At 37.6% G+C, this 144,179-nt stretch overlaps 8 protein-coding genes, 1 long non-coding RNA gene and 11 other non-coding genes across 22 annotated transcripts; 16 read left to right on the top strand and 4 right to left on the bottom strand.

Annotated features, from left to right (window-relative positions):
• Positions 1-7,958: 7,958 nt before the first annotated feature.
• On the top strand, positions 7,959-11,753 carry LOC109155405 (calreticulin-like). Its single transcript, XM_019303106.1, has 14 exons — positions 7,959-8,128; positions 8,813-8,920; positions 9,042-9,234; positions 9,338-9,596; positions 9,682-9,738; positions 9,842-9,889; positions 9,992-10,078; positions 10,155-10,212; positions 10,309-10,376; positions 10,484-10,579; positions 10,667-10,714; positions 11,016-11,045; positions 11,237-11,347; positions 11,430-11,753. The coding sequence occupies exons 1-14, from the start codon at positions 8,023-8,025 to the stop codon at positions 11,439-11,441; spliced, it is 1,281 nt and encodes a 426-aa protein (XP_019158651.1). The 5' UTR covers positions 7,959-8,022; the 3' UTR covers positions 11,442-11,753.
• Positions 11,754-15,346: 3,593 nt separating this feature from the next.
• On the top strand, positions 15,347-21,924 carry LOC109155430 (dihydrolipoyl dehydrogenase 2, chloroplastic-like). Its single transcript, XM_019303135.1, has 15 exons — positions 15,347-15,852; positions 16,046-16,192; positions 16,309-16,443; positions 16,526-16,634; positions 17,604-17,728; positions 18,212-18,337; positions 18,432-18,512; positions 19,030-19,092; positions 19,178-19,252; positions 19,329-19,407; positions 19,492-19,592; positions 20,125-20,238; positions 20,369-20,482; positions 20,979-21,050; positions 21,571-21,924. The coding sequence occupies exons 1-15, from the start codon at positions 15,529-15,531 to the stop codon at positions 21,616-21,618; spliced, it is 1,713 nt and encodes a 570-aa protein (XP_019158680.1). The 5' UTR covers positions 15,347-15,528; the 3' UTR covers positions 21,619-21,924.
• Positions 21,925-34,698: 12,774 nt separating this feature from the next.
• LOC109155404 (GTP-binding protein SAR1A-like) lies at positions 34,699-38,465 on the top strand. 3 transcript variants are annotated; one of them, XM_019303105.1, is made up of 4 exons: positions 34,699-34,845; positions 34,940-35,133; positions 35,354-35,485; positions 37,921-38,465. In XM_019303105.1, the coding sequence occupies exons 2-4, from the start codon at positions 35,005-35,007 to the stop codon at positions 38,239-38,241; spliced, it is 582 nt and encodes a 193-aa protein (XP_019158650.1). In that variant the 5' UTR covers positions 34,699-34,845; positions 34,940-35,004; the 3' UTR covers positions 38,242-38,465. The 3 variants fall into 3 exon arrangements, with proteins under 3 accessions (XP_019158650.1, XP_019158649.1, XP_019158648.1); XM_019303104.1 differs by having other exon boundaries at positions 34,699-34,849; XM_019303103.1 differs by having other exon boundaries at positions 34,699-35,133.
• Positions 38,466-39,521: 1,056 nt separating this feature from the next.
• Positions 39,522-41,229, bottom strand: LOC109155403 (pentatricopeptide repeat-containing protein At1g09190). Its single transcript, XM_019303102.1, has one exon. The coding sequence runs from the start codon at positions 41,116-41,118 to the stop codon at positions 39,670-39,672; it is 1,449 nt and encodes a 482-aa protein (XP_019158647.1). The 5' UTR covers positions 41,119-41,229; the 3' UTR covers positions 39,522-39,669.
• A 1,461-nt stretch (positions 41,230-42,690) lies between these two features.
• On the top strand, positions 42,691-42,762 carry TRNAQ-UUG. Its single transcript has one exon. It is a non-coding gene; the product is annotated as a tRNA-Gln (tRNA).
• Positions 42,763-43,636: 874 nt separating this feature from the next.
• On the top strand, positions 43,637-43,708 carry TRNAQ-UUG. Its single transcript has one exon. It is a non-coding gene; the product is annotated as a tRNA-Gln (tRNA).
• A 1,833-nt stretch (positions 43,709-45,541) lies between these two features.
• On the top strand, positions 45,542-45,613 carry TRNAQ-UUG. Its single transcript has one exon. It is a non-coding gene; the product is annotated as a tRNA-Gln (tRNA).
• An 869-nt stretch (positions 45,614-46,482) lies between these two features.
• On the top strand, positions 46,483-46,554 carry TRNAQ-UUG. The gene has a single exon. It is a non-coding gene; the product is annotated as a tRNA-Gln (tRNA).
• An 875-nt stretch (positions 46,555-47,429) lies between these two features.
• On the top strand, positions 47,430-47,501 carry TRNAQ-UUG. The gene has a single exon. It is a non-coding gene; the product is annotated as a tRNA-Gln (tRNA).
• Positions 47,502-48,370: 869 nt separating this feature from the next.
• Positions 48,371-48,442, top strand: TRNAQ-UUG. Its single transcript has one exon. It is a non-coding gene; the product is annotated as a tRNA-Gln (tRNA).
• Positions 48,443-49,311: 869 nt separating this feature from the next.
• TRNAQ-UUG lies at positions 49,312-49,383 on the top strand. Its single transcript has one exon. It is a non-coding gene; the product is annotated as a tRNA-Gln (tRNA).
• Positions 49,384-50,265: 882 nt separating this feature from the next.
• TRNAQ-UUG lies at positions 50,266-50,337 on the top strand. The gene has a single exon. It is a non-coding gene; the product is annotated as a tRNA-Gln (tRNA).
• Positions 50,338-52,115: 1,778 nt separating this feature from the next.
• Positions 52,116-52,187, top strand: TRNAQ-UUG. The gene has a single exon. It is a non-coding gene; the product is annotated as a tRNA-Gln (tRNA).
• An 867-nt stretch (positions 52,188-53,054) lies between these two features.
• TRNAQ-UUG lies at positions 53,055-53,126 on the top strand. Its single transcript has one exon. It is a non-coding gene; the product is annotated as a tRNA-Gln (tRNA).
• An 822-nt stretch (positions 53,127-53,948) lies between these two features.
• TRNAQ-UUG lies at positions 53,949-54,020 on the top strand. The gene has a single exon. It is a non-coding gene; the product is annotated as a tRNA-Gln (tRNA).
• Positions 54,021-56,243: 2,223 nt separating this feature from the next.
• Positions 56,244-57,271, bottom strand: LOC109155375. The gene is made up of 2 exons (XR_002049900.1): positions 57,240-57,271; positions 56,244-56,294 (listed from the first exon to the last, which is right to left on the bottom strand). It is a non-coding gene; the product is annotated as an uncharacterized LOC109155375 (long non-coding RNA).
• A 3,840-nt stretch (positions 57,272-61,111) lies between these two features.
• LOC109155319 (zinc finger matrin-type protein 2) lies at positions 61,112-66,301 on the bottom strand. The gene is made up of 10 exons (XM_019303003.1): positions 66,101-66,301; positions 65,769-65,849; positions 65,654-65,678; positions 65,441-65,523; positions 63,895-63,927; positions 63,209-63,287; positions 63,050-63,102; positions 62,014-62,074; positions 61,646-61,728; positions 61,112-61,465 (listed from the first exon to the last, which is right to left on the bottom strand). Exons 1-10 carry the CDS (start codon positions 66,119-66,121, stop codon positions 61,376-61,378), a joined length of 609 nt encoding a protein of 202 aa, XP_019158548.1. The 5' UTR covers positions 66,122-66,301; the 3' UTR covers positions 61,112-61,375.
• A 13,226-nt stretch (positions 66,302-79,527) lies between these two features.
• On the top strand, positions 79,528-81,394 carry LOC109155401 (AAA-ATPase ASD, mitochondrial-like). Its single transcript, XM_019303100.1, has one exon. The coding sequence runs from the start codon at positions 79,615-79,617 to the stop codon at positions 81,238-81,240; it is 1,626 nt and encodes a 541-aa protein (XP_019158645.1). The 5' UTR covers positions 79,528-79,614; the 3' UTR covers positions 81,241-81,394.
• A 14,863-nt stretch (positions 81,395-96,257) lies between these two features.
• On the top strand, positions 96,258-97,304 carry LOC109155353. Its single transcript, XM_019303039.1, has one exon. The coding sequence runs from the start codon at positions 96,258-96,260 to the stop codon at positions 97,302-97,304; it is 1,047 nt and encodes a 348-aa protein (XP_019158584.1).
• Positions 97,305-136,757: 39,453 nt separating this feature from the next.
• LOC109155352 (uncharacterized mitochondrial protein AtMg00810-like) lies at positions 136,758-138,582 on the bottom strand. Its single transcript, XM_019303038.1, has 2 exons — positions 137,553-138,582; positions 136,758-136,864 (listed from the first exon to the last, which is right to left on the bottom strand). The coding sequence occupies exons 1-2, from the start codon at positions 138,580-138,582 to the stop codon at positions 136,758-136,760; spliced, it is 1,137 nt and encodes a 378-aa protein (XP_019158583.1).
• Between the last annotated feature and the right edge of the window lie 5,597 nt (positions 138,583-144,179).

Below are 144,179 nucleotides of genomic sequence, written 5' to 3'. Positions count from 1 at the left end.
ACACAACTTGTCCCATGCCTTCCAATGAATACCACGGTCAGTTCCTGTCCCCCCACCAATATCTATTCATTGTTCGTTCAATAGCCGTTCAGACAGATATAGGTAGCAAAAAAACTCCCATTGAAAAGGTAGGCATTGCTTGAGCCACACTTTTTAATAGGATTTCCTTACCTCTTTGCGATAGCAACTTTTTACTCCAGGAACCAATCCTCTGCTTTATTTTATCCTCAATATATGCAAATGCTGCTCTCTTATTCCTTCCCACGAATGAGGGTAGGCCCATATATTTCCCAAAATTAGGAGCCTGAGTGACCTGTAATATTTGTGCCACCTCATCCCTGTCCTCTGTACTCGTAATCCTGTTATAACATATACTAGACTTATGATAGTTGACCACCTGCCCAGAGAAAGCCTCATATGTTGACATGCATTTTTTATCTCAGTGGCCTCGTGCCTATTAGCCTTAAAAAAATAGAAGACTATCATCTGCAAAAAATAAATGAGAGATTGGGGGATCACCTCTAGCAACTCTGCACCCATGAATCAAACCATCATTCTGCGCCTGTTGCAATACAAAGATAGTCCTTCCGCACAGATAATAAATAGATAGGGAGATAGGGGATTTCCCTGCCGTAGCACACGTGTGGGTGTGAGGGAGCCAGTGCGTGATCCATTAATCAAAAAACTATAGGATACAGAAGAAACACACAACATAATGAGTTTAATCCATGTTTCATCAAACCCCAGAGCTACAAGCATTCCTTGTAGGAAAGGCCACTCCATACAGTCATAAGCTTTGGCCATATCTAACTTAAGAGCTCCCCAGCCAACAACTCCACATTGCTTCCTATTCAAATAATGCCCCACCTCTGCAGCTATTAAAATATTGTCAGTAATGAGCCTATCAGGCATGAAAGCACTCTGCGAGTCCGATATAATATTCCCCATCATAGGCTTCATTCTGTTAGTGATCATTTTAGCCATAATCCTGTATACCACATTACTCAAAGCTATAGGCCTTAAATCCGTAACCAATTCGGGCATATTCTTCTTTGGGATTAACACAACATCCGTATCATTTAAACCAGGGGGAAAAGAGTATGAATTTAAGCAATTTAGTATAAAATCCGAAACATCCCCCTACCACATCCCAGAAGTGCTGATAAAAACCCGGATTCATTCCATCAGGGCCTGGAGCTTTATCAGGAAACATTGCAAATAGGGCACTCTTAACTTCATCAATCACAAAAAGGTCGCAATAAATTCTCATTCCGAGCTTGAGTGACCCTAGGCGTTATTTTCTAGAACAACGATTCCCCAGGGACAGGATTTCCAGAGCAAAAAATCTTATCAAAATAATCAATTATAACGCTTGTCATTGCACTCCCTTCCACCCACTTCCCATTATCATTCATAAGTCTAGACAGAGTATTTTTCTTCCTACAGTGAGATGCATACCTGTGGTAACAAGTCGTGTTGGCATCGGCATTTTTTAGCCAGTGTTGCTTGGCTCTTGTTTCCAGTAAGCATCTTCTTGTGCCTCCATATTAGTCAGCATTCCTTCTAGACATTGGAACTCAGCCAAAGAGACTGGGTCCCTACGTCCCCGTAGGCCTAACTGCTCCTTCCGAAGAGTCAAAATGCGCTCACCGAACTTATTGAACCGATCTACCCCCCTCCACCCCCCCCCCCCCCCCCGGTCGTAAGAGGCGATTACCACAATGGAGAATACAAGGCCCCTATCCCTCTCATGTTCCCATGACTCCTCCACCACCTTCCTGCATCCTTCATCATATATCCAAGCCATTTCAAAACGAAAACCCCTCCTTCCTGGCCTGCCACGACTTTCACGAATTCCCAGGAACAAAGCAAAGTGATTCGACTTTCTTGTTAGTATATTTGTCACATAGGCTTCTTGCACAATACCACACCAATCCAGTTAGCTGTTCCCTTTCCCTTTTCGCATGTGAATTGGTAGCCATTCATTAGCAGCTGAGATAACCCACATTGCTCAATAACATCCCCAAAATCGCGTATGAGATTATCAGGATGTAGGTTTCCCCCTCTCTTCTCATACTAATACATGAGTTCATTAAAATCGCCAATCATAACCCATGGTAGGCTAGATCGTGATGCCAGCGATTTAATCAACTCCCATGCCTCATAACGCCTATGACGTTCCGGGAACCCGTAGTAACATGTCATACGCCAATTCGGGAAACCAGCTATACTAACCTCCACATCGATATGATTCTTCGAAAAACTCATAAGTCTTGCCGTAATATTCTTTCTCTATAGCAAAGCTAAACCACCACTCAAACCATCATTATCAACATAAAAAAAACCATCAAAACCAAGACTGACACGAATGCGCTCAGCATGACTCCTGCCAACCTTAGTTTCCATGAGAAAAACAAAATCAGGCTTCTTACGTGACACAAGGTCACTGACTTCGTGAACTGTTCGTGGATTGCCCAAGCCACGACAGTTCCAGCTTAGGGTACTCATGATGATGGGCGGGCCTGAGATCCAGAACTCGCCACAAACAAGTTTTTTTAGATTTCTGCCATTGTTACATCCTGATCATCCTCACCCCCATGCATATCATTCTCACCGCCTTCCCGCCTCCTCTTCATCGCCGCCACCATAACCGGCTCGGGCCCCCGCCGGCCAGGATCCGAGCATGCCGCGGAAGCATCGCTCAGTCCCCTCGGCAGTCCAGAAGTCATGGTTGCCACCGCCGCATCGGTTTCCCATCTTTATCCAAGAGCCACGGCGCACCCACCTTACGCGACCCCCTCCTTTGTCCGGCACGGAGATCATCAGTGTAGGGATACTGATCCACCGTTAGAGTCGAGTCCCGGGCCTTCAAGCAATACCTATACAGATGTCCAAGCATACCACGGAAAAAACAGAAATTATGCAGCCTTTCATACTTAAAGTTTACCCAGCAGGTGGTCTTGTCCCGTTTCAATTGTTTCATACGTCGCTTAAGCGGTTTCAAGACACGAATCGAAACCCTAATGCGATAGAAAGTCTTCCATGGTGAATTTGCAAATCTGTCATCAATCTTTACGAAAGTCCCCAAAAAAATCCTGACCTGCTCCAAAATCACATCCGAAGTGTAACCGAGAGGTAGCTCATGGACTTGTACCCACATATCAACAGTATCAAGTGGTACCATAATAGGGACTACACCATCCCGGACCTGCCTACACACTAGCGTATGATTCTCAAAAGACCATGGTCCACCTTCAAGAACATGTTGTATGTTCGTCTCATGATGAAAAATGAACAAAAACAAACCTTGCTGAATCTCAGACACTTGCACCCCCTTTACCGGTTGCCATACAGATGCCATGACCTGACTCATAAACTCAAGCTTAATGATCTTAGTTGTCAAAAAAACGTCCTACTAACCTCCATGTCTCCTCCACCGGTTTTGCTCCGCCGGCGTCGACCTCCCCAGCCGGTGCGTACGCCTCCTCCTCGTCATCAAGGACCATATCGGCCCACCGCCTTGCCAACCCCTCGACCGCGCCCCGTCGTCCGGTCGATTCCATAGCTACGAACAGAAGAGAAGCCCGGCGCTTTGCCGTAAAGATGGACTGGAATGTACGTGACTACCTCGGCGATCCAAGGAAGAAGCCGGAACCCTAGCGGTAAACCCTAGGGAGAGTTATAGAATTTAATTTGACTCCACATACACTTAGGAATTAGGTTAGTACAAGTTTCTATATTTAGTTTAGCTAGTGAATAAACCTCTCACTAGGATTCAATCTATGTTTTTCTGAATAGAATAAATACCTGCCAAGATTTCTCGAGTTTGGTGGTTTCACCACTTATAGTCCCTAACTTTCGCAGTTACATTCCGAGTTGCAAAATTTGACATGTTGTCATCCTCCCGTTAGTTTCTTCCATCTAAGCCGTCAAAAGTCGGGATAGATATGTCATTTGCCATACAATTAGAATGACAAATATAAAAATAACCATAAAGGTTATGAGATACCTTACGTATACTCAAGATCTTGGACTGCACTATACAAGATATCCTATTGTACTTGAAGGGTACAATGACACTAATTGCATATCTAATATTAAGGATTCTAAGTCCACGAGCAGCTACGCGTTTACACTCGCAGGTGCAGCTGTTTCATGGAAATCCTCAAAACAAATCGTGATAGCCAAATCCACGAAAGAATATGAGCGGATAGCCTTAGACAAATAATGCTGCGAAGAGGCTGAATGGCTACGTCATTTTCTAGAGGATATTTCTAGTTAGGAAAGACTTGTACCTCCAATATGTGTGCATTGCGATAGTCAAGCCACAATTGGTATAGTACGAATGCCATTAAGTCTAGACATATACATCGTAGACATAATGCCATTAAGCAACTTCTTACAACAGATGTTTTCTTTGTTGACTACGTAAAGTTAAAGGATAATATAGCGGATCGACTAACCAAATGGTTGAGCAAAAATGTTGTAGAGAAGTTGACACGAGAATGGTTTAAAGCCATTGAAATAAAGTTCTATAGTGGATATCCAACCTAGTTGGCACCTAAGTTCAATGGGACAACTAAATTATGGACCAAAGCGTGTCACTATGGGGGGTCTCGGACTCCCTATCATTCCTTATTAGAATAGTGAGTCAAACATGGGGCTAGCATATTGATGCTTTAGTGATTCAAATGCCAGTTAACATGTGTGAGTATGCGGGACACTCGAGAAAGAATCACTTATGTGAGAGAGAAGTGAGGTCGCTTCAAATTTTAGAATTAATTTTCAGAGTAATGGTTGTATGTTATGAAGGTTACACAGACTGATTTTATTATCAGTTTTAGTGCTATGATAATGTTATTTATCATCTCTTCTCCTATATATATCGAAGTTGAGCAGGTGTTTTTATACACTGAAAATCCAAGCTTTCTTTCGCTAAATTATGCGCAATCTTCTCCTCAAATTTATGTGTTCATCCCTAGTTCTAGTTCGTTGGGTTTAACTGTTTGAGTACTCAAATATTAAACTGTAGTACGTTATATTTGAGAAGAGCAACTAAGATTTTAAGGAAAGAGTGTTTCGCTCAACTCGTACTAACCATAAACCTTTCATTTTTTCTTATGCTTGTTTTTTTTTTTTTTTTTTTTTTTTTTTGTGGAAATAATCCTTTTTCGTAGAAGTATATTCCTTACAATCTCATCATGTGGTTTTTGGCTTTGTGATTTGTCGGATTAAGGGTAATCTATTGCTGCAACAATTGGTCTGCTGAACTCCCATTTTGATCATGCTATATAGCTTAAGCACTTCGACGTAAGGACACCTTATTGTAGATTAAGGAGCAAGATTTATCAACCATTGTTCTAGAGACTGATTGACTTCTTCTTCAACATGGACTCTTGCATCATTCTTATGATTATTCATATGTTGGTCTCATAATGGAATAAAGGTCAAATAAGCCATTTAACTGTACACCAAAGTGCAATTAGACCATTGAACTCAAAATAAATGTAATTGGATCCTTAAACAACACAAATTCATGCAATTAGGTCCAAAATGACCTGTTTACCTGCTATGACGGTTGCAGATTTAAAAAATAATTCTAAATAAAATAATTAATTAAAAATAAAAATAAAATAAAAACAGCAGGTCGGAGAACCGTCTCCGGCCGGCTTCTTCTCTGTGTCCAGGATACGAAGGTCTCTTCATCTTCATGGCCAGGGAGACGAAATCGGCCGGAGACGAGTGCAGTTTTTATTTTATTTTATTTTTTTAAAAAAAATTAATTATTTATTTTATTTAAAATTATTTTTAAAATCAGCAACCGCCACGTCAGCAAAGTTTAAGGTAAATAGGTCATTTTGGACCTAATTGCATGAATTTGTGTTGTTCAGGGATCCGATTGCATTTTTTTTTTTAGTTCGATTGCCTAATTACACTTTAGTGTGCAGTTGAGTGACTTATTTGACCCTTATTCCTCTCATAACTAAAGATTGTATTGGATTATTACAGAGTACTTATACTTATTATTGTATCTCTATTTTGTAACGTTTTCAATTTGAAAAAATACAATAAATGGTGCAAGATTACTAGTCATTAAGTGGAACACTTTTATGTTCTAACGGTTGTAACGGTAACCGTTATAAAGTCTATATTGATGACATATAGACTATAAAAGGAGAAGTCTCCCACTGCACAGATAATTGTCATTTTGACATTCTATACACCATCTTCTTGAATCTGTGAGAAAGTGGGAAACACCTTACTAAACAACTACAACAACAACTAAGGCAATTCACAGCAATACAAGGCGGACTACTAAGAACAATTATGGCTAGAGGTTAGTTTATGTTTAAATTTCCTTATATGTTTGTCACGTAATGTGCTTTGTTAATAGGGTGACTCATGCTTTGGCTCTAGCAATTGTTTGGATATGTGAGTTATGATTCTCCCTTCCTTTATTTGTAATCTTATAAATACTTATTAATTATTACATTTCTTATGTTACATTTTAATAAAAATAATGTGACAGTTAAAAATGCTTTGATTTATGAGAAAATTCGTAGTTATTATCTGAAAGTATGTTACTAGTAAGTCCTCCGTGTTATCATAATTAATAAAGGATCACAAAAAATAAACTAGCTTAAATTATTTATAACTAGTTAACTAAAAAGAATAATAAACAACGTTAATAAAAAATTAAACTTAAAATATTATAATTACTACTTTGGAGGCTTGAATTTGGAAATACTTATGGAGTGTTTGGTTGGGAGGAATGAATTAGGTAGGAAAGAAATTGTAATTTGATGGAAAAAGAATTAGGTGAGAATAATGTAGCAATTCAAATTACAGTGTTATATGGAAGAATATAATTATTGAGGATGAGAATGAAGAAGTGGTAAAAAAACTAAAATGTCCTTGTGTAATAATAAAAATAATAATAACTAAGGGTACTATTGTCATTTGCTTACTTTTTCCCTTTCTTAAAAACATTGAATTGCAATTCAACAAAACGAGGGAATTGCAATTCTATGGAATTACAAAAATGAAATTACAATTCTTTCAACTAAACATTGTAATTTTCATTGCCATTGAATAAAGTAGGAAAAAAATTACAATTACATCTAACCAAACACCCCATTACTGGATATAGTATCGAACTATCGTCTAGTCGACTACTCGTTGTGTAGGAGTTCTCGTAAGGTGAAATCTTATCTTACTCTATATAATAGCAAAATGTTTTTTGCCACATCAGTTTCCCGCCTAAATGAAATTGCATTATTTTAAGGTAATAATAAATGAAATTGCATCATTTTGAGAATCATTTTCCCTTAATGAAAATTTAATTTCATTATTTTTTAAATTTCTGAATTGCAAATCATATTAATAAATGTTTTCCGAATTTTTTAAATTTTTATAAAAATGTGTGTGTGTGTGTGTATATATATATATATATATATATATATATATATATATATATATATATATATATATATATATAATTATTTTAATGTAAAATTTTAAAATCTCATGTGGTATCTAATAACACAATTCTTTATAATATATGCTAATAGTATGTGATGTTAGATACAACAACCAATTTAGTATTGTTAAAGAAAAATACATTTCAGAATGAATTTTTATTTCATAATTAATATTTTATTTTATTATTTTTAAAATATTATCAACAATAAAATTACTTAAATTTTATGTTGTGCATCGCACGGGCCAAAAACTAGTTAATTTAATAAAAAAAGTTCACTAATCAATACCGTCCAACAGTATAGGTACGAACGCTGTCCTGGTGGCTAGCTCCGCTTCGTGTAGCTACTACCAATTAGAATCAGCCACGTCAATTCAATGACACTCTTATCTGACGTGTCACATAACAATACGTCCTCGTCATCTACACGTCACATGTTAAGTGCGGGATTCCATAGCACGACGTATAATCCAAAGTATATTTCGCGTATACAAATAGGGTCTCTCTCAGTTCTTCATTCAGTCCATTTTCTCTCTTCAGCCATGGCTGCTCTTAGAAGATTAAATTCGGTGTTTCTCTCTCTAGCCAAGCTATATCTCCTTGTTGCTTTCGTCTCCGCGGGAGTCATATTCGAGGAGCGCTTTGACGGTACAATTCTTCAACTTCTTCTCCCTCCCTTTAGATACACACGATGCACACAAACAAGTGCAGTGCGTATATTTGCGTGATATTTTTTGAAATGTGATTGAATTGGTGAAAAGAGCTTGATGAATATTTGCATTTATAGTTTTTAGAAGTTAATTTCGTTTGTCGCCGGAGTTTCTGAAGGATCGGGGCTTAATTGATGATTTATGTTTTGATCTGATTGCGATTTTTGAGTTTCGATGTAGATCTGTGAACTATAGATGATTAATCGCATTGTTTGGATTTATAAGAAATTATATGCCAGCTTTTACATCTTTAGTGTGTATTGTAAATGCCGAGTGATTTCTTTTCGAAGCAATATCATAAAACGAGTACGATGTCATACTTATTTCTTTTTAAACCTCTGAATGTTGTTGAATATCTGATTGTGGACGTATAACTGATTTCCAGATTTAACAGAATTGTAATTTAGTACCCTACTGATCAGTACAAGTATGCTAATGCATGGCTTGTTTGAAAAGGAATTTGAAATGTGCCTACGTAGCTGCATTGCGAGCTGCAAACACTTTTGTTACTCTTCTTTATTTGTCCATCAATAGATTTCTCATATATTGTGTTGGCTTCTTTTAACTGCGTCAATATGTAGGATGTTCTGTACTAATTTATTTGTGTTGCTTAATTCTGTAGATGGGTGGGAGAGTAGATGGGTCAAGTCTGACTGGAAGAAGGATGAGAATATGGCTGGGGAGTGGAACTACACCTCTGGTAAATGGAATGGAGACCCTAACGACAAAGGTAAGGATTCGTCTTTGATAATTGCCAATTGATTGATTGTCACATTTAACTGTTCAGGTATTTTTCAGTTATGAGTCTGTCTGTTTTTAAGTTATAATTTTCAAATTTTAATGCATTGCAGGTATTCAGACCAGTGAAGACTACAGGTTCTATGCCATCTCAGCTGAGTTCCCGGAGTTTAATAACAAGGGCAAGACCCTAGTTTTCCAATTTTCAGTTAAGCATGAGCAAAAGCTTGACTGTGGTGGTGGATACATGAAACTGCTTAGTGGTGACATTGATCAAAAGAAATTTGGCGGTGACACCCCTTACAGGTTACACACTGGATACAGTTGTAACTAGAGTTCTGTCTGTTTTTCTATAAATTTGCCATCCTTGTATTATAACTGATTTGCAATAATATTTCGCTGAATGCAGTATCATGTTTGGACCAGACATCTGTGGCTACAGCACCAAAAAAGTCCATGCTATTCTTACCTATAATGGGACAAACCAATTGATCAAGAAGGATGTTCCATGTGAGACTGACCAGCTAACCCATGTCTATACCTTCATTCTCCGCCCTGATGCTACATATAGTATTCTCATTGACAATGAGGAGAAGCAGTCTGGTAGCTTATACACTGATTGGAATCTGCTTCCACCAAAGAAAATTAAGGATCCTGAAGCCAAGAAAGTAATTTCTTGAACATCATACCTTTTTACTAGTGAATGGTGTGTGTTTGCATTCATGAACTTAATGAGCTGCATGTGTATAACAGCCTGAAGATTGGGATGACAAGGAATACATTGATGATCCTGAAGATAAGAAGCCAGAGGTCTGCATCTGTAACCTTTTTTCCTCACTTTATCTGTGTGCTGATATTTTAACTACTTGGTTGGAAGTTGGAAAAATGATTCAAAAGTTTTGAATTTCTGCAGGGTTATGATGACATCCCCAAGGAGATACCAGATCTTGATGCTAAGAAGGTGATAATCCAATTTACTGTGTATTCTATTTATTCCTTTTTACCACAGACATGGAAAGGGATGTCAATTCATAATTACTGAACTTAAAATATGTTTTTGCAGCCTGAGGATTGGGATGATGAAGAGGATGGCGAGTGGACTGCCCCAACCGTTGCCAACCCTGAGTACAAGGGTCCATGGACGCCAAAGGTTTGTAGAGTCTCTTCAGTAACTTATTTCTACCAGGATGCTTTCTAAAGTTCTAACTAGCCTCTCCTTGACTCAGAAAATTAAAAACCCCAACTACAAGGGGAAGTGGAAGGCACCTATGATTGATAACCCAGGTATGTTTGAAGCTATTCTCTGATATTTGTGGTTTTTGGACTGTTTGCTTAATAAATTTGTTGGAAATATAATATTCTTACTCCCTTTACCACCAGACTTCAAAGATGATCCAGATCTCTATGTTTTCCCAAATCTGAAGTATGTTGGCATTGAATTGTGGCAGGTCAAAATGTTCTTTACCTGTTCTTATTGTGTTATGGCTCATAGCATTTTTCATTTTGTCTCAAGTATATTATGCATCTGCTAAGTGGGATCAGCTGCTTTTTACAGGTGAAATCTGGTACCTTGTTTGACAATGTTTTGGTAAGTGATGATCCCGAGTATGCAAAGAAATTGGCTGAGGAGACATGGGCCAAGAACAAGGATGTATGTATTCTTAATCTTAGATTTTTTTGAATAGAGAAAATAAATTGAAATTTGTGTTTCTCAATATTTTGTTATGTCAATTTGCAGGGTGAGAAGGCTGCATTTGATGAGGCAGAAAAGAAGATAGCAGAGGAGGTAATCTTAAACTACAATCTGAGCCTTTTCTTTCACATTTCATTTAGAAGTTCTTTCATTTGCCAACACTTATGATCATACTTTCATTTGTAGAATTTAAGATCTTGATCATGCATTACGCCATGCTGTTATGGCCAAATAATAATAATAATAATACTATAAAAAGTCTTCCGGCCCTTCCACCAGAGTGTTATACATCATGTCTACACTAGAATGTGTTTTGACACTGAGTTTAGGTGGTTCTCTCTATTTCTTTTCTCTTTTTCTTGGTTTTCTTGACTTAATTTCATTCTCAATTCAGGAATCCAAGGATGATCCAGCTGACTCTGATGTAAGTCTCCAAAACTTCCATATTACCCCCACCCCCTCTTTATATCTCTTCATGACTACCCCAACCCCTTTCCCCGGAACTTGGATTTGAAAAATGGATTTGCATTAGTTGGAAATATAAATGCTGAGACATCACTTTTTTTTAGAAAAAAATATGTTCTTATGGGTGAATTGTGAAACATGTCTTTTTAGGCTGAGGATGAAGATGATGATGCTGACGACACAGATGGTGATGATGCTGACTCAAAATCCGAATCAAAACAAGATGAAAGCAAGTCTGAGTCCAAGGAAGATGATGCACATGTAAGACTTCTGGCCATTACCTTCAAAAACTTACTTTACTACTGCTTTTGCGCCACTCTTATAATGTTTTCTAATCTTGTAGGATGAATTGTGAGGGTCCAAAATGCTACGGATTACTGCTGCTATCCAGACAGCTACTTTGGCAGTTCATCACTGAAAACTTCTTTTTGCTATTTTTCTCTAGATTATTTTAGGTTTAGTTTTCAATGTAAGGAAACGATAGTTTGCTATGTGAGTCAAGCCTATGGCTGATTGCTTTAATGATAATGTGTCTCGGCCTCTGCAACAAACGGAACTTTTTTTCTTAACTAGGGTCTTAAGTATACTCCGAATGCTTTTGATTGCTTAATTCATGGATTTAATTCCCATGAAAATGATATTTGGACTATACCCCTTTTCTTTACAAGTGAGGATGCCTAGCGAAAAATGTCATAATTTAGTCATATTTGATCAGTTTTATTATGCATTATTAATTAAGTAATTCAAGGTTATCGAACAAGAAATCTCACTTGATGTGCCCCTAATAGGGTGTTTGGTAGGATGAAATTGTAATTTTATTCCTTTCAAACTCCCCCTTAACTATGAAGGGTGTTTGGTAGGATGAAATTGTAATTTTATTCCTTTCAAACTCCCCCTTAACTATGAAAGGAATTGCAATTTCACATTTTAGTGAATTACCATTTTACTTTTTATTATTATTATTATTATTATTATTATACAATAACATCTTTTAGTCTTTATTTACTTATTTTATTTTATTTCAATTTCAATTCTTAATCATTCTATTCGCATATCAAATAATGTAATTTAAATTTTCACATTATTATATTTTACAGAATAATAATTCCTTTCTCACCTACTTTTTTTTTTCCAACCAAACGTCCTTAAAAGTCATGGACAAAACCTTACCTTACCAGGCATTTTCAAAAAACATTTGTCCAATAATCATCTATTGTAGTTTGATTTGTACGACAAGGGTTTGATTTATAGATCTTTACCTGTGAACTATATTGTATTTTGAGTTAATTTTTTTTCGAAAATAGTTAATGTTATTTTTGTTATTGATTATTGTGCTATTTTTATTTTTTTTATAAAAAATTTGATTTGACTTTTTTTTTTTTTCTGTTTTTCATATTTTTAAAGTGAAATAAATTCGGTTTAATATTCTCATATGAAGAATGGTGTAGTCATTTCGAATATTTTGGGTTAAAAAAAATTGATTGATTTGAAACGTCAAAGAATAAAAAAATAGTTGAGTTTATAGTGTATTAAATAAAAATCGTTGAATTATTTGACTAGCTTTTTGTTTCTCAACTTTGTTAAGTTAACAATACAAATAACACTTGATGCGGCGAAAGGCTTTGTGGTCGAGCGACATAGGATATTGACTCTTTGTGTTTTAGTAGGTTATTTGTGTACTATACATTATTTGATAGTATACAAAATAATATATTTTCAATACTCAAATAATATATTTGTATGTATACAAATAATGTATTTTTTATTTATGGTCCACACAGTTGTCTAGCTTATGATGCACATAATAATGATGGTTGGTTGTCCGCGTGGGCTTAACTCACTAGTTCAGTAGACAATATTTGGAAGAAGAAGAATTGGTAGGTTTGCTTTCAATTTCAATCCTGCTATTCATGATTCTTATATTAGAGACAGAACTGATATTTTTATAAAACGTTTGATTCCAATGAATGACAATAAAGGTTTGACTGCTATGAATGACTGTGATAGGTTTGCATGAGAATCACCCCTGATGTGAGAATTTAAGCCATAACACTTATTAAGTTGGTCCATCAACGGGCTCTCTAACGAGTTCAATAGACTCGTCAAGTCCAACGTGATTGTTCAACGGCTCTATTGAACCCGTTGATATGTCCCGTGACTGTTGAGTGGTATTTGATTCTGGAATCTAGAGAAAGGTTCGAAAATGAATTCCCAAAAAAAGGAATTCATTTTCCTGAAAATCTTAGCTATTTTCCATTGGCCAATGCATTGTTGCCCATTGATCTTACGTTTTCCTCATTGCCAAACACTAGAAGCCCGGAAAATGATTTTTAGAAATCATTTTTCGGGTTTCCAAACATACCCTTAATGACACTTTCTTTTTCAACCCTTGTTTACAAGGTAACAACTTGTGTGATACTGTCTTACAGATCATTGTCTGTGTGATAGGTCGGGTCAAGATTAAAATGTAATACTTATACTGAAAATGTAATACTAATCTAGAATAAAATGTTTATTACTTATATGAGCAAGTTAATACTTTTGAAAAAAAAAAAAAAAACACCAAGTGGCTTGTGGTCCACTGGTATCCGATTGGCCCCTTATGTGGGATGTCTTAGGTTCGAGCCTTGGTGTAGGCGTAGATAGTATATGGGTATCCCCTTTCCTTTGTAATAATAAAAAAAAATATATATAATACTTTTACATTTTTATTTAAAAATATTACATTTTTTTCTCATAAGTAATACATTTTCTATTATAAGCAACAAACACTACAATATTACTTATAACGGAAAGCAGGGACGGACGGACATGCTAAATACAGGGGGCCTTAGCCCCCCCCCCCCCCCCCCCCCCCCGAAAGAAAATTTCTTTTATTAACACTGGTATTGGCAGAAGATTTAGAGGAACAAGGTAATTGGGGCTTTGGGCCCTTGGCCCCCCTCCTCCCTCCAAAAAAAATTATTAGTAGTATATTATTATTGTTTGTAGCCCCTTCGCCCCTCACCAAAGTATTTTTATTCTCCAAACAAAAACTTTCAGGCTAAGATTTCAAAATCTTATTTGATTCCAATAGTTATGTTGTGGACACAATTTTATATTCATAATTACTGAACTATATGTTCATAATTATAAAGTTATATATTCATAATTTTTGAACTTCATATTCATAATTATTAAACTTTATATTCACAATTACGGAACTCTATGTTCATAATTACAGAACTATGTATTCATAAATATAAAGCTATATATTCATAATTTTTGAACTTCATATTCACAATTATTGAATCTTTATATTCATAACTACAGAATTATATGTTCATAATTATGTTCACAACTCTATGTTCATAATTATAGAACTATATGTTCATAACTTTTGAACTATATATTCATAATTATGAATAGTTTTGGAACAATGTCCACCTTACAAGGTGGACACGGTTCCAGAGCATAATTTGCCATTTGATTCGCAACTGGCCTTGCCAAGAATATGATTTCTTCTTCTTGAACATACACAATCACATATTGTCTAACAGGCTTCATATTTCTTATTCTTTTTTTGTTTCCCAGATTCATTTTTTTAAAATTAATGAATTTTTTTCTTATTGATCCACACTTTTGATTTGAATTTGTTTAAAGGGTTCTGACAATGTTTATATGTGAACTACCCATATTTAAGAAATGTTTGCTCTTTGGTTAATGGTGATTCCTTGTGGACTGACGGCTCACGACTCTTGATCATTTAGAATTGATGATGTTTGCAAGTTGGTGGAGAAATTTTACCCTCAAGACTTTATAATATAATGATGTATTTTGGACTATGTTAAATGAATATTAATGTATTTAATTATTCTCTTTCAAATTGTGAATAGCCCCCCACACCAACAAATCCTGGCTCCGTCCCTGACAGAAAGTGTAATACTTTTGATGAAAAATGTAATATTTTTACATTTCAATGTAAAAGTATTACATTATAAGTAAGAAACACTTCAAATTTTTTTATTTTTTTTTTAAGATAAAAACTTTAGTCCTTATTAGTATTATATTTTCATATTTATTGACCTGTTTTACACATCTTTCAAACAAGTGTGACCTTGTTTTTAAAAAAAAAAAAAATTTCCTGCTAACCATATTGAGAGTAACTTTAACATTGTCACTATCAAATTAGATGTTTTACTTATAATTTATCACCTAAAAATAGTTGTGCGTGCTAACTTTTTTTCAACCCTGCCAACAAAAAGATACGAAGCCAGCCCGTCACTATAAATAGAGTTTACTTGGTTATTTCCGCCATTTCCGAATTTCGGCGGACTTCTCAAAGCTCAACAGCAAAGCCTCTGCTCGTCATCTTCATATACTCTAACTCTCTCCTTTCTGGCTTTCTCCCTCTCCGCTTCTTACCTCCATTTCCCCCCCGCATTATCTTCTCCTCCCAAAAAATGCAATCTTTAATTTCTCTCTCCAACTCTTCGGCCGCGGCGGTGGCCAGATGGGACTCCCCCGCTGCCGTCCATTCTTCAGGCGCGCAGGCTCCTAGATCGCTGCGGTTCTGCGGGCTCAGGAGAGAGGCACTCGGAGCCAGATCGTCGGACTCTTCAGTGTGTTCGACTCGATTTACTTCGCTGAAGCTTTCGCATTCGAAAAGGATCACTTCAGCCTTGGCGGGAAATGGAGCTCCGTCTCAGGGCGGTTTTGATTACGATTTGTTGATTATTGGAGCTGGTGTTGGCGGTCATGGTGCTGCTCTTCACGCTGTTGAGAAGGTTAAGCTTTCTTCTAATTTATAAGCACACAACAAGGAAAAAGTAAAAAAGAACTTCGTTACTCGAGTTTAATGTTTTTATTCAGTTTATATCCTTGCTAGTCTTCCCCGTGTAATGAGCTGTATAATAGGCTTCGATTTTTAGTAATTTTAATAAATTGATCAAATGCAGTGTTTATCATGTACATTTACAGGGCTTAAAAACTGCTATTGTTGAAGGTGATATAGTTGGAGGAACTTGTGTGAATAGGGGTTGTGTTCCTTCTAAAGCTCTTCTAGCCGTAAGTGGGCGTTTGCGGGAGCTTCAAAATGAGCACCATATGAAGTCTTTCGGTTTACAGGTATTTCTTTTTCATGATTTCTTGATTCTTCAAGTTTGGTTTCTTTTATATTTCTCCATGAAAATTGATGCACAGTTCCCTCTCTGTATATGTTAAATTGTTTATATTGGTGATAGGTTGCTGCTGCTGGATATGACAGACAAGCAGTTGCTGATCATGCAAATAACTTGGCATCAAAAATTAGAAGCAACTTGACAAATTCATTAAAAGCTCTTGGTGTTGATATATTGACAGGAGTAGGCACAATTTTGGTAAGTTTAGATAACATTTTGATAAACTAATTACTTCCTACCTATGATAGATAACCTCCAAATATGCTGCCATTATTTTTAGGGTCCACAAAAAGTGAAGATTGGGTCTGGGGATACAGTAGTAACAGCAAAGGACATAATTATTGCTACTGGCTCTACTCCCTTTGTACCCAAAGGAATCGAAGTTGATGGTAAGTGTTGCCTGGGGTTTATCAAAGTTTGAAGATCACTAGAAACCCAAAGTTTTCCATCCAAATTTTGTGAAGCAGTATATGTGGTAGAAGCAAAAATTTTCTTGAGGTTGAAACATGACTTACCAATATTCATACTTTCTATCAGTTTGCATTAGTATTTGTTGGGGGTTTGGTGGGAAGTAGCAACCTTTTCCAGGTAGTAGACCTAGGTTCAACTATATTAATGGTGATGTTAGAGGGTATACTTTCTGCATATAATGTGAATCAAAATTCTTCTCTCCGTTCTTTCAAAAGACATGAAGAATAAATTATGAGACAGACTTTACTGTTGTTAGAGAGAGTCAAGGGCATTGTTGAAGTTTAGCTCATGTTTTTGAAATTTAAATCATGTGGCTGAGAGGTCTCAGCAGTGTGCATATATAGGTCCTCTTCTGTAGCTCTATTCATGAAATACAATATATGCATATTCAGTTTAACAACTGTCATGAAGTGCTTGCATTTAAGTCTTGATTTGGTTGGTGTTGAAATGGGAATTTTTACATTTTAGGTTCTATTCCGTATAAGATTATTATATTTGATTGAGCATCTTTTGAGGGTTGGGGCTGGCATTGATAGTTTCACTTATGAAATTGTTTCTCCTTATAGTTCTTCACATGCACTATTTCCCCCCCCCCCCCCCCCCCCCCCCCATTTTTGCTCCTGATCAGAGGACTTCTATTTGATAATGCAAGAGCTTTTATTAAAATAACCGTCTACAAGGCCACAGACAATGAGAGAACTGACACAATAAACACCCACTATGTCTTCTTTTGTTTGTCACAAGTTGACGGTGTTGTCTTTTGCATAGACAAAACAACTTGATTGAGAAAATTGTGTGTGCCTCATGTATAGTTTTAAGGAAATCCTTGTTTAACATTTATGCCAATAGATATTAAATTACTAATGCTATAGTATATTTGCTTGCAGGTAAGACTGTAATAACTAGTGATCATGCTCTCAAATTGGAATTTGTTCCCGAGTGGATTGCTATAATAGGAAGTGGCTATATTGGGCTTGAGTTCAGTGATGTGTACACTGCCCTTGGAAGTGAGGTGAAAACTCCCTTAAAAAAAATTCTATATACTATTTAATGCCAAGCAATTTCTTTCTTTAAACTAGAAAAGGTAAGATGGTATATTTTATTTACTTGTAATTTGTGCTGGCAATATATACATAAGGGGTCCTAAATGTAAACTAACATATAACACAACAAAAACCAGGAATATATAGATGAAAACAAATTTTGTGGTCAAATGGCTGTTATTTTTAAGGAACTTATCATGCTTGCATAAGAGCCTGTTGTCCATTACTTATCGTGTAACTCAATTTTCCTTCTGACAATTGCTTTGGTACTGATCGATTTTATTTTTTATTTTTTATTTTTTATTTTACTTTTGGTGTGGAGTTGAATTGACTTTGATTATTGGACCTTCGTTAAACATTTTATTAGGTCATAGTTAGTAGTTTTTTCCTTAATTTATGATTATAGAAAAGGTCTAGACTTTTTGCCTTATTGACAATTGTCAATTGCACAGGTCACATTTATTGAAGCTCTAGATCAACTCATGCCTGGGTTTGATCCTGAAATTGGGAAGTTGGCTCAGCGAGTTCTTATTAATCCTCGAAAGATTGATTATCATACTGGTGTATTTGCCAGCAAGGTACTTGATCTTTCATAGTTTTTCTTTTAAAGGTAGAACAATGCCATTTAAGAAATAAGTATTTACTTTTCATGCTCTCTTATTTCTTTGACAGATTACCCCAGCTAGGGATGGAAAACCAGTGACCATTGAACTAATTGATGCAAAGACAAAGGAACCAAAGGATAGTTTAGAGGTAATGTGCATGGATGCCATTAGCTTTAGAGCACCAGTCTATTATGCTGTGTGATACGTTCTAACATGTGCATGTGATAATGTTTCAAAAGCATTATGCATCATTTCAGTCTTTGAGAGAGTTTAAATGTGAGTAAAAATTTATTTTCATGAAAGGTTTAAAAATTTATTTTCATGAAAGGTTAAAGAACATGGCTTCTGAAAAGAAAGAGAGAGAGAGAGAGAGAGAGAGAGCAACAAGCAAGGAAAGATTGATTGATGGTGTCACCAATCATATTTTTAACAAGTAATTACATCACCAATCATGCCACAGATGTGCTGGAACTTTTCTGAAACTCTAGTTTAAAGCCCAAAAAGAGAGTTTACATATCCTCTTAAAGATTACCTGTTTGTAACCTGAAACTCAGAATGCAACTGTACCAAATAAAACACATTTCAGAGGGTACTACTTTTAATTTTAAAAATTTGTTTGTTATTCTCTTAACTTTGTTGTACTTGAACTGTACCATACCTTGCAGGTAGATGCAGCACTTATAGCAACTGGAAGGGCTCCTTTTACACATGGACTTGGATTGGAAAATGTTAGTTGCATAGTATTTTTATGGAAGCCATTTTTGAATATCAACATTGATACATATCAGGAAAATATGTGGCATTCTTATGCAGATAAATGTTCAAACACAACGTGGATTTGTACCTGTTGATGAACGAATGCGAGTCATTGATGCAAATGGGGAGTTGGTATGCCATTATCTTTCTTAGCTTGCTAAACTTTTTATTTTATTTTATTTTATCTGTATGATCTTTTTGTCAATAGGTTCCTCACTTGTATTGCATTGGTGATGCAAATGGAAAAATGATGCTTGCTCATGCGGCAAGTGCACAAGGAATCTCTGGTAACTTATTCTGAATATGCGATTGGATTTTTTATTTTTTTAAACTTAGTAGTACATTTGTAAAAGCTGACTGCCTTTTTGTAGTTGTTGAGCAAGTATCAGGAAGGGACCATGTGTTGAACCATTTAAGCGTTCCAGCAGCATGTTTTACTCATCCTGAAATTAGTATGGTTGGACTAACAGAGGTATGACATTTTATTTTGAATGCTGCTGCTATTTTATGTTGGATATATTTTCTTCTTTTCTGGTTTAACAGGATAAAATTTCATTTCTACAATCATATCGCATAAATTTTGAGTGATCTGCTGACTGTCTGGAGTTTGATTTAAAGAATGTAGAACACTCTTCACTAGCATTTTGTACTATTAAAAAAGGAAAATTTTACCTAGCTCTTGGGCAGTTTAATAGTACTATTGCACAACCAATGCACAAATTTTGAGCTTTTTATTTTTCTACATTCTGGATATTAAACTTTGAGCTACCAAGTTTTACAGAGTACTATTTATAGCTTTTTTGTCTGACGAAATCATAACATCGTTATAGCTTTAGTTATATCTTAGTGGTGACATTGCAGCATTAAAAGATTCTGACAATGACTGCAGAAACATAATTATTACCTAAGCAAACCATCTTCAATAGTCTAAGCAGAATTTTTATTTTTCCTATAATGCTTTGCTTTCATATTGCAATGTATACTAACATTTTCATTTTCTGCAGCCTCAGGCAAGAGAAAAGGCTGAGAAGGAAGGATTTGAAATAAGTGTTTCAAAGACTAGCTTTAAGGCTAATACAAAAGCTCTAGCCGAGAATGAAGGAGAAGGAATTGCCAAGGTGATGCATAATGATTTACTTTAAGAGTTTGATGTTGTCTGATGTTGCATATACTAGATTGCAATCAAGTTGATCAGCTTCCTGTTCATTTTGTTTTGGACTTCTAACGTCTTTCTGTTGCTTGATGCAGTTGATATATAGACCTGACAATGGAGAGATCCTTGGAGTTCACATCTTTGGTTTGCATGCCGCTGACCTTGTACATGAAGCATCCAATGCCATAGCTATGGGGACTCGCATTCAGGTTAGTCTTCTTTTTAAACACCCTGGATACTTGGAGCTTAGATACAGGTTCTCTCAAATACCTTGATTACTCATTAATTTAAAAGGGGATGTGACTTTTATACACAATATAAAATAGAAAAAGTTTTAGCCAGTAAACGAACCTGAGTTTTAAAACACTGAGGAAGTCAGACTCGTGTCACTTGGTATGCTGTGAGTCAGGGTCTCAGGGACCATGTAACTACATGAGCTGCAATGAACATTTAGGTCAAGTGTGACGAACAACTACCCCTGGCTCATAGTGTAAATTGCAATGATGGCATATCTTATAACTATTAAAAGTAGTAAGCCTGATTGGATTTTTCTGGATGATTTAATTTTTTATTTTTTTGAAAACTTTGTCACTTTATCCAGTTGCACAAAAAGTCCTGAGAATGATTACATTAAAAAATAACAGAAGCCTTTTAGTGGAGACATTCTTTATGCCTAGCCATTAATCCAACTTTTGCATTGTACAGGATATTAAATTTGCGGTTCATGCTCATCCAACTTTGTCAGAAGTGCTCGATGAACTCTTCAAATCTGCAAAGGTAAATTCTCGGTTTAGTGCCTTCGTCAGTATCAGTCACTGACCTAGAAGAATGTCTCCCAAAGAGAGCCAAGCTCCCTCATTAACTATTGCCTTTCATCTCACTGACAAATAGCTTTCCGTGATGCCCTCACTAGTTTTCTGGCAAATTATTTACATTGCACTATAGCTTGTCTATTTAAGAAATTGCTTGACTGAGATGGTTAATCGTCTATACTTCGTCTAAATTGATATATGAATTATCTAAAAGATGACAAAATGATTGTAAGATCCCCTCACTTCTATGCATGTGTATAAATTGCAGGTAGGGAATAAATCCTCCTTAGATTCTGAACTGAGATTCTCTGACACTTTTAACTGGTACATACATATTAGACCGCCTGTTTTGCATGAGTAATGTGCCTGAACACACAGTGTCTATATACCCACCCTTGCGGCTATGTGTTGATTGTTCCCAAATGATTGGAAATCCATCTTGCAGCTTTGATAATAACATACTTCACTGCACTTCTGTATTGCAGGTTAAAGTTGATTCACACAGTCCAGTTCATGAACCAGTTGTGGTCTAAGCTTTTCAGCAGTGTTTTACACACATGATTTAGTTGGATTTTTCCAAGGGTTCCCTTGTTTTTCGGTTCATTATTTTCTGATCATGGCGGTTCCTTTGAGAGGCTTTGAAGTTCCTAGGCTGTACACTAGTTTTAGGTTCTCAATCGAGACTGAGAAATTTTTTGTTTCCTTCTTTACATAGCCATCAAGTTTGTCATAGAACTTTTATTGGATTTGGAAGTGAAAAATGTATACTGATTATCTGTAAGTTAGAGTTCTTCATTGTCATATCAATAAAGTGGTCTTATTGCAAACTTTTTATTCTATACTTGTTTTGTTGAAGCTATTGTGTGTATATTGAACATATTTATTTTTTTGAGTACTACTGACTTTATTACATTATAGTATCTGTTCATCTATACTTTCTCAACCTGTTGAAGTACAAAGAGCCAATATTGCCTCCACTGAGGTTCAATCTCATGACCTCCTATATGGGTGAACTGTTGTCTAGTGCAGAAGATTAGAGAGAAGAGGATGGTAAGATAAGTGTGAAATAAATCAAAGGAATAAGGTTCAAATTGGCCACTGAACGTAACCTGAAAATGCAATTAGGCCACTGAACGAAAATAAAGTGCAATTAGGTCACTGAACACTTCAAAAGTGTGCAATTTCACCTGATAGCAGGTTACCATCAATTTTAGCAGGTTACCTGCTTACGTGGCAGCTGAGTTGACATTTTAAATAATTTTTAATAAATTTTAATAATAATTTTTTTTAAAAAAAAAACTAAAAAAACGAAGGCCGGTCACCCCGTTATTTTATTTTTTATTTTATTTTATTTATTTATTTATTTAGTTTTTTTTCAACTTTTTTAAATTTATATTAAAATTAATTATTAAAATTTATTAAAAATTATTAAAAATGCCAACTCAGCTGACACATAAGCAGGTAACCTAGTAAAATTGATGGTAACCTGCTATCTGGTGAAATTGCATTCATTTGGAGTATTCAGTGACCTAATTGCACGTTTTTGAAGTGTTCAGTGGCCTAATTGCACTTTTTTTTTTCATTCAATGGCCTAATTGCATTTTTGAGTTACATTCAGTGACAAATTTAAACATTATTCCTAAATCAAATAATGATAAATAGGTGTAGTTTTTTTTTTTTCTTTTTAATGACACCATAAATAGGTGTAGTTAGTAGTTAGTACTTTTTGTATGGGAAACATGATTGTTTGCAAACACTGAATACCTGAGTATAATCTCAATAATATTAAAAAGTAAATTTTGTCAATCTTAAAAAAAAAAAAAAAAAAAAAAAAAGTCCTCAGTTCCATTCTAATAAATTAAAAAAAAAACAAAAAAAAAAAAAACAAGTCCTCAATTGTTACCTTTGTTTGTATTTATAGGTTAGGCATTCTATATATACTAGTAATTGTCCCGTGCGATGCACGAACTATTATTAATTTAACAAATTTACCAATTAAATTTTTGACATTTTCTGAATTAGCAAAAATGGTAATGGTTATGGAAGACGTACTTGAGTTCTTGAGCTCAGAATTAGTTTTATTAAAAATATAAGTATAACTATAAAATGTAATATTTAATATTTTTAAAAGATTAATTATGCTATTATTATGTTAATTTTAAAATTTATTGTTACTTGTATTATTATTTGAATTTGAATTTTTTTTTGAAAGGAATTTAAATTTGAAATAACTACTTTAATTATATAACTAATGTATTTAAATAAAACTTGTAAATAAAATAACTAACAATATTTGTCAGAAATTTCCACCAAAAACTTATTCATTTGAAAAAGATTATTTATTTAAGAACTATATTTATTTTATATCTAATTATTTGCATTGATTTTGCAAGCTTTGGATTAAATGAATATATACACAAATTATATTAAATATAAAACTTTACCAATAAATTTGAACACAATAAACTTTTTTTCATACTTCATTATGCTTTAATATATATAGGGATGGAGATGGAGATAGAGATAGAGCTATAATAATAAAGTATGATTTATAAAATGAAAATACACATAATAACTTTAAAAAATATGTATAAATATATTTACCCACACAATTAATGCATTAATACTTGCTAATCTTGTTTCTATCAAAATGCATTCACATTTTGGAGGTAAAATTTTGTGGTTAGATTCTGTTTTATTATTATTATATATATATATATATATATATATATATATATATATGTACTAGTATTTGCACCCTTGTGATGCACGAAATGGATTTGTTGTAATATATTAATAATATATGAATCAATATGTAATTATTTAAATTAGAACATCACATATAATATCAATTAAAGATATGATTTGGATCGTTTATATATTTTGATGTTATCATTGCTTGAATTTGTGCAAATAATTGCTCAAATTAATAGCTATATTTAGATGTACGCATGCGGTGTTATATTTTGAAGATTTTATTTATCATTGTTTAGTATTTTCATAAATTAGGCAAATGTACTCGCTCTCTAACAACTTAGTTATAGAAATGAATTGTTGTCCTTATTCACTTGTATGGAAGTTTTTTTTTTTTTTTTTTTTTTTTTTTTTTTTGTCAAGATATATAGCAATTTTTTCATTTAAAAAAAATTAATATCACCGATTGTATTTAAACATTATTGAAACCTCTTTGTAGACGATATTGGTAGTGGGCAACACAATCTTGTTCATCTTCGTTTAGAGCTAACACTTTCAATCCATCAAGACGGGTTACCTGGGTGAAAATATATAATGGTAGAATATCACTTAATTAGTTACCCTTTTATATTTTCAGTTAATTAGTAATATCAGATTCATTTTTAGCCAATTATTTTTTTTATATTTTCAGTCAATTAGTCAAGTAGAATATCAAATGCAATGATATTTTTACCTAATTTTTGTTCCATTTTTATTTGATGATGTAGATATTATTATTGAAATATTTTCATTCCATTTTTAATTTACCTTTACTATTGTTTAAAATATGCATTTACTATTGATAATGTAGAATATTATTATTGAAATATTTTTGTTCAATTTTTAATTAAAATGCAATGATGTGGCCATTTCTTTTTTTATTTTAGTCAATTATGGATCATTTTTTTTATTTGCAATCAATTATTAATATTCATTTCCTTTGATATTTTCAGTCAATTAGTAATATTAGATTCATTTTCAATTAATTATTCTTTTTTTTTCAGTCAATTATAATATAAATACAGTGATGTTTTTACTTAATTTTCATTCCATTTTAATTTGATGATGTTGAATATTATTAATGAAATATTTTCGTTCCATTTTTAATTTACCTTTACTATTTTTTAAAATATGCCTTTACTATTTGATGATGTAAAAATATTATTATTGAAATATTTTCTTTCAATTTTTAATTTTTCTTTACTTCTCAACAAAAAAAAAAAAAAACAAAAAAAAAAAAGACTTTGGACTTCTCAATACTTATTGACATTGATGGGCAAACAATTATGTTTGTAAGAGGAGCTAGAGATCAAAATGATCGCACATCATTTACAAAGGGAGCCACGGGCTCCCTTTTGTCTTTTTTTTTAAAAAAAAAAAAAATTATTTTGTATATCGTTTTGTTTGGATTATTATTATTATTATTATTATTATTATTATTATTATTATTATTATTATTGACAATTTCATCAAAATTTTAACAAATTCGCTATTTTAACAATTTATCTTTAATCAAAACACCAAAATATTATTTAATAACTCACTAATTTGCTCCAAACTGCTAAAAATTAAAACAACACATACATTTTGGGTTAATCTTTCCCAAATCCCACTAATAATAAATAAATAAATAATAAAAAACTAAAAAAAGAAACAAAGCTAAGGTTTCTTAAATAAGAACATTTTGACTTCTCAATACTTGCCACATTGATGGACAAACAATTATGTTTGTACCTCTTATATAGAAGAGCTCAAGAGCTCCTCTTTTCAAGCATTTTCAATATGAGATCAAAATGATCCCACATCATTTACAAAGGGAGCCCGTGGCTCCCCTTTGTTTTTTTTTTTTTTTTTTTTTTTTGGTTAATTTTAATTTTATTTTGTATTTAGTTTTGTTTGGATTATTATTATTATTATTATTAGTATTTTCACTCGTGCGATGCAGGATATGAATTTGTTGTAATATATTAAGAATATTTGGATCGATATATAATTATTTAAATTATAACATCAAATATTATATTTTTTTGAATGTACATCAAATATTATATAGTGCAATTGAAGGTATGATTTGGATCCTTTGTGTTTTTATGTTATCATTGCTTGAATTTGAGCAAATAATTGTTCAAATTAATAGCTAATGTGTAGATTACGCATGCGGTGTTGTAGCTTTGGAGATTTTATTTATCATTGTTCAGTATTTTTATAAATTAGGCAAATGTGCTCGTTCTTTAGCAACTCAGTTATAAGAATGAATTGTTATTCTAATTCGTTTGTATGAAAAATATATTTTTTGTCTAGATATTTAGCAATTTTGTCATTAAAAAAAAATATAATATCACCGATTGTATTTACACATTATTAAAACATCTTTGTAGACAACATTGGTAATAGCAACACAATCTTGTCTATCTTCGTCTAGAGCTAACACCTTCAGTCCATCAGGATGGGTGACTCGGGTGAAAATATATAATGGTAGAATATGAGTCAAATTAGTGATCCTTTTATATTTTCAGTCAATTAGTAATATCAGATTCATTTTCAACCAATTATTCTTTTTTATTTTCAGTCAATTAGACTATTAGATACACTGATATTTTTACCTAATTTTCGTTCCATTTTTCAATGATGTATAATATTTTTATTGAAATATTTTCGTTATATTTATCACCTTTATATTGTTTAAACTTTAAAATATGCATTTCCTATTGATGATTAAAATATTATTGAAATATTTTCGTCTAATTTTTAATTTTTGTTCCTTTTTTTTTTTTAATTAAAATGCAATGATGATGACAATTTATTTTTTCATTCTAGTCAATTACTCAATTAGAAATATTATTGTTACCAATTAAGCTTTATTAATTTTTTACTATTTAATTAATATTCATATTAATTTGGGCGGAAATGTTGAAAATGAGGATTTTACTTTTATTAATAGTATAGATAGATTAATTTCATTTTGAAATCATTTGTTCACATATTTGAATTATTTATTTTTTTCATTAATTATTCGCATGGTAAACATAAATGATATTGCAATAATTAATTTATGATATTTATCAAATTGTATCTTTTTTAAAATATGGGTTGAAAAAATTTTAAATTATTTTTATTTTTAAAATATTTTTCAGCAACCCTGACAAACACTCCATTAATCTCCCATCAAAAACTAATAAAGAAAAACCATTTTATTAAGAAAATTAAAACTAATTAAATTAAATCTAATCATGCTATATTTATTTGTAACTGTATATTAATTTTATTTTGAAATCATTGGTTCACATATTTGAATTATTTATTTTTTCTTTAATTATTCTCATTGTAAACATAAATGATATTGCAATAATTAATTTATGATATTTATCAAATTGTATCTTTTTTTTTTTTAAATATAAAATTTTCTCATGTTTAGGGGTTAAATAATATTTTAAAATTATTTTGAATACATATTATACATTAAGTGTGTGTGTGTATATATATATATATATATATATATATATATATATATATATATATATATATATATACACACACACACACACACACAAAAACGCACACTTTTAATTCTATATTGATAAGCATAGTCTGTGTATATACTTTAAGAAAATATTCATTATTGAAAATGAGATATAATTTAAAAAGTAAATTATTAATTAGATTATCTAATATAATTGTCCTACTAATTGATTCAATGCTACTATATATAATTCATATATTTGAAGACTTGTTAAAGCTCAATACCTATTAATTATCTTAATAATAATTAAGATAAGGGAAAATTGTAAAAAATGTCCCTCTATAATATGCCAATTATCCATGTCACCCTTGAATTATGAGTGGTGTAAATGTTGCCCCTCAATTATCAAAACGGTGCACATATAGCCCCTCCCGTAACGGACATGTGGTTCTCCGTCAGTGTACGGCACCGTTAAGTCGGAGTAAATATGTAATTTAGTTGTTTTTTCCCTCCCTCGATTCGAAGTACCAGCGATGGACAGCGGTGGGGAACCACAGGTCTGTTACGGGATGGGCTATATGTGCATCATTTTGATAATTGAAGGGCAACATTTACACCATTCATAATTCAGGGGTGACATTGATAATTGACATATTATAGAGGGGCATTTTTTACAATTTCCCCTTAAGATAATTTTTAGTCAATCAATATTCAATAGTACTAAAAGTATTACTTTGAATTTTTATAAATAAGATATAATATTATTAAACCGAAATAATTAAAAATATGTGTTCATAGTACAAAACATTTTATAATAGTCATTTTTATTGCCTAATAGAATTTGTCAATTATTAAACATTATTTTTGGAAGATGTTACTTTTATTAATAGTATAGATATAAAGTGGTGTAAATAATAATTAATAAATTATTATTTCCTTATAAAATTACACCGAAATTATAGTATAGATATAGATTGATGTAAATTATTATTTCCTTATAATATCACTGGCTTGAATTACACATTATTGAAAATCTCTTTGTAGATGACATTGGTAGTAGTAACAGAATTTTGTCCATCCTCGTGTAGAGTTAAAACGTTCAGGCCATCAGGATGGGTGACTTGGGAAAAAGTCACGTACAATTGATCGTGATTAAAGACTGGTTTTTTAAGTAATAACCCAACGTGAGTTAGTGTTTGACCTTTACTTTTGTTAACAGTCATGGTATATGCGAGCATCAACAGGAATTGTTTATGCTAGAACTTGAAGGGCAATCTCGTATCAAAAGGGGTAAGAGACATTTTAATGGAAGATTTTACTTTTATTAATAGTATAGATATAGATTGGTGTAAATTATTATTTACTTTTATTAAATTAATAGTATAGATGGATTAATTTCATTTTGAAATCATTGCTTCACATATTTGAATTATTTATTTTTTTTTCAAAAAAAAAAAAAGAATTATTTATTTTTTCTTTATAATTATTATAAACAAAAATGATATTGTACTAATTAATTTATGATATTTATCAATTTGTAATTTTATTTTTTTTGGATCAAGTGGAAGGGGGACACCCATGACTAAATTTGTATTTTTTTAAAAAAAAATATAAGATTTACACATGTTATTAGGGGTTAAAAAAATATTTTAAAATTATTTATTATTAGTAAGTATTTTTATTTTTAAAATATTTTCCGGCAACACAAACACTCCCTTAGTCTCCCATCAAAAACTGATAAAGAAAAGTCAATTCATTAAAAAAATTAAAACTAATTAAAGTAAATCTAATCATGCTATATTTATTTGTAATTGTATATTTATTTCAATTAATAAGATATAAATAAGATATAACATTATTAAACCGAAATAATTAAAAATAATGTATACATAGTACAAAAGATTTTATAATGCTAATTTTTATTGCCTAATAGAATTTGTCAATTATTTAACATTATTTTTGGTAATTATGCTAAATTTACAACATCAAATAATATCTCAAAATCAACTTAGTACTTAAAACTGAAATTACTATACAACAATATTTTCCTCAAAATAACAAATAATTAAACTTTATTCCTTCTCAACTTGTTCATCCCGAAGTCCTATCCATGTTCACCTGTATAAATAATTTTACACAAAAATTAGCATAAGCTAAGTAAGTTTCACTTCAACCCGTAAAATAATGGTTTGAATTTTTTATATTTTCAAAACTCATATAATTTCATATTTTTCCAAAATACATGTGGAGTTATACATTTTCTTCTATGGAGAATAAATAGTTATTTATGGAGAAGTAACCAAACTTTTTGAAATCCACTTTGAAACTGGACTAAAACCTATGTGCACACCCTAGAAGATTTCAAGCCACTGGGTAATATATGATCCAAGTAGTTAGGTTTTCGTACCTACTACCACTCAAACACTTTGGAAACTGAATCATAACTTATGTGATACACTCTCATGTGATTCCAAGCCCAATGAGTAGTAAATAGTCCAAGTAAACAGTACTCACTCTTACTTGAACACCACAAAATATATTAATTTTTTCAAAATTTCATTATTTCTCCACAAATAAATACTTTCTCCACAAAAATACAATTTTCTCCAGAATATATAATTTTCTCCAAATACATTTTTCAAAAAAAAAATAATACAATTTTCTCCACATGATTTGTCCAAAATATAATTATAGTCCATAATCCAGTATTAATACAATTTCACAATACTACTACGTATACAACACCAAAAATTTCAAGCCAAGTATGTACATAATGCACGAGTTCGACAAATCGAAACTCATTCTCGATATTTCGAGAATCACCACTCACAATATTACCATTTATCGATAAATGTACTTGTGTTCACATGAATAACATATATCATATAATATCATATATATAATATCAATACATACAATACTCGGGGAAAATAATAATTTTGGTGAATATAAAATCTTACCCTCGAAAGCAAACTTTCTATCAACCTTAATAGCATCCTAACCACCTTGATAAGAAACCTGTGAATCAAATAAATCCAATAATAATAATAAGCGAAGCATATTATTCATTGATCATCATCATCAATCTCAACAAACTTTGATTTAAACAAAAAAATTTGGAGAGTAGAAACAATTACCTGAAGTAGAGATTAAGTGAATGAGTTTTGCTAGGATTGAAGAAAACGTAAGAATATATTGAAAATCATGAAGAACCAGTAATGTGAGGGAAGATGAATGAACGCCAAAGTCTATAAATTTGTATTTATAGGTGAAAATAGTAATTCGAAAGGAAAGTATAATAGTTTATTTAAAAAATATAGAAAGTAAGTAAGTAAGGTAATAAAATTATTATTATTATTATTATTAGTATATATAGATTAAATTAAATATTAATTTTATATATATATATATATATATATATATATATATATATATATATATATATATATTAGATGTATATATTGATATTGATAATATATAAATTAGGTAGCAAAAGAATAATTAAATAATTAAATGTAGTAAATATTTATTCTTTTGCTACCTAATTTATATATTATCAATATCAATATATACATCTAATATATATATATATATATATATATATATATATATATATATATAAATTTTTATATCTATAATTATTATTTCCATAAACAGAATGTATATGAATTTACATAAATGGCCCTAAGTTTTGGGGGGAAAATTGTTTTGGAGGATTTTACTTAGGAATAAGGTTCAAATTGGCCACTGAACGTAACCTGAAAATGCAATTAGGCCACTGAACGAAAAAAAAATGCAATTAAGCCACTGAACACTCCAAAAATGTGCAATTTCACCTGATAGCAGGTTACCCTCAATTTTAGCAGGTTATCTGCTTACGTGGCTGAGTTGGCATTTTTAATAAATTTTAATTAATCTTTAATAAATTTTAATAATAACTTTTTATTAAATTTTTTTTTTTAAAATAAAAATGACTTTATTTTATTTTTTATTTAATTTTTTCCAATTTTTTATAAAATTTATTATTAAAATTAATTATTAAAAATTATTTAAAAATTATTTAAAATGCCAACTAAGCTGCCACGTAAGCAGGTAACCTGCTAAAATTGATGGTAACCTGCTATCCGGTAAAATTGCATACGTTTGGAGAATTCAGTGGCCTAATTGCACATTTTTTGAGTGTTCAATGGCCTAATTGCACTTTTTTTTCGTTCAGTGGCCTAATTGCATTTTCAGGTTACGTTCAGTGGCCAATTTGAACCTTATTCCTTTTACTTTTATATATATATATATATATATATATATATATATATATATATATATATATATATATATATACAGAGAGAGAGAGAGAGAGAGAGAGAGAGAGAGAGAGATTGTGGTTAGATTCTGCTTTATTATATATAATAAAGGTATAAAGATAAAAGATAAAGATAAAAGATACGACAAATTATACTATGTATTGGTTTGAGTCTACCTTGCATTGTGAACCTTAATTCAAAAATAACCTTTAAATTTGGTATGACACATTCTGTATCTGCAAACATGACAATTATCGACACATGAACTGTTAATTGCATATACTGTAAATTATTAATTGAAAGTACAAAAAGTGTTAATTGTAGACATAATTTTTGGACTAAGATCACAATGAAATATGAACCATGGTTCATAGTATAACAATTGCATATATACCACCATCTACGATTAATGTTCATTTATTTTTGAATTCTACTATGTAATATATGTATTCCCAAGTTTTACTCCATTATTTTTACTCCATGATGGGACAAATAATGATATGATAGTTAAATAATGTGGATCTCAGAAAAAGTGTCTAGATAAAAAATTTGTAAGAGGAAATATGATTTAGGAGCATGGTTGTAGTAGGCGCTAGTCGGGCGCTCGGGCAGCGCCTATCGCCTAGGCGGAATCTAAGCGGCGCCTATGCAGGCACCAAATTTTTTAAAAAAAAATAGTGACAGACTTGTAGTTTGACAATTTTAATGAGACTGTTTTCAACATTCAATCAAATAACACATCCAAATAAATGAAATAACGATAATTTATAAGTCATAACATCATAATAATATTAAAATCAATAATTAATGAAAGACAACATGGGACGAAATCAGTCAAAATCAGACGAAATCGGTCGACTCGGTCGAGTTGGCCGATTTTGACCGAGTTTGGCCGAGTTGGCCGATTTTGACCGAGTTTGGCCGAGTTGGACGCCTAGGCGGCCGGTCGAGTAATGGCCGACTATAATCAAAAGCGGCACGGCATGGCGCCGCCTAGCGCCGAGGAGGCCGAGTTTTACAACACTGTTTAGGAGTAAAAAATGAAGTTGATATATAAAAAATCTTACCACTATATAAATATCAAGGGTTTAGGACACTCAACTGCACACCAAACTGCAATTAGGCCATTGAACTAAAAAAATGCAATTAAGTCATTGAACAACACAAAAACATGCAATTTAGCCCAAAATAATTTGTGTTTACCTGATGTAACAAGTTACTGATTTTAAAATTAATTTATTAAAATAATTTTTAGTAAATAATTCATTAAAATATTAAAAAAAAAAAAACTGCCAGCCGAGCTGGCTTCGTCTCCATAGCTGTAGAGACGAAGGGACCGTCACTTCGTCTCTTTGGCCATGGAGACGAAGGTCTCTTCATCTCCATAGCCAGAGACAATTTGTCTCCGGCTAGCAGTTCCTTTTTTTTTTTAATAAATATTTTAATTACTTAATTATTAAAAATTATTTAAAAAAAAATAATTTTAAAATCAGTAACTTGCTACACCAGGTAAACATGTTATTTTGGGCTAAATTAAATATTTTTGTGTTGTTCAATGGCTCAATTATATTTTTTTAAAAGTTTAATGGCCTAATTGCAATTTGATAAGTGATATATTTTACCCTTATTTCTAAGGGGATGTTTGGTTCATGGAAAATATTTTCCAAAGGAAAACATTTTTTTTAAAGTGGAGGAAAATGTTGTTTTCAGGTGTTTGGTTCATGGAATTCATTTTCCATTGGAAAATGAATTCCTCAAATTTCAAGAAAACAAAATCCTTGGTTGGACCAAGGATTTTGTTTTCCATGAAAAAAAAGTGAGATGGATTACTAATTTTACACTTGTTTTCTTTTTTAATTATATTACTCTTATTAATTTGTAGGGACATATAGGTCTTTATACTCCTTATTCATTACAATTTCAAATCTAACTAAATAATAAAATTAGTATTCCCAGTAATTCTTTTTTCACCAACCAAATAATGAAATTCATCTTTCTAATAATTATTTTTTCATAAAATTTCAATTTCACTTCTCTTAAAATATTTTTCGCGAACCAAACCAGCCCTAAATATCATGTACATCTCCTAATCAATTAACTACCTTTGCCCCACCTCCGTCGTTCAATACTAGTCCAATCACATCAGGTTTTCAACCGTCCATTGTCTCATTAAACACCTTCTTGTTTGTGCTCCATAATCATGATTTCTTTAAACAAAATAACTAGTCAAAACTTGTTATCAAATCGCATGAGTTTGTGTTGCACGGGTAAAATATGTCATTTTGAATTGAATTGTATGAATTTGTGTTATTCAAGATCTAAACGCTTTTGATTCAGGTTATATAACATAATCAAGAGAATGTGACATTTTAAAGCTCGCATTCCTATGTTTGGTTCATATTATTTTAGGAAATATAATATTCCTCGGGACTGTCACATTACCTCCACATAAAATTTTGAAGGGGATGTGATTCTCTTCAATTTCTTAAGTTATGTAAGATAACATTGGTTATGTTAGTTTATTATATATATATATATATATATATATATATATTTGTAATTTATTATATATATTTATATATATATATTTATATATATATATACATATATATATATATATATATATATATATATATATATATTTGTAATTATATATTTTTTATTTTTATTATGTTATATTAACATATAAAATAATTTTGTTTCTCAAAGTTCAAGATTTTAGTTAATATTCTAAAATTATGTAATTATATATGATACTGTTATCTTATTTATTTATTTTAATTTTTAAAATTATTAAAATATATAAAAATATGTTAAAGATATTATAGTGTGTGTATAAAAGATAACTCTAAACCAAACATGATTATATTACATACTCCAATTTTAATCAAACGCAGAAATCTAACATTTTCAACAATCTAACATTTTCAACAATCTAACATTTCCTAAGGTAATCTAACATTCTGTGAACCAAATGACCCATTATATTCTTTTTTTAGTTCAATGACTTAATTGCAATTTAGTGCGGAATTAAGTGGCCTAACCCTTATTCCAAAAAAATATAATTTATGGTATATTATTTACTAGTTGCGAAAAGCAACTATTTATGGTTGAGGAATTTGTGAACCGTATAACTGGACAGTGTGGAAGCTGGAAGCATTTGTAAACGGCGATGAACCAAACGCACACCTACGCATTGCTCCAAAATGCGTTAGCGTTTTGAGGAGTTCTCTGTTGAATCAATCGAAAGGGATTGCGAAATCAACGTAGGTAAATCCATCGATTCCACTATTTGTTTTACGCTTCTTTATCCTTTTTCTTCTCCGTTTCTGAAGTTCTAGGGTTTATTCGTCGGATCAGAGGGTTGTCTGCAATCTGGTAGTATTAATTTAATTCACCTCATATATCAACGTATACACGGAAGGATGTTCTTGGTCGATTGGTTCTACGGGATTCTCGCATCGCTGGGCCTGTGGCAGAAGGAGGCTAAAATCTTGTTCTTGGGCCTCGATAATGCTGGCAAAACGACCTTGCTTCACATGTTGAAAGATGAGGTCTCTTCATTTTTTCTGCAATTTCTTTTTTATTTTTATTTTTATTGTTAATTAATCTTCTTATTAATTTAAATATATTTAGATAACAGTTGATTGTATAAACTACTCTGAATACCACTAGGTTTTTCTTTTTAAATATAAACTACTCTGAATACCACTAGGCTTTTGTTTGATGCATTTGTGTGAGTAAATCTCATATTTTTTTTTTTCCATTAAGCAGAGATTAGTCCAACATCAGCCTACACAGTACCCAACATCTGAGGAGCTGAGTATTGGGAAAATCAAGTTTAAGGCTTTTGACTTGGGAGGGCATCAAATTGCCCGCCGCGTTTGGAAGGACTATTATGCTAAGGTATAATTTTTTTATTTTTTATTTTCCATTCATTTGCTTTTCTTATTTTTTCCTCTTTATTGAAATTGAATTACTTCTAGCATCCTATGCATTATAGGAGACTGATTACTGGGGTTCTTGGATCTTTTTGTGTTTCTGTTGTATATTCTGTGAATCTGTGTGCTAGGAGTTGTACTTTCATTATGGGTGCTGCCACTAGCATTATCATTAATTAGCCATGATTATTGTTATTATCTTGCTCATCTTGATTATAATATGTCTCTTGGTTTTTGAGAGCATTTCTGATTAATACTCTAACCAGGTCTCACATGACATTGTATATACTAGGAGTTTCCAGCTTTTACTTGACTGTTAATTCTATGACGAATGATGATAACAAGCTACCAAGGAAAAAAACGTATCACTGTGCTCTTTTGAGTTGTTTGGAATTCACTTTGTAACAGATTACCTTGTGCTAAGTTGAGATGCCCTTCCTTTTCTTTAAATTGTCTGAAGGGAAAAAGTAGTTTTGCATGTGTGGTTTCTGCCAACTGCTTCATATTTTGTCCCTTTTTTTTGTTTTTTTTTTTTTTTTGTTTTTTTTGCTTTGTACACCTGTGCATATAGAAATCTAAGGGCCCGTTTACTTCAGGAAATTGTTCTCTGTTTTTTGTTTTCTAATTGTTCAATTTTCATTATCTTTTTTTGTTTAGAAAACTTGTTTAATAACACTCATTTTTAATTTATTTTTTAGACTAACGTTATAAAATTAACAAGTGTAATTTTGAGTGATTTTTAGACCTTATATTTAAAATACTTTTGGATATGTTTGGTTTAAATGGAATAAATATATTACTTTTAAGTCTAATATATGTAAGATGTTTACATTTGATATCTGAACCAAATTTATATCCGTATATAACGTAACTAAAAATAAACCAATAACCTATTAAGTTCACCTAAAATTTAGTTTCAATAATATTAATATTTTTTGAGCTAATATTTAAAATATTTTTGGATATATTCATTTGAATGAAATGTATATAGATAATTTTTATTTTGAAGTCTAATATATGTGAGATTTCAATATATGATATCCATACCAAACTTGTATTACGAACATAACTAAAAATATTCGAACCAACAATCTATTGAGTTCAATCAAAATCTAAAACTTAGTGTACAGTTCAAGTTTTAATTGTGATAATGTTAATAATGTCTAACTTTAAACGGAAAAAAAATTATATTAGGTTTATATAAGTAAAAGCGAGTAGGAAAGATAGAATATGCTTGATAAGTAAAAGAAGATGGTAATGAATGTAACCATAGTAATTGTTAGACAAGTACTGGCAATATGTGTAAACTGTGTATCTGTATTGCTGTGTGTTTCATGTACAGAAGAGAAATGAAATATATACAAGCTAAGGAAGGTCTTAAGACACTTATTTCAAAAAACAAACCCAAGGGTTGAGAGTAATTCTCTCAACCAAACCTAAGTCCACTAACAGTAATGAATAAATATGTAATTAGATAGTGGTGAGAATGTGATTATAGTGATATGCAGTCAAATAGATGATAGATGATTTTGTTTTCCATTTAGAAAACAGTTTTTAAAAGTTCTCCAGTTTTCTAGAAATTTGGAAAATGTTTTCAGTTTTCAAAATGGAAAACTGTGCTAACATGTTTTCTGTTTTTTGTTCTCCAATTCTTCAGTTTTTCAGAAAAATGGAGAAATTCTCTTGTTAGTAAACGGGCCATAAGTGTTGCCTGCTTTTCATTTTTCACACGCACAGCTATTAATTGACAGAGTAAAATGTGTGTATGCATTAATAATCCCAAATAAATGTACCAGTACTTATTTGATTTATTGGAGGCACATATTGATGATGGGAGTTCACAGATAGCACCTTTTTGTTTTCTCAAAAGGTGTTTCAGTAGCATCTCACCATACAATTGTCTCTTAAACCCAATAAGTCCTTAAACCCAATAAGTCTCTTGGTAGAATTTATATTATAAATCAAAATGGAAAGGCTAAGCGACTCAAAAGAGGGGAGAAAACAGACTGCAGCAAAAGAGAAGGGGAAGGACTAAATTTAGTCAGAGGAAATGCAGTTAAATGAAAACCATGTTGCAAGTAAATTTCTTTGATTATATTTATGTTGTTATCTTTGAATGGATTGTTAATTTGAGTATGTCTCAATTATAGATTATATCTGTTGTTAGAGTTGGCAGTGCTTTGTTTCCTGTGTGGTAAGCAGGCACAGGTGATGAAAAAGAAATCTCTACAGCAGATCACTGGGTTGTAATATCTCATTTCTGTCTTTTCATCTCAATAATTGTCACTGTAAATGCATGTTTTAGTCAGTTTTTGTTTCCTTTGGTACCCTTGGAAGTTCTTACAGTATCTATTTGTCATTTAGCTGAGTTCATAGTGTGGTTTTTAATTTTGCATGAAGGTGGATGCTGTTGTTTACTTGGTGGATGCCTACGATAAAGAAAGATTTGCGGAGTCAAAGAAAGAGCTGGATGCTCTCCTGTCAGATGAGTCTTTGGCTAATGTACCGTTTCTAATTTTGGGTAACAAGATTGACATCCCATATGCTGCCTCAGAAGATGAATTGCAATACCACATGGGGCTGACTGGCATCACCACTGGCAAGGGAAAGGTAAACCTGGCAGACACTAATGTTCGCCCACTTGAGGTATTCATGTGCAGCATAGTCCGCAAAATGGGTTATGGAGAAGGCTTCAAATGGATGTCTCAATACATCAAGTAGATCCATTTCCAAAAAAAAAGTAGATGCAAGTGTTATTTCGTACTCTAGGGCTCTAGGCAAAGAGTGTTTGCCCTTGTGAAAAGTGGTGGTTGAATATATGTCGCCATTGATTTCAGTTTTTGGTGAAATGACAAAGAACCATTTCTGTTACATCATCACCTCTCAAATTTGAGATGGAACATATATTTAGTTCTTTAATGCCATTTCCTTCTTTAGACCTCAGCTAATATATTCAGACATATATTCTCAAGTTTAGGTGTGTATTTGACACTTTTTTTTTCAGTTACCAGAGCCCAAGTACTGTGTTTGAAATAGTTATATGGCCCATGTAGTTGCAGGTATTAAAGTATGCTCCACTCATCAAATAAGAGTTTCAAGAATGAAGATCAGAAGTCAATTGACAATTGTATAAGATTTAGTATATGTTTATTATCTTTTGTTGAGCTCAGTTATTTCCATCCTTCTTCCAATCCTTTTGATAAATTTATACCTTCTAGTCATTCACAAGTGTCATATTTGGTCTTGAGAATCAAGTTTCAAAACATATTTTTAGAAATAGTTTAACATGAACAACAAAAAACAGTCAGTGTTATTCATCATTTCTCTCTTCAGTTTCTTAGAAATGGACACGACCAAAAGGGCCAAATATCAGCATCCATTTTCAGGTTAAACTAGCCACTGTACTATGCATAAAATTCTTTCAGATTTAACTCTATTGTACTCGATTCCACTGCAATTACTTGATTTATATAGGGAAGTATTCATTCAATTTATAGAGAGTCCAACTTCTCGGCTGATTGGCTTACATCTTTTGCAACATCTCTTCCGCCGCCCTTAACTAGAAGGAGCAAGCGCAGTGAACTGTAAATGTGAAAAGATTGGAAGATCTGGCCAAAGAAGGTGATAGCCCTGTAGATTCGTTCCGTACGGTTACAACTCTTATTTGAACGAAGTTAAAAAAATAAGATCAGTCAAACTCAAACGTCTTGATATGTTCCCTCCAATCTAAATTAGTAACCATGACGGCGACAGTGTGGGGATTATGATCAAAATGGGCAGATCTCTTGTGCGCACCGGCATTAATGCCCTGTCTACTGAGCCATTGAGTTATCGTGATTTACATTCTCCCAAATGATCTGTCGGACCAGGGTGTGGGGATCCTTGGGGTTGGGGATTCAATCTTTTGAGGTTAGTATTGCGCTATTCCCCTTTGCAGAGTCTACTTTGTAAGTTTCCAATTTCTTCATCATTAGAACTGAATATCAGTTAGCCTGGTTGCAGAACCTAATGACCGCTACATTCTTAAGGCTTATTGCTTACAGGGACTGCTAATGCTTTATCTGTTTGTGCAGGAGATTCATTACCACATGTAACTGTAAGGGAGCAATACAGGCACCTCCTCAACTAATGTAAGATATAATATAATATCTACCCGACCATACTTTGTCCTGCTTCTTTAATAATGTTCCTTTCTCTCATCAACTCTCTCACCTGCTCAACTTCATCCCATTTTCCTTGCTCTGCATAAATATTGGACAGCAGTACATAATTACCTGAATTCCAAGGTTCAAGACTAATAAGTTCCTTAGCGGTGCATTCTGCTAGTTCCATATCACCATGAGTGCGGAGGGCACTGAGCAAAGAGCCCCACAATGCAGCAGCATTTGGTTTCATTGGCATGGATTTTATCAAATCATATGCCTCTTTCACATGTCCATTACGGCCCAAGAGATCAACCATGCATCCATAATGCTCGAGTGTTGGCTCAATATCATAATTTGTGATCATTGAAGCAAACAAATCTCGGCCTCTTTGCACCAAACCTGCATGAGTGCAACATGCTAAAACCCCCACAAAAGTTGATTCGTTAGGCCTCGTGCCTTCACTTATCATATTGTCGAACAACTGAACCCCAAGTTCAGCCTTCCCATTGAAAGCCAAACCGGAGATCATTGCATTCCAAGAAACAACATTCTTTCCAGCCATGTCCTTGAATATTAGAGAGGCAGGCTCCAAATCCCCACATTTGCAGTAAAAGTCAACCAATGCATTGCCTACAGATACATAGTCACCTATAAGACCTTTAGAGTCAACATAAGAATGAATCCAACTCCCCACTTCAATTTCTCCCAAACGAGCACAGATTGGCAAAACTGTGACCACAGTAGCTTCATCAGCCTCAAATCCATTGTCATTCATCTCACTGAAGAGCTCCAAAGCCTCCTTATCCCTCCCACCTCGAGCTAAGCACGAAATCATCAGATTCCAAGAAACAACGCTCCTCTCATCCATTTGCCTAAACACCCTCAAGCCCATCTCCACATTCCCACTTCTACAATACCCTTGAACCATCAAATTCCAAACAATCACATCTCTTGGAGACATTTCATCGAACACCCTCTTTGCATCCACCATTCGGTCACAGCTCGAGTACAGCTCCACAATCCCAATACCTATGGACGTGAACCTATGAAAACCAAGCACAATGGCTTCTTTGTGAACTGCTTGGCCCAATCGGATATCTGGGAGATTCGAACACGCCTTGAGCAAAGGCGCAAGCGTGTACTCATCCGCCCAAATTCCACGATTCTTCATACCGGAAAAGAGCGCAATGGAGTTAAGAAAGGGGCCACAAAGAGAGAAGCCCTTTATCATGGAATTGAAGAGAAAAATGTTGGGGTATGGGAAGCGTTGGAAGATGATATTTGCGTAGTCCATCTTGTTGTGCGACCCGCAAACGGAGACAAAGTGGGAGAGGACTTGATTGGAATTGTGCAAGAGGTGGCGTAAGATGTGGGCGTGGATTTGGGTAAGATGGGTTCGGGTGTTTTGGCCGTGTAGGAGGCTGAGGATCCGCCGCTCAACCGCTCGCCTCATCTCATCTGCGCTCGGCAAGGATGTCAAATGTCGTCAACTGCGCAGATGTTAAATTTTAGCGCCAACTCTGGTTATCACTTCTATGCCTGCCTTCTTTACTTCTGTAAACTTACTTTCCCAAACTACAATCTTTCTATGATGAATCCACAAAGAGCATCCTCATCAGTAGCTTTTAAGTAATTTTTTGTGAGACAAAATGTAAGAGGTTGGAGATAGAAAGGACAAAAGGAAAAATAGTCTTGCAATAATTTTTTGTTTTGAATGTGGGCCTCACTAAAATAAATAAATAAATAAAAACAAAAGTAACACGTACCAGTAGTGCTCTCGCGTTGAGGATGGTCGCCAATTGACTTTTTTCTTCCATCCTCTTTTCTATTGACTCCAAAAAATTTGTAAAAAAAACTAGATCAAAGACTGGGGTTCTGGAGATTTGAAGGTTCACTTTGATGGAAATCCATTGAGCCAAGATAAAACCACACAAACACTGACGAGAAGGGAAACACAAGACAAAAACGGAAGAGGGCAAGTTACATAGAACAAAGATAAACGGCTAGCCAGGAGAGAAGGTAGAAGGAACCCCTAGTACAGGTCAAAATTGCAAATTGCAATTGTGGCGTTGTTTGAGGTTCCATGATGTAGTAGTTAGCACTCTGGACTTTGAATCCAGTAACCTGGGTTCGGAAAAAAATCAAATTCATTACCGTTGTATGAGTTCTGTTTTCTAGTGTCATTTTCTATACACTAGTTTCATTATGTTCTGGTTTTAGTTTCATTATAGTAACATTGAAATGTCATTTTAATAACACTCTATTCCTGCTATCCAATTTCATTTTATACACACAATAACATTCATTATAGCAATAATAAAGTATCACTTTAATTATATTACAAGTTCATGTGACAATATGCATATCTATGTGATTTTTTCTATTCAGATTCATTTTATACATACAATAGGGTTTATTATAGCAACGATAAAATGTCATTTTAATTGTACTATAAGTTTTTTGACAATATACATATTTGAATGAGTTCTGCTATAATTGTTTTTTGACTACTACTGACTTTGTTACAATGTAGTATCTGTCCATACAGACCTTTTCAACCTATTTAAGCACAAAGACAATATACATATTTGAATGAGCTCTAGTATTCAGTTTCATTTTTACACACAATAGGTTCTTTATAACAACACTAAGTAATATTTAAATTCTACTATAGGTTCATTTGACAATAAACATATCCGTAACGTGATACACCATCCTCCTCATCAACACTAATCAAGAGGGATGCATAGACATCTCTAGGGCCTCAGAAGAGGGGTGAGGGCTCACCAGTTGCCTAGATGAGCTAGATCAAAGACTGGGGTTCTGGGGATTTGAAGGTTCACCTTGATGGGAATCCAGTGAGATAAAATAAAATCAGAGAAACACTGACGAGAAAGGAAATACAAGACAAAAATGGAAGAGGGCTAGTTACTTAGAACAAGGAGAAACGGCTAGCCATGACAGAAATTAGAAGGAACACCTAGTACAGTTCAAAATTGCAAATTGCAATCGTGGCATTGTTTGAGGTTCCATGGTGTAGTGGTTAGCACTCTGGACTTTGAATCCAGTGACCTGGGTTCGACTTCCGGTGGGACCTTCTTGTAATTACACGTAGTTACATTTTTTATACACTAGTTTCATTATGCTCTGTTTTTTTTAGTTTCATTATAGTAACATTGAAATATCATTTTAATTACACTCTATTCTCTGCTATCCAATTTCATTTATACACACAATAACATTCATTATAGCAACAATAAAGTATCGCTTTAATTATATTACAAGCTCATGTGACAATATGCATATCTATATGATTTTTTCTATTCAGATTCATTTTATACATACAATAGGGTTTATTATAGCAACGTTAAAATGTCATTTTAATTGTACTATAGGTTTTTTTGACAATATACATATTTGAATGAGTTCTGGTATAATTGTTTTTTGAGTACTACTGACTTTGTTATAGTGTAGTATTTGTCCATACATACCTTCTCAACCTACTTAAGCTCAAAGACAATATACATCTTTGAATGAGCTCTAGTATTCAGTTTCATTTTTACACAAAATAGGTTATTTATAACAACACTAAAGTAATTTTTTAATTCTACTATAGGTTCATTTGACAATAAACATATCCATAACATGATACACCATCCTCCTCATCAACACTAATCAAGAGGGCTGCATAGACATCTCCAGGGCCTCAAAAGAGAGGTGAGGGCTCACCAGTTGCCTAGATGAGGTAGATCAAAGACTGGGGTTCTGGGGATTTGAAGGTTCATCTTGATGGAAATTCATTGATCGAGACAAGATAAAATCAGAGAAACACTGACGAGAAAGGATACACAAGACAAAAATGGAAGAGGGCTAGTTACTTAGAACAAGGAGAAACGGCTAGCCATGACAGATACTAGAAGGAACACCTAGTACAGTTCAAAATTGCAAATTGCAATCGTGGCATTCTTTTAGGTTCCATGGTGTAGTGGTTAGCACTCTGGACTTTGAATCCAGTGACCTGGGTTCGACTCCCGGTGGGACCTTCTTGTAATTACACGTGGCTACATTATTTATACACTAGTTTCATTATGCTCTGTTTTTTTAGTTTCATTATAGTAACATTGAAATATCATTTTAATTACACTCTATTCTCTGCTATCCAATTTCATTTTATACACACAACAACATTCATTATAGCAACAATAAAGTATCACTTTAATTAGATTACAAGTTCATGTGACAATATGCATATCTATATGATTTTTTCTATTCAGATTCATTTTATACATACAATAGGGTTTATTATAGCAACGTTAAAATGTCATTTTAATTGTACTATAGGTTTGTTTTTTTTTTTTTTTTTACAATATACATATTTGAATGAGTTCTGCTATAATTGTTTTTTGACTACTACTGACTTTGTTACAATGTAGTATCTGTCCATACAGACCATTTCAACCTACTTAAGCACAAAGACAATATACATATTTGAATGAACTCTAGTATTCAGTTTCATTTTTACACACAATAGGTTTTTTATAACAACACTAAAGTAATATTTTAATTCTACTATAGGTTCATTTGACAATAAACGTATCCGAAATGTGATACACAATCCTCCTCATCAACACTAATCAAGAGGGCTGCATAGACATCTTCAGGGCCTCAGAAGAGGGGTGAGGGCTCACCAGTTGCCTAGATGAGGTAGATCAAAGACTGGGGTTCTGGGATTTGAAGGTTCATCTTGATGGAAATTCATTGATCGAGACAAGATAAAATCAGAGAAACACTGACGAGAAAGGAAACACAAGACAAAAATGGAATATGCTAGTTACTTAGAACAAGGAGAAATGGCTAGCCATGAGAGAAGCTAGAAGGAACACCTAGTACAGTTCAAAATTGCAAATTGCAATTGTGGCATTGTTTGAGGTTCCATGGTGTAGTGGTTAGCACTTTGGACTTTGAATTCAGTAACCTGGGTTCGACTCTTGGTAGGACCTTTTTGTAATTATAATTACACGTGGCTACATTTTTTATAAACACTAGTTTCATTATGCTCTGTTTTTTAGTTTCATTATAGTAACATTGAAATATCATTTTAATTACACTCTATTCTCTGCTATCCAGTTTCATTTTATACACACAATAACATTCATTATAGCAACAATAAAGTATCACTTTAATTATATTACAAGTTCATGTGACAATATCCATATCTATATGATTTTTTCTATTTAGATTCATTTTATACATACAATAGGTTTTATTATAGCAACGATATAATGTCATTTTAATTGTACTATAAGTTTTTTTTACAATATACATATTTGAATGAGTTCTGCTATAATTGTTTTTTGACTACTACTGACTTTGTTACAATGTAGTATCTGTCCATACAGACCTTTTCAACCAACTTAAGCACAAAAATAATATACATATTTGAATGAGCTCTAGTATTCAGTTTCATTTTTACACACAATAGGTTCTTTATAACAACACTAAGTAATATTTAAATTCTACTTTAGGTTCATTTGACAATAAACATATCCGTAACGTGATACACCATCCTCCTCATCAACACTAATCAAGAGGGATGCATAGACATCTCCAGGGCCTCAGAAGAGGGGTGAGGGCTCACCAGTTGCCTAGATGAGCTAGATCAAAGACTGGGGTTCTGGGGATTTGAAGGTTCACCTTGATGGGAATCCAGTGAGATATAATAAAATCAGAGAAACACTGACGAGAAAGGAAACACAAGACAAAAATGGAAGAGGGCTAGTTACTTAGAACAGTGAGAAACGGCTAGCCATGACAGAAACTAGAAGGAACACCTAGTACAGTTCAAAATTGCAAATTGCAATAATGGCATTGTTTGAGGTGCCATAGTGTAGTGGTTAGCACTTTGGACTTTGAATCCAATGACCTGGGTTCGACTCTTGGTGGAACCTTTTTGTAATTACACGTTGCTACATTTTTTATACACTAGTTTCATTATGCTCTGTTTTTTTAGTTTCATTATAGTAACATTGAAATATCATTTTAATTACACTCTATTCTCAGCTATCCAATTTCATTTATACACACAATAACATTCATTATAGCAACAATAAAGTATCGTTTTAATTATATTACAAGCTCATGTGACAATATGCATATCTATATGATTTTTTCTATTCAGATTCATTTTATACATACAATAGGGTTTATTATAGCAACGTTAAAATGTCATTTTAATTGTACTATAGGTTTTTTTGACAATATACATATTTGAATGAGTTCTGGTATAATTGTTTTTTGAGTACTACTGACTTTGTTATAGTGTAGTATTTGTCCATACATACCTTCTCAACCTACTTAAGCTCAAAGACAATATACATCTTTGAATGAGCTCTAGTATTCAGTTTCATTTTTACACAAAATAGGTTATTTATAACAACACTAAAGTAATTTTTTAATTCTACTATAGGTTCATTTGACAATAAACATATCCATAACATGATACACCATCCTCCTCATCAACACTAATCAAGAGGGCTGCATAGACATCTCCAGGGCCTCAAAAGAGAGGTGCGGGCTCACCAATTGCCTAAATGAGGTAGATCAAAGACTAGGGTACTGGGGATTTGAAGGTTCACCTTGAAGGGAATCAATTGAGATAAGATAAAATCAGAGAAACACTGACGAGAAAGGAAACACAAGACAAAAATGGAAGAGGGCTAGTTACTTAGAACAAGGAGAAACGGCTAGCCATGAGAGAAGCTAGAAGGAACACCTAGTACAGTTCAAAACAGCAAATTGTAATTGTGGCATTGTTTGAGGTTCCATGGTGTAGTCGTTAGCACTCTGGACTTTGAATCTAGTGACCTGGGTTCGACTCTCGGTGGGACCTTCTTGTAATTACACGTGGCTACATTTTTTATACACTAGTTTCATTATGCTCTGTTTTTTTAGTTTCAATATAGTAACATTGAAATATCATTTTAATTACACTCTATTCTCTGCTATCCAATTTAATTTTATACACACAATAACATTCATTATAGCAACAATAAAGTATCACTTTAATTAGATTACAAGTTCATGTGACAATATGCATATCTATATGATTTTTTATATTCAGATTCATTTTATACATACAATAGGGTTTATTATAGCAACGTTAAAATGTCATTTTAATTGTACTATAGGTTTTTTTTTACAATATACATATTTGAATGAGTTCTGCTATAATTGTTTTTTGACTACTACTGACTTTGTTACAATGTAGTATCTGTCCATACAGACCATTTCAACCTACTTAAGCACAAAGACAATATACATATTTGAATGAACTCTAGTATTCAGTTTCATTTTTACACACAATAGGTTTTTTATAACAACACTAAAGTAATATTTTAATTCTACTATAGGTTCATTTGACAATAAACATATCCGAAATGTGATACACAATCCTCCTCATCAACACTAATCAAGAGGGCTGCATAGACATCTTCAGGGCCTCAGAAGAGGGGTGAGGGCTCACCAGTTGCCTAGATGAGGTAGATCAAAGACTGGGGTTCTGGGGATTTGAAGGTTCATCTTGATGGAAATTCATTGATCGAGACAAGATAAAATCAGAGAAACACTGACGAGAAAGGATACACAAGACAAAAATGGAAGAGGGCTAGTTACTTAGAACAAGGAGAAACGGCTAGCCATGACAGATACTAGAAGGAACACCTAGTACAGTTCAAAATTGCAAATTGCAATCGTGGCATTCTTTTAGGTTCCATGGTGTAGTGGTTAGCACTCTGGACTTTGAATCCAGTGACCTGGGTTCGACTCCCGGTGGGACCTTCTTGTAATTACACGTGGCTACATTTTTTATACACTAGTTTCATTATGCTCTGTTTTTTTAGTTTCATTATAGTAACATTGAAATATCATTTTAATTACACTCTATTCTCTGCTATCCAATTTCATTTATACACATAATAACATTCATTATAGCAACAATAAAGTATCGCTTTAATTATATTACAAGCTCATGTGACAATATGCATATCTATATGAGTTTTTCTATTCAGATTCATTTTATACATACAATAGGGTTTATTATAGCAACGTTAAAATGTCATTTTAATTGTACTATAGGTTTTTTTGACAATATAAATATTTGAATGAGTTCTGCTATAATTGTTTTTTGAGTACTACTGACTTTGTTATAGTGTAGTATTTGTCCATACATACCTTATCAACCTACTTAAGCACAAAGACAATATACATCTTTGAATGAGCTCTAGTATTCAGTTTCATTTTTACACAAAATAGGTTATTTATAACAACACTAAAGTAATTTTTTAATTCTACTATAGGTTCATTTGACAATAAACATATCCGTAACATGATACACCATCCTCCTCATCAACACTAATCAAGAGGGCTGCATAGACATCTCCAAGGCCTCAAAAGAGAGGTGAGAGCTCACCAATTGCCTAGATGAGGTAGATCAAAGACTAGGGTACTGGGGATTTGAAGGTTCACCTTGATGGGAATCAATTGAGATAAGATAAAATCAGAGAAACACTGACGAGAAACGAAACACAAGACAAAAATGGAAGAGGGCTAGTTACTTAGAACAAGGAGAAACGGCTAGCCCTGAGAGAAGCTAGAAGGAACACCTAGTACAGTTCAAAAACGCAAATTGTAATTGTGGCATTGTTTGAGGTTCCATGGTGTAGTGGTTAGCACTCTGGACTTTGAATCCAGTGACCTGGGTTCGACTCCCGGTGGGACCTTCTTGTAATTACACGTGGCTACATTTTTTATACACTAGTTTCATTATGCTCTGTTTTTTTAGTTTCAATATAGTAACATTGAAATATTATTTTAATTACACTCTATTCTCTGCTATCCAATTTAATTTTATACACACAATAACATTCATTATAGCAACAATAAAGTATCACTTTAATTATATTACAAGTTCATGTGACAATATGCATATCTATATGATTTTTTCTATTCAGATTCATTTTATACATACAATAGGGTTTATTATAGCAACGTTAGAATGTCATTTTAATTGTACTATAGGTTTTTTTTACAATATACATATTTGAATGAGTTCTGCTATAATTGTTTTTTGACTACTACTGACTTTGTTACAATGTAGTATCTGTCCATACAGACCATTTCAACCAACTTAAGCTCAAAGACAATATACATCTTTGAATGAGCTCTAGTATTCAGTTTCATTTTTACACACAATAGGTTTTTTATAACAACACTAAAGTAATATTTTAATTCTACTATAGGTTCATTTGACAATAAACATATCCGAAATGTGATACACAATCCTCCTCATCAACACTAATCAAGAGGGCTGCATAGACATCTCCAGGGCCTCAGAAGAGGGGTGAGGGCTCACCAATTGCCTAGATGAGGTAGATCAAAGACTGGGGTTCTGGGGATTTGAAGGTTCATCTTGATGGAAAATCATTGGGATAAGATAAAATCAGAGAAACACTGACGAGAAAGGAAACACAAGACAAAAATGGAAGATGCTAGTTACTTATAACAAGGAGAAACAGCTAGCCATGAGAGAAGCTAGAAGGAACACCTAGTACAGTTCAAAAGTGCAAATTGCAATCGTAGCATTGTTTGAGGTTCCATGGTGTTATGGTTAGCACTTTGGATTTTGAATCCAGTGACCTGGGTTCGACTCCCGGTAGGACCTTCTTGTAATTATTATAATTACACGTGGCTACATTTTTTATAAACACTAGTTTCATTTTGCTCTGTTTTTTAGTTTCATTATAATAACATTGAAATATCATTTTAATTACACTCTATTCTCTGCTATCCAATTTCATTTTATACACACAATAACATTCATTATAGCAAGAATAAAGTATCACTTTAATTATATTACAAGTTCATGTGACAATATGCATATCAATATGATTTTTCTATTCAGATTCATTTTATACATACAATAGGGTTTATTATAGCAATGTTAAAATGTCATTTTAATTGTACTATAGTTTTTTTTTTTAACAATATACATATTTGAATGAGTTCTGCTATAATTGTTTTTTTCAGTACTACTGACTTTGTTATAGTGTAGTATATGTCCATACATACCTTCTCAACCTACTTAAGCACAAAGACAATATACATCTTTGAATGAGCTCTATTATTCAGTTTCATTTTTACACACAATAGGTTCTTTATAACAACACTAAAGTATTATTTTAATTCTACTATAGGTTCATTTGACAATAAACATATCCGTAACGTGATACACCATCCTCCTCATCAACACTAATCAAGAGGGCTGCATAGACATCTTTAGCGCCTCAGAAGAGGGGTGAGGGCTCACCAGTTGCCAAGATGAGCTAGATCAAAGACTGGAATTCTGGGGATTTGAAGGTTCACCTTGATGGAAATCCAGTGAGATAAGATAAAATCAGAGAAACGCAGACGAGAAAGGAAACACAAGACAAAAATGGAAGAGGGCTAGTTACTTAGAACAAGGAGAAACGGCTAGCCATGAGAGAAACTAGAAGGAACACCTAGTACAGTTCAAAATTGCAAAATGCAATCTAATATTATTTGAGGTTCCATGGTGTAGTGGTTAGCACTCTGGACTTTGAATCTAGTGACCTGGGTTCGACTCCCGATGGGACTTACTTGTAATTACACATGGCTTCATTTTTTATACACTAGTTTCATTATGCTCTGTTTTTAAGTTTCATTATAGTAACATTGAAATATCATTTTAATTATACTCAATTATTTGCTATCCAATTTCATTTTATACACACAATAACATTCATTATAGCAACAATAAAGTATTACTTTAATTATATTGCAAGTTCATGTGACAATATGCATATCTATATGATTTTTTTCTATTCAGATTCATTTTATACATACAATAGGGTTATTATAGCAACGTTAAAATGTCAATTTAATTGTACTATAGGTTTTTTTTACAATATACATATTTGAATGAGTTCTGCTATAATTGTTTTTTGACTACTACTGACTTTGTTACAATGTAGTATCTCTCCATACAGACCATTTCAACCTACTTAAGCACAAAGACAATATACATCTTTGAATGAGCTCTAGTATTCAGTTTCATTTTTACACACAATAGGTTATTTATAACAACACTAAAGAAATTTTTTAATTCTACTATAGGTTCATTTGATGTTAAACATATCCGTAACGTCATACACAATCCTCCTCATCAACACTAATCAAGAGGGCTGCATAGACATCACCAGGGCCTTAGAAGAGGGGTGAGGGCTCACCAATTGCCTAGATGAGGTAGATCAAAGACTGGGGTTCTTGGGATTTGAAGGTTCACCATGATGGAAATCCATTGAGATAAGATAAAATCAGAGAAACACTGACGAGAAACGAAACACAAGCTTAAATTGGAAAGCTAGAAGGAACACCTAGTACAGTTCAAAACAACAAATTGCAATCATGGCATTGTTTGAGGTTCCATGGTGTAGTTGTTAGCACTCTGGATTTTGAATCCTTCTTGTAATTACACGTGGCTATATTTTTTATACAATAGTTTCATTATGCTATGTTTTTTAGTTTCATTATGCTCTGTTTTATAGTTTCATTATACTCTGTTTTTAGTTTCATTATAGTAACATTGAAATATCATTTAATTACACTCTATTCTCTGCTATCCAATTTCATTTTATACACACAATAACATTCATTATAGCAACAATAAAGTATCACTTTATTTATATTACAAATTCATGTGACAATATGCATATCTATATGATTTTTTCTATTCAGATTCATTTTATACATACAATAGGGTTTATTATAGAAACGTTAAAATGTCATTTTAATTGTACTATAGGTTTTTTTGACAATATACATATTTGAATGAGTTCTGCTACAATTGTTTTTTGAGTTCTACTGACTTTGTTATAGTGTAGTATATGTCCATACATACCTTCTCAACCTACTTAAGCACAAAGACAATATACATCTTTGAATGAGCTCTAGTATTCAGTTTCATTTTTACACACAATAGGTTATTTATAACAACACTTAAGTAATTTTTTAATTCTACTATAGGTTCATTTGACAATAAACATATCCGTAACATGATACACCATCCTCCTCATCAACACTAATCAAGAGGGCTGCATAGACATCTCCAGGGCCTCAAAAGAGAGGTGAGGGCTCACCAATTGCCTAGATGAGGTAGATAAAAGACTAGGGTACTGGGGATTTGAAGGTTCACCTTGATGGGAATCAATTGAGATAAGATAGAATCAGAGAAACACTGACGAGAAAGGAAACACAAGACAAAAATGGAAGAGGGCTAGTTACTTAGAACAAGGAGAAACGGCTAGCCATGAGAGAAACTAGAAGGAACACCGAGTACAGTTCAAAAAAGCAAATTGCAATCATGGCATTGTTCGAGGTTCCATGGTGTAGTGGTTAGCACTTTGGACTTTGAATCCAGTGACCTGGGTTCGACTCTCGGTGGGACTTTCTTGTAATTACACGTGGGTATATTTTTTATACACTAGTTTCATTATGCTTTGTTTTTTTAGTTTCATTATAGTAACATTGAATATCATTTAAATTACACTCTATTCTCTGCTATCCAATTTCATTTATACACACAATAACATTCATTATAGCAACAATAAAGTATCGCTTTAATTATATTACAAGCTCATGTGACAATATGCATATCTATATGATTTTTTCTATTCAGATTCATTTTATACATACAATAGGGTTTATTATAGCAACGTTAAAATTTCATTTTGATTGTACTATAGGTTTTTTTGACAATATACATATTTGAATGAGTTCTGGTATAATTGTTTTTTGAGTACTACTGACTTTGTTATAGTGCAGTATTTGTCCATACATACCTTCTCATCCTACTTAAGCACAAAGACAATATACATCTTTGAATGAGCTCTAGTATTCAGTTTCAGTTTTACACAAAATAGGTTATTTATAACAACACTAAAGTAATTTTTTAATTCTACTATAGGTTCATTTGACAATAAACATATCCGTAACATGATACACCATCCTCCTCATCAACACTAATCAAGAGGGCTGCATAGACATCTCCAGGGCCTCAAAAGAGAGGTGAGGGCTCACCAGTTGCCTAGATGAGGTAGATCAAAGACTAGGGTATTGGGGATTTGAAGGTTCACCTTGATGGGAATCAATTGAGATAAGATAGAATCAGAGAAACACTGACGAGAAAGGAAACACAAGACAAAAATGGAACATGGTAGTTACTTAGAACAAGGAGAAACGACTAGCCATGAGAGAAGCTAGAAGGAACACCTAGTACAATTCAAAATAGCAAATTGCAATCGTGGCATTGTTTGAGGTTCCATGGTGTAGTGGTTAGCACTCTGGACTTTGAATCCAGTGACCTGGGTTTGACTCCCGGTGGGACCTTGCTTTATTTTTTTAAGTTTCATTATAGTAACATTGAAATATCATTTTAATTACACTCTATTCTCTGCTATCCAATTTCATTTTATACACACAATAACATTCATTATAGCAACAATAAAGTATCACTTTAATTATATTACAAGCTCATGTGACAATATGCATATCTATATGATTTTTTCTATTCAGATTCATTTTATACATACAATAGGGTTTATTATAGCAACGTTAAAATGTCATTTTAATTGTACTATAGGTTTTTTTGACAATATACATATTTGAATGAGTTCTGGTATAATTATTTTGTGAGTACTACTGACTTTGTTATAGTGTAGTATATGTCCATACATACCTTCTAAACCTACTTAAGCACAAAGACGATATACATTGAATGAGCTCTAGTATTCAGTTTCATTTTTACACACAATAGGTTATTTTTAACAACACTAAAGTAATTTTTTAATTCTACTATAGGTTAATTTGACAATAAACATATCTGTAACGTGATACACCATCCTCCTCATTAACACTTATCAAGAGGGCTACATAGACATCTCCAGGGCCTCAAAAGAGAGGTGAGGGCTCACCAGTTGCCTAGATGAGCTAGTTCAAAGACTGGGGTTCTCGGGATTTGAAGGTTCACCTTGATGGGAATCCATTGAGACAAGATAAAATCTGAGAAACACTGAGGAGAAAGGAAACACAAGACAAAAACGGAAGAGGGCTAGTTACTTAGAACAAGAAAAAACGACTAGCAATGAGAGAAGCTACAAGGATCCCCATGTACAGTTCAAAATTGCAAATTGCAATTATAGCATTGTTTGAGGTTCCATGGTGTAGTGGTTAGCACTTTGGACTTTGAATCCAGTAACCTGCGTTCAACTCTTAGTGGGACCTTCTTGTACTTACACGTGATTGCATTTTCTATACACTAGTTTCATTATGTTCTGTTTTTTAGTTTCATTATAGTAACATTGAAATATCATTTTAATTACACTCTATTCTCTGCTATCCAATTTCATTTTATACACACAATAACATTCATTATAGCAACAATAAAGTATCACTTTAATTATATTACAAGTTCATGTAACAATATGAATATCTATATGATTTTTTCTATTCAATTTCATTTTATACATACAATATGGTTTACTATAGCAACGTTAAAATGTCATTTTAATTGTACTATAGGTTTTTTTTACAATATACATATTTATATGAGTTCTGCTATAATTGTTTTTTGATTACTATTGACTTTGTTACAATGTAGTATCTATCCATACATACCTTCTCAACCTACTAAAGCACAAAGACTATATATATGTTTGAATGAGCTCTACAATTCAGTTTCATTTTTACACACAATAGGTTCTTTATAACAACACAAACGTATCATTTTAATTCTACTATAGGTTTATTTGACAATAAACATATCCGTAACGTGATATACCATCCTCCTCATCAACACTAATCAAGAGGGCTGCATAGACATCTCCAGGGTATACGAAGAGGGGTGAGGGTTCACCAGTTGCCTAGATGAGCTAGATCGAAGACTAGGATTCTCGGGATTTGAAGGTTCACCTTGATGGGAATCCATTGAGACAAGATAAAATCATAGAAACACTGACGAGAAAGGAAACACAAGACAAAAATGGAAGAGGGATAGTTACTTAGAACAAGGAGAAACGGCTAGCCATGAGAGAAGCTAGAAGGAACACCTAGTACAGTTCAAAATTGCAAATTGCAATCGTGGCATTGTTTGAGGTTCCATGGTGTAGTGGTTAGCACTCTGCACTTTGAGAACAGTGACCTGGGTTTGACTCTTGGTGGGACCTTATTGTAGTTACACGTGATAACATTTTCTATACACTAGTTTCATTATGTTCTGCTTTTTAGTTTCATTATAGTAACATTGAAATATCATTTTAAGTACACTCTATTCTCTGCTACCCAATTTCATTTTATACACACAATAACATTCATTATAGCAACAATAAAGTATCACTTTAATTATATTACAAGTTCATGTGACAATATGCATATCTATATGATTTTTTCTATTTAGATTCATTTTATACATATATTAGAGTTTATTATAGCAACGCTAAAATGTCATTTTAATTGTACTATATGTTTTTTTCACAATATACATATTTGAATGAGTTCTGGATTTTTTTTTTTTTTTTACTACTATTGACTTTGTTACAATGTAGTATCTGTCCATACATACCTTCTCAACCTACATAAGCACAAAGACAATATACATCTTTGAATGAGCTCTAGTATCCAGTTTAATTTTTACACACAATAGGTTCTTTATAACAACACTAAAGTATCATTTTAATTCTACTATAGGTTCATTTGACAATAAACATATCCGTAACGTGATACACCATCCTCCTCATCAACAATAATCAAGAGGGCTGCATAGACATCTCCAAGGCCTCAGAAGAGGGGTTAGGGCTCACCAGTTGCCTAGATAAGGTAGATCAAAGACTGGGGTTCTGGGGATTTGAAGGTTCACCTTGATGGGAATCCATTGAGATAAGATAAAATCAGAGAAACACTGACGAGAAAGGAAACACAAGACATAAATGGAAGAGGGCTAGTTACTTAGAACAAGGAGAAACGGCTAGCCATGAGAGAAGCTAGAAGGAACAGCTAGTACAGTTCAAAAGTGCAAATTGCAATCATGGCATTGTTTGAGGTTCCATGGTGTAGTGGTTAGCACTCTGGACTTTGAATCTAGTGACTTGGGTTCAACTCTTGGTGGGACCTTTTTGTAATTACACGTGGCTACATTTTTTATACACTTGTTTCATTATTATGTTCTGTTTTTTAGTTTAATGATAGTAACATATCATTTTAATTACACACTATTCTCTGCTATCCAATTTCATTTTATACACATAATAACATTCATTATAGCAACAATAAAGTATCACTTTAATTATATTACAAGTTCATGTGAGAATATGCATATCTATATGATTTTTTCTATTCAGATTCATTTTATACATACAATATGGTTTATTATAGCAACGTTAAAATGTCATTTTAATTGTACTATAAGTTTTTTTGACAATATACATATTTAAATGAGTTTTGCTATAATTGTTTTTTGAGTACTACTGACTTTGTTAAAATGTAGTATCTGTCCATACATACCTTCTAAACCTACTTAAGCACAAAGACAATATACATGTTTGAATGAGCTCTGCAATTCAGTTTCATTTTTACACACAATAGGTTCTTTATAACAACACTAAAGTATCATTTTAATTCTATAATAGGTTTATTTGACAATAAACATATCCGTAACGTGGTACACCATTTTCCTCATCAACACTAACCAAGAGGGCTGCATAGACATCCTCCAAGGCCTCAGAAGAGTGGTGAGGGCTAACCAGTTACCTAGATGAGCTAGATTAAAGACTGGGGTTCTGGGATTTGAAGGTTCACCTTGATGGGAATCCATTGATCAAGACAAGATAAAATCAGAGAAACATTGACGAGAAATAAAACACGAGACAAAAACGGAAGAGGGCTAGTTACTTAGAACAAGAAGAAATGGCTAACCATGAGAGAAAATAGAAGGATCCCCTTGTACGGTTCAAAATTGCAAATTGCAATCATAGCATTGTTTGAGGTTTCATGGTGTAATGGTTAGCATTCTAGACTTTGAATCTAATGACCTGAGTTTGATTCTCGATCGGACTTTCTTGTAATTATACGTGGCTAAATTTTTTATACACTAGTTTCATTATGTTATGTTTTTTAGTTTCATTATAGTAACATTGAAATATCATTTTAATTAAACTATATTCTCTGCTATCCAATTTCATTTTATACACACAATAACATTCATTATAGCAACAATAAAGTATCACTTTAATTATATTACAAGTTCATGTGACAATAAGCATATCTATATGATTTTTTCTATTCAGACTCATTTTGTACATACAATAGGGTTTATTAGCAACGTTAAAATGTCATTTTAATTGTACTATAGGTTTTTTTGACAATATACATATTTGAATGAGTTCTGCTATAATTGTTTTTTGAGTACTACTGACTTTGTTACAGTGTAGTATATATGTCCATACATACCTTCTCAACCTACTTAAGCACAAAGACAATATACATCTTTGAATGAGCTCTAGTATTCAGTTTCATTTTTACACACAATAGGTTCTTTATAACAACACTAAAGTATTATTTTAATTCTACTATAGGTTCATTTGACAATAAACATATCCGTAACGTGATACACCATCCTCCTCATCAACACTAATCAAGAGGGCTGCATAGACATCTTTAGCGCCTCAGAAGAGGGGTGAGGGCTCACCAGTTGCCTAGATGAGCTAGATCAAATACTGGGGTTCTCGGGATTTGAAGGTTCACCTTGATGGGAGTCCATTGAGACAAGATAAAATCAGAGAAACACTGACGAGACACAAGACAAAAATGGAAGAGGGCTAGTTACTTAGAACAAGGAGAAACGGCTAGCCATGAGAGAAGCTAGAAGGAACACCTAGTACAGTTCAAAATTGCAAATTGCAATCATGGCATTGTTTGAGGTTCAATGGTGTAGTGGTTAGCACTCTGGACTTTGATTCTTGTGACCTCGGTTCGATTCTTGATGTGACATTCTTGTAATTTCACATGACTATTAACAATCGTTGTACCCTGCACTGTGCGTCCTGCGCCTCCCAAAACGAGTATGTATATTTGTTTATACAATTATGTACATTTTTTATATAATTATGTATATTTTTTTATTCAATTATGTACATCCGAATCAGGAAATTTTTGTGTATTATGGTAAAAGTTTATGTTTATTATGTATTATGTTAGATGATGTGTATTATCTTTTAAAAAAGAGTGTGTATTTTGTTATATAATTATGTAATTCATGTATACAATTATGCGTATTCTAGTATAACATTATGTACATTTTTGAACATGAAATTTTTTTAAGGAAAATTAACTGTCAAACAATGGGTGCGAAATTTCAAAAAATAAAATAAAATAAAATTTGAAACGACGTCGTTTTGCATCTGGGCGCACAATGCAACGCACGCCGTGGTGCAGGATATAAATTGCTGACTATGGATAGATGATCATTTTTAATATATTAGAATAAAAAAAATCAAATTCGATACCGTTGTATGAGTTCTGTTTTTTAGTTTCATTATCTATACACCTAGTTTCATTATAGTAACATTGAATTGTCATTTTAATTACACTCTATTTTCTGGTATCCAATTTCATTTTATACACATAAAAGGTTCATTATAGCAAAAAATTCAAGTATCATTTTAATTCTATTACAAGTTCTAATACGGTACTCAAGCCAAGACACTAACTCCACCACAAAAGCTAACTCATGAGTGGAGGTTTGGTCCAATTTAAGTACCACTCTACAATCTCTTGTGGAACGGATGTGGTATCGTATCATCGCGGCAAATTATGCCCTGGACCCGTGTCCACATTGAATTGTGGACACGGGCCCAAAACGACGTCGTTTTTTAAAAAAAAACGCGTCATTTAGTTATATAAAAAAAAAATTCGCGCGCGTTTTGGCGTTAACGGCGTTATTTTTTTTTTTTGGATTATGAATGTACAGTTATGCCGTTATGAATGTACAGTTATGCCGTTATGAATATACAGTTATACAATTATGAAATTATGAACACAGAGCTCTAACATTATGAACTTACAATTATGAACATATATAGTGATAAAATTATGACCATGGAGCTTTAAAATTGTGAATATAGAGCTTCGAAGCTTATGAATGTACAGTTATGGAGTTATGAATGTACAGTTATAGAGTTATGAATTTACAGTTATGGAGTTATGAATCTACAGTTATGAGATTATGAATCTACAGTATGGAATTATGAATGTACAGTTATTGATCAAATTATGAACAAAGAGCTCTAACATTATGAACTTACAATTATGAACATATAGTGATAAAATTATGAACATAGAGCTCTAAAATTGTGAACATAGAGCTTCGAAAATTATGAATGTACAATTATGGAGTTATGAATGTACAGTTATGGAGTTATGAATGTACAGTTATAGAGTTATGAACGTACAGTTATGGAGTTATGAATGTATAGTTATTAACATATAGTAATAAAATTATGAACATATACTCTTACAATGAAGCGGTCTGAAATTAAAAAAAAAAAAAAAAAAAAAAAAAAAAAGGAAATAACAGTGCCTGTTACCCGTGTCCAGCAAGCATGCTGGACACGGGTCCAACGCATAACGATTGTATCATCGCCCACCCCTTGAGAAGCCAACATTCGCGGCGGCTTACTCTACTTGCTGGACACGGGTCCAACGCATAACGATTGTATCATCGCCCACCCCTTGAGAAGCCAACATTCGCGGCGGCTTACTCTAGACGGCTCACACTTCGGACTCTTCTCGACACCAGGTAGCCCTTTTCTAGGTCGCCCCCTCCGCTAGGCCTAGGGGTGTTCAATCGGTTAACCGAACCGAATTAATCGAAATATTTTTTTCTTTAACCGTTAACCGAAGTTTACTCTACTGAATTCACCGAACCGAAATTTTTTTCCGTTAATCGGTCGGTTAACCGATTAACCGAACTTTTTAAAGCTAAAATTGAAAATTCTAAAAATAACATGTAAAATAATAAATCCAATTAAAATAAAATACATATAATAATAAATTCATAATAAAATATACAAAAACATGAATTATAAACTCCAAACATCCATAACTTCAAATTTGTATTTATATTTATATTATTATTTTTATATATATTAAAAACTTCGGTTAACCGCTCGGTTAATTTGGTTAACCGATCTTTCGAACCAAATTAACCGTTAACCGAAATTTTAAAATTCTTTTAAACATTAACCGAACCGAAAAAGTTCAGTTCAAAAACAATTAACCGAACTTTGTCAATTCGGTCGATTAACCAAAAATTATCCGAAGTTTGCACACCCCTAGCTAGGCCGGCACCGGATGAGTGGAACGGCTTCACTCTTGATAGCTTTCTCTTTGGACTCTTCTTGGTCCTTTGAACCTTATCAAGCACCGGATAGCCCTTTTCCACCACACTCCGGCCTCTCAATGAAAGCACCAAATGATACGGTACTCAAGCTAAGATCCTAACTACACCACAAAAGCTAGCTCATGAGTGGAGGTTTGGCCCCAACTTAAGTACCACTCGACAATCTTTTGTGGAACCGATGTGGGATCGTATCAAGTTCATGTTACAATATGCATATCTATATAAATTTTTCTATTCAGAGTCATTTTATACATACAATAGAGTTTATTATAGCAACGTTAAAATATCATTTTAATTCTACTATAAATTTTTTTGACAATATAAATATTTCAATGAGCTCTTTTTTTTTTTTTTAAGTACTATTGACTTTGTTACAATGTAGTATATTTTCATATTTTTTCAAAGTTAAATCTAAATACTAAACTTCTAAACAGTAAAAAGCGAACCCCTAAATCAAACCCATAAATCTTAAAAGAAGTCCCCAAGTGCAATGAACTTTTACATTGGTGCAATTTATACTATTGATGAATGCATTTTATATTGTCTCTAGGGTGTATTCTAAAAGTAAACTATAACTACTAAACTCTAAAGTAAATTTCCAATTCAATTTAAAAAAACAAGACCTTAAACCAACAACTATATTAAGGCAAAATTAGACTTTTAAACGAAAATACAATAAGCTAATATTAATAAAAAATAGTTTTTTTTTTTTTTTTCATTTTTCAACTTACTGGCATCCAACCAAAAAAACTGTTTATTAAACACTCATTTTAATTGTTTGACCAATCAAACAACTAAAGTTGATCAAACAAGCTAAACTTTGGCTAATAAGCTGTCATTTTCCAAACACCCTATTGCAGCACCAAACCTAATACTTTCTATGGTACAAAAAGTTTAAAGGCCTCATCATGTTCTTACCCAATTAGCATATAAACAACTCACATAAACTTACGAATTAAATATGTGAAATTTCACAAGTATAATGGATATCCGCTTAATTACTATTGCAACAATAAATGTATACTTCAAACACAATGAACATTTATAGCTGCAAATTGAAGGTGATGAGCATTGCTGTGAAACTCATTATATTGCTAGCAAATACCTCATATTGACACACTTCAGGCTATAACATAAAAACCTCAGCACATTAGCAGGGAAACCTAGATTGGATGCAAAACCCAGATTACTTTTTAGATGTTCGGAAGCCTCCAAATCCCATCATTGCTGCAATATCGGTGTCTTCCTCAGGTTCCTCCTCTGCTGCCTTCTCTTTCTATACAAGAAACAAATGTACAAGCAGATATCATGAAAATCTGTTGAAAACCACATCCAACAGAGAAAACACAGATCAACTAGAAAAACCATGTCATGCTACTCCTACATGGCATCAGTATTCCCAAATCGCAAAAGTTGATGAAAATTTAAACCAAATGAGCATTGAAAGCTTGCTGACCTTTTTCTCTTTCTTCTTTTCTCGACGCTGGCGTTTCCTCTCTTCCTCTTCTTGCTGTTGTTTCAACATCCGCTCCTCGAAATCTACAAGGTAAAAGGAATTAATATAACTTTCATATTCGTTTTTCATTTTAACCCCTAGAAAGAGCTGATCTGGAACCAATATGAGAATTGAAAGCAGATACAAGTTAACAATTGCAATTAGAATTGTCTTGTTTGTTTCTTATACATTTTGTGATAAGCAGGCAGCATATATACAAAGCATTTATCTCCGAAATTATTATAAAAGCTTTTTGATTAACTATTATTGATTTATTGTTAAATCATCAAACTAACTAAAACTGAGTCTCAAGTCCATTTAAGCCCCACCTTGCACGGTGATGCTAGTAGTATCTTTCCGCTTCTTTAGCACTTCAAATCGCTCTTGGACCTGAAACATTGATGTATAGCCTGAGATAAGTAATTCAATTATATAATCATATAACATTTGAATATGTACTATCTACTGAATCCACAGTTGACTAGTTATACCAAATTTAGCATTCACTAACTGTTTACAATTGCTTGTTTGTAGCAAATGATTGATGAATTCAAATTGAATACTAAAACCATGACCTTACGAAATTAATGATATAAAATTACAATATGTACTACCTATTAAATCCACATTTGTTAATTATACCAAATTCAACATTCACTGGACAACTTGGCAAATGATTGATGACTTCCGAATGAATGATAATTAAGTATAATAATCATTGACCATATTAGACGCTTCTTTCATTTTAGACATTGTTCAAAACATAAGCTCCAATGATGTCAAGGAAGATTTATAGGTTATATTACATAGCTTGCTCACATAAGATTGCCTTAACAAGTGTTTTGAAGATGGAAAACCAAAATTTCCAAAGTCTGGCAATGTGAATAGTAACTTCTAACCCCAATCTAAAATTTCACCTAGAATTTTCAATGTTCCCACACATAAGATTGCCTCAAAAAGTATTTTGGCAGTTGGAAAACCAAAATATCCAAGGTTTGGCAATGTAAACGGTCACTCCTGATCCCAATGTAACCTTTTGCTTCAAAGGGCATTAAAGAGATGCAGAACTGGTACCCTCTTGTTCTGCTATGTGACCTCAAATTTACACTTTAACTTAATAGATATAATTTGCAAGCCAAGTGGTTCCCCCCAACACACCACCACCTTCTCCTCATTCTTTATGATTAATTATTTTCTTCCAATCCCCTTCTTGTCAACATTATTATTTGGTGTGCCAATAAAATAAAATAAAATAAAAAATCAGATTTACATGTGTTTTTTTTTTTTGCATTAATAGCTTAGTTATTGACTTATTGCCACAACCCTAACTCCACCACTTTCATTTGCCAACATTAGTCCACTTACTTGCTTTAAAGATGCCCGCTCCACTCGCATAGACATACCCAAAGCTCGTTGATCTGAAAATAGACAAGAAAATAAGACATCAACACCAACAAAAAGAAACCATTAATTATGTACATACACCACCACATTATCCTATTAGCAATACACAGGAATACATACGTTTTTTCCCATTGATATGGTCCAGGTAGTTTGCTGAATCCTTGACTACACATTCACAAACTGAGCAATAGTATCCAGCCTGCAATAGAAATTGCATTACAAAATGACAGAAGTAGACAATTTCAGAAAATGAGCATCACAACTGAATATAAATCATTCCCCACTTTCTTAAGAAATCAGAATGTTTGATCTGCATATCAGAGAAAGTCTCAATTTATTTTTACAGTAGAGAGAAAAGAAAGTTGTCTCAGATCGCACAAATGGCCACTACAATGTTCACATTTGTGTAGTTGGTGATATAGTGTCTAATTGATAGACAAGAAATCCAGTAAAATAACTAGCCCTTATTCCCTTAATACCTTTTCTATGAAACTCTAAACTATGACAGCCACCTGTTGAATACAAATTTATTTAAAAAAGGCAAGTCACAAGAGAAGACAATTAGAGACAATTGCTTCTTCCACTCCATTATAATGTTATTATAAAAAAATCATACTTATCATTGACAGTTTTTTTCCTCATCTTAATCATTTCTTCTTTTAAAGGGCTACACAGATCTTTTTGTTTCCATATTTAAAAATCAAGAACCTGTCTGGATTTCTCAAAATAATAAAGTGCCAATTATCAGAAATTAGAAATTTATACATGCAATACAAAAGAGAAAATGGCTGGAAGTTGGAACATACCTGTTGACTTAGGGGTGCTATTGGAGTCACAACCTGCCACGAAGAAGTAAATGTACATACATAAGAAGAATTTAGAAATACAAAAACAAAGACCATACAGATTTCAAAACATTACTAAAAAAATTAAATATAACAGAAACATGATCAAAGAACCAACAATCAAGAAAAGATTAATAAATCCTTGGTTAACTAGAAGAAATAAATACAGCCAAAGTTTGAAAATTATTGTGGCCAAAAGTAGTAGCAATACCAGAAGTAGCTTCACTCAAAGCTGGAAAATGCTGAAGCAAAAGTAGCTAACTACTAATATGGTGATATACTGATATATGGTATAACTCCATTCCTTATATTAATTTATGTTTTGCTTTAAAATGGGATCATTTGTTATGAGTTCTTCGTCAAGGGCAAGAAAACACAAAAGATAAGAAAGAAGAATAGCAGTTGAAAGAGGAAAAGAGAAAACATGGGTTTTCTTGAGACCCAAAACTCCCTTAGACACCTTTTTGAGATTGAATTTCCTTTTTATACGGCTAATGACAAGGATTCCTAAACTAAGAATGATTAATTATTTGGTAGTTTCTAAATAACTAAATTGTCTAAACTAATTTGAAGACTAAGAGTAATAAGATAAATAATTATTCAGTAGTTCCTAAATAACTAAACTAAGTAATAAGCTACCTAACTATTTAGTAGTTCCTTAATATCTAAACTATGTAATGTAATTTTAATAAAATACGACTTCTTTAATCATAACAACTTCCTAATTTAATCATGGCTGCAGCATGTCTCAGCATTCAATATCTTAATTAGTAAAATGTTACTCCACACATAAAATGAGAAATTTTTGGGATGTTATTGCAGTCAGACCAATTGACCCTGCTATGCAGAAGCTAGATCCACCAATGGTGAAAAGGGTCTAAAGAAATGGGAAAGCTAAGCCACCAGAACATGTGAGAACCAGGTTATTACAAGAACAGGAATGTCAACAAAACCCTGCATATATAAAACACCCATGGACCCAGTGACCTTAAATTTGTAAAAAAAAAAAAAAAAAAAAAAAAATCCAGCCAAATGATTCAATCATCCTCTGTCTAATACAGCTTTACAATAATACTGAATGGTGTCCTCACCTTGACATCTACAGATATTACAATAGCTTAAATCAAGTTGCACCCACATGTATACCTAACACCTCAGTGTTAAATACAACAGGCTGGAACCACTAGTTACTAAAGCCTAATGATCAAGTTCCACAGTACGGTCAAAATTTGATCCCTGAGTGAATATTATGCTATTTAACATATATTCAACCCTCTGCCTCCTTTTGTCTCTAAAATTAAGGATGCCCATAAGATTTACTATTCACAAAGCTTTAGGCCACAGCATCCTATAGATCCCTTTATAAAATCATACAAACTTACAAAGATAAACAGTAATATTTACATTACAATAAATGAACCAAGAGGTTATCCACATTTATATACAAGCATATATAACAATTTAAAAGGAAAGCATATTTTAAAAATAAAAGATAAAAGTAACTAACCTGAGTCTTTCCCAAGCGAGATTCGAGGTCTACTTCATAATCCCTTTGCTTCAAGGGCTTCCTCTGCACTGGAGGACCTCTTGCTGCCCAAGTACATCTTTTTAATAATGCAACACTTAGGACAACAAATAAACAATTTCCACATCTCATGTACATTCTAATAGCTAATATAAATGAAGGAAAAACAAAGAACATGATCAGAAGATGTCTCACCCTTGGACTTCCGTCCCTCAGCTTCCTACAACATGAAAAGTTCAAGCACTTAAGCACACAAACAAACACAAAGAAAAATGAAGAAACTGAAGCAAATTTAGAAGAAATTAAAAACCTTTTCTTCCCGTTCACGAGCACGCTGCAAGTATTCTTCTCGATCAAATTTTTTCCGAAAAGTGTTATCGATTCCAACAACCTGAAGGTTTCACATATGCACCAAATTAAATACAAATTGCAAATACAGAAATAGAGCGGAAAATATTTAAATTTTCTTTCTTCAAAAATCAACCTAGATTTGAGATGTGCGCATCCTTATTTAGTAGAGTATCCATAAAAGAAAACAAGTAGAAAACTAATATACATTCAGGAAACACAGAGTCACACTCGCGCATATACGCACACAGCCACATACAGACAAAGATGAAGATAGGAGAGAGCTAAGCTTACATTGTTGTTGGGCTCCGCCATAGTTTTGAAATATGGAACCTTTACTTGAGTTGATGGAGCTGGGAAAATCGATTGACGTGGCAGTATAAGAGATGAATTGAAGCGAATTAGGTTTCTATTGAGAAGGGATGAATTTGAATCCAGCAAGAGGAATAGAGGAGGGAGAGCGAAGAATTTCGGGTATTCGGGTCGTAAGAGTATATTAGTAGTTTTATTTTATATTTTGATTTGATTTTGATAGGTCAAAATCCGGCAATGACGCATCATATTCTCAATGGGATTTAGATATAGATCTCAAAATGGTACTCTGACTATGATCTTTTCTCAAATTGGTTCCTTGACTTTTAATTGTACTCAAGTGGTCCTCTGACTATTGAATTTTAAGTTAAAATGGTCATCTTTTAGTTTTGGTGTTGAGTGGGCGTTAAAATGATGGGTAAAATTGGTAATTCAGAATTTTCACTATAGTTAAAGAACTATTTTGGATGCAATTAAAAGTCAAAGGATCAATTTAGACTATCTAGTTAATATTTTAAAAGAAAATTCATTTTTACGAACTATCTAGTTAATATAATCTAAGAGTTTCAATTGTGTATTATCGTATTAATTTTTATTATCTTTCTTATCGGTTTGTATTTAACTGTTGTCGTTTTTTTTTTCTTTTTTTTTTCTTTTTAATAAGCAATGGTTTATGTCTGTTGTCCATTTGATTGTAATTTTTCACAATAGTTTTGTTATTATATGTATGCCTATTTATAATCATATAAAATCAAAATCCAAAATTCCAAATACATAATGTCAATCATTCCTGATAATAAATATTTAATCCAAAGTTAATGTTAGTTTGTACAATATATATAAGTACTAGGCTAATAATCAAAATTATTATTTTAAGTTATTTTTAAAAAAAATAATAATTTTTTAACTAACAATTAAAGTAAAAATAATGTTGGTCAGTGGAGGCGGAAAAAAAAAATCAAAACGTGATAAAAGAATATTTATAATAAAATATGAAATGATTGGAATAAATTGTATATCATCACTATTAATATTATATTCATAAATACTTTTAAATTTAATTAGATCAACTCTAAATATTTTATATTAATTTAAATACGATAATACACAATTGAAACTTTTAGATTATATTAACTAGATAGTTCATAAAAATGAAATTTTCTTTTAAAATATTAACTAGATAGTTTAAATTGGTCTTTTGAATTTTGATTGCACCCAAAATAGTCCTTTGCCTGTAGTGAAAATCTTAAATTACCAATTTTACCCCTCATTTTAACACTCACTTAACACCAAAACTAACGAATGACCATTTTGGCTTAAAATTCAATAGTCAGAGGACCACTTTGGGTGCAATTTAAAGTCAAGGAACCAATTTGAGAAAAGGTCATAGTTGGAGAACCATTTTGAGAATTAACTCTTTAGATATATTTGATAAACCTGGTTAAAAATGTAGCTAAAAGTTAAAAAGTTATATAAGTTGGAAGTTGAAAACTGAAAAATTGTTAAGCTAATTAATTATGCAAGTGTTTGGTAAAAGTTAGCTTTTTGATAAAATATGATAAATGTAAAAAAGACTAAAAAGAAATCTTCATAAAATTTAAATAGTTTTAAATTTAATTGTTAACATATTAAAAATTTAACATTTTGAAGGGAAAATGGCACTTTTTCCCCCTATGTTATATAGTTATAGCACTTTTTCCCCCTCAATTATTTAAGTGGCTCTTTTTCCCCCTGAAATGTTAAATGGACATATTTACCCTTAAAATAAATATTTCATTTATTTTTATTCTCCAATAAATTATTACTATAATTTGGTTCAAACCAGATACTATAGTAACCAAACCAAAATATTCCAATTACAATTTATAATCAAAACGCGATATTTAGAGTTTATTAAAATCGCGAACTAGAATGGCCGGTTCATGTTCCGAATTGAAAAAATAAAATATATTTATTGTTGAATTTAAACTATTTTAAAATAAAAAATAAAATTTTAAAATAAAGACGGTTCAAAATCGCGAACGAGATCCGGAATCGCCGGTTCATGATCCAGTTTTTTTATATTCTTAAATTTAATAAATTGAAATCCAAATATTGGGTTCTAGATCTGAATCATAACTGAAAACTTTTAATTCGATTGCTATAGTGTCTGGTTCAGTTCGAACTGAACCGTGGTAATCGCTACATATACGCAATAATTTGTTGGAGAAGTAAAATAAATAAAATGTTTACTTTAAGGGTAGAAATGTCAATTTAATATATTAGGGGGGAAAACCACCACTTTTAAAATAATTGAGTGGGCTAATGTGCTTACATAAATAATTGAGGGGGAAAAAGTGCTATAAGTATATAACATAGGGGGAAAAAGTGTCATTTTCCCCATTTTGAAATGAAACTATTAGCATAATCATGATCTAACATCACATAATGAAGTAGCAATATTGTTGCGAATCTCCTCCATCTTAATAGATGTCTCAATAAGGAGTTGTTAGGCGGTGAAGAATTGCTGGAGATGATGAATAAAAATATAGGAGAAAGAGAAAATGTCAAAAGGATTTTAATTGGGAGGGTAAAGAAAGTCATTTATTTAAAATTTAAAATAATAAGGATAAAGATGAAAAAAAAAAGTTAAAGAAACTACTAACTTATTTTTTAAACGCTACCTTAGATAGCATTTCAAAATAAGCTATTATTTTAAACTTCTAGTTTATTTTGATAACATTACCAAACAGAGCTTATAGCTTATTAATAGTTTAAAAAGTTATAAGCACATAAATAAGCTATGCCAAACAGATTCAATTTTAAACTTCATATGTTTGGTTCATGTAGAGTAATTTCCACTAGAACAATATTTTATTCAAATATGAGGAAAAAGTTTTCTTTGCTCAACATTGATATTTTGTTTTCCATAGACATTTGTGTGATTGTTCCGACCGACTAAGTGATTGGTCTACATGTTGAGAACTTGATGTTTCATCCTACAAATATCACAACAATTTGGTTGCCAAATATCAAGTTTCAGGGTTAAGCAAGATCATCGATATGTGTGCTCCTGGTCAGTCTGTTGTACAAAGTACCTAGTAGGTAATGCTGAGGAGATTACTTGTTCAATGCCAAATGGTAGAGACGAGATGACGACTGAACATAATTAATCAACCAAGCAAAACCATGTAGGTAGGGTTAGGAAAACTCAATCGAGCAAAACCCCAAACAGTAGGGCTGGAAATAACAAATGAACTGTAACACCCCACTTTTCTAACTCTTAATTACATCTCTTAACAGTCATTAACAGAAACTAAGCAGCGGAAAACTAGAAGATAAGCAGTGGGAGTGTCACCGCCACAACCACCACTCTTTGGTGATTGCACAAGCTAAAAGGGGTAAAGCTACAAATAAGATTAAGTCTGGGTACTAAAAATAAATACTGAAAAAGTAAGGGGGGAGAACGTCACCCCAACATAGTCTACATCAATCCTCCAACATAAAGTCATAAGTCTAAATCCATAACATGATCATAATTGAAACTAGAGTTTAGACATCTCAAACTAAGAGACTAATTTAACTCGATCTCTTCTCACTGTTGGGCCCACCTGAAAGGGGTTTTGCAAGCAACACACAAACAAACAAGAAAAACACCCGTTAGCACGAGGCTAAGTATAACCACACTCAACCCTGTAAAGCATTCTAGCATAACTTTGAAAACATTTGATATTTTTATAGCAATAAGCTAAACTCAAATCATCTTTAGATTATCATGTTCTTTCTAGATGCTTGCACCCTATAATATCAGCTGGCGTGCTTATATATGTATAAGACTGATCACGTATATTCATCAACATATAGACTTCTCAAATAGCTTAGCAAGCAATTCATGCTTACAGATATGATCATGTTAAAAGACCATATAACAGGTATTCACATGCTTCCACACTCTTATCACATAACTTATTAAGTAGAACTTCTACTACAACACTATAATCATGCTCAAAGGAATACCTTAAGTTAAGCTTCTCATTTAAACAATTCTCTTACGATGCTCCATTCGCATACAATCATGTATAACATTATGATCATGTTTCTTATGCAATCTAGTGCAACAATATAATTATACTCTTATGCAATCTAGTGCAACCATATAATCATACTCTTATACAATCTCGTGCAACAATATAATTATACTCTTATGCAATCTAGTGCAACAATATAATCATAATCTTATGCAATCTCGTGCAACAATATAATCATACTCTTATGCAATCTAGTGCAACAATATAATCATACTCTTATGCAATCTAGTGCAACAATATACTCATTTTCTTATGCAATCTCGTGCAACAATATAATCATACTTGTATGCAATCTAGTGCAACAATATACTCATATTCTTATGCAATCTCGTGCAACAATATACTCATACTCATATGCAATCTCGTGCAACAATATAATCTTACTCGTATGCAATCTAGTGCAACAATATACTCATGCTCTTATGCAATCTAGTGCAACAATATACTCATGTTCATATACAATCTAGTGCAACACTATACTCATGTTCATATGCAATCTAGTGCAACAATATACTCATGTTCAATTGTTCATATGCAATCTAGTGCAATAATATACTCATACACTCATATATAAATTAGAGTACTTCCTGTGGAGGTTTCTTTGTTACTTTCTCGAGTCTCTCTTGACTCTCTTTCTTTCTATCGAGTCTTTATTGACTCTCATACTTGAGTCTCTGTTGACTCTCTTTCTTGAGTCTCTGTTGACTCTCTTTCTTGAGTCTCTGTTGACTCTCTTTCTTTCTTTTATGCTCGTAGACGGCTTAGGGTTTCACAGAAGTGTGACTTACCCCATCGGGATCGGTATAATTTCCGACCCAATATCTCCTACCATCTACGGAACCAATCTCGTGGTTCAAACTCTTTGGAATCAGGTATCGAACTATTAGTGTGCACACCCCCTAACCAGGATTCCAAGCCCAGCGGGAAGTTTCCAACCTCGTAACGTGTGAATATGCCGCGTTACATATACTGGGACCACAATGTCCATAAATATCTCCCGAGAGGAACATAGTCCAAACGGTATCCTCCAAAACCTCACTAATGTAGATAATACATACATATATCTCTCATGCATCAATCTCATGCATGCAACAATTCTACTACTTCTCAATGCATCAAAGAATGATATACCACATGCTCATGGTTTTTGAAAGTATTTTTGGACTCACGTTGGTCATTTATGCATTTTTGAAATATAACTCATGTGAAATGTCAAAATGCTCTAAACCTGCTTCTAAATCATGTATAAACTAAGATGAAGTATTCAAGGATATATCATCATGCTCGGTTTGCAAAATAGCAATCTCCATTCATTTTACTCAACAAGTATGCTTCTATTCTCATTAATCAAATAATACAATTTAATCATGCTTTCATAATAAATCATATTCTCAAAGGATCATGCTTATATACTTAATAAAACATCATCTGATCACAATAATCAACAATTTCTCAAACACAGAGAATTTTAGCAAAATATGCACTGTGTAACAATTCTTCACGAAACCCTTCTTAACATACTTGTTTTTAATCCAAATTCCACGAAATTAAAGCCAAAACGTGCGTCGAGACGAACCCAAAGAGCCGAGCCACAAGAGCCCATAACACTCGGTCTGAAACGACACGTAGCTGAGCCACTGCACAAAATTTCTTCACAAACCATACTCAGGGACCTGGGACGGGACTCTTCATAGTCCGCCTCTGGAGTCCCGTTGATGTGCCGGGACTAGGCAACGATCCTCCTCTAGGGCCGTGCCCTAGTCCCGTGCCACCACGGCTCTAGCCGGCGACCCTTTTGATGGGTCGCGGCTAGGGCCGTCACTTTGATCTGGTGCACTCTGTGTTGTGCACCAGATGTGATTTTACTTGCAAAAACTCAACCAAACAATTCCAAAATAATCTCAACAACTCACAAACACATACTAGATCACTTCTAAGCATAAACACATCAAAAGCTCATAGTTTATACTCATTTCTACTCAAAACTAGGCTTCACAGAGCCAAATCTAAAGAGGAATCCATGGGGTTATACCTCTTGTAGTCTAGTCTTCTTGCTTTGATCTCTTCTTCCTCTTGGCCTAGCTTGAGCCTCCTTCACCACTAGGTTGTTGTCTTTCTTCTTGTTGTTGGCAGCCAAGAAATGAGGAAGAGGCAAAGAATGAGATCAGGAAAATGAGATGAAATGAAGGGGTTTATATAGGGTTCAAAACCCTAGGGGGGCGTTTGGTTCAGGTCATCTTAGATTACCTAGGTAATCTGAGTCTGGTAATGTTATATTACCTTGTTTGGTTCAAGTTATAAGATTACCTGGTAATGTTATATTACCTGAAAGCTGATGTGGCGGTAATGTTTCAAGGTAATGTGATTACCCCCATTTTTTTAGGTAATCTTAGATTACCTTGAATTATTCCAACTTTGCCCTTGTTAACTAATCCTTATATAATAATAATAATAATAATAATAATAATAATAATAATAATAATAATAATAATAATAATAATAAAATTAATATATGTTTATATAATCAAATATACATGTGTATATTTATATATTTAACTTTTTAAAATATTTAAGCATTTACATTCATACATATAAATAAATACACACACATTATATATATATATATATATATATATATATATATATATATATATATATATATATATATATTATTATTGAGGACATTATTGTAAATTGATTCATATAACCTAAAATATAACCTTGAACCAAACAAGGTAATATTATATTACACCATCCAAACCAAACACACAAGGTAATATTACATTCCCAACATCTCACATTACCTTCCTGGAGGTAATCTTATTACCTGGGGTAATTCAAGATTCCGTGAACCAAACGCCCCCTAGGATGATTCACAATGATTGGTTGAGGGCAAAGGGGTAATTTCCCAAGCTAAAAGATGATTCTATAAGTGATTTTGGATGTCTTGTGGTCCACCATGTAACATGAACCATAGGCTAGAAATGTTATCTTTTATTACTTTGGGGTTGAAATTGAATTTTCCCAAAAGCTATATGGATGAACACTTGTTCAAAATTCCCTTTTGAATTCTCCCGGTCTCACCCGGATAAAATTCTCGATTTAAATCTTGGTACGCGAAGTACCCGAAAACTTTGGAATTTTCAAATGAAATTCATTTCTTCGGTGTCGAATTAATTTTAAAATGGGACAAAATTATTTTATTCAAACACCGATTGATCGCAAAAAAAAATTTAATGGAGTGAAAAAGCTACTTTGGGATTTCTTAATACTTGATTTATAAAATGAAATTTTGGGTTGTTACATGAACTTAATCACATACTCGACCGGGCTAGACCGTTCAGGTAGGGTCGGGATAAATCAACCGCCCGAAACCTCAAACGGAAAGGCCGAGAGTTTTTTTAATTTATTTATTCAATCAACTAGGCAAAACCATTATTACAGGTAGGGTCGGGAATTCCCGACCTGTCAAAGCCTTCACAAGTAGGGTCAAGAGTAGTCACTCATTCAAAACCAATTTTAATGTCGATGAACGAACTTGATCAAATAGTCGGCTAGACAGATTCTCTACAAGTGGTTGATCGACCGATTGACTGCTCTTCTCGTGATGTTACCCTCCGCTCTGTAGTCCTTCGAGACTTTGACCTTGAGTGGTTTCGGTTGTCTTAGGGACCAAGCCGAGACTTGACACTTTTCCGAATTCGGTAAGAATAATTCTTCATTGAGTGACGTCAGGTTGTTAGTGAATTCCACATCCTTCCTAATTGGGCCTTCGTGATCGGCCTGCCACTTTTATTTTCTCCGGGTACTCGATCGGTCTGCCTGTACCCGGTCGGTCTGACACTTTTATTTCCTCCGGGTTGTAATTTTGGGGTTGCGGTGACGGTTGTTGGACATGTTGTGTGGCTAGTTGTTGTTGTTCCACAATTGGGATTGGAGGAGTAGATGCTACAAAGTAGTACCTAGGGGTCCCGAACTATGGTTCATACGTCTAGGCAAATCCTTGTGGTGGATATGACACATCTTGTTATGGAACCCCATGTTGATATTGCACTGTGGTCTCTCCTCACCCAAACAGTGTTGAGGATAACATAGTATACGCAACTGGTACTTCGATGTTTGGACTAGGCACGACACTCCGAGGTACCGAGACGGTTAGATGGACTATAGTTAAACTGGATGGTTGGTCAACCTTTCGAGTAGGCCACATGGTTCGTCCTGCATAGTTTGAGGCGAGGTTGTTTACTAGTCCTCTCGATCGATCCAGTTGTCGTCGTAGATCTTGTTCTTGAAGCGTTTTGGCCATATTGTTAGGGTCACCTTCAACCTGGTAGGCCGAGTTTTCCCTTTGCATGAGGTTTTGGCTCCAACTTCTCTTGTTGTTTGCCATTTCGGCTAAGCAAGGTAGAGTATTCGGTGAAGAAAAAGAGTGGTGAGAACAGTCAGAGTGACATGTCGGTCCCTCCAGATGGCGCCAATGATAGCGTAAATGAAACTGGGGGTTACGACTATGCTACGAATACGTATGTTGTGAACAAGTAAAATAGGGCACTCGGTTGGTCATTTTGTCGGTTGGTCTACCGAGTGACGACTGAGTGGGAATGTTGTATCTATTCATAACTACTTTTTTTTTATTTACTTATTTTAATGCAAACCCAAAACTTAGCTTCCAACACACACGACCATTGAATTTTTGAGTTTGCACTTGACCCTAAAAAGAATTTTATAATTGTAATAGGTGTCAAAACGCATTTGAAAAATACATTTGTTTTGAAAAATCCAAATATGCTCAACCACATTTGAAAATGTATTTTTTTTTTTTCTAAGTTTGAAAATTTTCTCTTTTTTTTTTTTTGAAAATTTTATATTTTTGCTCAGCACACTTGAAATATTTTCATTTGTGTCAATGACCGCCTAAAATGTTCTCCGCAAACGTATAATCCCTTGATAGTACTAAACGCAAGCTTTCTTCTCCTTCTGAGTTCTGACGATGTAGTGGAGTGGACAACACGAAATGCATATGAACCAAGGTTTCACGCGTATGACGGATGACTGACATGTTTATCGCAGAAGATGCTGACGCATGGACCAATGATGTTATCACAATTGAAGACGTGTTTTAGTCTCTCTCTCTTTTTGTTTTTTGTTTTTTCTTTTTTCAACTTCTTTGTCCATTTTGGTCTCCCAAAGTTCCCAGAGGACACACCATGCATTTGCATTTAATCCAAATCCCAAAAGGACGTGATTTCGTTTATAGCCTACTAAAGGTTATCTTTATTTTAAAAATTTTCTTTTACTTTTAAAAGTCGGTATTACCTCTAAATTTGCAATTCATTCATTATGTTCTAAGAGTAACATTATCAATTGAGAAGAATTGAGAGAGAATGTAAGAGTGATTATGAAAAAGAAAGTAACATTATCAATTGAGAAGAATTGAGAGAGAATGTAAGAGTGATTATGAAAAAGAAAGTGAGAGGGAAGAGAAAAGAAGAAAAAAAAGTATAAAATTGAATTTAAAAAAAGAAGATAAATAAAAACAGTTGTGCGTCAGCGCGCGCTGACACGCCGCACGGGCGCGTGCCGCGTCCGTGTGGGCATTGACTGTGCGAAAACGCGCAATTTTTTTTTTTTTTTTTTTCTTTCTGACATGCTCTTTGGCCCTTGCAAGACAAATAATTTTGTATTATTTCTTTTCCACATTGGTTATTATTTTGAACTAAGAATGAATCTGGCATTATCCCCATATTAACCTCTAATGTCGATGCTCTTATATTTTTATAATATTTTCTCACTTGAAAAAATATTCACACTTTTACATTATATTATAATACTAGCATTTTGTACGCGCGAAAACTTATGCCCAATATTAAAATATTTGTAAGTAGCAAAATTTAAAAAATTAATTAAAATTATATTTTGCAATTTCTTAAAGTGGTGATACTTTTGAATTATCATATATTTGAATAATATAGTGATCAAAACAAAAATAAATAAATTATATTTTTATATAATAATAATTTACAAATAATACTAAGCTAACACTCACATATATGATATATTGATATGCATACACAAATAATATACATACATATTTTATATATATATATATATATATATATATATATATATATATATATATATATATATATATATATATATATATATATATATATTCAATTAAAATATAATTTATAATTAAATTAATTGTTATATAATAATTTTAATAAAATGATAATTAAAAATAGGAAAAAGATATGATAGATGTAGGTGTATGGTAAGATTGGTAGATATATTAAAAACTAACGGTGTTATAATGGTGTAAGGGTGATTTTGTCTAATGCAAATGAATGTACAACAATTAAAGCAAAATGTATATATTTATTAACATATAAAAAAGGGACAAAAATCAAGGACATAACTTGTATTGACACTTATTATGTTTTTAGATTTTAGATTAGATAATAATAATAACAAAATAATAATATAATAATAATCAAAAAAATAAAAAACTGACTGCCTTTTGTTAGTTTGAATTCTCAAGCCACTTGGCTTTTATAATAATTTTTTTTAAAAGCCATGTCAGCTTAAAAGGGGTGAGAATTGCAAGTATAAAAACAGCCTTTAGTCTAAGGCTATTTATTTATCCCTCGATACTATCTTATTTTCAAAAGCAAGTCCTCCCTATAATACTCTTTTATTTTCAAAAATAATATCACTTTCAAATCATATTATAATATAATAATCAAATAATAATATAATACTAAATAAATAAAAACAAAACAAATAAAAGGCAGCCTTTTGTACTATTTGAAAGGTTTCAAATTGTGAAAGCTTTCACTCCATGTAAGATTAAAAATAAAAATGCCATCTAGACTTGCAATGAGAGAAGTGCAGGGATAAATTTAGCCTAATACTACATTTATTTAATTTTATTTTTACTTCTACTTACACCTGTCAATTGTACTTATCATTTTTAAAAAATTGAATCGTTTTAAGTAAATTCTTGATCTTAAATTTATAATGATGTGACACAGTTTTCTTAAATAGGACTTTACCTAAACTTTGTCTTTAAAAAAGCATACTATGTATATAAATATACGGAGTAGTAATACTCGACCAAAAAAAAAAAATACGGAGTAGTAATAATATAGTATTAATTTCAGTTGTTATATCATGGACCGTGGTTTAAAAATGACATCATTTTTGAAGTAAAAAAATGGTTGTCGTTACATCTTTAACGGAGCCCGTATTTTTAATGTGTTAATTACAAAATGAAACTACAGTATATTTAAAATAAAACTGTCTCACATATTATTTTTATATTATTATCAAATGAAACTGTAATTGAAATGATATGGAATTATAGTTGTGTTAAAATGAAACTGCAGTGTATATAAAATAAAACTGAATTACAATTTCACATATTTGAGTGTATATATTGTCTAATGAAACTGTAGTTATATCGAAATGATACTGCAGTTGTGTTGTAATGAAACTATATTGTATATAAAATGAAACTGAATAACAATTTCACATATTTGAGTGTATAATGTTGAATGAAACTGTAGTTATATCCAAATGAAACTGTAGTTGTGTTGAAATGAAACTGCATTGTATATAAAATGAAATTGGATATGTTATACAAATAGAGCTACTTTATGCTGAACGGGTGCCGTTTCTTTTCATTAAAAGAACGACACCGTTTTGAAGTCTGGATCACAATTAATTGTGGACCGCAGTCTACACTAAAATTTGCTTGTTAATTTAACACCAATCATATTGAGCTTAACATTTTTTTTGATGACAAAGCAAAACCCTACACCTTTTTAGTGTGAGTAAACTCTTTCTTGTAATCCTAGCTAAAAAGGGATAACAAGAAAGTAAACTAGTCAAGCTTACCCATAGTTGATCGGCTAAAACTAAAAGGCAAAGATTTAAACTTGTAACCAGTGTGGATCTCTTGTCATCTTAGTTGGGTTCACCTGCGAATATAATTGAAAATGTTAAATCGCGGGCCACGACTTAATATTTTCAATTATATTTAGTGTGAGAAAACCCATAAAAAATTTGATTCCGGGATTTAAAATGCTAGGCTTTTGTCTTTAGACTATTTTTATATCCCTGCAATGCTCTCTCACTTTTAAAAATGAATCCTACCTTCACATTATCAAATTTGTAATTCTTTATTATTTTCTCAACATTCCTACAATACTATCTTACTTTCAAAGGTGGTCTCACCTTTATATTATATTATAAAAATAATATTAAAAGGAAAAAGTGTCAAATTGCCCCCATAAGTCGACCGGATAGTGCAATTGAGTCCCCTAACTAAAAAAAAGCTCCATTTAGATCCCTTAAACCTGTAAAATTGTTCAATTAAGTCCAAAGTGACTTGTTTAACCGGTTAAGTCTTTAAATGGTTGACACGTGTTTTTTTTAAAAAATATTTTTTATTTTTGTTTTTTTTATAAAGTTTATTTATTTATTTATTAAAATATATATTATATATAAAAACTTTAAAAAAAAAAAAAAAAAAAGAAAAAAGAACAGCCACCTGCTGTGGCTGCCTGCCTGGATGTTCCACGGAGGAGGAGTATCGGAGTTGAGCATTGTTAACGTAGCAAAAAACAGAACTGGTACATTTTTTTGCCACATCCAAGTTAGCCCATTGTTAACGTAAATTTAACAAATATTCTGTACTCGGCTAGCTCGACTCCAGTGCTCCTCCTCCGTGGAACTTCTAGGCAGACAGCCACAGCCGGTGGATGTTTTTTTTTTTGTTTTTTTTTTTAGTGTTTATATATAGTATATATTTAAAAATAAATAAATAAATAAAATTTATTAAAAAACAAAAATAAAAATATTTAAAAAAGACACGTGTCAACCATTTAAAGGCTTAACCTGTTAAACAAGTCACTTTGGACTTAATTGAACAATTTTATAGGTTTAAGGAATTTAAATGAAGTTTTTTTTTAGTTAGGGGACCCAATTGCACTATCCGGTCGACTTAGAGGGCCAATTTAACAATTTTTTTCATATTAAAATAACAAAAAAAATAAAAAATTGCTGTGCCTGGCAGCCTTTTGTTGGCTCGAAAACTTGATAAAATAACAAACTTTCAAGCCACATTAGATACAAAATTAAAACTAAACAAAAATAAAAAATTCATAATCCTACGCATAATCTTTAAAGATCTCCGAATGAAGACAAATTTGCCACGCCCACTGGTTCTCAGCATGGACTATCACAAGGTTTCGGTGAAAGTGACTCCCAGTTTCAAAGTAATTTCCAGGAAACCCAATATTCTTCATTCCTACCATTCTGACCGCTTATATAAACAAACTCCATCCTTAGCTTATTGTGCATATATCATATGAGAGAAGCAAATTAAGATCTCATCACTACAGTCACCGGAAATTCAAGAATCCGATGATGATGCCGATGATGATGTGGGGAATGGAGGAAGTGTGGGCCAAGATGGGGACGACGGCGGTGACTATAATGGTACTTTGGGCCACGTTCGACAAGTATTGCCCCTACGAATTCCGCGGCTATTTCAAGAAATACGCCAAGAAGCTCCGGAGTCTGGTCTACCCTTACATCCACATCACCTTCAATGAGTTTTCCGGCCACGGCTTCAACGGCAGCAAGGCGTACCAGGCCATCGAGCGCTACCTCTCCGCCAATTCCTCCGCCCAGGCCAAGCGTCTCAAGGCGGAGGACATCAAGGACTCCCAGACACTCGTCCTCAGCATGGACTACCACGAGGAAGTCACCGACGAGTTTGAAGGGGTCAAAGTGTGGTGGAATTCCGGCCAGGACCACCCCAACCGCCAGACCATTTCTTTCTACTCCAGAGACGACTCCAAGCGCTATTTCACCCTCAAGTTCCACAAGAAGCACCGGGATTTCGTCACCGGAGCTTACCTCAAACACGTCTTGGACGAGGGGGAGGCGATCACGGTGAAGGACCGGCGGCGGAAGCTCTATACCAACTGCAAGAACGACGGCGGGTATTACAGTTTCCGGCGCGGGATGTGGACGCATGTGGTGTTCGAACATCCGGCGACGTTTGATACTCTCGCCATGGACCCGAAAAGGAAGCAAGAAATCATTGACGATCTTCGCACTTTCAGCAAATCTAAGGACTATTATACCAGAATTGGGAAAGCATGGAAGCGCGGGTATCTCCTCTACGGCCCTCCCGGCACCGGAAAATCCTCCATGGTGGCCGCCATGGCTAATCTTCTCGAATACGACGTTTATGATCTGGAGTTGACCGCGGTTAAGGACAATACCACTCTCAGAAAGCTCTTAATCGACACTTCCAGCAAATCCATAATCGTAATCGAAGATATCGATTGCTCCCTGGACCTCACCGGCCAGAGGGAAGGGAAGAAGAAGGCGGAGAAATCCGATCCAGTGAAAGAAAATGAGAAAGACCCAATCAAGAAAGAAATGGAGAAAATGGAAGAGAAGAAGAGCGAAGTAACCCTCTCCGGTCTGCTCAACTTCATCGACGGCCTGTGGTCCGCCATTGGAGGGGAAAGGATCATCGTCTTCACCACCAATTTCAAAGAAAAGCTCGACCCGGCACTGATTCGAAGCGGGAGAATGGATAAACACATCGAGCTTTCCTACTGTCGATTCGAGGCCTTCAAGGTACTGGCGAAAAACTACTTGTACATTGAAGAGCACGAGCTTTTTCCGACGATCGGACGGCTGCTGGGGGAAGCTGACATGACGCCGGCGGATGTTGCAGAGAATCTGATGCCCAAATCTGCCTCAGATGACGAGAACACTTGCCTGACAAGACTGGTTGAGTCTCTGGAGAAAGCTAAGGTAGATGCAAAGCTGAAAGCTGAGGAAGAAGAGAAACTAAAGGCCCAGAAAGAGAAAGAAGAAGAAGAAGAGAGACTAAAGGCCCAGAAAGAGAAAGAAGAAGAAGAGAAGAAGAAAAAAGCAGAAGAAGAGGAGAAGAAAAGCAAAGAAGAAACCATGGCCGCCGCTAAGGAGGTGAAGGAAAATGGTCACGTTTCTCAGAAGGACGATTGAAATCAAGAAGACAAGAACAGATTACGAATATGGGGATAAGATCAATCAACACTGAGTATAATGACAAGATTTAATCGAGCTGTTGATTTACAATAAGTGTAATGTTTGTCTGTTTAGATAATATTCCAATATGTTTAGATATGAGTTTTGATTATGTGTCTGCAACCTTCTCCTGCTTGTGGTGATTAATTAACAATGGAGACAACACAGATTCAAAGAATAACCAATGGAGAAATTTCTCAACTTGACAACGATCATTTAGGCATTTTTAGCCAATGAGAAGTTGCAATCAAGATGATGACTACATGCATGCATCATGCATGATTTCTTTTTAAGTATATTTTGTATCCATCGAAGAAACCAGAAGTACTCCTACCTGCTCCAACACTAAATATTCTATTATCCTAAGAGATGATATCTTAATTAATTTCCTAAGAATATACATATAAACAGGGATGGAGCCAAAGGGGCCGGGGCAGCTGTCCCCTCACCCCACCCATACCCCATATATAGTTTTTGTATGTATATATGTATATATCGTACATTTTTTAGCATTAGTATAATAAAATTGTAAAATGTTAACAAGAGTGGGTTAGATTAGGTGGTAAAGTACATATTTGGCAATAGTAAGGTTAAAGGTTCAAATTTTGGCATTACTTGTAATTTTACAATTCATTAATTATATTTCATATTTTGTTATGAATATTTTTATAAAGTTTTGATGTGTTTTATTTTTCGTCCATATCCAACTAATCCAACTATATTTCTTAAGTAATTTATTTATTTATTTTTAAATTATCTCTTTTGTCTAATGTTTCGCCTTTAGTGGAAAAAATTTCTGAATCCGTTTGTACTATTTTGTTATGAATATTTTTATAAAGTTTTGATGTGTTTTATTTTTCGTCTATATCCAACAATATTTACAACTATATTTCTTAAGTAATTTATTTATTTATTTTTAAATTATCTATTTTGTTTTAATGTTTCGCCTTTACTGGAAAGAATTTCTGAATCTGTTTGTACTATTTCGCCCCCCATCAACCAAATTTCTGGCTCCGTCCCTGCATATAAATATATGCAAAGATCATGCAAAGATATGAAAATACATACAAAGATATTTCGAAATATAACTTCCTTGGTTTCCTTAATACTGTGTATGGTTTGTAGCTTTGAGTGGCTTTGTTTTTGGTTCTCGGACGAAGGTCATACATGAGGTTAGGTTAATGGGGAGAGAAGTACAAAAGGAGGATATATGAAAACGTTTTTTTTTTGGTATGACAAGTTGGTTCACTTGGTTGTATATGGCCAGAAAAGGGAAGATTTTGCATTATGTTTGTCAAATATATGATCCAGAAATTTGGTCAGTGGGGGCGAAATATTAAAACAAAGAGAAAGTTTGAAAAAAAAAAATGAAACACTATAACCATAAATATTGTTGGATATAGCGAAAAATAAAACATATCAAAACTTTATAAAAATATTCATAACAAAATATGAGACATAATTAATTTGATAAAATAATTAGAATATAAAACACATCTCAGTATTGAAGAAAGGATTCAAATCGAAACCATTTCAAAACACAAACGCATATCCTACCAACTCGTCTAACACATGCTTTCTTTACACTATCTGTTTTCTTGTACTTATACTAATCATGTATTATATATACATATATATAAAGACTATATAAGGGTAGGGGTGAGGGTGGGGGAGTGGGGGCAGCTGCCCCACTCATGGACAGAGCCAGGGGGGGGGGGGGGGGCAAGGGGGTCAGCTGCCCCCCTCACCCCACCCCCACCCCCACCCTATATATAATCTTTGTATGTATATATGTATATATAGTACATGTTTGAGTATTAGTATATAAAAACTGTTAATTATAAATGAAGAATGATTTAGATTAGTTGGTTGAGCTTGTGTTTGGATATAATAAAGGTTAAGAGTCTGAATCCTATGGTTGTTAATATAGTTTTACAGTTTTTTTTAATAGCTTTTTTAATATTAAATACACACACATACATATATTCAAATTATTTTATCAAATTAATTATATTTCATATTTTGTTATGAATATTTTTATAAAGTTTCGATGTGTTATTTTTCGCTTATATCCCATAATATTTACACATATATTTCTTAGGTAATTTATTTATTTATAATATCTCTTTTATTTTAATGTTTCGCCTTTACTGCAGAAAAAATTCTGAATCCGTCCCTATTTCGCCCCCCTCAACATAATTCCTGGCTCCATCCCTGGCCCCACTGTAGATCCGCCTATGTATATGAGTGTAATTTTTAGAAAATGGTAGAGAGAGACAATGGCTTTTAGACAGAGTGGAAAGTGAGGCGTGAGAATGCAATTATTATTGTGCGGATCATAAATAAAAAGTATATTATTTGTATACATAAATACATTATTTGAGTACTAAAAGTATATTATTCTGTATTTTGTATACTATCAAATAATCTACATTCGGTATACAAATAATGTACTTCTAGTATGTTAAAAATGTACTTTATATTCAAGAAAATTACATTATTTAAGTACTAAAAGTACATTATTTAAATAATATACATTGTACAATGGTCTACATAATAATGTTCTTAGACTGAAATGTGGTATGGTGATTTGAATTAAGATTTTTATTTGCCCTTTTAGGCAAATTATATGGTGCACCACGGCGCACCATGTATTGTGCGCCTTGGCCCAAAACGACTTCGTTTTGTATTTTTATTTTGAAATTTCGTTTCCCGTGTCTGCTGTTAACTTCTTAAAAAAAGTTTTCATGTTTTGAACGTACATAATTGTATAATAGAATGTACATAGTTTTTATGTTTCGAATGTACATAATTGTATAATAGAATGTACATAATTGCATAACAGAATACACATGCACTTTTTTGAAAGGATAATACACATAATCTAACATAATACATAATACACATAAACTCTTAACTCTTAAAAGAAAAATCTCCTGTTCCGAATGTACATGAATATACATAATTATATAACAGAATACACATACACTCCGTCGCGTCAACTCCCACACAACTTAACAAAATGATGTAGTTTTGGGAGAACGGGACGCACAATGCATTGTGCGCCCTGGTGCACAATATAACGATTGGCCCTTTTATACGTGGGTCGAGGGATGATGGGTTGGGCTTAGCACAAGAAAGGTTCTTTGGGCTATTTTTTTTTGGATTTAACAAATACAAGGATCATTGGATATTATGTTATGATTGGGCTATAATAATAATAATAATAATAATAATAATAATAATAATAATAATAATAATAATAATAATAATAATAATAATAATAATAATAATAATAATAATCTATACTATATATAAAAACAAAATCCTGAAATTTTAACTTCCCGCTCAATTCCTAAAAAATCTCTCATCCTATAAAATATATTGATTTCTACTTTCCCATTCGTACAATAATTCTGGGTTAAAAATTCTATTCTAAAATTATAAAATAATGTAATACAATCTATACTATCTATACAAACAAAATCCTGAAATTTTAACTTCCCGCCCTATTCCTAAAAAATCTCTCTTCCTATAAAATATATTGATTTCTACTTTCCTATTCGTACAATAATTCTACGTTAAAATTCTATTCTAATATTAAAAATTAGTGTAATACAATCTATACTATATATAAAAACAAAATCCTGAAATTTTAACTTTCCGCCCAAATCCTAAAAAATCTCTCTTCCTATAAAATATATTGATTTCTACTTTCTCATTCGTACAATAATTCTGCGTTAAAATTCTATTCTAATATTATAAAATAGTGTAATACAATTGATGGAATTAATTAAACCGGGGGTCCGACTTAACTAACCCGAATGAGAATATGAATAATAAAGAAATGGTACGAAGGATATCGTAAAGGCCGCGGTGGACCGTATATTGTATTAGACGCCGTGGAATTGGCTATTACAATGATTCTTCAGTACAAAGTGTGTCTGTAAAGTAGATCGTGTCCTAACTGGACAAGGTGGGGGGTTTTTATACGACCCCCGCCCCTAACCGCCACCCCCTAAAGTGGGGGGTGGTTAGATCCGAGTTGACCGCGCCCGGTCTCGCGACCGGGCCGTGCTGGGGGGCCAGGCCGAGCCCGTCATGGGCTCGGGCCGGGCCCATTTGGAGGTCGGCCAGGCCTCCTGGAGAGGCCGGCCCGGCCTCTGACGTGGCCCGTGCGGGGCCACGTGGCGAGGCCCCGTCCGGGGCGGGTACGCGGCGCCGCCCCGGGACCCGTTCTTGTCCGCGCCCCCGGGTCGGTGCGGGTCGATTCCTAATATATCCATCATCAGTCCCCCACTCTCCGAGCTGCGAGTAATCGTCAGTGAAGGAGAGTAGACGCTCTGGCCGACCTCCAAAAATGCCGACCCCGAGACGCCCGCGTCCCTGCGTTATAGTTGCCGTCCAAGTGTACTTCTCGCGATAATGATGAGAAAATTCCCCCCGGAATATGACTCCTTCATCTGTTAGGACACATACACAGTAGAGTCCTCTTAGGTCTTGGTCATCTTCTCCAAGTCAACCAATCACATCCTCCCTTTTCAACCAATCACATCCCTCTTTTCATCTTTCCCCCCCTTTTTTGCATTTTGAATTTCAAAATTCCCCCTCTTCTATATAAACCCCTTCTCCCCTCTCATTCTACACTTTCACCATCCCCACATCACACCCCTCTCCCCCAAAATTCCGGCGAGCCCCCCCACCGGATTCCGGCGACACCTCCGGCGAGCCACCACCGGATTCCGACGAGTTCGCGGCAACAAGCTCCGGCCGACCTCCCCCTACCCCGTCGCCGAGCCCCGTAGGCCCGAGCGTGGTACGTCCCTCTCTTCTCCCTCTTCCTCTTTTTTATTTTTTTTTTTTATTTTTTTTTTATGGTGCCGGGCTGTTCCGGCGACGCCGCTGCCCGCGCCCCGGTGCTGGGCTGTTCCGGCGGCGCCGCTACCTGCGCCCCGGTGCTGGGCCGCTCCGGCGGCGCTGCTGCCCTGTCGCGGTCGTGCCGCGGCGACGGGCTGCTCCGTCGTGGTGGCGCTGTCCGGCCACTGCCACGGGGGCGGCTCGCCAGCCACGCTTCCGTGGTCCCCGGCCGACCTCCCGGGCTCAGGCCCCAGCGAGGTCGTGCCGGCCTTGGGGTCGGTCGGCCTGCCCTGTTGAGGCCGGGCCGACCCCGTTCGCCGAGGCCCTGTCGGCCCGCTGCTCGGCCTAGGGCCGAGGTCCTCCACCTTGCCCCCCTTTTTTTTTTTTTTTTGGAAACGCCGCCCATCACGGCGCCGGCGTCGTCGCCACGGGGTGGGCCTACAGGCCGCACCTCCGTGGCCGTGTCGTGCCGACCTCGTACGCCGAGGCCGTGCCGACCCCGGGGTCGGCCCGGCCTCGGTGTGCCGACCTTGACCTCGGCCTCGGGCCGAGGTCCTCTAAAATCGCCCCTTTTTTTTTTTTTTTTTTTTTTTTTTTTTTTTTTTTTTTTTTTTTTTGAACACGCCCCGGTCTTACACCCCTTCTTTTTTATTCCGTAGGTTTAGTCGGTGCATGTACACTTCTTCCGGTTCCTTGGACGATTTTTTGGACTCCGTAGACACTCACGTCCTTCCCATGGACGAAACCCATGATCCCCCCACTCCTTTTCCTGCTCATTCCCCCTCTGGGGAAGTTACCATGCCATACGAGGGTCCGTTGGACGCCCATCCTCCCGTCCTGGAGGACCCCTTTGCGGTCCCGTACGAGGATCCTGTCCAGTACACCCCTTTGGAGACACTCGTCGCGGCCTCGACCTTAGCTCGGACCTCTGTGCAGGAGTTTGAGGAGGCCGAACGCTATGTTGGGTCTGCGGGCGAGGTACGCCTGCCTTCTCTGTCGGCGAATGTCACCGAGCCTCCGACACCTCTCTTCTTCGGGGTTCATGTGCAGTCCCTGTACCTCGGTTTTCGCTTCCCTATCCATCCCTTCATCGAATCCTTCCTCAACCATTACGGCATTGCACCCGGGCAGTTGGTGCCGAATGCCCATTACCTGCTTCTTGCCTTCTTGCTTCGCTGCCACACCATTCGTGTCACGCCCTACCTGGATCTCTTCCAGAGTTTGTTTCAAGTTACTTCGTCCTCCGGCCAGGCCAGTAAGGGGTTCGTGGGTATAGCGGCCCGGGCGCGTATGAAGACGTTCCATGACTTCAATCAGACCAACAGAGATTGGAAACCGCACTTCGTCTTCGTCTCGGTCGGCGATCGTCGCCCGTTCCTATCTTGGAACAACAGGTTTGTGCGCCACAGGGCCTCGCTCCAGACGGCCGCTCTAGCCCGGGACGTCCATGCCTTCCGGGGCGATCGGGGAGAGATTATCATTGGCGAGATGATCACGCCGGAGAACATGCGCAGTCTGGGCTTTGTATCGGATGGGCCGCTACCACCTCGTATTCGCCCGCGCCTTCTGCGTACGCCCCAGTCGGATGCACGTCCCTTGATCGAGTTGTCGGACGATGAGCCCCCAGAGCAGTCCCCGGGATCCTCGGGTTCTTCGGGCGAGGTCTATGCCGAGCCCAGGTCCTCCGGGTCTGCTGTCGGCCCTTCGCGTGCCTCTACTCGTGGTTTATTCCCCTTTCCTTCGTTAGACCATCGTTTGTACATATGGCTTATGGATTAACCCTTGCTCGCCTCCTTTTGCAGCGAGATCTCCCATCATGTCTTCGTTCCGTGAGCGCCTTGAGCGTGTCGTGGCGCGTGGCCCCATTGCGAAGAGACAGAAGGTTATCGCGCAGTCTGGCGTCCCCCCTTCTGAGCCTGGTGCGCCTCCACCGGGAGGGACGCGGCCGCAGGCGAGTCGCCCCCCTGTACCACCGGCTGTACCGCCCCCGTCGCCGCCTGCCGAGCACGCGACGCGGAGCTTGCCCCCTGTCGTTCGAGAGGCCCTCCGTACCATCGAGGTATGCATTCTTGCTTTATGAATTCCTTTATTGCACTTAGTCCTCGATGTTGCTTTGTTATGATTGTGTCTCTTCTCAGGGTTGGGCTGTGTCCACCGTGGCCCTTGTCGAGGATGAGCAGGGTCGCGCTCGTGAGCTGGTGCGAGCTTTGGAGGCCGAGACCAGGCGGGCCGATGAGGCGGTCAGGCGTGATGCTGAGTCCCGGAAGGCCCTGGAGGCGGAGCGGAAGAGGCATGCGGAGGAGCTTGCAGAGGTCATCCCCGCCTACAAGAAGTCGGATGAGTTCGGGCGCGATGCCGAGGAGTATGTCCGTGGGCGCAGCGGCGATATAGTCACCTCGTGGCTAGCTAGTGATGCTGGGAAGGAGACGATTGCGGAGGAGAGTGCTATGGCCTTCCAAGTGGGCCGATATGCTATGCAGCAGGAGATCTACACCGCCCTTCGTCAGAAAGGAGATGCCTTCGACCCGGTCGTCCTTAAGCTGCCGGTCGAGATGGAGAACCCCGAGCCAGTGACCCCTGCGGCGGGCTTCTCACTATCACCCCTTGATCGCGCCGACGAGCCTGTGGAGTTGATGACCTCCTCGGGAGTTATTTCTCCCACTTTGCTGAGCGTTCATGTTCCTGACTTGGATGAGGGGGCCGAGGGAGTGACCGTTGCCGTTGCACCGTTGACTGAGTTGCCACTTGCCGCCGCGCCGGGTTCGGATGAGCAGCCTTGATTGTGCTCGTTTCAGCTCCTTTCCTGTTTTGTGTATCCGGGCATAGACTTTAGACGTGTACTCTTGCCCTCTTTTGCTGTTTGTTTCTTTTGATGACTCTTCCTGCTTTATCTTGTTATGCTTCGAACGTTGGACCTTCGTTATCTGTTTATGACTTATGTTTGATTATGTGTTCCTGCTGCCGTAACCACGTTGGGTTTTTTTTTTTTTTTTTTTTGAGTGCCCGACCAGTGCCGGGGATCTTGATGCAGCGTGGCGCACCCCGGCGGTACGGCCGGGGTGCACGCAGCATGGTGCACCCCGGCAGCACAGCCGAGGTGCACGCAGCATGGTGCGCCCCGGTTGTGCGGCCGAGGCGGCACCTCGCCGCGCCCCAATGTCGCCGGGGCGTGATAGGCCTATCCCTTTTTTTTTTTTTTTTTTTTTTTTTTTTGGCCATGTGTTAGCCTCTTCGACAAAGTTCGAGGGGACTATGTCATCGGGCTTTCCCGTCGGGGTTGGTACGCGAGGCCGGACCTCGTGCCCCCTTAGGGTGCGTTAGCCTCTTAGGCTAAGTCCTTGCGGACTACGCCACCGGGCTCTTCCGTTGGGGTTTGTACGCGAGGTCGGACCTCGTGCCCCCTTAGGGTGCGCCAAACCACTTGGGCCCAGTCCTGTCGGACCAGGGCACCGGGCTCCTCCGTCGGGGTTTGTACGCGAGGTTAGACCTCGTGCCCCCTTAGGGTGCGCGTTAGCTGCTCGGGCACGGCCTGTCAAGACCGTGCCACTGGGCTCTTCCGTCGGGGTTTGTACGCGAGGTCGGCCCTCGTGCCCCCTTAGGGTGCGTCCTCCGTCGGGGTTTGTACGCGAGGTCGGCCTCGTGCCCCCTTAGGGTTCGCTGGGGGGAAGACATGAGTGAGCACTCGTTCCCCCTGTTTCGTGATTTTTTCTACTTTTTTTTTTTTTTTAAGGGAGATAAAATGCATGAGAACCAACTTTGTAACAAAAGGATCCTGCGCACAATGTGTTCTGTAATATGCGATTTTATTCTGACTATTGCCGCTCACTAAGACATTATTAGGGGAGGGGAATGGTCCTCCTCCTGGGGTGCCTTGTCTTTCCGACCACGTCCTTCCTCCTGCTCCTTCTTCCTCTTCTCGGCAGCCTCGGCGTCAGCATACCGTGCTGCCTTGTCCATCAGGTCGTTGTAGGTCCTAGGGGGGTACCTGATGAGGTCTTGGTGAAAGGCGCCCGACCTCAGGTTGTTCCGGAAAATCACTATGGCCGACTTCCCATCAAAGTCGGCGACCCCCATGGCCTCTTTCTTCCACTTGCTGAGGTACTCAGCTAGTGATTCCGAGCTCCCCTATTTTAAATCACATAGGTCGGCAATTTGCTTCTTCCGCTGTATACTGGTGGCGAAATGGGATAGGAACTGCCGGGTGAGGTCCGCGAAGGTGGAGATGGACCCCGCCGGGAGGGATCCGAACCAATCGTGTTCCTGCCCGTCCAGGGTGGCGAAGAACCCCCTGCATAGGATGGCATCTGTTGCCTCGGTGGTCATCATGGCGGCTCTATACCTGGTCAGGTGTGCCCGCGGGTCCGTGGTCCCCGAGTATGCCTTAATGGTGGGAAAGCGAAAGTCCCGAGGTAGGGGTTCTGCCATGATGGTGTCCGCGAATGGGGAGGCCAACACGTCCTGGGGCTCCGGAGACCCGTCCCTCTCATCAATCTTCCGTTGGAGCTCGTCCATCCTCCTCTGCAGCTTCTCGACTTCCCCCCGATGGGAGCTCGGAGCTCTACCTTTCGTTTCCCCCGATCGTTCGACCCGGGAGGCCTGCTCGCGTCGCGGGTGGAGTCGGGGGACCCGACCTGCTGACCCGCGCGAGGCTGCCTCGTGTCGCGGCGGGGCGCGGGGCCCACGGCTCGGCGACCTCCGAGTGACCGATCCTTGTCGTAGCGGACGGCGGGAGCATGACTCCGCCGCCGGTGGCCCATTGGCCGGCCTCGGACCCAACCTATCCCGGGCTGTCACGCGATCGCCCAATCTCTCCAGGGCGGGCCTGGTTTGGGTCGGCGCCCTTCCATCGTCGTCACGCTGACGGTCTCGGCGGGAATCTCCTCCTCCCCGCCTCTCCGATGGTCGAGGCGAGTTGACCTCCCCCTGGGTGACAGGTGCCTGGGGCGGTCGGGTGCTCGGGCCGCTGCGCCCCCGGGTAGGAGGAGGCAGAGGCGACGCTGGCGCCCCCCCGGCGGCGCCCAGGGCGGCTTGTTCCTCTGCTCGGAGGCCCGCCGCGACGCGCGCCAGCGCGGTGGAAGCTTGCTCGAAGACCGCCACCCCTTCCTGGATGAGTGCGCGAGCTGGAGCGGGGGCGGCGTGGGGAGCTGATGGCGCACCGCTACCACGGTGGTTGGTGAGCTGGGCCCTTAGATCCTCCCCCGATCTGGCGGAGGCGGCGGGTTGGATGCTGGGGGCGGGGGCCCCGTTGGGGCCGTTCCCGTTCGCGACGAGCTGGGTGCCGCGGGAGCCATTGGTATGACGAGAGCTGGATCTCGATCGTGCCATCGCTGTCGATGAACAATAGTGGGGAGAGAGCGCTTAAGCTTGTACATCAGCTCTCAACAAGAGCACCACTGATGGAATTAATTAAACCGGGGGTCCGACTTAACTAACGCGAATGAGAATATGAATAATAAAGAAATGGTACGAAGGATATCGTAAAGGCCGCGGTGGACCGTATATTGTATTAGACGCCGTGGAATTGGCTATTACAATGATTCTTCAGTACAAAGTGTGTCTGTAAAGTAGATCGTGTCCTAACTGGACAAGGTGGGGGGTTTTTATACGACCCCCGCCCCTAACCGCCACCCCCTAAAGTGGGGGGTGGTTAGATCCGAGTTGACCGCGCCCGGTCTCGCGACCGGGCCGTGCTGGGGGGCCAGGCCGAGCCCGTCATGGGCTCGGGCCGGGCCCATTTGGAGGTCGGCCCGGCCTCTGACGTGGCCCGTGCGGGGCCACGTGGCGAGGCCCCGTCCGGGGCGGGTACGCGGCGCCGCCCCGGGACCCGTTCTTGTCCGCGCCCCCGGGTCGGTGCGGGTCGATTCCTAATATATCCGTCAACAATCTATACTATATATAAAAACAAAATCCTGAAATTTTAACTTCCCGCCCTATTCCTAAAAAATCTATCTTCCTATAAATTATATTGATTTCTACTTTCCCATTCGTACAATAATTCTGCGTTAAACTTGTATTCTAATATTATAAATTATTCCTATAAAATATATTGAGTTCTACTTTCTCATTCGTACAATAATTCTGCGTTAAAATTCTATTCTAATATTATAAATTAGTGTAATACAATCTATACAATCTATACTATATACAAAAACAAAATCTTGAAATTTTAACTTCCCGCTCAATTCCTAAAAAATCTCTCATCCTATAAAATATATTGATTTCTACTTTCCCATTCGTACAATAATTCTGGGTTAAAAATTCTATTCTAAAATTATAAAATAATGTAATACAATCTATACTATCTATACAAACAAAATCCTTAAATTTTAACTTCCCGCCCTATTCCTAAAAAATCTCTCTTCCTATAAAATATATTGATTTCTACTTTCCTATTCATACAATAATTCTGCGTTAAAATTCTATTCTAATATTAAAAATTAGTGTAATACAATCTATACTATATATAAAAACAAAATCCTGAAATTTTAACTTTCCGCCCAAATCCTAAAAAATCTCTCTTCCTATAAAATATATTGATTTCTACTTTCTCATTCGTACAATAATTCTGCGTTAAAATTCTATTCTAATATTATAAAATAGTGTAATACAATCTATACTATATATAAAAACAAAATCCTTAAATTTTAACTTCCCGCCCAATTCCTAAAAAATCTCTCTTCCTAATAAAATATATTGATTTCTACAATAATTCTTGGTTAAAATTTTTTTGTAATATTATAAAATTGTGTAATACTCTTCCTATTCAAATCTATATCTATTTTATATATCAGTGTTGCAAAAATCGTGTCGCTGGCCGCGGCGAGGAAGGCCGGAATCGGCCTCCTCAGCGGGCGTCTCGCCGGCTGAACCGGCCTTTAATTTTTATTATTTTTTTTAAGTTGTAAAGTGTCAAAAGTTCGGCACGGTATAACTTTTGACTCCGTTGTCCGTTTTGGACAAATGTTTTTTTGAAATCGCATATTTTTTCGAGACCTATCCACCGCAAACTGCCGTAGGCAGTTTGGCCCACCAATTTCTTAAAAAAAAAAATACTTTATTAAAGAGTTTCTAAGAAAAAACTATGAGAACCTTATGTTTTATTAATGAATTTTAAAAATTTTTAATTAAACAATTGTCTCGTGCATTATTTAATAATCTTTCTTTATAATTGGTCAAATTATTTAATTATGTTAAATTTGGGAATAATTAATGATGGTAATAGAAATCTTAGAAGAATATAGAATTGAACAATATTTAATTATTGTTATATTATTATTGTGACTCACGGAATACAAGAGTTAATGCCATTTTTGGTCCTAGACTCATTGTGACATTGACACTTTTCATCCTCCATAATAAAAATTGCCACTTAGTAGCCACTGTTATTGACCGTGAATTAGAAGGGGTTTTCTGTCGTTTTATGTTCTAATCCTTGTATTTCTCCATCCATTGGTCACTGCTACATCCATTTCTACAAACTGAGGTTATCCGCTTCAGTCCTTTCTAACATTAAGAAATCATCTTCACCCAACTAACAATCACGAATTTTACATTTGACATCAATCTCAAGATAATGGAAACAAGTGCAGTTGGAATAGAAAAGGGCGTTAGTCCATGCCTGTGGAAATTTTGTCGAGCATACGACATAACTAGCAAAGTCAGGAATATCACCCAACCCCTCCCCTAACCTTTCTGCATCAACTATAATAGGTATGCCCCTACTCTTTGCCTCCTGCACTACAATCAAAGCAGTCTCATGCAGCGTTTCATCTAAGTAGACAATATTTACTCCAAGCGCTGAAGACAATTTTGATTTGAGTATGTAGACCCTCAGATATCATGGGTGGATATCCTGGAGTGAAAATGCACGTGCGAGTTTTTTTTTTTTTTTTTTTTTTTTGGTTATCAACAATGACATATGTGAATGGTGAGTTTCCTCCTTTGGACACCACCATAAAAGATGTATCAACACCATCCCTTTCAAGCTCATCAAGTATTCTTTCGCCATGCGAGTCATCAACAACCTTAGATATGATCCTTGGATTAAGACCAAGACGAATTTTATCATCCGGGTTTTATCAAAGCATTGCCAGTGTTACCACCTCCTTGAACCTCAAAGATGGTGCTCCGAATTCTATCATCCGGGTTGGGGAATGATGCTACAACAGCCAGGAAGTCAACACCGGCCATTCCAACACCTCAGACAATGCGATTTTTGGGGAGCGGCGGATTCCACATTTTCAGCTTGAAACTTCAATGAATTTCAGGTAGAATAACAGAGTTTTTGAGGTTGTGCACCAAGTAGTTGTGGTCAGAGAGAGAGAGAGAGAGAGAGAGAGAGAGAGAGAGAGAGAGAGATGGGAAGGATATTTGTGGTCAATATGGAAGGGAGGACTTACAGGTGCAAATTCTACATCACGCCATCTACAACTACAACTGCTATTTACCATAGGAGGGTTCGCCGATCTACTGCCCTCTCTGCTTCGTCGGAACCAAAAATCGCCGGTGAAGGCACCAACCTCGCCGGACTGTTGCTACACCGCCAGATCTGCCTTACTGGTCCGTTGTCGGAAGGAGTTACTGCCTCGTATGCTCGCTGCCGTACCCACAACTCGCCGGAGAAGAACCTCGCTGCAACTCACTACCGACGGTTACTACTTAGCCGCCAAGTCTCGCCATCTCGCCTCACAGGAGTCACAACAGCGCTGGTCTAAACAAGATTAGAAGAATAAGACATAAAAAGACAGAAAAGCCCTTCTAATTCACGGTCAACAAACGGCTTCACTGACGGAGGATCAAAACTGTCCAACGACCAATAACAGTGTCTACTAAGTGGCAATTTTTATTATAAAGGATGAAAAGTGTTAATGCCTCAATAAGTCTAGGATAAAAAATGGCATTAACTCCGGAATACAATACAAAAATATTTAATTATGGTTATATTATTATTGTGCCTCACGACCATTATATACTAACAGTACTTGAAAAGAAATTAATAATAATAATAATAATATAATAATAATAAAATAATAATAATATAAGTGGTAATAATAATATCTAAAAGTAATTAAGTGTTAATAATAATAGTAAGAATATTAACGTAAGAGTTGTAAAATAGAATAAATTGTAATAATTAATAACTATAGTCTAGGATTAAATTTGGAATTGTCAGGAAAGATAAACGACCACTGGTGAAATTAACTCATAAATAATTATATATCGATTTAAATATTCTTAATATATTACAACAATTTCATTCCGTGCATCGCACGGGTGAAAATACTAGTAATAATAATAATAATAATAATAATAACAATAACAATAACAATAACAATAATAATCTATACTATATATAAAAACAAAATCCTGGAATTTTAACTTCCCGCCCAATTCCTAAAAAATCTCTATTCCTAATAAAATATATTAATTTCTACTTTCCCATTCGTACAATAATTCTGCGTTAAAATTCTATTCTAATATTATACAATAGTGTAATAAAATCTATACTATATATAAAAACAAAATCCTGGAATTTTAACTTCCCACCCAATTCCTAAAAAATCTCTCTTCCTAATAAAATATATTAATTTCTACTTTCCCATTCGTACAATAATTCTGCGTTAAAATTCTATTCTAATATTATAAAATAGTGTAATACAATCTATACTATCTATACTATATATAAAAACAAAATCCTGGAATTTTAACTTCCCGCCCAATTCCTAAAAAATCTCTCTTCCTAATAAAATATATTAATTTCTACTTTCCCATTCGTACAATAATTCTGCGTTAAAATTCTATTCTAATATTATAAAATAGTGTAATACAATTTATACTATATATAAAAACAAAATCCTGGAATTTTAACTTCCCGCCCAATTCCTAAAAAATCTCTCTTCCTAATAAAATATATTAATTTCTACTTTCCCATTCGTACAATAATTCTGCGTTAAAATTCTATTCTAATATTATAAAATAGTGTAATATAATCTATACTATATATAAAAACAAAATCCTTTTTAGGGACAAATCCTTTTTTTCCTCTCTAGAACACATCTAGAACACATCTAGGGTTTTCGCATTCATACTAGGGTTTCTAGGTTTTCGCAAAATCGCCGATGGATCCGTTCGGTCGAATGGCCGGTGAAACGCAGGGTTTGATCGATGATGAGGGTCGGGGTATGCAGCGACAGAATGACGTCCCCATGCGGCCTCCTACGGTGGCAGAGGCGACGGACGTTGAGGCTGGTGTGGCGGCAATCACCGGACGCTGGGCGGATTGGGCTTTGGAGGAGGAGGCCGATGCTTTCGTGCCGGCAGTGGGCGGGGAGGACCACGGTGTGGTGGGTGAGGAGGAGGAGACATGGAAGGTGGTCGGCCGTTTCCTCACGCAGAAGATGATAAAGCTTGATTTTATGAGACAGGTTCTTGCATCGGTGTGGCAGCCGGTCAGAGGAGTGCAGGTAACGGAGATCCAAAAAGGTTTATTCATGTTCGTTTTCTTTCATAAAACAGATATGGAATATGTTTTGAATGGTGGCCCCTGGGCGTTTGAGAATAATGCGTTGGTTTGTCGGGAGGTCCGGGATGGTGTGTTGCCGGGGGATATCCAGTTGAATATGATTGATATGTGGATACAGCTACATGATATGCCCAAGGGATATACGACGCAGGCTATTTTGGAACAGGCGGGGAATTTTATGGGCACTTTTATTAAGCACGATGACCGTTATGAGGGGGCTCCGTGGCTAACTTTTCATCGGATACGGGTATCCATACCGGTTGATCGCCCTTTACGAAGGGGGATGAAGTTAATGAAGCGGGATAAGACTACTGCATGGGTCACTTTTCGGTACGAACGGTTGCATAAGTTCTGCTATTTTTGCGGGTTCATGGGACACCTACACACGTTCTGCATTCATGCATGGGAAGCAGGAATACCACTGGAACGGTACCCGTATGGTCCGGATATGCGCGCTGGTGGATCCCGGAGTGCTCCTAGAGCGGTTGGGAATAGCTGGCTCGTACCGGTAGGGGGGCGTCCGCGTCCGGTGGTGTCTCGGGAACTGGTGGGTGTCACGGCAGTGGTGGATTTGGAGAATGGGTTTGGGGCGGGGAAAGTGATGGAGGAGTGTGTGGTTGCATCGGCGAAGCGCCGACGGTAGGTGCAGGCGGACAGGGTGGAGGATTTGGGTGGTAGGGGTGATGTCACAATGCAAGATAGCTCAAAAAACTTGTCCATGGCGGGAGCTGGTACCCAGCCCCGCCCGTCATCATGAGTACTTTAAGCTGGAACTCTCGTGGCTTGGGCAATCCACGCACAGTTCGACAGATTATGGGCCTAGCGTCCAGTAAGAAGCCTGATTTTGTATTTTTGATGGAGACCAAGGTGCCACGGATACATGCAGAACGGATCCGTGTTACGCTTGGGTATGAGGGTTTGTTTTATGTTGATAATGATGGGTTGAGTGGTGGAATGACGCTTTTGTGGAAAAAGAATAATACGGTCAGTCTATTGAGCTACTCGCAGAGTCATATAGATGTGGAAGTTAGTTTGTTTAATAAATTATGGCGCATGACATGTATATATGATATCCCGGAGCGGAGTAGGCGGGAGGAGACTTGGGATTTGCTTGGCACTCTGAAGAATAGATCTTTATTACCCTGGGTGGTGATAGGGGACTTTAATAATCTTCTATATCAGCATGAGAAGAAAGGAGGAAATCCGTACCCTAATAGCCTGTTACGGGGTTTTGGAGATGCGGTGGATGGCTGTGGTTTGTTGCAAATGCCGATGAGAGGCCACCAGTATACATGTGAGAAAGGAAAGGGGACGCCGAATTGGATAGAGGAAAGGTTGGACAAGGCCCTAATAACGAATGATTGAGGTGTAATGAATGGGAACGCATGGTTGGAGAACATATGGACCCGGGCCTTGGATCACTCGATTCTTTTCCTCAGTATTAATGCAATGTGCATGCCAAGGGGAAGGGGGCCGCGGAGGTTCAGGTTTGAGATGACTTGGTTATTAGATGAAGGGTGTAAAGAAGTGGTAGAAACGGCCTGGCAGGAGGGGAGAACGGAGGGATTGCTGTATTGTCAGCAGTTGTGTGGAGAGAAGTTAATGCGGTGGGGGGGAGATCAGTTCCATAAATTCGGTAAACGAATTAAGCAGCTACAACAGAGGCAGGATACTATTCGGAATAGGCGAGATTTGGTGGCTCTAGCTGAGTACCAACAAATTGAGAATTCCCTGAAACAGATTGAGATCCAGGAGGATGTGTTCTGGAGACAGCGAGCCAAGCAGCACTGGCTTCGCGGAGCGGACGCAAACACAAAATTCTATCACAGGTATGCCTCTGCTCGTAAGAAAAAGAATTTTATTTCTAGTATTAAATGTGATGCTGGTGATTGGGTGGAGGGGGAGGATATGCATTCAACTATTTTGAAATACTTTGAGAATATTTTTGCCTCTAATGGATTGGACTGTGATGATCCGTTATTTGGTGTCCTAACCCCACGAGTGATGACGGCGCAAAATATGATGCTAGACCGCCCTTTTGGAACTGACGAAGTAAAAGCGGCCCTTTTTTCAATGTATCCAGATAAGGCACACCGGGCCCGGATGGATTAAACCCGGGTTTCTACCAGTAGTTTTGGGAGGTAGTGGGGTGGGGGGGGGGGGGGTGGGATGTATCTAGTTTTATAATGAATGCCTTGAATTCTTGTGTATTCCCCGAGGGTTTGAATGATAGTAACATTGTTTTGATTCCTAAGAAAGAGATGCCTGAGACGGTTGCAGATTTAAGACCGATTGCTTTGAGTAATGTTATTTATAGAGTTATGGCCAAGATGATAGCAAATAGGATGAAAACGCTCATGGGAGGACTGATCTCAGAATCCCAGAGTGCTTTTATTCCGGGAAGGCTTATCACTGATAACATCTTGGTGGCGGCTGAGGTGGGGCATTATCTAAATAGAAAACAATGTGGTGTAGTGGGTTGGAGTGCATTGAAACTGGATATGTCAAAGGCCTATGACAGAATGGAGTGGACTTTTCTGGAAAGGATGCTGACCGTTATGGGATTTAGTGAGAAGTGGATAAAACTTATTATGCTGTGTGTAACGACTGTTAATTATATTATAATGGTCAATGGTATGGCAGGAGGGAGCGTGAAACCAACCAGGGGTCTCAGGCAGGGAGATCCTCTCTCTCTGTATTTATTTATTATTTGTGCAGATGCTCTCTCGATGATATTGCAGTATGAGCAATTAGCAGGCCCTATACATGGGTGCAGAGTAGCTAGGGGGCACCACCTGTATCACATCTATTTTTTGCGGATGATAGTCTCCTATTTTTTAAAGCGAATATCCAGGAGGCTGGAGTTATAAGGCAATGCCTGGCAAGGTATGAGAAATTGTCAGGCCAGGTGGTGAATTTTAATAAATCTAATATATGCTTTAGCAGGAATACCCAGGAGGGTGACAGGGCGCAGGTAGCGGATTATCTTGGGGTGGTGCAAGCACCCAATTTTTGGAAATATTTGGGCCTGCCTTCCTTTGTGGGAAGGAATAAGAGAGCTGTTTTCTCTTATGTGGAGGAGAAGATCAGACAGCGGATTGGTTCGTGGAGTAAAAAGTTACTTTCTCAGGCTGGTAAGGAAGTATTATTGAAAAGTGTAGCGCAATCTATGCCTACCTTCTCAATGAGTGTTTTTTTGTTACCTGAGACAGTTTGTCAGTCAATTGAGCGAACTATGAATAAGTACTGGTGGGGGAATGGAAGAGAAAGGGGAATACATTGGAAGGCTTGGGACAGGTTGTGCGTCCCGAAAAAGTATGGTGGTATGAGTTTTAAAGAGCTTAGGGCTTTTAATCTTGCTATGCTGGGAAAACAGGCATGGCGGTTTCTAACAAACCCAGGAACACTCGCAGCAAAAATTTATAAAGCAAGGTATTATCCCACAACCAGTTTTACTGATGCTACTATTGGTAATTGCCCAAGTTATTGTTGGAGAAGTATAATGACAGCACATGCAATGGTGGTCTCTGGGGTGCGAAGGAGAATTGGGAATGGACAGACAACTTTAATATGGGGACATCCGTGGCTGCGAGATGATCCTAGCCCATTGATCCAAACAGAAATGCCAGAGCAGTTGAGAGAGGCACGGGTTGCAGGATTGATTGATTTGCAGACACATACATGGGATCCACATATTTTATCTGACCTGTTTATTCCTGAGGATGTGGAACGAATAAATATGATCCCTATTAGTCCTGATTTCGAGGACTCATGGTATTGGATGGGTGACCCAAAGGGGACATATACTGTGAAAAATGCCTATAGGCGTATTGTGGGCGACTATGAGAATAATCCCATGATGTTTGATAAATGGATTTCAATGTGGAAGTTAAAAGTCCCCCCAAGTGGAAGACTTTCTTGTGGACAGCCATATGTGATATTTTGCCAACAACCACTAACTTGATTATTAAAAGGGTGGAGGTGGACCCAATATGCCCAATGTGTGGTTTAGATCATGAAGATGTGTTACATGTTTTAGTGCTCTGTGAATATTCTACACTTGTTTGGAATGTAACACAATTGCCTATCACTAATATTATTGCAGACCCTTTTACATCATGGCTAAAAGGGGCTTTGGCGGTCTTGACGGGGGAGCAAACCCGATTGATGGTAGCGGTGTTATACTATATTTGGAGAACCCGAAACTCAGCTGTTTGGAAGGGATCTATGACGCGGCCTACCCAAGTTGGCAGGGCAGCAGCTGCAGCACTTCAGGCATACGGTGCTGCCCAGGATTACCACACCCAACCGGATGCGGCGTCGGCAACATCAACCGAACCGGGAGGTGGCGGCCTGCGGTGTTATGTGGATGAAGGGCTTCCGTCACGGCACGGGCGAGGCTACGTACGGCATATTACTAGTAGCGCCAGATGGCTCTTTTGTGACAGGAAAAAATGGCAAGTTACCGGTTTGCTTCTCACCACTTATGGCGCAGGCGCAGGCGTACAAGGAAGCACTGTCTTGGCTACTTGAACGGAACAACACATCAGTAAGTTTACTCACGGATTGCATGGAGTTGACTACAATTATCCGGCACCATCACACGCCGATTCGTTCATACGTTGGGGTCACGGTTGACCAGTGCAGAACTCTTATGTCTTTATTTGATCGTATTACTTTAAATTATGTCTCTAGACAGGTTATTTTACACGCGCATACTTTAACTTCGTTAGCATTTGCACAGGATCAAGCTATGTACTGGGATTCTATCCCACCTGACGCTATTTCGGCTTTGATTCATTAATACAATCGCAAGATTGACCTTCAAAAAAAATATATAAAAACAAAATCCTGGAATTTTAACTTCCCGCCCTATTCCTAAAAAATCTCCCTTCCTAATAAAATATATTGATTTCTACTTACCCATTCGTACAATAATTCTGCGTTAAAATTCTATTCTAATATTATAAAATAGTGTAATACAATCTATACTATATATAAAAACAAAATCCTGGAATTTTAACTTCCCGCCCAATTCCTAAAAAATCTCCCTTCCTAATAAAATATATTGATTTCTACTTTCCCATTCGTACAATAATTCTCCGTTAAAATTCTATTCTAATATTATAAAATAGTGTAATACAATCTATACTATATATAAAAACAAAATCCTGGAATGTTAACTTCCCGCCCAATTCCAAAAAAATCTCCCTTCCTAATAAAATATATTGATTTCTACTTTCTCATTCGTACAATAATTCTGCGTTAAAATTCTATTCTAATATTATAAAATAGTGTAATACAATCTATCTATACTATATATAAAAACAAAATCCTGGAATTTTAACTTCCCGCCCAATTCCTAAAAAATCTCTCTTCCTAATAAAATATATTAATTTTTACAATAATTCTGGGTTAAAATTTTATTGTAATATTATAAAATTGTATAATACTATTCCTATTCTAATCTATATCTATTTTATATATCAGTGTTGCAAAAATCGTATCGCTGGCCGCGGCGAGGAAGGCCGGAATCGGCCTCCTTAGCGGCCGCCTCGCCGGCTGAACCAGCCTTTAATTTTTAATTTTTATTTTTTAAGTTGTAAAGTGTCAAAAGTTCGACAAGGCATAACTTTTGACTCCGTTGTCCGTTTTGGACAAATGTTTTTTTGAAATTGCGTATTTTTTCTAGATCTATCCACCGCAAACTGTCGTAGGCGGTTTGGCCCACCAATTTCTAAAAAAAATACTTTATTAAAGAGTTTCTAAGAAAAAACTATGAGAACCTTATGTTTTATTAATGAATTTTTAAACTTTTTAATTAAACAATTGTCCCGTGCATTATTTAATAATCTTTCTTTATAATTGGTCAAATTATTTAATTATGATAAATTTGGGAATAATTAATGATGGTAATAGAAATCCTAGAAGATCCTAGAATTGAACAATATTTAATTATTGTTATATTATTATTGTGACTCACGGAATACAAGAGTTAATGTCATTTTTGGTTCTAGACTTATTGGGGCATTGACACTTTTCATCGTCCACAATAAAAATTGCCACTTAATAACCACTGTTATTGATCGTTGGACAATTTTGATCCTCCGTCAATGACGCCGTTTGTTGACCGTGAATTAGCAGGGTTTTTCTGTCTTTTTATGTTCTAATCCTTGTATTTCTCCATCCATTGGTCACTGCTACATCCATTTCTTCAAACTGAGGTTATCCGCTTCAGTCCTTTCTAACATTAAGAAACCATCTTCACCCAACTATCAATCACGAATTTTACATTTGACATCAATCTCAAGATAATGGAAACAAGTGCAGTTGGAATAGAAAGGGCGTTAGTCCATGCCTGTGGAAATTTTGTCGAGCATACAACATAACTAGCAAAGTCAGGAATATCACCCAACCTCTCCCCTAACCTTTCTGCATCAACTATAATAGGTATGCCCCTACTCTTTGCCTCCTGCACTACAATCAAAGCAGTCTCATGCAGCCTTCCATCTAAGTAGAAAATATTTACTCCAAGCGCTGAAGACAATTTTGATTTGGGTATGTAGACCCTCAGATATCATGGGTGGATATCTTGGAGTGAAAATGCACGTGCGAGTTTTTTTTTTTTTTTGGTTGTCAACAATGACATATGTGAATGGTGAGTTTCCTCCTTTGGGCACCACCATAAAAGATGTATCAACACCATCCCTTTCAAGCTCATCAAGTATTCTTTCGCCATGCGAGTCATCAGCAACCTTAGATATGATCCTTGGATTAAGACCAAGACGAATTTTATCAAAGCATTGCCAGTGTTACCACCTCCTTGAACCTCAAAGCTGGTGCTCCGAATTTTATCATCCGGGTTGGGGAATAAAGCTACAGTAGCCATGAAGTCAACACCGGCCATTCCAACACCTCAGACAATGCGATTTTTGGGGAGCGGCGGATTCCACATTTTCAGCTTGAAACTTCAATGAATTTCAGGTAGAATAACAGAGTAGAGTTTTTGAGGTTGTGCACCAAGTAGTTGTGGTCAGAGAGAGAGAGAGAGAGAGAGAGAGAGAGAGAGAGAGATGGGAAGGATAGTTGTGGTCAATATGGAAGGGAGGACTTACAGGTGCAAATTCTACATCACGCCATCTACAACTACAACTGCTATTTACCATAGGAGGGTTCGCCGACCTGCTGCCCTCTCTGCTTCGCCGGAACCAAAAGCCACTGGTGAAGGCCCCAACCTCGCCGGATTTGTTGCTGCACCGCCAGATCTGCCTTACTGGTCCGTCGCAGGAAGGAGTTACTGCCTCGTTTGCTCGCCACCGTACCCACAACTCGGCGGAGAAGAACCTCGCTGCTACTCACTACCGACGGTTACTACTTAGCCACCAAGTCTCGCCATCTCACCTCACAAGAGTCACATCAGCGCTGGTCTAAACAAGATTAGAAGAATAAGACATAAAAAGACGGAAAAGCCCTTCTAATTCACGGTCAACAAACGACTTCATTGACGGAGTATCAAAACTGTCCAACGACCAATAACAGTGTCTACTAAGTGGCAATTTTTATTATGGAGGATGAAAAGTGTCAATGCCTCAATAAGTCTAGGACCAAAAATGGCATTAACTCCGGAATACAATACAAGAATATTTAATTATGGTTATATTATTATTGTGCCTCACGACCATTATATACTAACAGTACTTGAAAAGAAACTAATAATAATAATAATATAATAATAATATAAGTGGTAATAATCTATACTATATATAAAAACAAAATCCTGAAATTTTAACTTCCCGCCCAATTCCTAAAAAATCTCTCTTCCTAATAAAATATATTGATTTCTATTTTCCCATTCGTACATTAATTCTGCGTTAAAATTCTATTCTAATATTATAAAATAGTGTAATACAATCTATATCTATACTATATATAAAAACAAAATCCTGAAATTTTAACTTCCCGCCTAATTCCTAAAAAATCTCTCTTCCTAATAAAATATATTGATTTCTATTTTCCCATTCGTACATTAATTCTGCGTTAAAATTTTATTCTAATATTATAAAATAGTGTAATACAATCTATATCTATACTATATATAAAAACAAAATCCTCTCTTCCTAATAAAATATATTGATTTCTACTTTCCCATTCGTACAATAATTCTACGTTAAAATTCTATTCTAATATTATAAAATAGTGTAATACAATCTATACTATATATAAAAACAAAATCCTGAAATTTTAACTTCCCGCTCAATTCCTAAAAAATCTCTCTTCCTAATAAAATATATTGATTTCTATTTTCCCATTCGTACATTAATTCTGCGTTAAAATTCTATTCTAATATTATAAAATAGTGTAATACAATCTATATCTATACTATATATAAAAACAAAATCCTGAAATTTTAACTTCCCGCCCAATTCCTAAAAAATCTCTCTTCCTAATAAAATATATTGATTTCTACTTTCCCATTCGTACAATAATTCTGCGTTAAAATTCTATTCTAATATTAAAAAATAGTGTAATACAATCTATCTATACTATATTTAAAAACAAAATCCTGAAATTTTAACTTCCCGCCCAATTCCTAAAAAATCTCTCTTCCTAATAAAATATATTGATTTCTATTTTCCCATTCGTACAATAATTCTGCGTTAAAATTCTATTCTATTATTATAAAATAGTGTAATACTATTCCTATTCTAATCTATATCTATTTTATATATCAGTGTTGCAAAAATCGTGTCGCTTGCCGCGGCGAGGAAGGTTGGAATCGGCCTCCTCAGCGGTCGCCTCGGCGGCTAAACCGGCCTTTAATTTTTTTTTTTTTTTTTTAAGTTGTAAAGTGTCAAAAGTTTGGCAAGGCATAACTTTTGACTCCGTTGTCCGTTTTGGACAAATGTTTTTTTGAAATTGCGTATTTTTTCGAGATCTATCCACCGCAAACTGCTGTAGGCGGTTTGGCCCACCAATTTCTAAAAAAAAATACTTTATTGAAGAGTTTCTAAGAAAAAACTATGAGAACCTTATATTTTATTAATGAATTTTTAAAATTTTTAATTAAACTATTGTCTCGTGCATTATTTAATAAGCTTTCTTTATAATTGGTCAAATTATTTAATTATGGTAAATTTGGGAATAATTAATGATGGTAATAGAAATCCTAGAAGAATATAGAATTGAACAATATTTAATTATTGTTATATTATTATTGTGACTCACAGAATACAAGAGTTAATGCCATTTTTGGTCCTAGACTTATTGGGGCATTGACACTTTTCATCCTCCATAATAAAAATTGCCACTTAGTAGCCACTATTATTGATCGTTGGACAGTTTTGATCCTCCGTCAATGACGCCGTTTGTTGACCGTGAATTAGATGAGTTTTTCTGTCTTTTTATGTTCTAATCCTTGTGTTTCTCCATCTATTGGTCACTGCTACATCCATTTCTTCAAACTGAGGTTATCCGCTTCAGTCCTTTCTAATATTAAGAAACCATCTTCACCCAACTATCAATCACGAATTTTACATTTGACATCAATCTCAAGATAATGGAAACAAGTGCAGTTGGAATAGAAAGGGCGTTAGTCCATGCCTGTGGAAATTTTGTCGAGCATACAACATAACTAGCAAAGTCAGGAATATCACCCAACCTCTCCCCTAACCTTTCTGCATCAACTATAATAGGTATGCCCCTACTCTTTGCCTCCTGCACTACAATCAAAGCAGTCTCATGCAGCCTTCCATCTAAGTATTAAATATTTACTCCAAGCGCTGAAGACAATTTTGATTTGGGTATGTAGACCCTCAGATATCATGGGTGGATATCTTGGAGTGAAAATGCACGTGCGAGTTTTTTTTTTTTTTTTTGGTTGTCAACAATGACATATGTGAATGGTGAGTTTCCTCCTTTGGGCACCACCATAAAAGATGTATCAACACCATCCCTTTCAAGCTCATCAAGTATTCTTTCGCCATGCGAGTCATCAGCAACCTTAGATATGATCCTTGGATTAAGACCAAGACGAATTTTATCAAAACATTGCCAGTGTTACCACCTCCTTGAACCTCAAAGCTGGTGCTCCGAATTTTATCATCCGGGTTGGGGAATGAAGCTACAGCAGCCAGGAATTCAACACCGGCCATTCCAACACCTCAAACAATGCGATTTTTGGGGAGCGGCGGATTCCACATTTTCAGCTTGAAACTTCAATGAATTTCAGGTAGAATAATAGAGTCTTTGAGGTTGTGCACCAAGTAGTTGTGGTAGAGAGAGATGGGAAGGATATTTGTGGTCAATATGGAAGGGAGGACTTACAGGTGCAAATTCTACATCACGCCATCTACAACTACAACTGCTATTTACCATAGGAGGGTTCGCCGACCTGCTGCCCTCTCTACTTCGCCGGAACCAAAAACCACCGGTGAAGGCCCCAACCTCGCCGGATCTGTTTCTGCACCGCTAGATCTGCCTTACTGGTCCGTCGCCTGAAGGAGTTACTGCCTCGTATGCTCGCCGCCGTACCCACAACTCGCCGGAGAAGAACCTCGCTGCTACTCACTACCGACGGTTACTACTTATCCGCCAAGTCTCGCCATCTCGCCTCACAGGAGTCACAGCAGCGCTGGTCTAAACAAGATTAGAAGAATAAGACATAAAAAGATAGAAAAGCCCTTCTAATTCACGGTCAACAAACGGCTTCATTGACGGAGGATCAAAACTGTCCAACGACCAATAACAATGTCTACTAAGTGGCAAGTTTTATTATGGAGGATGAAAAGTGTCAATGCCTCTAGTCTAGGACCAAAAATGGCATTAACTCCGGAATACAATACAAGAATATTTAATTATAGTTATATTATTATTGTGCCTCACGACCATTATATACTAACATTACTTGAAAAGAAACTAATAATAATAATATAATAATAATAATATAAGTGGCAATAATAATATCTAAATGTAATTAAGTGTTAATAATAATAGTAAGAATATTAACGTAAGAGTTGTAACATAGAATAAATTGTAATAATTAATAACTATAGTCTAGGATTAAATTTGAAATTGTCAGGAAAGATAAACGACCTATGGTGAAATTAACTCTTAAATAATTATATATCGATTTAAATATTCTTAATATATTACAACAATTCCATTCCGTGCATCGCACGGGTGAAAATACTAGTAATATCTAAAAGTAATTAAGTGTTAATAATAATAGTAAGAATATTAACGTAAGAGTTGTAACATAGAATAAATTGTAATAATTAATAACTATAGTCTAGGATTAAATTTGGAATTGTCAGGAAAGATAAACGACCTCTGGTGAAATTAACTCTTAAATAATTATATATCGATTTAAATATTCTTAATATATTACAACAATTCTATTCCGTGCATCGCACGGGTGAAAATACTAGTAATAATAATATAATAATACTGATCAAATGCGGATGGTATGTTCATGTGTGAACGTGGGGTGAGATTAGAGTCATTGATCTTACCAAGATCAACATCCAGGATTAACAAGAATTTAAAAAAAAAAACGCGATGACAATTCGGTCTGTTTGCATCTAAGTCAAATTTAAGGTGCGTGGTTTCTGTACTGTGTGCTTAAGGTGCGTCAGTTGTTGAAACTTAAGTATGTCGGTCTAAAGCTTTAGGTGCGTGATTTTCCTTCTTAAGATGCGCGATTTGTATGCTTAACGTGCGTCGGCCTAAAGCTTTAGGTGCGTGATTTTCCTTCTTAAGGTGCATTGTTTTCCCTCTTAAAGGTGCGTCGGTCTAAAGCTTTAGATGCGTGATTTTCATTCTTAAAGTGCATTTGTCTTCCTTCTTAAGGTGCATTAATTTGTTTTCCTTTTTAAGGAGTTAAGGTGCGTTGTTTTCCTTTTTAAGGAGTTAATGTGCGTTGTTTTCCTTTTTAAGGTGCACCATTTTTTACAGTTTGTTTCTTTAATTGAGGACGCACTTTTTTTTTTTTTTGTAGTCCCAAAACGCAACCACTATCCTTTTCCAATCATGTTTCAGCAATCAGATCCTCAACAACGTTTTTTTTTTTAAATAAAAATTTCATTGATTTGAGCCTTTGATTAAGATTTGATCAACGGCTCAAATCTAACCCCATCTTTTACCTGGGACATTTTTGCACACACACATCTATAAATATTTGGAGAGACATATGAAAGAGACAGACAATTTTTTACATGCAATTAATTTGCAGGAAACTAAGATATTTCACAGGCTTACAATTCTACAGGAAATTCTCAAACAAAGCAACTTGAGAATTTCATTATCTTCTTGTATCCCATAATATTAAATTTTGAACCTTGTTGCTTTTATAGAGGGAGATTTAAAGCTTATAGGAAAGTGATTACATGCCTGAAGATATCAAATGATTCAGATTTTGTTCCCTATTGTCTTTTGTATTTTTGTTGTATCTCAAATGTATTACAGAATACAAGCACTCTTTCTAACAATAACACCCCCTTATTTAGGAATCGAGCAACACCAAAATCTGCCACTTTCACAACCTTGTAACATGTTATGAAGCTAATCAATACAAAATTGGTAGATATAAGAAAGTATAGTATATACAAAAAAGGCTTAAAAGAGTACTACTTGTGAGAGACTAAAAAGTCATCCTATTATAAAAATCTGAGTTAATTATCAAAATGATCCCTTGACTATAGTGAAATTACCAATTTGATTCTTGACTATTTTTTGACCAATTAAGTCCCTTAATTTTAAATCTTAACCAATTTGGTCCTTCGTTTGTTTTGTCGTTAGACATCCGTTAACTTGGGATCAAATTGTTAATTTTGCTATAGTCAAGAGACCATTTCAATAATTAACTTTAGGGGTGGGCAATTCGGTTCGATTTTCCCCAATCAAACCGAACTAAACCGATTCGGTTCGGTAATATACCGAACAACCGTACGGTAATGAATTCTTGTATACCGAACAGTTTGGTAAAAAAATCGAACCGAATATCGTTTAATTTTTTTTAAAATATAATAATAATAATAATAATAATAATAATAATAATAATAATAATAATAATAATAATAAAAAGTAAATCAAAATCCCCTGCTGCCTACTCTGCCGTTTAACTCATAATATTGTCACTGGTATCTTTACCAAAAAAATCGGTTCGGTTCAGTTCGATTTTTTATCAAACCGTTCGGTATACAAGAATTCATTACCGTTCAATTCGTTCGGAAAAATTGGACCGAATTTCTCACCCCTAAAGTTAATTACTGAAATGGTCCCTTGAATATAGCGAAATTATTAATTTGGTCCCAAGTTAACGAATGTCTACCGACAAAACAAACGGAGTACCGAATTGATTAAGATTTTAAAGTTGAGAGACTTAATTGGCTAAAAAAGTAATAAAGGATCAATTTGGTAATTTCGCTATAGTTAAGAGACCATTTCGATAATTTACTCTAAAAATCTACATTTTCACTACTTATAATAATGTTCTGAAAATCATCCTAAAGTATCTATTAGATCCAGTTTATTTTGCAATTAGTGGCGACTCTTATGGGTAATATAACAAGTACAGAACTTCTCATTCTCAATGGGCTGCAAATAGCCATTTGAGGCATATATAGTACGCTCGCTTCCAATGTGCATGGACCTGAGAGTTACTCTGCTAATGAAGTGGAAGGTGAGAAATGATCAGAGGATTCAAACAGAAAACAATACAAATTCTTGTATAGTATACTAGTACATGATCTAATGTTTTAAATATGATTGTCAATTGTCATGTAAAAAATCAAAAAGAATATAAGAACTACATTCACTTGAATAACTTCAGCAGAGTCTCTGAGTAAAAGAACAGGGAATATACACTTCAAACATAGAAAAGTAAGCCATCTATCTGGTTGTCTCTTCTCAGAAGTGCATACAGAGCTGAAACTAAAACCAAGTATATACTCCAGTAGTCATTTTTAAGTATTTTGTGTACTAACAATTATGTAAAGAAAAGTTAAAAAAAAAAATAAAAAACTACCTCCATGACTTTGGAAAGCAATTTTAAAAATTATATTAAAAAAAATTGTAGCAGAGAATACCGTGCTAGGAGAATTGATCAAAATCCAGGAAAAGTCAATTACCAGTCCTCTCACTGCAACCCCCCCTCGTTTTTTATTAGAGTTGAAAGGAGAAATATGAAGGATTACAGATTCTGATCTAACAACATCAAACTTCAATTCATCCCTAACTGGAAGTTAAATAACAAAAATAAGTAACCATTAATAAGCAAGAATATAGACTCAATAATATAAAAAACTAAGAGCACCCCTTAGTAGTTTTTTGTGAGTTTTTGCCAGAGAAAATAAACAACTGATGTGGCCGACAGTTTTTTTGCCAATTTCACTCCTACAAGGTTATGGATTTTGTCAGAATTACTAAAAAGAAAATATGACAGGCGCGCACTGTCCACCCCAGCGCACGTTGGGGCGCTTCAGAGTTGCCGCCCTTGTTTCGCTTTTATTTTTTATTTTTGTTTTTGTAAAATTATTTTTTAAATTTTGTTGTTAAGTTTTTTTACTCCGTAGTTTATATATATATATATATATATATATATATATATATATATATATATATATATATATATATATATATATATATTTATTTATTTATTTATTTTTAATTTTGAACAAAAATTTATGCAATATAAATAAATGTAGTAAATTATATTTTAATTTTAACATGTTTAATTTAAATATAATAAAAAAATACTAATTGTAATTATAATTTTTATAAAGATATTAGATAAAGAAGAAATAATTAAAATATAGTGGATCCACACAAAATTGAGAAAAAACTTAAAACTAATGGAGAGAATGATTTTTGTGATTGAGTGAGAAAACTGGAGATCCACAAATTAAAAAAAAAAAAGGATTAAATGTTACCTATATTACTTCCGAAGCAGTCCTGTACTATTGTATGTAGTCTGTAGATCGATGAAGCAAAGCAGCACGTTCTCTACCACCGGAAAACGCTCGTCGCCACTCCAAATTAAAATCCAACTAGAAGAGATCGAAAAGGCTTGATTCAAGCCCGAGCAAAAGGCTTGATTCAAGCCCGAGCAAAAGGCTTGATTCAAGCCCGAGCTCGCGTGCGCCTGCACCTGCGGGCACGAATGTCGTCTGGAAATTGGCTAGCCTTGCGGGCTAAGTTATGCCAAACTTCGGACTCTCGTGCTACAGAGAGCACGAGAGGTTGTGGTGCACCGAGAGCAAACGGTGAACACGAGAGGTGTACTCTCGTGTTGCACCACAGCACGAGAGATGCGCTCTCGTGTCCTGAACCTGTCAGAAACTCGAAAGTTCAAAAGATTAAACTTATCTGTTACTGGAATTAACACTGTTTTAATTCCAATTTTAAACCTGAGTTTAATCCTACTTAGTGGGTGGCTGTTACAGGTGTTACACAATTGGTTTTAATACCAATTTAATGGCCATGTTGAATGCTATCCCTCCAACATCCCTATATAAAGAGAGGTAGGACAGAAGCATTTTACAGAGTGAGAAACAAAGGAATTCTTTTTTTTTTTTTTTTTTTAAGAAACTTTATTAATATTAAAAGCAAGGCCGAAGCCAGTACAAAGTCTGAACGGACTTAGGCCCCACATGGCCTAAATCCTAAAATAAACTAAGTAAAGAACCGCAAAGTAAAACGAGATAACATAAAGTGGCCCCCGGGGCTCTAACATGGATGCCCCCAGGTCCTACGGTAGCTAACATTAACTAATCGCAGGCAGGAGTATGTCAATCAAGCAAGTAGACCGAGATGCTGCTCCAAAATATGCACGTACAGCCTAACTGCATCCCAGCCCATCATGTAATCCAAAATCTCAAGTAGCGAGGATAGATGCCTCGCGTGTCACAAACGTGCCCCCCCAGCCAGTTGCACTACAGCGACAACACACCATAATGCCGCCTAGCCGGGATGCACCACAATTGTAACACCTCCCGGAGCGCCATCGACTGCCCTGTAGAACCCGGCATGCCATACAATAAATAGTGCACAGATAACAATAGCATGCAGGACAAAGCAGCTACCAATGGCACGCAGGCCTAAGTCAAGTAATGGGACGCCGTCCTGAGACAGAAGTACCAGGTAGATCCCGGGCCAATAAATCATCAACGCAACACAAGGCAGCCAATAGCAGAACTCCCGATCAGCACCAGCACGAACCAGAACCAACCCTAACGGGATTAGCTACTATGGGCCAGCAGCAAGCCTGGACTACCGCCAACGGATTTGAAAAACACCTACCCGGCCACCGTTCAGCCCGGGCTACGATGCAATTTTTTACCGCTTGCATCGGCGTTGAGACCCGGTCTTTTCCAAAGATGCCTGCAAAGGCGAAACCAAAAAGAGCCCAAGACCAGTTCATGCCTCCGAGGTCAAAGAAACAGCACCTGCAAAAGTAGAAACAAGATAGAACAAGCAAGCATCCTGTTCCCATGACCCAACTATCACATCTATCTCGGGTGAGTGTTTAAGTTTATAACGGGCTGACGCGAACAAAAAGCAACCCCCAAAGTAAAAGCCCGACCCCCCGGAGTCCAGAAGGAAACTCAGCTACTATTGGCCAGCAGCAAGCCTGACCAGGTCAACGGATTTGATAATCCTGCCCGGCACACCGTTCAGCCCGGACTAGGGTGCCCTGTTGTACCGCCAGCACCTTTCGTTGAGACTCAGCACTGCATAGCAGGGCTTCCCGGTCTCCAGAACCTCACACACTCACTGTTTTGACTCCCATCCACTTTTTCTTTCCCTCCCAACTCTCATCTTTCACACTCCAATTCTTTTCACTCCATTCTTTATCTTTTTCTTTTTTGCCTTCTTCTCTCTTTTTTATTATTTTTTATTTTTATTTATTTTCCCTTCTTTCTTTTTTTCCTTTTCTTTTTTCTGTTTTTTCTTTTTTCCATATTTCCATCTGAGCAAAAAGTACAAGTACAATCACGGGGGATCATCAATATCAAAAAACACATAGGGCACATCATCATGTATCAGTAAAGCACGGACCCTACGTGGCAGCTCAATGAGGCTCCGAAAGATGGCCTCCCCCGGCCTATCCACCGCCCAGTCAGCTAGCGCGTGTGCAGGCATATTGGCCCTAGACGGGCACACAGCAGCAGTAACCACTCCACAAGAACACAGGAAACGGAGTCTGGTCACCACATCATCTAGAATCCACGGCGGACGCGCAGAGATATCAACGTAGCTGGCCAACTCCGGCCAAGTGGACTCTATATCAATCAAAGTAGTTCCCCCGGCCAGGCACCATTCCAGGCAAGAGAAAAGGACCCGGAACATGCCCCGGGCGTGCTCCCCGTGGCCAGACCACGCAACCCCGTAGCAAAAGCCACCCTCCTGGTTGCGCACCACGGCCGCAGCCCCCCCAGCCGCTGAAGACCGAGAAAGATTGATCTTTAACGCCCCGGCAGCCGGGGGGACCACCTGACCGACCTAAAAACACGCCTCGGCACATGTGCCTCCAAGTATGCCACAATAGTCCTCCAGTTAGAGGGCAGGATATGCTGCATGGGCCAACGCCTAAACAGACATTCCGCCACTCCCTTTGCCACCCCATGCATCACCCGTGCAACGCTGGGTGTGTCTCGGCCGTACATGCACCCATTACGGTGCTTCCACAGCTCCCACAACACCAGATACGGCAACCTGCAAACAACAAAAGACAAAAGAGGGTTACGCGCCCCCGCCCGACCCCATCCCGCAATCAAAGTCCTAAGACTCCGGTGCCGCGAGTAAAGGCCGAGGGACGCCAAAACATATCTCCAAACAGCTCTTGCTGTTTCCCCAGAATAAAAAATGTGATCAATAGACTTGGGGACCGGGGATGGACAACACCGACACCTCGAGACGATCGCATGACCGAAACGGGCCAAGATGTCATCCGTGGGAAGCCGCCCTCGGAACACCCTCCAAGCCAGGAAGGACACCTTAAAAGGAAGGTGCTTGCGCCAACACTTAGCTAAGAGCGGGTCCGGTGCAGTGGGCAAAGCAGGCCTAAGAAAGGCCTTAGCAGAGGAATAAGAGAACATACCGTCGGACGCGACGGTCCAGAGTGGGATATCACGCGGGCCCTGCCCCAAGCGGGACAGGTCCGCCCTAATCCCTGCATATGCCAAGTCATCGTGGTCTGTCAGATCAAGCTGGCCATCCCGCACATAGTCTAGAAGCAACTCCCGGGAGTAGGAAACCCTCCGGTGTGGATAGAGCCTGCCAAGTGGGCCCTGACCCGACCAGTTGTCCCACCAGAAATTAACCCGGCCTTGGAACAACCGCCAAGTCAGAACCCCCTCAACCTCATCGCGTACCGCCAGCATCCTCTTCCAGGTGTGCGAATCTCTATTCTGAACCACCTTAGCAACCGGGTGAACCCGACTGCAATATTTCGCCCTCATAAAGTCCGACCATAAGGTATGGTCTGTCCGGAAGTTCCACCACAATTTAGCACTGGCCGCCCTTACCATCAAGTCCAAATCCATGAACCCCGCCCCCCCTTCCTTCTTAGGACGAGAGAGGGTTTTCCACGAACTCCAATGGTACCGGGCGCCCCCTGACTGTTTCCAGAAAAAACTCGCATAACATCTCTCCAAATCCCGTATGACCTGCTTCGGCGGTGCGCAGGCTGAGAATAAGTGCAACGGTATGGCCTGCAAGACTGAAGAGATCAAGATTGCCTTCCCGCCCTTCGAGAGCAGTCGACGCTGCCAACTCAAGCATCTAGCCTTAACTTTATCAATCACCGAGGCAAAATAGATACACTTTTTACGACCTATATACACCGGGCAACCCAAATATGTGAAAGGAAACTGTTTATGCACACAACCCGTTGTCCGGCAAATCTGCTCAATCTCGTGGGCCGGAGTACGAGGGTGCATGTAAAACGCACTCTTCTGAAAGCTCACCAACTGTCCCGAGATCTCCTCGTACTCCTTTAATGCCCCAATTACGACCTCAATAGCTCCCAACCTGGCCGTACTAAAGATAATAACATCGTCCGCGTAGGCCAGGTGGTGAATATGTGGCGTCCCTGGCGGCTGTGTAAACCGGGGCACCGTAGTGCCATCATAGACCCGCGCAATGTACACCGACAAAACCTCAGCTGCAATCACAAACAGCGTCGGGGACAGCGGGTCCCCTTGCCTGAGCCCTCGCGTAGACGTGAAGAAACCCTCTTTGACTCCATTCACAATCACTGAATACCACACGTTAGACACGGCCCGGAACACCATATCTATCCAGACCTCACTGAAACCCAGGCGGCGCATCACCGAAGTTAGGAAAAACCATGATACCCGGTCATAAGCCTTAGCCATGTCTAGCTTAAGGACTATATCCCGGTTGTGCCAGCTCAACCCGTGGCACATCTCAGACGCTAGAAGCACATTATCTGTAATGGACCGACCCGTCACAAACCCACTCTGCTGCGGTGACAACACCCGGGGCAAGACTGTAGCCATCCGAACTACCATGAGCTTCGTGATAAGCTTGCTACTGAAATTGCACAGGCTGATGGGCCTGTAGTCCGCAAAAGTCTCTGGGCTCGGCTTCTTCGGCAACAGGACGATGGATGTGTGCGTGATAGCCCTGGTGAATTCCCGCCCTGCAAAGTAACTCCGAACCATACTGACAACATCATCCTGAATAATATCCCAGCAAGCCTTATAAAAGGCCCCCGAGAAACCATCCGACCCTGCCGCACTCGTAGAGTTCATCTGCATTACAACCGCCTTCACCTCCTCCACCTCAGGCACAGCCGTCAAAACCTCATTATCCTCCTCTGTAACCAATCGTGGCACACAGTCCAGCCTAGTCAAATCAAAACCCCCAATCTCCGCGGTGAACATATGCTCAAAGAAAGAGACCGCCTGATTGGCAATCCCTTGCCTATCCTCTAGCCACACACCGTCACCACCCTTCACTCTGTGTATATATAGCTTACGCCTGCGTTCCTTAACCACTGAGTGAAAGAACCGGGAGTTTCTATCCCCATCCTGAACCTCGGTGATACGCGCCTTTTGCTTCCAAAATTCCTCCTCAATAGCAATCTGTTTCTGTAACAAAGCAACACCCTTTTTATATTCAATTAAAGCATTCTCATCATCTGGGTGTTGCTGTAAGGCAGCCTCTAGGGTCTGAACACTATCCTCATACTCCCGGAGCTTCACAAAGATATCCCCAAATACAGTCTTGCTCCACGCGCCCAGAACTTTCCTCAACCTGTTCAGCTTGGTGGCTACTACAAACATAGGGGCCCCCTCTACCGGGGCCTGCCAGCTATCACGCACCACCCTCAGAAAATCCTCGTGCTTAATCCACACGTTCAGGAAAACAAAGTGCTTCGGGATTACCTGCATACTTATCAACTCAAAGGATATTAGAAGTGGACTGTGGTCAGACGTGGACTTTGACAAATGCCGTACGGATGACGTAAAAACCGACTCCCACACCGAGGTGTAGAGGAGTCGATCCAATCGCATCCATATCGCCGCCTCTTTACGGCGCCCATTCCACCAGGTGAAACAGGAGCCGTAGTAGGCCGCATCAATCAGGTCACACGCGCTGACACACTCCTGAAAATCAGTAGTCTTCCGGTGTGAATACAGAAGCCCACCTTTTTTCTCGTCCACACTTAACAAACAGTTGAAATCCCCAGCAACCGCCCAAGGCACACCCCCGGGGATCATAGAGAAAATAGCTTTCAGCTCAGCCCACAAAGGGTCCCGGAGGCGTACCTTGGTCTTGGCATAAACAAATGAGAGCCAAAAAGGCGTGAGAACCGTAGAGTGCACACAAGATATCGTAACACACTGCTCAGTCTGACTCTCAAATGTTACTGCCAAGTCATTATTCCAAAAAAGCCAAATTTTATTAGTACAAGAGGCAAACACATTATCAAAATGAAAACGAATTCTAAAAAACTCAAGCCAATCAGACGAGCTGAAAGGCTCGAGCAGACAAAGTACAAAAGGAGAATGCATTCTTAACAAAACACGGATCCTGCGTGCAGAACCCCGGGAGGACACCCCCCTCACATTCCAAACGAGTATCTTCATATAGACAATAAAACACCCGGCTTCGAGTGAGAGGGGTCCCCCCCTTTTCTGGTATGTATAAGCCGACGTCCTACCGGGCCTACACCATCAAGCACCCGATCCTCAGAGTCTGACCCCGACTCCGGGGCCCACTCCTCACGCTCATGACCAGGCTCCGGCACGTCAGAATCTGACCAAGCCCTTTCCCTCCCCCTTCTCGGCCCCCAGGGAGCCTTAGGAGAAAGAGAAAAAGGAGTGAAAGAGAAAGATACCTGATGCGGGCTCTGCAGATCAGCCCGCCCTCCCGAGGGACTAAAACCCCCCGTAACCTCCGGGATAGTGGACAACTGGCCAGGCGACTGGCCAATCCCTACCCCAGGCGCTGTCGTACCTACAGATATCCTGCTGTCAGCCGGGGTAGAGGGCAATTCGCCACCCCCCGGCTCCACAATAGCCTCCTCAGAGGCTACGTCCTCATCCCGGAGCACCGCAAACCCATTACTAACCGGAACCGGGGTGGCCCGGCTAGCAGAAAGGGCCCGCCATACCTTATTACCTGTACCAACACCCGGCCCCTGACTAATGTCAACCATCGGGGCCTTACCTTTTATTTGCTTTTCTTTATTACTTTGTTTTTTCCTCTGAGTAGCCGTCATGTCCCGATGATCCAACACAACAGCTGATCCCCGGTCCTGGCCGACCCCCCCGGCAGGGAGCGGGCCAGCATCAGCCATTGATGTCGGGACATGTGCTGCCGAGGTGCGCGGAGCGCTTGCCCCACCACCAGGGACACGGCAAAAAAGGAATTCCAGTATAGTTTTTGCTTCAAAACTTCTGCTTCTACTCTCTTCTTTACCCAGCAGTGTTCTTGCTTTTGCTTTGTTTGCCAGGTTCTTTGTTTAGGTGCTTAAACAAAGAATCGTAGCACGTTTTATCCTGAGAAACCTAGGCTACAACGCTCCTAGCACTTGTGGGTGGTAGCAAATAAGGTTTTAAGGAAAAGAACTTTGTGTTCGAACTCGTGCTAAACCTATATCCAAACACTCCAGCTTTTCCTTCCCAGTTTTCTGTTTTTCCCATATGATAATAATTTTTTTATAGAATTATTATTTTTGGAATTTTTCAACCATATTACCCAACAGATCTATGTCGTTGTCTGAGCCGCGACCTTAAGAACGTATCGTAGATCTGCTGCCGGGTACACCGTGAACTAAGAAGATGACGGCGAACGAAGGGATGAAGGAAGACACGTACTGTACGAAGGAATGAAGAAGGAAGATTGTAACACCCCCGGTTTTTTACCAAAATTTAAAAGCTTAATTAAGGGAAAACAATCTAAACATTAATCATTAAGTAAAGCGGAAGCGAATCTCTTAAACCGGGTAGGTGCTATGCCACACCTATATATTTACAGGTGCACAGGCTAAGTAACTGATTCATCCATAACAACGTCATAGTATTTAAGGCACACAGGCCACAAGTCTAAACAAGGGACAACAAGAAGAGCTACACTATCTAGGGTCCGCTAGCGCGCTCTCCAAAGCTACTCATAACCTGTTAAAACATAGGGATAACACCCGTCAGCGAAAGATGCTGATAACCCACCAATACGCGTTAAGTAATATAATATATAGGTATAATAAAACCATTTGAGACAGAGGAATACAATATAGATCATTTTTTAACCAAGAGAGAGAACATCAAGAGACACAACATAACACTCTCAACAAAGACCAACCATCAACAACAATCCACAAGTCAATAAAGACAACAAGCAACATACTCAACAATAGACGCAACCTACCATAATCAAGGTAGAGTTACCGATAGACATGCTCATAAGCAATGAATACAATAAATCACACAATGACAAATATCAAGTTACAAGTTCCAACCTTATGGCTACCCCCGGCCTTATCTCAGTTCCAACCTCTACCTCCGAGTGCCACCCTGTACTTCTGAGTCCAACCTTATTTCCCCTGGGACCGTCGTCCCCCGCCAAACTGCTGCCAAACAATATCGCCGAACTCTCAGTGACGAGGGTACCATTAATTATCATAGTAACATACCGCCGATCACGAGCAAAGCTCAGTAACAATACCACTAATCTCATTCATAGTCACACATAGTCATCATCAAGAGGATTGAGGCTCATCAATAGCCCAATCAATTATCAACAACGGGTACAACAAATGTATAAGATCACATCATAGAAATCAATCAAGAGGTTTCAATGATAGACATGAAACAATACTCAACAACAACAATGGACTTCAATCTAATAACAACATGATTGGCAACACAAGTTGCCAATCCTCAAAGGAATGGACAAACAAATACATACTAGCATCAACGACATCATATCTAACATGCTCATCAAACGGGTAAACCAAAACGATTCTAACGAATCTCAAAGGCACACATAAATCCAACGAATCACAAAGTTGGACCATAAACACGATTCAAGACACCAAATCCTAACACGGATACTTAGGACCTCGTTCTAGACATACGAAACATCAAGGAGACACCCAAAAGCTCAACAATCCAACAAAAGGGAGGCCAAAACATCACAAATCAAAGGGTGGAACCACGGGAAGACAACCGTCCGTCACCCCACATACATGTACCCCGCGGGTGGGTACCTACCCGCGGCTCTGCCCGCCGGGTACACACCTCCACCCGCGGGTGGAGCGGGGGATGGACATCTGCCTGCCGTTCAGCCCGCAAGGAACACCCTGTACACCCAATTATTCCCTTCGGGGAATTTCATTTTCAAGGTCAAGTTCAAGTCCAAAACACCCCAAATCTCACATACAACAAGGAAATGACTTGAACCCAAGAATATATCAAAAGATAGCATTTAAGAAACCTAGATACAAGCTCTAAACATGCATTATCACAAGATCATGCATCAAATCACTCACATATCAAGAATCATCAATAGAAGTCAAGAATCATCAATAGCAAGTAGAAAATAGGTTTGTATAGCATGTGTTACCTTTGTAGACCAAGAATTCCTTTCTACCCTCCTAAGCTTCTCCTTGAAGCTCCTCTTCAACCAAGTCTTCTTACACAACCAAAACCACAAAGAAAACACTAATATTAGATAAAGACTAGGTAAAACTAATTAAAAACACCAACTTCTTGGAATGATTCCTAGCAAGGATGGGGGAGATTCTTCTTAGCTTGGAGAAGAAGCCAAGTTTTTTTAGAGAGAAGGTAGAGAAAAGGTTTTCTTGCCAAAGTGAGGAAATGAGATTTAGGTTTGATAGGGTAAGGCTTCAAGACCAAGCAAGTGGGAAAAGACTATTATGCCCTTACTTTCCCTAGAAAAGTTTAGGAAGACCCCAAAGAGTTAGGTACAACCATCAAAGACAAAGGTTCCCCTTTTTGACTTAAATCAATTGACCAGGAGTTGATCAATTTAAGTCCTCCGACTATCAATTTGGGAAATTGATAAGAAACTCCACAAGAATGATTTAGGATTAATTATCCAATTAATCCTATTTAAAGGATAGGGTTTTCGGGGTGTCACAAAGATGATGGTGAAGTGGTGAACGAAGAAGTTGCTGGTACACCGTGAAGCAAAAGAAGAAGAAAATGAATATGAAGATGTAGCGAAGAAGCAAATGATTTTGAATTATTTTTTCTGAGTTAAAACTATATAAGTCTTGATAAAAACATAGTAGTGTATAGTAATTTTAAAAAAATAAATGTCCAACTATACCAGTTTTGACTAATATATCATTCGGCACATTACGCGTCCATACTATGTAAGTAACGACGCGTAAAGTGTTTAACATATTTACAAAGTTGTCCTGTGTTATTATTTAGTACTTTACGCGTCTTCAATTGTAACAAAAGACGTATATTATAGCATTTTTTTGGTTAAATCTCTTCTAGTGCGATGAAATTAGTTAGTTCTATTGAAAAGGTTATTATACATGATACTGCTAATTCTACGTAAGCAATATAAATAACACGAGACCAATTAAAGCAGGTAAAGTCTTTATTGATCAAGGTAGAGTTCCTAAGTACAATCTACTTGGTTGCTCTGAGTACCGACTGACAGCAGTCGGGAGTCTCTAGTTACAACCTATCGATCGTCCAAAAGTCCTCTACACTGTAGCTACTGTGGGCATTTATAGCCGCTATGCCGGGGACAAGATTCCTGCCGCTCGGCATGTCTTCCACGTAGCCACCACGTGTCATCTTCCCGGGTGCCCTGTCTGTCGCCATGAAGAGCCGCCACGCGTCCTTTCGTGTCCTTGTACCAGCTCTTTCGTCGAAGGGCTACCGCTCGGTGGTTGACATCAGCGCTCGGGCAACTCCCAGCCATTCCCGACCGGGGTCTTCATGGAAAAAGCCCGACCTGCCACCTGAAAAGATCATAAGAGAAAGACAAAGGCAAGTCGGTCGTGGTGGAGCTTATGTCGGTCGGGATATTCCCTACCAAAAGCCCCCCAGCCCGGGCCTTTTTGATCAGTCGGGAAAAAACGGGACGGGATGAAGAAGCCCAACCGTCAGGCATTAGACCGACCGGCCAGCTGTCATTCCCTCCTACGCCACGTGCCGGCCTCGGCGATCCCATCCGTCGCCTCGGATTCAGTGCGGGTCGTGTCAGGCAAGTTGGCCCATTTCCCGCCTAAATGCCCTCCTATAAATAGGCCCTTGAGTCCCTCATTTGAACTTTCCTCACTCTTTCGCACCAGTCGGTACCCTCAGAGAGTCCCGAGCAGAGCAGCTTAGCAAGGCAGTCGAGCAAGCAAACTCCAACTTTCAAGCTTCAAACTTCAATCTTCCTTCAATCGGTAAGCTCTTAACCCTCCTCTTTACTTTAGGCTCTTACTTATAGGTAGAACTGCTAGGTCAACTAACTGTCCCGGACGCCTCAAGTCCTTACTAACTCCGACCGACCTTTAGGTAGATCGATATGACGGACTCAGACAGTCAAAACGCCTCGATTGCTGATTACGACGAGGAGGTCGCGCACATCAGCGACGAGGAAGTGGACGTTATGTCCTACACCCCGGACGCCAGCCCCCGAGCGACGCCAGCCCCCGAGCAAGCCGCCGAGCGAGACAACGCATCAAGCTCCTCTGGATCGTCAAGCTCAAGCTCGAGCGGATCGGGGAGCTCCAGCGAAGAAGAGGAAGAGAGGACCACGTCAAGCGGGCGGGGTTCTCCAACCGAGGGCGTTAGGGAAACGCCTACCCGGGTGGTTGGGGACCACCCGGAAGCTGCTCCTCGAGGGGGTGACCGAGAAAATACCCCCGAGCAGACCGAAGAAGACCCGGCCGGGCCGGCTACACCAGCCGTCGAGCTCGAATTCCTGAACAGCGAGAGTGTCGAGCAAGAGATGAGCCTGCTGACCAAAGGCGAAGCGGCTCGGATTGCTGAAATACTCCGGGGTCGGGCAGAGTTCGACACGAGCCGGCAGCTGGGAAACGTGATCGACAGGCATCGGGGCAAGTGGATCGGGATGCATTACGACTCCCTGATGGCTCCGATCGCCATTCCCTTCACCCCCCTCCTGAACGCCTTCCTGGCCTATTACCGGGTCGTCCCGGCCCAGATCTGCCCGAACGCACATCGGATCCTGGCCTGCTTCCCACAGATATGTGCTCGGCACGAGGCCGAGTGCACGATGGAGTTGTTCAACTTCATCTACCAGATCAAGGTTCTCCCGGGCCGCTATGGAGGTGGGTTCCTGATGCTGCAATCCCGGGCAGATATGTGCTCGATCAGAGGCTTGCCCGGGAACAACAAGGGGTGGAAAAACAGGATCTTCTCCATCAAGTACGACCCCTGGATCCTCCCGGTTGACCGCAGTTGGAGCACCCACTTTCGAAAACAAGTGGTGCCGGACGCGACCCAGGCGCTCAAGGAAACGGTCTCCCGGATCTCGAGCGAGCTGCATGAGTACACCATCTTCCGGACGGCCGAGAGCCTGGAAGCCGCCAAGCTCCCGCCCCCCACGTACGAGCTACGGGAGAAGTACCTGCCCGTTCCGATGGGCGTGACGGTCGCCAAGCCGTCCAAACGAAAGAAGAAAGGTTTGCCACGAGCTGCTTCCCTCGACCTTGCTGATTATCTCGATCTGACTAACTTCTTGTTTTGCAGCTATGGCCGAGTTCGGTGATGAAGACACCGCCCTTCCCCCACCCGTCAAGATCTCGCTCGGCGGGAAGAAGAAGGCCAAGACCAAGGCGGCCGGGGAGAAGGAGATCCCATCTGCCCGACCTCTGAGCGCCTCGACCATGACGACGGGCGAGGGCTTCATCGTGGAGCAGCCCGATGTCTTGGTTACCCGGGTGGAGGTCGCCCGGGGCAAGGAGAAGGTCGCCGACCAGGGCGCGACCGAGGTGGGCGGCCTGAAGCGCCGCCGCGAGCAACACAGCCCGACCCCTTCGGCCGGGCGGGAGAGGGAGCCTACATCTGTGCTGGCACGGATCGGCAATGCCGCGCCAGCCCGAGCGGACCTGGGGAAGATGACCCCGACCCAGGTTGCTGAGCGGATCGGCTACGATCTTGCTGAGGTAAGTCCCAACTTTTAATCTTTCTTTGCCCAAGTATCGTTGATCGGGCTAATCTTGAATATCCTCTTTGTATTGCAGATCTCCCGGGCGACCCAACTTCTTCAGGGTCAAGCTATGCTGGCCGAGGAGGCTGATCACCACAAGAAGACGGCCGCTCGTCGTCTGAAGGAGATCAAGGAACTCCAGGCCGAGCTGGAGAAAACGCAGAAGGCCCTGAAGAAGGGTGACGAGGAGCGGGTGCTGGCCGAGAAGGTCGCCAGCCGGGCGATTGGGGAGGCCAAAGAGCTGAAGGCTCAGCTCGAGAGCCCGAGCGAGCTGGCGCGAGCAGCCTTCAAAGATAAGGACCTGGGCTCGGCCTTCCTCACAGAAGCCCGGGGAACAGCGATCGGTGAAGAACTGATCGTCTCGTTCGGCCGCTGGGGTTTCACGGCCGGGAAGCGGAAGATGCTCGAACGAGTCCGCACCCGGTTGGAGCAGGCTTTGGACGGGGAGGACCTCCAGCTGGTCCTCTCGGTCTTGCCCCCAGACCTAGCCGATCCCGGTCCCTCTCCCTTCGCCCCGAAGGCCAAGGCGTCCGACCCCGGGGCATCGTCGGCGGCCCCTTCGAGTGGGAAGGAAGCAGCTGCTGGAGCTCGGGAGGCGAAGAAGTAGGCTAGGCTGTCTCCCCTTTTTGTAATGATGATCGATCGGGAGCCCGGTCCCAAATTGTACCGGGCACCTTTTGCTACTTAATAAAATTTTACTTTTGCTCTATCTCGTGCCACTCGCCTTTATTTCCTTGCTTTTCAATTTGCACACACTGATCTTAATCACTCGACCACTTGGCCTTTAGGCCCAGTCTCGCGATACTCGATCCACCCAACGCCCGACCTTACGACCTTATGACCTGGCCGTGCGTTCGATGCTTCGACTTCAAAATTGGCCAACCGATCGGGTTTACCCGATCTCCAGGCCTTTGCCGAAAAAATTTTCAAGTCTCTACGGTCGGAATGTAACCGAGCGACGGGCCGAGAACAAGCAAGCCTCTACGATCGGAATGTAACCGAGCGACGGGCCTTGTGTACTTCCTTATCCCAGCCCCCACACTATTGTGCCTACGAGGCACGAGTGGGTGCGATAGTGGACAGAAGTTGGACGGATCGGGGAATAATGCTGAGAGCTCCTGGCTTCCCCGATCGGTGGCGTGACTTGAGTGTTCGCCTATGTGGAGCGCGTTTTGAATGTTGAACTGATCTGCTCATGACGAGGGTGAAAGAAAATAACCGATCGCGCCGCCGCATACAAACGGTCGAGCAATCATCGATCGTATATACATTAAACTTTCCCGCTCGCAGGCGGTTGAATTAATTTTACAACTATAAAATTTACATAGAAATGACGACCGGGACTAACTCGCAGGTCCAGCCCCCACTTCGTCTAAAAATACAAAAAATAGGCTAATGCCTAAAAAGAACGAGGTGCTCGGAATTCCAAGTCCCCTCTATTAGCCGACCCGTCGTTGTCTCTAGTCGGTATGTCCCCGGCCGGACGACAGCGTTGATGATGTACGGCCCTTCCCAGTTCTGAGCTAGCTTTCCCCCTTCTGAAGGTTGACTGGCCTCCCTTCGTCGTAAGACATAATCTCCCACTTGAAAATAACGAGGGTTGACCCGAACGTCCTTCGAGCTCTTGACGCGCTTCTGGTACTCGGCCATACGCCAAGCGGCTAGCTCTCTTTTTTCTTCGACCGCATCGAGATCCACAGCCATGGCATGTTCATTGTCCTCCGCGTTGTAGGTTCTCTCTCGATCGGTCGGGATCCAAGCCTCGATCGGGAGTCGGGCTTCAGCTCCGTAAACCAGGGCGAAAGGGGTCTCCAAAGTAGCTTCCCTCGGGGTCGTCCGATAAGTCCATAAGACATATGGCAACTCATCGGCCCAACTACGACCGGCCGAGTGTAACTTCTTTTTCAGACCTTCCAAAATCGTCCGGTTAGCATTTTCCACTTGCCCATTTCCCTGCGGGTAAGCGACAGACGACCGGACATGAGTCGTCCCGATCGTGGCCAAGAAATTCTGAAAATACTGGCTCACAAATTGGCGACCGTTATCGCTGATGAGATGTACGGGCACGCCAAAACGGGAAACGACATTGCGCCAAAGGAACCGAGCACACTGCTGGGATGTGATCGTGGCTAAGGGCTCGGCTTCTATCCACTTGGAGAAGTAATCAACGGCGACGATCACAAACCTTCTCCGACCAGACAGCTGAGGAAAGGGGCCCAAGATGTCCACCCCCCACCTAGCGAAAGGAATTGCGGTCGTGACTGGCTGGTAGAAGGTTGCCGGTCGTCCAGGCATCCGGGCGTACAGTTGGCACGTCTTACATTCCCGAGCTAACTTTTCACAGTCTAGCTGGAGGGACGGCCAATAGTACCCGATCAGCATGATACGACGGGCCAGGGATCGACCTCCCTGATGTGAGGAGCAAATTCCCGAGTGCAGCTCCTTCATGACTAACTCGGCCTCAAATGCGGTCAAGCAACGCATAAGGGGGCCTCCATACGATCGCCGATAGAGACGACCGTTCACGACTTGGAACCTCGGGGCTCTCAGCTGGGCTTTTCGAGCACGTTGCGGGTCGTCTGGGAGTCGACCGTGCTCGAGGTATTCCTTCAGATCGGTGATCCAGCTGTCTTCCACCGGTTGGATTGGATTGACCGGCAGGCGATGGATACTGTGTTTGGGGATCACCAAGATCCGAGCTATCTTCGACATGTGTTCCGGGGCGTCTTGGGCCAATTTGGACAAGACATCCGCATCGGCGTTATCCAATCGGGGTATATGTCGGACGGTGTACCCCCGGAACTGTGCAAGCTTCTCCATGGCGAGGTCTCGGTATAGTTGTAGACGTTCTCCGTTAACCTCATAATCTCCGAGAACTTGCCCGACCACGAGCGCAGAATCTGTTTGGGCTCGGATGTATTCAGCCCCCAAGTCCCGAGCGCACTGCAAGCCATTAACGAATGCTTCGTACTCGGCTTCGTTGTTGGTCGGGTGGAACTGGTACATAAGAGCAAAATAGACTTTGAATCCTTCTGGGCTCGTGACTACCACTCCTCCTCCTGCTCCTTTTTTGCTACTTGACCCGTCAGTAGCTAGCGACCACCACTCGGCCTCGGGATCCTCAACCTCGGGGGGTCGGGTATCCCGGGCGGTGCACTCGACCAAGAAATCTGCCAGAGCCTGACTTTTGATTGCTGGTCTCGGTCGGTATTCGATCGCGTACTGGGTCAGCATTAACGCCCACTTAACTAGGCGGCCTGATGATGAAGCGGTTCGGAGGACTGGTCCGATCGGCTGATCGGTCAGAACGCGGATCGCTCAACCTTGGAAATAGGGAGCTAACTTCTTCGCGGCTATATACAAGGCATAGACGACCTTCTCTAACCGGGAGTACCGGAGCTCGGGACCATGTAGCGCGTGGCTTACATAGTACACCGGTCGCTGGACCCCTTCCGGATCGGTTCGGCACAATACTGCGCTTACTGCACGATCGGAGACGGCGAGGTACACGTCTAGCTCTTCTCCGAGCTCGGGCTTTGAGAGCACAATAGGTGACATGAGGTACTCCTTCAACTCGTCAAAAGCTGCTCGGCACTCTTCGTCCCAGACGAACCCATTAACTTTTCGCAATACCTTGAAGAAAGGTAGAGCGCGCTCGGCTAACTTGGAGAGGAACCGGCTAAGGGCTGCCAACCGACCGGTCAATTGCTGGACCTCCCGAACGGTAGAAGGTGGTTGCATGTCCAGAATCGCTTTAACTTTGGCCGGGTTGGGCTCAATTCCTCTCTTGGTCATCATGTAGCCGAGGAACTTGCCGGTCTGAACCGCGAATGTGCACTTGGTCGGATTCAGCCGCAACTGGTACTTCCTCATGATCTGGAAGCACTCCTGGAGGTCTCGAGTGTGGTCGGATCGGTCCCGACTCTTGACCAGCATATCATCAATATAAGCCTCCATCGTCCGGCCCAATAGATCGGCGAAGAGCATATTGACCATCCTTTGGTAGGTCGCTCCTGCATTCCGGAGGCCGAACGGCATCACTCGGTAGCAATACAGCCCGTCCGGGGTTACGAAGGCTGTCTTGCTCTCGTCTTCATGGTGCATCATTATCTGATGGTATCCCTTAAAGGCATCCATGAAGCTCATTAACTCGGCCCCAGCCGTCTCGTCGACCATCTGATGAATGCTCGGTAGAGGGTACGGGTCGAGCGGACAGGCTTTGTTGAGGTCCGTGAAGTCTATGCACATCCTCCAAGCTGGGGGCTTTGGAACTAGAACAATGTTTGCCACCCACTCGGGGTAAATAACCGGGCGGATGTGCTCGATCGCCGCCATTTTCTTGACCTCCTCTCTGACAAACTCGCGGCGATCGGAAGATAGGTGTCGTGTCTTCTGCACGACCGGCTTCGCTGCGGGATCGACGGCTAGCTTATGGCAAATGACCGATCGATCGATCCCGGGCATGTCCTCGGGTCCCCACGCAAAAATATCAGCATACTCCCTGAGTATGCTCAGAACCTCTGCTCGGAGCTCGGGGGTGAGGGCTCGGCCAATTTTAATCTTCCTATCCGGGCGGTCCTCGGACAGGGGAACTTCTTCTATCTCCTCGGAAGGTTCGGGTTGCTCCTTCCGTTCTTTAGCCTCTTCCTTGGCTATAGTATTCACCCGGGAAGACGGACCGGAATCGCGTCTGTTGACCGCTCGGGTGTAGCACTTCCGGGCGGACTGGACATCGCCACGGACCACGCCGACCCCATTGGGGGTAGGGAATTTCATGCACAGGTGGGGCATAGAAATTATCCCACCGATCTTCATAATGGCGGGTCGGCCCAAGATTATGTTGTGGACACAATGGAGGTTGACCACAACAAACTCCAGCTCCGTCTTGATCGATTTTGGAGGCGTGCCGATCTCTACGGGGAGCGTTATCTTTCCCTCGGGGTAGATCAAGGCCCCGGTAAATCCCGACAGTGGTACACCGACCGGAGTCAGCTCCTTCCTGTCGAGGCCCAGCTTCTCGAAGACGTCCAAGTAAAGGACGTTCACACTGCTGCCCGTGTCCACCATAACCCTTTGGACATCCGTCCCCTTGACATCAATCGTGACCACCAGCGCCTCCATGCCGTGGTCGCTGCTGCTAGGTTGGTCCTCAAGGGTGAAGGTTATGGGTTCCATCCTCTGTCTTTTCCCGGTCTCCCGAGAATCTACGATCGCGACCGGGCAGTTCGTCCTCGATCGAGATGCATCTTCTAGCCCGCCAAATATGACATGGATGGTGGGCTTTCCGGATGGTCGGCTGCCAGATGGGGGGTCAAGGTCCCGTCGGTCACCGTGACGATCGTCCCTTCGATCGTCTCTTCGGTCCTGACCCGACCGATCAGAGCGGTGATGAGATCGCCTGTGATCCCTCCGATCGGTACTTCTCTTGCTATCCTCTCTCTTCCCTACGCACTTGTCCAATTTTCCCAAATTGAGCAAATCTTCCAGCAATTGGCGCAAGTGGGTACACTCCTCGATGTCATGCCCGGCGCATCGATGGTAGGCACAATGCTTACTCTTATCAGGGCCGTCTCGATCGGGATGAGGGAGTTTGATGAGATTGCAGGACTGAGCGTACTGCATGGCCTCCGCCGCGGATCGGTTTAAGGCCGTAAACTCGCCAGGCCTGGTGCGGGATCGGGGATGGTCATCTCCCGACCGATGTTCTGCCCGGCCGGCCGGTTTACGGGACGAAGAGCCGACCTCCTGCAAGCGCTTGACGGCATTCGCCTCACCTGCGTTGGCGTAATCAGTGACCCTTCGGAGGGCCTCCTCATATGTGGTCGGGGGGTGGAGGATAAAATCCTGGTATAAGTATCCCGCCCGGAGGGAGATGTGAAGCATGTGAGTGGCGGTCGCATCATCCATAGGCTCGACCTCCCCGACCGCCGCCTTCCACTTGATGAGGAAGTCTGTCAAGCTTTCCCCTTCGAGCTGCTTGGCCTTTTCGAGGTACATATAGGACTTCCTCACGACTTTGGAAGTAATGAACTTCCGTACAAACTTGATCGCCAGGGTCTCAAATTTGTCGATTGACCCCGGCTGCAGGGTTCGGAACCATTCTGCCGCCCGACCGGTAAGCGTTGAGTAGAAGGCCCTGCACATTACGGCGTCTGAAACGCCTTTCAGCATCATATTGCTGAAGAAATCATTCACGTGCGCCTCCGGGTCTGTCCGACCGTCGTAACTCTTCTCTCCCGAGACCTTTAAGTCGAGCGGGTAAGGCTGAGCCATTACCGCTGCTGTGAAAGGCGTCTGGTGTAGGGTCGATCGGTCGGCCGGGGGTGCTGCGGGATACGCACTCCTGAGCTGCGCAACTTCAGCCTGGAGGTTGTAGAGCAATCCTCGGGTTTCGTTGAGCTCGGCGGCCTGAACGGCTTGGGCTGTATCCCGAGCGCGTCGTCGCCGGTGAGATCTCGACCCGCTATACCCGGATGAAGCCTCATGGCTAGCTTCCTGCATTTGTACGTCTTCTTGCCCGCGGTTCGGGTCTTGGGGTCCCAAACGCTGGCGCATCTCTGGTCGGAGACGATCGAAAGCTACCGCTCGGGCAACCTCTTCAGGGTCCTCCGCTTGAACGGCCCGGGCTGGTGCCTCCATCGCATCAGCACCCCCCGACCCCAACCGCGAATGAGCCGAGCGTCGAGCCCGGGAAGTGGACTGACGCTGCGGCTCTACTTGTGCGGTCGGTTGTACTGGAGGGGCGGCGGCTGGAGCTGTATATGCAGGCGTATATGGTGGATAACCAACCGGGGAAGTGTAGCACATCGGTTGGCCTGGCCAGTACCCATACGGTGGAGGTGGGACCGGGTACGGATACTGAGTGGGATACATCATCGGCTGCTGCTGGTATGGCAGACCGGGTGGTGGGTATCCCGGCTGTATGTAATTCACCGGCTGCTGGGCGACCGGGTACGTATTTGACGGATGCGGTGGTGAGAGGTTGAGGTTGAGGTCCATCGTCTGACCCTGCTGTTGGGTAGCGTAGTGGTCGGAGGAGCTCGCCGCGTCCGCCTGGTCGTCGGCGAAGTTGTTGTGTGCCCACGGATACATGCCGATATGGTGATCGGGTGCTCGTCAAGACGTTGGTTTCTTGGACGGGTCCCCACAGACGGCGCCAAAATGATACTGCTAATTCTACGTAAGCAATATAAATAACACGAGACCAATTAAAGCAGGTAAAGTCTTTATTGATCAAGGTAGAGTTCCTAAGTACAATCTACTTGGTTGCTCTGAGTACCGACTGACAGCGGTCGGGAGTCTCTAGTTACAACCTATCGATCGTCCAAAAGTCCTCTACACTGTAGCTACTGTGGGCATTTATAGCCGCTATGCCGGGGACAAGATTCCTGCCGCTCGGCATGTCTTCCACGTAGCCACCACGTGTCATCTTCCCGGGTGCCCTGTCTGTCGCCATGAAGAGCCGCCACGCGTCCTTTCGTGTCCTTGTACCAGCTCTTTCGTCGAAGGGCTACCGCTCGGTGGTTGACATCAGCGCTCGGGCAACTCCCAGCCATTCCCGACCGGGGTCTTCATGGAAAAAGCCCGACCTGCCACCTGAAAAGATCATAAGAGAAAGACAAAGGCAAGTCGGTCGTGGTGGACTTGACATTTATTTTCCTAGCATACTACTAATGTTAATTATTGGTCGAATTGTATAAAGATTATTAACTAATTGGTACTATTCCTAACTTATTACTAATGTTAATTATTGGTCGAATTGTATAAAGATTATTAAGTAATTGGTACTGTTCCTAGCATACTACTAATGTCAATTATCGGCCGAATTGTATAAAGATTATTACGTAATTGGTACTGTTCCCAACATACTACTAATGTTAATTATTGACTAAATTGTATAAAGATTATTAACTAATTGGTACTGTTCCTAGCATACTACTAATGTTAATTATTGGCCAAATTGTATAAAGATTATTAACTAATTGGTACTGTTCCTAGCATACAACTAATGTTAATTATTGGCCGAATTGTATAAAGATTATTAAGTAATTGGTATTGTTCCTATCATACTACTAATGTTAATTATTGACCAAATTGTATAAAGATTATTAACTAATTGGTACTGTTCCTAGCATACTACTAATGTTAATTATTGGCCAAATTGTATAAAGATTATTAACTAATTGGTAATGTTCCTAGCATACAACTAATGTTAATTATTGGCCGAATTGTATAAAGATTATTAAGTAATTGGTACTGTTCCTAGCATACTACTAATGTTAATTATTGACCAAATTTTATAAAGATTATTAACTACTTGGTACTGTTCGTAGCATACTAATAATGTTAATTATTGGCCAAATTGCATAAAGATTATTAACTAATTGGTACTGTTCCTAGCATACTACTAATGTTTATTATTGGTCGAATTTTATAAAGATTATTAACTAATTGATACTGTTCCTAGCATACTACTAATGTTAATTATTGACCAAATTTTATAAAGATTATTAACTACTTGGTACTGTTCGTAGCATACTAATAATGTTAATTATTGGCCAAATTGCATAAAGATTATTAACTAATTGGTACTGTTCCTAGCATACTACTAATGTTTATTATTGGCCGAATTTTATAAAGATTATTAACTAATTGGTACTGTTCCTAGCATACTACAAATGTTAATTATTGGCCGAATTGTATAAAGATTATTAACTAATTGGTACTGCTCCTAGCATACTACTAATGTTAATTATTGACCGAATTGTATAAAGATTATTAACTAATTGGTGCCCCTAGCATACTACTAATGTTAATTCTTGGCTGAATTGTATAAAGATTATTAACTAATTGGTACTGTTCCTAGCATACTACTAATGTTAATTATTGGCCGAATTGTATAAAGATTATTAACTAATTGGTACTGTTCCTAGCATACTAATAATGTTAACTATTGACCGAATTGTATAAAGATTATTAACTAATTGGTGCCCCTAGCATACTACTAATGATAATTATTGGCCGAATTGTATAAAGATTATTAAGGCTATGTTTGACAAACGTAGCTGAAAATATAGCTGAAAGCTGAAAAGTAGTTGAAAGTTGACAAGCTATAAGCTATAAGTTGAAAACTGAAAAGTTATTAACTAATTGATTATGCTTAAAAGTGTTTGGTAAAATTAATTTTCTGATAAGCTGATAAACGTAAAAAGAATAAAAATTATATTTTCATAAAATTAAATGATGTGATTATTATATTATTTTTATATTATTAAATATACGAGATATATTTAATTTAAAAAAAAAATTTGTTTTTATAATATATATGAGATACATATTATATTAAATTAAAACAAAAGAAAAAAATTAATTGGGAATGGTAAATGATGTTATTTATTTATGAACGGATGATTAGAGTTAGAACCTTAAAGGAGTTGCTAGGCCGTGAAGAATTGCATAAGAGGATGAAAAAATATAGGAGAAGAGAAAATTTCAAAAGAGTTTTAATTGAAAATGATAAAAAATGTCATTTATTTAAAATAATAAGAATAAAGATGGAAAAAAGTAAAGTAACTTTTCAAAATAAGCTTTTATTTTAAGCTACTAACTTAATTTGAAGACATTACCAAACAGAACTTATAGTTTATTAGTAACTTAAAATAAATTATAAGTTCTTAAATAAGCTCTGCCAAACAGTGCCTAAGTAATTCGTACTGTTCCAAGCATAATACTAAAGTTAATTATTGATCGAATTGTATAAAGATTATTAACTAATTGGTGTTACTAGCATACTAGTAATGTTGATTTCTCACTTTTTATAAATGTTTATCGCATTTTTAGTAAGAATGAAAAAGTCAATCCAAGAAAAAAATACACGTATACCTACCGCATTAGTCTGTACGACGACTTGGTTTGCGGAATTTGGAGGCATGGGTTTGTTTAGTCACCATTGAAGAGCCCTGAGTTGAAGGTCAAAGATGAATCAGCTGAGTTGCAGTTTTGAGTTAGCAGTAATGGCGATCGAGGAGATGGGTGTGAAGGAATAAGAAGGTGCAGTGTGGGATTTTTGGTTGATTTAGCAGTTACTGAAGTTTTGAATGCGGAGAAATATACCATTTAAGGCCGAAATATAGATTGAAGATTTGAAGGAAAACTCTTCTTATCCATCCTAATTTTTCTTCTCCTAAATTCCCTTCCAGACTTATAATTATTGAGTTAATATCCAAAATCGTCTTCGACTATAGTGGTTTTTCTCAATTTTGTCCTAAACGACTTTGGTGACTTAATGTAGTCCCAGAGTTTTGTGTTTTTACTCAATTTCGTCCCAGACTTTTGTGTTTTTGCTCAATTTAGTCCCACATTTGTTATTCCGTCCATTTGTTGTTAAATAAATAGACAATTCAGTAATTTTAATATTGACATCTCTTTATTCATAGACATGTGAAGTGCGAAATCTCTCTTTTTTTACGAATTACTCCTAGAATCACTTCTAAAGCTACGAATATAAAATTTGATTCGTAGGTCTGAGAGTAACTTTGGGTGTAATTCGTGTAAGAAAGAGAGATTTCTCACTTCGCAGGTTGAAAGTAAAGAGAGGTCAATATTGATATTATTGAATTGTCCCTTTATTTAACACCAATTTGACGGAATAACAAACGGAGGACTAAATTGAGCGAAACATAAAAGTCTGGGACTATATTAGGTCACCAAAGTCGTTTAGGACGAAATTGAGAAAAATCACTATAGTCGAGGACAATTTTGGGTATTAACTCTATAATTATTGGATGTCATGAATTGATTGTCTCCACTAACTTTTAATTAATAAAAGGCTAAATTATCATCCCGCATCGTGAATCATTCCTGATTATTCATGTCGCACAATGATCAAGTGATATTTAGAATCATAAATCATATTTTTTTTTTCGTCTGAAACTTTTTACTGGTTACCGGTAATAATATTGTTGATATAGAATTTTTTATTAGTGTTTTTTGATATTTTTCTTCTTTCGCCTTCGTACTATTATTATTATTATTATTATTATTATTATTATTATTATTATTATTATTATTATTATTATTTGTATTTTTCTTTTTTCCTAAACGTATAGGCTTGCTCGGCGTTTTTCGTTTCTCGTTTCTCCGATCAGGCTTGCGCTTGCTTTGCGGAGTTAGTATCGAAGAAACGAGAAGCGCAAAACGCAGAGTAGGCCTATACGTTTACGAAAAAAGAAAAATAATAAAAAATTATAATACGAAGGTGAAAGAAGAAAAATACCAAAAAAAAAAACTAATAAAAAATTCCATGCCTGCAATATTATTACCGGTAACCTGTAGGAAACCTGTAAAAAGTTCTAGACGAACAAAAAATTATGATTTATGGCTCTAATATCACTTATTAAAGATCATGGTGCGGCATGAATAATCACGAATGATTCATGATGCAGGATGACACGTTAGCCTTAATAAAATAGGTAAAGTAACCAATCAAATTATGACATGTTAGGAGGGAAAATCATGAGATGAGTTTTTTGTAGGTGTGAATAGCATTACTCTTGAATAGTGGGGTGGACTTTGCAAAAGAAAAAATATCGAGGATAGAATTGGTAAGAAGATATGAATGTACAACACAAGAAACATCAAAAGAAAAGTACTTAATGCCATTTTTATTTCTCTCATCAAAGATTAATGTCAAAAGAAAAAATGTGAATGGTAAATTTGTAAAGAAAATAGGGAAAATGGTCAAATAGGCCTCGAACTTTAGCTTAAAAGTCAATTAGGCCCCTAAACTTTTTAAATGTGCAATTACACCCCTCAACAATTTATTTAAGTGCAAGGAAGCCCAAAAATAAATTAATGACCTGCTATCACAGGTCATTAGGGTTCAGGCCACCTTCCGGCGAAAAAAAAAAAAAAGTGACCGGCGAAATTTCCAACAAAAAAAAGTGACCGGCGAAATTTTCGGCAAATCTGGGTCAGTTGCTACTCACCTTTTTTTGCTGGAAAATTCGCTGGAATGTGGCCTGAACCCTAATGACTTGTGATAGCAGGTCATTAACTTGTTTTTGAGCTTCATTGCACCTAAATGAATTGTTGATGAGTGTAATTGCACCTTTAAAAAGTTTAAGGACCTAATTGACTTTTAAGCTAAAGTTCGAGGGCCTATTTGACCATTTTCCCAAGAAAATATAAAGGTACAACACATCTCCAGCAATATCTAAGACTCTTGCACTAAATTGTGTAATGTTTTCCTCTTTTTCCATTTTTAAATTTTTGAACTCTGTTTGTATCATTTGTAACTTGGATTACGATGTGTTTCCTGCGTGATGATTGCATAATATGTCTCATGCAATTTTAGCTATGCCAGTGGTAGCGATTAATTTGAAAGTATCTTCACTTACCGCTCTATAGATGTCGTTCATTGCTTTTGAGTTGAAATCATATTCCATTCTTTCTTCATCGCTCTCCAGTTGGTTTTAGGCTTTCGATTACCTTTATTATCAACTGGATCCTTCCACTCGTTCTCTATAGCATTCCATATGGATGAAGACCAGTAGAGTGATCAAGGCAAAACAACCAGATTCCATGCTTTCTTCTTCAATTCTTTTTTGCATTGCCTGTACTGTAGCTTCTCATCTTCTTTTCAATCCATATTTAAATAAATATTTGCATTGTCTTTTTCTTTCTCACGTTTTCCATTATCATCTATGAATATGAAATTATGAATCATATGTTACGTGTGTATTCAGGGTGATGGTGTCGTGGTGATGTAAAAGTCTAAAGGGGGTTAAAAAAAGGATCGGAGTTAAAGAAAGAAAGATTTGTTGAACTAAGCTATAGCATAGAGCTTTGGACAGAAAGTTGGAGATGAGACAGATAGGAGAAGAAAGAATAGAACAGTGCATTAGCGGGAAGAGATCAGTACATATAGGTTTGAAGGGATGGTTATAACTAACCGGATAAGGGAAAAGACAAAAAAGCCCTTAGAGGCTTAACTGATATAACAGAAATAAAACTTTGGTTTCTTAGCAGATTCCTTAGCTGATTGCTTGTGTATTCTTCATCACCCCCCCCCCCCCCCCATAAGCTGGAGCATGAACATTTTGAAAGCCCAGCTTAGAGTGGAAAACATCAAACAAGGGTTTTGGTAAGGGTTTGGTAAAACCATCTGCAATTTGCTTGTGTGATGGTATAGACATAAGTTTGACTCTACCTTCATGAACCTTCTGTTTTACCACATGACAGTCTATTTCTATATGCTTTGTGCGCTCATGGAAGACGTGGTTCTCCCCTATAGCAATGGCAGACTTGCTATCACAAAATAGAGCAGTAGGACTGTCAATTTTAACCAACAAATCTGCTAAGAGATAAGATAACCATTGAATTTCACAAACTGTAGAAGCAAGTGCCCTATATTCTGCTTCAGCTGAAGACCTTGATATGGTAGCTTGCTTCTTAGTCTTCCAAGAGATGAGAGACTTTCCAAGATATACACAATAACCAGTAACAGATTTCCTGGTTTCTGTGCATGTGGCCCAATCTGAATCAGAGAAAGCCAGCAGCTTAGTAGGAGAGTTGGAAGGATAAAACAACCTTTTTCCAGGAGAGCCTTTGAGGTATCTTAATACCCTATGAGCTGCAATTAGATGTATATCTCTGGGCTTGTCTACAAATTGACTTAGCTGTTGAGTAGCATAAGATATATCAGGCCTGGTATTGGTGAGATAGAGAAGCTTTCCAACTAATCTTCTGAATTCCTCAGGGTTTATTATAAGTTTACCATCTGTGTTGTTGAGTCTTTGGCCTGTTGTGAAGGGAGTCTTAGCAGGCTTAGCATCCAGGAAGTTGTTTTCCTTTAGGATTTCCAGTGTGTATTTTCTTTGGCATAGGTTGATGCCATTGGGAGTTCTGTAAGCTTCAATTCCTAGAAAGTAATTGAGCTTGCCCAAATCTTTGATCTTGAATGAACTATCCAACATTTGCTTCAATTCCTTGATCTGATTATCATTTGTTCCTGCCACAAGTATATCATCTACATACACAAGCAAGGCAATAAAAGATGTTTGTGATCTTTTGGTAAAGAGTGATGGATCTGCTGAAGATTGGATAAAACCATTATCTTGGAGAGTTTTTGTGAGTTTGACATTCCATTGTCTGCTAGCCTGTTTCAAACCATACAAAGATCTCAGCAGCCTGCATACTTGATTGGGCTTGTTACTCTTAAAGCCTGGGGGCAACATCATGTACACTTCTTCTTCCAGATCACCATGCAAAAAGGCATTGTTGATGTCAAGCTGCTGGACATCCCACCCCATGGCAACAGCTATGGCCAAGAAGGTTTTGATAGTGGTCATTCTGGCCACAGGAGAGAAAGTTTCTATGTAATCCACTCCTAGTTGCTGATTATACCCCTTGGCAACTAATCTAGCCTTATGCGTTTCAATGGATCCATCTGCTTTGTGTTTAATCTTAAACACCCATCTGCAACCAATTGGAGATTTTCCAGCTGGTAAGTCTGCTAAGGTCCATGTGTTATTTTGTATCAGGGCACTGATTTCAGATTCCATTGCTTTTCTCCATACTTCATGCTTTACTGCTTCACTATATGAACTTGGCTCATGAGCACAAGAGATGGCAGAGGCAACAGCTATGGCCAAGAAGGTTTTGATAGTGGTCATTCTGGCCACAGGAGAGAAAGTTTCTATGTAATCCACTCCTAGTTGCTGATTATACCCCTTGGCAACTAATCTAGCCTTATGCCTTTCAATGGATCCATCTGCTTTGTGTTTAATCTTAAACACCCATCTGCAACCAATTGGAGATTTTCCAGCTGGTAAGTCTGCTAAGGTCCATGTGTTATTTTGTATCAGGGCACTGATTTCAGATTCCATTGCTTTTCTCCATACTTCATGCTTTACTGCTTCACTATATGAACTTGGCTCATGAGCACAAGAGATGGCAGAGGCACAGAACTTGTGATCAGGATTCAGATTATCCAGGGAGATGAAGTTGTCTATGGAATGAGGGGAAGGCTTTTTGTTTGATCTGTCTGAGATCATAGTCTGGCAATAATAATCCTTCAATTTGAAGGGAATGTGCCTCATTCTTGCTGATCTCCTAGGTTGATCAACAACCATATCATCCTCATTATCTTCATTATCAATAGCCACATCAGTCAGTTGATCTGATTGTTGATATATAGTTTCATCATTGACCCCTTCATTTTCTAGATCACCTCCATGTCTGATTTCCCTATCATCATCTACATTGGTCTCAGCAGGTGCAGGTCTCTGCCTGTAATCTGGAGGAGGGAAACCATCATCAACAGAAATGGGAACCAAAGGTAGGGAAGGATTGAACACCTCAGTTGTGCCATGTTCTTGATCTCCTTCTGAGCCTGACTTTTTGAAAGGATATGTTTGTTCATAGAATCTAACATCTCTAGAAATGAAAACATCATTGTCAGTGAGGTCATATAGAATAAAACCTTTAATATTGGCTGGAAATCCCAGAAAAATGCATTTTCTTGCTCTTGGTAGCATCTTGTTTCTTCCTTGTGCAATAGTAGCACCAAAGCATAAACAACCAAAGGACCTTAGCTTATCATACTCCATGTCCTTTCCAGTTAGGATTTTTAAAGGAGTGTTGCCATCATTTACATCAGTGGGCAATCTGTTTATGAGATATGAAGCATGCAACACACAATGACCCCAGAATTGTGTAGGTAAGCCAGACTGAAACTTTTATGCCCTTGCTACATTTAAAATGTGCTGATGTTTTCTTTCTGCTATCCCATTCTGTTGAGGTGTATACACACATGACCTTTGATGCACAATTCCCTTATCATTATAAAAGGCATTCATCATAAACTCACTTCCATTGTCAGTTCTAACAGTTTTGACCTCTGAAAAACTATTTTGACCTCTGACTTAGCCTTCATTAAATGTAACCAGGTGAACCTACTATGATCATCCACAATAGTTAGAAAGTAGTGTTCCCCTTTGATAGATGGCATAGCAAATGGTCCCCATGTATCCATATCTATTAAGTCAAAACATTTCTTAGTTCTATTACTACTGACAGGGAAGGTGGACTTCTTGTGTTTAGCAAAATGGCAAATATCACACACAAAAGTAGGACATTTATTCACAGAATCAGACTTTATTCCATGTAAAGGAAACATCTTATTAACAGGATAATGGCCAAGCCTGTCATGCCACAATTTGGCTGCTAAACTATTACACTGCATACTATGATCATTAGTGAGCTGACTTCTTTTCCTGACATGAGGATTACTGATCACATAAAGCCCATCTCTCTCCTTAGCAAAACCATCCATCACTCCAAGAAGGCCCTGAATGGCACAAGAGTCAGCCCCCATCACAAGTTTAAGACCTGATTGTTTAGATAGTTTGCTGACAGATACAATGTTGAAGGTGAAAGATGGTATATATAACACATTCTGCAGTATTAACTTTTCATCCAGTTTAACTTGTCCTATGTGTGTGACATTCACTGTTTCTCCATTAGATAGTTTCACAGAGATTCCCTGAACTCTATAGCATTTATCAAAATATTCAAGGGAGCATGTAATGTGGTCGGTTGCCCCTGAGTCTAGTATCCACAATGCAGGTGAATTTAACACTGTACTAACCATATAAGAGTTAGAAATAAACCTGCCTCCATTGGGGTTATTCATAGAGTTGCTGAAGTCTGATTTCATCTCAGGAGTGGCAACTGTTACAGTAGCAGCACCTATTGATCCTTGACTTCCCTTGTTTTGATTCTGCAAGAAAGACAATAGTCTTTGAAACTGGTCAGTAGAAAGACCTACATCCCCAACCTGGTTAAGGCAACTGTTGGTGGCTTGCTGCATGTCTTGAGTTTGTTTGTTCTTAGACTTGTACCCTGCTAGTCTGCTACCCAACCTGGTGAATATCCATGCTTCTTGTAGCATTTCTCAATGGTATGGCCAGTCATACCGCAGAAAGTACATTTAGGAACATTTTTCCCTCCATTATTGTTGAACTTCTTTCTAGTGTTGGATGAGGACATTGCCACAACACTGAGTTCTTCTTCAGACTGTGCTTGATTGTTTTGAATGGCATTTGACTGGATGATATCAATGTTCCTTTGACTAACTAAGCCCTTAATCTTTCTTTCCACCTTAAGAGTCATGTTCAGGACTTTTTCCATCTCTGGCATGGGGTCCATAACTAGAACACTTGACTTAATTGTTTCATATTCATCATTCAATCCCTCAAGAAATCTTATCACCTGATCATTGTCCCTTTCCTTCCGCATTCTAGTCATAAGAGTGCAGGAGCATCTGGGAGTACATTCACACATCAACAGAGGTCTCAATGCATTCATCTGTTGCCATAAGGCATTACATTTGGTGAAATACTCATTAACCGACATGTTACCTTGAGTATTTCTAAAAATTTCATTCTGGATTTCTAAGATTCTATGAGGATCGGATTGTGAGTACCTCTTGTTGAGCGTTTTCCAGATGTCAGAAACTCTATCGAAGTACATGATGCTCTCTGCGATGGTAGGGTTGATAGATTTCAGAATCCACGAGCAAACAATGCGATTGCTACTTCTCCCTGCTGCAATTTTAGGATCGGATTCCTCTGGACAGGCCACAGATCCATCAACAAAGCCAGACTTGTTCTTGAATTCAAGAGCAATCCTCATGGATCTGCTCCATGAGGCATAATTGATCTCTGAAAGAGGAGGGGAAACGAGAATCAAATTAGGATTCTCGCTAATATGCAGGTATAGAGGATCGTCGACATCATCACTTCGCTGGTTCATCTGATTCTGACTTGACGAAGCTGCTGTATGATGAACCTGGTTTCCGCTGCCGGAATTATCCATCACGACTGCCGCCGCGTAGCTCCGATGGAGCTCTGATACCATGTTGAACTAAGCTATATCATAGAGCTTTGGACAGAAAGTTGGAGATGAGACAGATATGAGAAGAAAGAATAGAACAGTGCATTAAGCGGGAAGAGATCAGTACATATAGATTTGAAGGGACGGTTATAACTAACCGGATAAGGGAAAAGACAAAAAAAACCCTTAGAGGCTTAACTGATATAACAGAAATAAAACTTTGGTTTCTTAGCAGATTCCTTAGCTGATTGCTTGTGTATTTTTCATCAAGATTTCATTAAGTTGATTGATTGTTGCCAACTACCATGTAAAGTGTGATTACATCCCGGTTATCATTTCAGATGGATGGTTATATGTTCAAACTGCGGTGGTGGGAACTTAGATTCTTTGGGCTGAAAATATTTGAGAGAGTAAGTTGATTGTTCAACTCTACTAATAAAAGTTATGTTTACTTAACTAAATAATAATAAAAAATAAGACTTGATTTAAAAAAGAGTTATGCAGCAGAAAATATAATTGGTTTCCAAAATGCAGCAGTTAATGAAGTTTGGGATTTTTGGTTGTGAAGGAATAAGAAGGTGCAGTGTGGGATTTTTGGTTGATTTGCAGTTAATGAAGTTTGAATGCGGACAAATATACCATTTAAGGCCGAAATATAGATTGAAGGAAAACTCTTCTCACCCTTCTTAATTTTTTCAATGTTGCAAAAATTACGCCTAGGTATCGGCGCCTAGGCTCTAGGCGGTGGCCAACCCCCTAGAATTTCGGCGGAAAGGGCGTTCTAGGTGGCCTAGGCGCCGACTAGGTCGCAACAGACTAGGCGGGCGTTTAGGATACCGGTTAACTATTTTTCTGTGTTTTTTAAATGGGTTATTTCACTCAAACCTATATCATTTTTTGTGAAGTAACCCTAAATTGTTCAAATCGATCGCAAATCCAAAAAAATTTAATAAAAAAATTTGAAATCAGGTACTCTAATATATAGTACTAACTATTAAAGTATTAACTATTTTATAATTGCCAAGTCTTAAATAATTTTTTTAAAAAAAATCTTTTAAATTAAATTAAAAAATAAAAAACGGGCGCCTAGTCGCGCCCGATGAACGCCTAGTGATTTTTGCAACCTTGAATTGTTTCCCTCCTAAATTCCTTTCATGACTTATATAATGAGTTAATACCCAAAATCGTCCTCGACTATAGTGGTTTTTCTCAATTTCGTCCTAAACGACTTTGGTGACCTAATATCGTCCCAGACTTTTATGTTTCGCTCAATTTAGTCCTCCATTTGTTATTTCGTCAAATTGGTGTTAAATAAAGAGACAATTCAGTAATGTCAATATTGATCTCTCTTTACTTTCAACTTGTGAAGTGCGAAATTCCTCTTTCTTGTACGAATTACACCCAGAATTACTCCCGGACCTGCAAATCAAATTTTATATTCGCAGTTTTAGGAATAATTCTGGGAGTAATTCGTAAAAAAAAAAAGGATTTCTTAGTTCACATGTCTATGAGTAAAGAGATGTCAATATTAAAATTACTAAGTTGTCTATTTATTTAACACCAAATGGACAGAATAACAAATGAGGGACTAAATTGAGCAAAAACACAAAAGTCTGGGACTAAATTGAGCGAAACACAAAAGTCTGGGACGATATTAGGTCACCAAAGTCGTTTAGGACAAAATTGAGAAAAACTACTATAGTCGAGGACGATTTTGGGTATTAACTCCTTGTATAATTGTTGGATGTCTTGAATTGGTTGCCTCCACTAACTTTTAATTAATAAAAAAGGTAAAGGCCTTGTTTGGTAAAATGGTTGTTAGCTGATAGCTGTTAGCTAATTGTGTTAATTAGAGGGTATAAATAGTTGATAACATTAGCTGATTGTAGAAAAGTATTTGGTAAATTAGTTGTTAGCCGATAGCCGTTTGATATACTTT

Source organism: Ipomoea nil, unplaced genomic scaffold (assembly GCF_001879475.1).
Source record: "Ipomoea nil cultivar Tokyo-kokei standard unplaced genomic scaffold, Asagao_1.1 scaffold2701, whole genome shotgun sequence".
NCBI classification, from domain to species: Eukaryota; Viridiplantae; Streptophyta; class Magnoliopsida; order Solanales; family Convolvulaceae; genus Ipomoea; species Ipomoea nil.
The sequence above is the reverse complement of the archived record's forward strand: the minus strand, read 5'-3'. Positions and strand labels throughout refer to the sequence as shown.

What these genes read in the sequence shown, in the direction of transcription:
- LOC109155405 (XM_019303106.1), top strand. Translation starts at nt 8,023, where the DNA reads ATGGCTGCTCTTAGAAGATTAAATTCGGTGTTTCTCTCTCTAGCCAAG. An exon ending in CTGAAGATAAGAAGCCAGAG is followed by an intron (nt 9,739 to 9,841) that starts GTCTGCATCTGT and finishes GAATTTCTGCAG; the next exon opens with GGTTATGATGACATCCCCAA. An exon ending in CAGATCTTGATGCTAAGAAG is followed by an intron (nt 9,890 to 9,991) that starts GTGATAATCCAA and finishes ATGTTTTTGCAG; the next exon opens with CCTGAGGATTGGGATGATGA.
- LOC109155430 (XM_019303135.1), top strand. Translation starts at nt 15,529, where the DNA reads ATGCAATCTTTAATTTCTCTCTCCAACTCTTCGGCCGCGGCGGTGGCC. An exon ending in AACCAAAGGATAGTTTAGAG is followed by an intron (nt 18,513 to 19,029) that starts GTAATGTGCATG and finishes CATACCTTGCAG; the next exon opens with GTAGATGCAGCACTTATAGC. An exon ending in GTATGGTTGGACTAACAGAG is followed by an intron (nt 19,593 to 20,124) that starts GTATGACATTTT and finishes CATTTTCTGCAG; the next exon opens with CCTCAGGCAAGAGAAAAGGC.
- LOC109155404 (XM_019303105.1), top strand. Translation starts at nt 35,005, where the DNA reads ATGTTCTTGGTCGATTGGTTCTACGGGATTCTCGCATCGCTGGGCCTG. An exon ending in TTCACATGTTGAAAGATGAG is followed by an intron (nt 35,134 to 35,353) that starts GTCTCTTCATTT and finishes TCCATTAAGCAG; the next exon opens with AGATTAGTCCAACATCAGCC. An exon ending in GGAAGGACTATTATGCTAAG is followed by an intron (nt 35,486 to 37,920) that starts GTATAATTTTTT and finishes TTTTGCATGAAG; the next exon opens with GTGGATGCTGTTGTTTACTT.
- LOC109155403 (XM_019303102.1), bottom strand. Translation starts at nt 41,118, where the DNA reads ATGAGGCGAGCGGTTGAGCGGCGGATCCTCAGCCTCCTACACGGCCAA.
- LOC109155319 (XM_019303003.1), bottom strand. Translation starts at nt 66,121, where the DNA reads ATGGCGGAGCCCAACAACAAT. An exon ending in CTCGCTTGGGAAAGACTCAG is followed by an intron (nt 63,928 to 65,440) that starts GTTAGTTACTTT and finishes TCTTCGTGGCAG; the next exon opens with GTTGTGACTCCAATAGCACC. An exon ending in AAAAGAAGAAAGAGAAAAAG is followed by an intron (nt 61,466 to 61,645) that starts GTCAGCAAGCTT and finishes TTTCTTGTATAG; the next exon opens with AAAGAGAAGGCAGCAGAGGA.
- LOC109155401 (XM_019303100.1), top strand. Translation starts at nt 79,615, where the DNA reads ATGATGATGCCGATGATGATGTGGGGAATGGAGGAAGTGTGGGCCAAG.
- LOC109155353 (XM_019303039.1), top strand. Translation starts at nt 96,258, where the DNA reads ATGGATCCGTTCGGTCGAATGGCCGGTGAAACGCAGGGTTTGATCGAT.
- LOC109155352 (XM_019303038.1), bottom strand. Translation starts at nt 138,582, where the DNA reads ATGATGTTGCCCCCAGGCTTTAAGAGTAACAAGCCCAATCAAGTATGC. An exon ending in AAAACAGAAGGTTCATGAAG is followed by an intron (nt 136,865 to 137,552) that starts GTAGAGTCAAAC and finishes GGAATGCTATAG; the next exon opens with AGAACGAGTGGAAGGATCCA.